The sequence below is a fragment of the Oryzias latipes genome, chromosome 24, assembly GCF_002234675.1.
Source record: "Oryzias latipes chromosome 24, ASM223467v1".
Lineage (NCBI taxonomy): Eukaryota > Metazoa > Chordata > Actinopteri > Beloniformes > Adrianichthyidae > Oryzias > Oryzias latipes.
Genome location: NC_019882.2, coordinates 19,438,079 through 19,581,019, shown reverse-complemented (window position 1 = coordinate 19,581,019; position 142,941 = coordinate 19,438,079). Strand labels below are relative to the sequence as shown.

General features: G+C 41.4%; 7 protein-coding genes across 12 annotated transcripts in view; 4 read left to right on the top strand and 3 right to left on the bottom strand.

The window, feature by feature from the left end:
• The window catches only part of LOC101157414 (adenylate kinase 7), a 12,341-nt gene extending 7,564 nt beyond the window's left edge, over positions 1-4,777 (top strand). Inside the window, exons 10-19 of one of the 3 annotated variants that reach the window (XM_011492034.2) lie at positions 100-249; positions 372-500; positions 607-706; positions 1,515-1,643; positions 1,723-1,794; positions 3,135-3,332; positions 3,739-3,792; positions 4,116-4,327; positions 4,396-4,554; positions 4,631-4,777. In XM_011492034.2, the coding sequence (XP_011490336.1) occupies positions 100-249; positions 372-500; positions 607-706; positions 1,515-1,643; positions 1,723-1,794; positions 3,135-3,332; positions 3,739-3,792; positions 4,116-4,327; positions 4,396-4,554; positions 4,631-4,663 (1,236 nt within the window). In that variant the 3' untranslated portion in view covers positions 4,664-4,777. Of the gene's footprint in view, positions 1-99; positions 250-371; positions 501-606; positions 707-1,514; positions 1,644-1,722; positions 1,795-3,134; positions 3,333-3,738; positions 3,807-4,115; positions 4,328-4,395; positions 4,555-4,630 lie in introns of those variants that run through there. The other 2 variants (XM_020714688.2, XM_020714689.2) reach the window with 2 other exon arrangements.
• A 13,071-nt stretch (positions 4,778-17,848) lies between these two features.
• scara3 (scavenger receptor class A member 3) lies at positions 17,849-43,720 on the bottom strand. Its single transcript, XM_004083965.4, has 12 exons — positions 43,467-43,720; positions 34,375-34,410; positions 34,023-34,067; positions 32,963-33,082; positions 25,783-25,863; positions 23,754-23,872; positions 23,421-23,665; positions 21,573-21,792; positions 20,414-20,502; positions 20,123-20,315; positions 19,038-19,215; positions 17,849-18,921 (listed from the first exon to the last, which is right to left on the bottom strand). The coding sequence occupies exons 1-12, from the start codon at positions 43,471-43,473 to the stop codon at positions 18,428-18,430; spliced, it is 1,827 nt and encodes a 608-aa protein (XP_004084013.1). The 5' UTR covers positions 43,474-43,720; the 3' UTR covers positions 17,849-18,427.
• An 8,555-nt stretch (positions 43,721-52,275) lies between these two features.
• On the top strand, positions 52,276-60,775 carry LOC101161210 (clusterin). 2 transcript variants are annotated; one of them, XM_011492033.2, is made up of 10 exons: positions 52,276-52,388; positions 55,099-55,260; positions 56,823-56,971; positions 57,095-57,265; positions 57,887-58,057; positions 58,272-58,470; positions 58,550-58,690; positions 58,765-58,985; positions 59,529-59,704; positions 59,781-60,775. In XM_011492033.2, exons 2-10 carry the CDS (start codon positions 55,143-55,145, stop codon positions 59,791-59,793), a joined length of 1,359 nt encoding a protein of 452 aa, XP_011490335.1. In that variant the 5' UTR covers positions 52,276-52,388; positions 55,099-55,142; the 3' UTR covers positions 59,794-60,775. The 2 variants fall into 2 exon arrangements, with proteins under 2 accessions (XP_011490335.1, XP_011490334.1); XM_011492032.3 differs by having other exon boundaries at positions 58,547-58,690.
• Positions 60,776-63,671: 2,896 nt separating this feature from the next.
• Positions 63,672-84,716, bottom strand: reps1 (RALBP1 associated Eps domain containing 1). Of its 3 annotated transcripts, none has more exons than XM_023953298.1 (19): positions 84,008-84,716; positions 81,003-81,126; positions 78,908-79,137; positions 75,863-76,025; positions 74,935-75,065; positions 73,610-73,772; positions 73,469-73,532; positions 73,234-73,388; positions 69,910-70,031; positions 69,562-69,642; positions 68,018-68,105; positions 67,838-67,939; positions 67,406-67,466; positions 66,574-66,772; positions 66,299-66,496; positions 65,501-65,590; positions 65,269-65,423; positions 65,091-65,196; positions 63,672-65,023 (listed from the first exon to the last, which is right to left on the bottom strand). In XM_023953298.1, the coding sequence occupies exons 1-19, from the start codon at positions 84,158-84,160 to the stop codon at positions 64,955-64,957; spliced, it is 2,454 nt and encodes an 817-aa protein (XP_023809066.1). In that variant the 5' UTR covers positions 84,161-84,716; the 3' UTR covers positions 63,672-64,954. The 3 variants fall into 3 exon arrangements, with proteins under 3 accessions (XP_023809066.1, XP_020570328.2, XP_023809067.1); XM_020714669.2 differs by having other exon boundaries at positions 69,910-70,028; XM_023953299.1 differs by lacking the exon at positions 69,562-69,642.
• A 1,653-nt stretch (positions 84,717-86,369) lies between these two features.
• Positions 86,370-94,665, top strand: abracl (ABRA C-terminal like). The gene is made up of 3 exons (XM_004083895.4): positions 86,370-86,501; positions 89,602-89,667; positions 89,823-94,665. Exons 2-3 carry the CDS (start codon positions 89,607-89,609, stop codon positions 90,005-90,007), a joined length of 246 nt encoding a protein of 81 aa, XP_004083943.1. The 5' UTR covers positions 86,370-86,501; positions 89,602-89,606; the 3' UTR covers positions 90,008-94,665.
• A 2,352-nt stretch (positions 94,666-97,017) lies between these two features.
• Positions 97,018-110,136, top strand: heca (hdc homolog, cell cycle regulator). The gene is made up of 5 exons (XM_004083894.4): positions 97,018-97,635; positions 101,121-102,105; positions 105,488-105,654; positions 108,613-108,767; positions 109,639-110,136. The coding sequence occupies exons 1-5, from the start codon at positions 97,494-97,496 to the stop codon at positions 109,801-109,803; spliced, it is 1,614 nt and encodes a 537-aa protein (XP_004083942.1). The 5' UTR covers positions 97,018-97,493; the 3' UTR covers positions 109,804-110,136.
• Positions 110,137-111,473: 1,337 nt separating this feature from the next.
• On the bottom strand, positions 111,474-118,700 carry mtif3 (mitochondrial translational initiation factor 3). The gene is made up of 4 exons (XM_004083963.4): positions 118,527-118,700; positions 114,746-115,202; positions 113,394-113,545; positions 111,474-111,724 (listed from the first exon to the last, which is right to left on the bottom strand). Exons 1-4 carry the CDS (start codon positions 118,695-118,697, stop codon positions 111,503-111,505), a joined length of 1,002 nt encoding a protein of 333 aa, XP_004084011.2. The 5' UTR covers positions 118,698-118,700; the 3' UTR covers positions 111,474-111,502.
• Between the last annotated feature and the right edge of the window lie 24,241 nt (positions 118,701-142,941).

The window sequence follows — 142,941 nt, the reverse complement described above, 5'->3', positions numbered from 1 at the left end:
TATCTAGAAAAAGATCCTCTCTAACCTTTGAGAATTGTATAGTTTCTGCTGCCTGAATGTATTCCTCTCTGATGAAGTCTGTCATGTCAAATGGAAAAGCCGCAGGAAGTGGACTGTCTTAGTATTGACCTCCGTCTTGATGCCGCTAACGTGAACAGCCTCCTTAACCTGAGCTGGAGGTGTCAAAGTGGTCTGGTGCTGAACATGGAGAGCGTGGTGCAGGAATTCAAAGACAGCAGACAGCTGCAGGTAGGCATTCCAAACACTTTTATCTGAAAACTCTTTCTAAAGTCTGAAGTCCAGTTTCTGTGTTGGTCTGGTTGAAACGTCAGCAGAAAAGAGCTGAGCAGGTTTTCTACATTTGTTCTCAGCCAATCAGAATCTGTGTTCTTGGCCCCCCAGCTGTGGGGAAAACCACAGTCGCTGAGATGATCTGCAAACATTACAAGATCCATTACATCAGCACTGGAAAGGCCATCGAGGAGAAGATCTCCCAACTGGTTGTTCCTTTAGCAGCTAGCTCACAGATATAGTTATAATGACATTAACGTGACATGAAGGTAGACCGGTTGGTTTTCATGTCAATGTTTGTTCTCTGTGCTACAGAAAGAGATGATGAGTGGATCACAGCCTGGAGACTTCAGTGCAGAGGCTACAGCGCAGAAAGAACTGGAGATGATAAAACAAAGCATGGAGAGCAGTCAAGGTTTGCTGCTGTTTCCTGTAAAAGGGGGTGTGGTCTGAGAGAGATACATTTGTTAAAAATCGTTCAAGGCGGTTCTTAAAAATGTAAGGAAAATTGAAAGTATAATGCACTCTCGATAATTCCAAAAAGGTCAAATAGTTTTTGCATTTAATATATTTATGGTCTTTATGAATAACTAATACGTTTTACAAAATAAAAGCCTCTGATCCTGCAGCATTGGAGAAGAAAACTACCAGCAGAACCAGACTGTACCAAAAAACTCTACACCTTACCAAATAAATACATCAAATTTATAGTCAAATTGTCTTTTTTTTTTACTATACACAAGAAATATATAAACAACAGCTAAAATCTCTGTGTGATAAAACTATATGTAAAGAAAAACGTCTTTTAATATCGTACATTTTCATTTAAAATCAGCAACTATTTGGTTTTCAGCAGCAGATGGGACAGGAAAATCTTAAAATCTAGCACAACACAGTTAAAACCTTTTGTTTTGCAAGCCAAAATTGCAAAAAATCACATCAAATACAGTATTCCCCCCATATTTGCGTGGGTTAGGGTCCAGAGACATGCGCGAATATTAGGATTTTTTTCCAAACTCAAGATCTGGATTTGACTTCAAACTGGAAAATACTGTATATCAAAGCAACAGGAAGCAGCTCAGACAATTGGCAAATAAAACCAGAGTTGTCAGAGCAAAAGCGGTGGAGCGAGAACAAAACAAAGACTAAATCAACCACATTTTCTTTTGTTTTTTAAAAACTTGTTTGCGATTATCCCCCTAAAGTGCTTTTATGTGTTTTAGGACAGCTGACAGAAGGTCAAGTTTTTGAGATTTTGCAAGAGAAGCTGAACTCCAAGCAGTGCAGGAACCAAGGATTTGTTCTCGACGGATTTCCAGAGTCCTACAGTCAGGCAGCCATGCATTTCTCCAGTGAGATTCTACTGCAGATGTCATCATTTCCCTGTTAGCTCATCATGCTATTTAGGATGGTGGGTTTTTCTTTGTTTAGCTGAAGAAACGGAAAGTCAGGAGTCACACCTGGAGTCCAGAGCACCTGGATACAACAAGACCATCACTCCAGGTGGGATCTGTGTGACCCAAAGTCTGGAAAAGTTTAGTTGGTTCCTAAAAACTTAAACACTTTAAATCTTTGTATTGTTCATTTCTTTCTTACTGAACTAAAGTAACATTTTCAGCATTTAAAATAGTGTTTTGTTAATAGTAGTGTTTTGTTGCACTTCAGCAACAAAACACTACTACAACTACAGCCTTAGCAACGTGAATTCAAGCGACCTCTTCCAACGCAAAGTCTATGTAAATGCGTGTAAATGCGTGTTTCGCGTTTCTGCTTTTACAATTCTCACGTTCACACTTAGCCATGCAAGTTTCTACGACTGTTTGGGGTTCTATGTAGAAAATGCATGGCAATTGAACCTGCGTTGAAAGTTAGACCAGGTCGAACTTTGACCAATCAGGGACTTGGATTTGTTAGTGGCGTATAGATGGCGTCTGTTTTCATTCACAGAAGTGCTGACCCTTTGTAAATGGGTCAATAAGGAGAAATTATTAACTGTGGTGGTGCCTGACCAGAATGCTATGACACCAAGTCTTTCAAATATCGAAATAGAGCTGTAGAAATAAAAGGTCTGCACTGTTTCAAATTTCACACCAAACCTTTACCATGTGTAGGTGCATGCGCTAGTAAACACTAGAAGAAGAACCCATGGGGTTAAATGCATGTTCAAGAACCCGTGTCTAGTCAATTGCCCGTTGTGTCCGTAGCTTCAGATGAAGGTTCATGCTGCTCCTCCTTTTCAAAACAGTTTGACAATGTTTAAGCTTCATCATTATTATACATTTTATAAAGTTTCTTTTCTGTGAAAGGGGTGGTCCAGCTGCTAAGTCTGTGGTACTCTGATGTTTTTGGCTGTAGGATCCTCTCAAAGTAAATGGTAAAAATCTGTAAACTGTAATCGGTTTATCTTTTATAATAGAAGATGTTTCACCTCTTTTTCAATTCTATAATATGAGGTAGGGCTGATCTGTACAGATAAGTAGCCATGTTTTGGAACACATGATCTGAACCAAGAGTTTTGTTATCCATTGCAGCCGGAATATGAGGACCTGTTTATTTGCTCCTGGGAAGGAGGCATTTAAAACATGAGTGCTCCTTTTGTAAATTAAGAGGCAAACTAAAAGTCTAAATGTTTTTGGGTTGTAGTAAGTCAAAGTAGTTGGTAACAAAGCAGACAACTGAACTTGGTTTCATCTTTTAATGTTGACTTTTTTTTTTTTTACTTGCATCTTTACTGGAATCTACCTAAATACATTTACACAATCATATCCCAAATTTTCCTCCTTTATGTTTTTTCACATTTCCTGGTCCCCTAGTTTTTACGTCAATTGTTCTGTCGTTTCCAGATTACGTCTTTTCCCTGGAGGCGTCCGATGACTTCCTGACTGAACGAGTGCGTGCTCTCCCACAGAGCACGGCTGAGGAAGCTCATCTGGTCCAGGATGAGTTCCTGTCTCGTCTGTCCGAGTACAGAAAGCTGGAGGAGGCAGAAGAAACGGTGCTGGACTTCTTTGATCATTGTGAAATCCATCCGGAACACTTAGGTACTTTCTGCAGAGCACTGGTAGCCTCTTGCCTTTGCCTGTGTAACTGTGTAACACTCTTCAATTTCCCAAAGTATTACACACAACAAACAAACAAACAAAAAAAACACAACCAATATGACTCAAGTGTTTTTAAACAGTCTCAGGTATTCATCCCCACACAAGCTTCCCCAGTTTTTTTTACCCAATACACCCCAGTTTTTTTTATATCAGTTCGTTATTTACAAAGTCACCAAAGTCACCGCCTATCTTGGCGTCCTCCGCTCTCCATATGAAATCGGAGATCCATATGACCCGCGGGACGTTGATGTTCTGTCCGTAGGATAAATGTACGCGGCTTACCGGCTCTGTCCACTGTTGATAGCGTTTTCAGTCATTCCAACATGTGGGTCTCACCCGATTACAGGAATAACTCCCCGAAAATTCCCCCGATGCAGTTGGACTTCTCTCCGACGTCACGGTAATCCTCTGCATGTACGTGTCCTGTGGCTGTCAACTCTCTGTCTTTCCGCTTCACCTCCTCTTAATTTGTGTTTCACCTGGTCCCAGGAAGTCCCCAGGTAGCCATATTTGTAGTCCAGAGTCTCCTGATCATGTAGTTTCCATACCCCTGTTATCCAACATAAACTCCAAACGAAATAAACATATAGCCAGGACCATATTAACCAGGGTTAACACAGGAAAGTCAATACTGAATTTTCTCTTTTTTTCCAGTAAATAGACAACTCCAAATATATATTTACATATGTGGCAATGCTACAACTGTGACCCGCTGGTTTCCAGAGCTCAGTGCAGAGGATCCAGACTACACAGATGTGATGAAGAGGATCACAGAGGTGGTGGGACTTCCCAAGAACTACAGCAGGAGTTACGAGGAGCACAAGGAAGAAGATCCTCTAAAGAAGGAGGCAGAGAGGAGGCAGACGCTGGCAGCCGAGAGGAGACGCAGGAAGGAGGCCGTTCTGGCTGAGATGGCTGCTCAGCACGAGGCCTGGGTACGCTCAGACAGGAGCTTCTCGATCATCTGTCCAGGAAGAAGCAAACAGCTGCATTTGTCTTTCAGCATAAGAGCATGCAGGAGGTGCAGCGGCAGGAAAAGGAGCGTCTGGAAGCCCAGGCTCTTCCCCTGAGGAACTACCTGATGGAGTTTGTGGTGCCGTCCATCACAGAGGCCATGTCACAGTGCTGCGTCCTCAAACCAGACGACCCCATCGATTTCCTGGTATTTAAACATGACAAACCTTCAGCTTTGTGAACGCTACAGACTAGCAGAGTGATCGCCTGTTTTGTCTTTACAGGCTGAGTTTCTGTTGCAGAACAGAACAGAGTGAGAACACCTGCTGCAACATTTATACCAAAGACCTTCAGAGCTTCACTCTATCCGTCGAATCCTGTCTTTTGAAATTTCTGTAAAAATTTGTCAGAAATAAACTTGAAAAAGGTGATTCTGGTCATGGAAACTAATCTTTTTCCTTTCAATTGAATATATATAACACAAAGTTTAGGATCAACTGAGGATATAAACAGCCAAAAAAAACAACAAATTAACCAGGAAAGCTGACTCAAAAATGAACAGAAACTGATGTTTCAATCCAAGGAAACACATAAGTAAGAAAGAAATACCTTGTTTGAATAAAAGAGTCTGTTTAGGGATAAAATTGCTTCAAATCAGGAAAAAAGCACTAAATCAGTTTAATCCTCTCCACCAAAGCTATAGAACCAGTGTTTACATTATTTCAACTAAAGTAACTCTTTAACCGTACCTCAGAGAAGTGGATCACAGCCTGGAGACTGAAGCGAGAAAAGCACCTTTGCAGCGTAATGCAACATAATGACGGTGCAAAGCTGCTTTTCTCCACGACAGAATCAGCAGATTGATGTTGCTTGTGTAAAGGGTCAAGGAGTTACGGTAGGTCAAAGAGTGTCAGTTATTTAGGTGTTGACAGCAACACCTCCAGGGTTTAAGAGTTGAGCTTTAGTCCCAACTGCCATTACAGCTGAATATATGTCGTCTGCAGACGTGTACAGAGCACACAGGTGTCCTACACAAAATATCAAATCAAACCTGTAGAGCAAAAATGTTCATGCACATTGTTTCCGCGGGCATGGTCGTAATGAACACTGATTCATCATGCAAAGGGTAAGTAAGGCTGCATGCAGGAAGCATGCAGCCTGAATGTTAGAAATGAGGAAATTAGAGTGTAGTTTGTGTTGGCATCCTTTGTGCCAACACAATACGTATCACCTGCACACACCGGTCAGTGAGCGGCCAGCTCACAGATCTTACTAACAACTAGAGTGTGAAGTAAGCGCACCATATGACGGCATCACCCTCAGGTCAATAGTGCGAAGAACTTAAACTAAACTTATAGATATTCTGCATACCACACGAACACGCAACATTCCATTTTTATGGCGTCCCGTGAAGTGGCCGTACAAGCCTCAAGAGAAATGCAAGACCCACCTGCACTTGCCTTAACATGCGGTCGCTCCTCTATGACCCTCTCTGGGCCTGGACAACCCAAAAACCAGCAGCACCCGTACAGGCGAATGTGACACAAGATACATGGATGTTCACACCAGGAATATAACACGTACAGCACGCTCTTAAACACGCATTTAACCCACGCTGTTCACACTGGAAAATAACAGAGGCGATTCTTCTTTTTCGTTTGCGACTGTTTACCAGCACATATCCGCCACCTACAGTTGGTAGAGGTTTGGTGTAAAATGTCAACGTGGTACAAATCTCCTGTACCTTTCTTCAGGTTCTTTCTATTATAGCTGTAGTCTGTAAGACTTGGTGTCATAGAATGGCAATTATTAATGTTTTGGTTGACACGTCCGTAATTGAAAAAGGACACCATACGTCTCTAACAAATCCGAGTGCCTGGTTGGTTAAAGTTTAACTGGCTTAAGTTTCAATGTGCATTCAATGGCCATGCATTCAATATCTTGAGCCCAAAAATGGTCGTAGAAACTTGCGTAGCAATTCAAGAGTTTTACACACAGAAGCCCGATAAACACATATGTGCTCGTTTACATAGACTTTTCATCGGAAGTGATTGCTTAAACGCTCATAACAGGGGGCGGTGTGAACGCTGCTCCAGGCTTATTCATTCCTAAACTTTAAATGGACATCCTGAAAGATGTCAATGATTTCTCTTGCAATTTTTCACTCATTTCCCATACCTTGTTTAAATTTAAAGTGGCCTTCATTGTTTGTTGCACAGAAACAGCTTTAGTTTATAATCTCTAAAACTTCAAGAAGGTTCCTATAATCCAAAGAGCTAAATAAATGTCCAGAAATGTAGAAAATTGCTGCACAAGTGCTGCTGTTCATGATGTCGAACAGCAGGTGGTGCAAAGAGACTTTTTCAAAACTCCACAGAGGTTGGTGTGACTTGTCTGGAAAGATTCCTCTGATCTCCACTGGTGCAGTACAATGGTCACCTCATGTTCTGTAAATAACCGTCTGCAGACTGACGCCATTTTTCTGGTGTTGTAGTTAAACACATTTCAAAGGAAGAATGCTGCGGTTCTTCAGAACAAGCTACCGGCTGTCTGCTGGTTCACTCCAGGACAGAAACTTCTGCTCCAAAGCAGCGTAAACACCAAGTAAAGAGGATAACAGAACAACTGTAGATGCACCACATGCACATCCATCTTTAAAAAAGTTTGGCTGTTGTTTGCAGACCCTTCCTTGAAGGGGCTGTTCCTCATTTATCTACGTCACAATGTGAAAACCTACTCATTGTCAGATTCAGGTTCAGAATTTTAAAGACTTCAATGGTTAAAGTCATAAAAAGGAACAACGTTTCATAGAAAGACAAGAGTAAGTCGCACACATGTTCTAGTTTCACAACCTTCACACCTAACTTCACTGGAGATTCTGTCAAATTCCAACAACAAGCTGAGCTCCAAAACCTGCATTAAATGAGGTGTCTGGATTTCCTGCACATCAGGGTTTATTCGTTAAAGGGCCAATATCGTGCAAGCCTTTCAGAGTTAACTTCACAAGATAATATATTACCTTTGGCACACTAAAGAACATTTTTTAAATGAAAGGAGTTATTTTTGCAGTTCATTTTCCTACTCTGAAGTAAGATAACGATCTCTGAGGCTCCGCCTTTCACTTTGTGTGGGTGCCGTCCATTTCATGACGTCAACCTAGAGTCGGCCTCAGCAGCTGTCTGCATTTGTCCCTTGAAAACAAACATCTAAACTTTTGCAAAGATGGATGTACATGTGCACATAAAATGAAAGCATTTTTGCCGAAAACCACTAGCTCCATGGAGAAAGTGGGCGTGTCTGTTAGCCTGGGGGCGGTGCTGGCAGTGCAGACTCTTCCTGGAAGGGGCTGTTCTCACTTTGTGAAGTCACAATGTGAGGACCCGCTCGTTTTTGTAGATTGACAGGCTGGGGTGCCCAGAGCAGGTTTTTAGAGGAAAACTGAGAAATGCATAAATGGATCAAAATACCACTTCGGGGTTGTTTTTAAAAATGATTTTGCGTGACATATTTAAAGTCTTAATAAATATGAGTTTGACTGATTCCTGTTGTATTCATTTTAAAATATAATAAAATTATAACTGTACAAAAATGAAAATGTATACACCCCTCAAATATTTTTCTTAATATATGCCACAAATAAAAACTTGCAATTTAATTAAAACGTGTTTTTTTAGGCTTACATCTTTTTGATGAGCGCCTCCTTGAGCCATGCAGTGGAATAACAGGTATGATGTATTTTTTCTAGAGGTGTGAAGATTAATTATAACAATGATTTGATTCATATAATTTGTGGTTGTTGATGCGATTCATAGCCAGTATTGGTTCATTATGAACGATCCGATTTTATTTGAGTCACTGACCTAAAATGGATCCAGAAAAGCCAAAACTTCATCAAGTGTAAGTCAGAGAGGCAGTCCTAACGGTTAAGGTTAATAATAATAATCCCTTTTATTTTAAAGAGCCTTTCAAGGAATCCAGGGACACTGTATAAAACAAAGGTCAAAAATAATCATTGAAAGCACAATAAATAGAGACTGACAGAAAATCAAAAGTGAATCAAGATGAGAAGGCAGATTTAAACAGATGAGTTATGAGTTTTGTTTTGAAGTTTGTAAAGAGTCTGTTAAGGAGGTCAGGAGGGAGGGAATTCCAGTGTTTGGGAGCCGAACAGCTGAAGGCTCGGCTTCTCGTGGTAAAAAGTCGGGCCGGAGGAACGGAGAGCTGGACAGAGGAGGAGGACCGAAGAGAACGAGAGGGGGTTTGATATGGATGAGGTCAGAGAGATAAGGAGGAGTCGGGTTAAGGAGGGCCTTAAAGGTGAACAGCAGGAGTTTGATTTGGATTCTGGAGCTTATGGGAAGCCAGTGCAGCTGGTGGAGAACCGGGGTGATGTGACTGAAGGAGGGGGTTCTGGAGGGGGTTCTGGAGTTCTAGACCAGTTGGAGCTTATTGGGGGTTTTTGAGGGAGAACAAAGAGGGGTGAATTACAGTAATCTAGACGGGATGTGACCAGGCCGTTGACCAGAATAGAAGCAGAGTGGATGGTGAGGGAGGGGCGTAGATGATTAATGTTACGTAGATGGAAATGGGCAGACCGAGCAGTGTTATTGATGTGGGACAGAGAAGATTATGAACAATCCAGGATGACACCCAGACTCTTCACCTGTGGGGAGGGGGAGACAGAAGATGAGTCAATGGAAAAGTAAAGCTTGTGGCTTTGGAGAGAGTGGATTTGGAACCAACCAGAAGTTGTTCGGTTTTATCACTATTGAGTTTGAGAAAGTTTAAGGTAATCTAGTTTTGGATTTTAGATAGACAGAAGTGGAGGGAGGAGGAGGTAAGAGAGGAGACAGGTTTGCATGATACATAGAGCTGGGTGTCATCCGCAAAAGAATGAAAATTGACATTAAATTTACGGAAAAAATTGCCTAGGGGAAGAAGATAAGTAATGAAAAGAAGAGGACCAAGGACAGAATCTTGGGGCACACCAGAAGAGACAGAGGAAGGCTGACATTTAAATGATTTAAGCTGAATGAATTGGGTGCGGCCTGAGAGGCAGGAGCATTATTGTGTGTCTGTGCAAACCCTCACAACCACAAACAGACCAGCATGTTTGTCTGTGTGTGTACTTTTATTAGCTTGTTAAGATGAGCATTTTCACTGACCCTGGGAGAACTTTCAGACCTTGTTAAGGATGTTTGCTGGTTCTATTGAGGTAGAATGCTAATTCTAGGCTCCTATTTGGGTGGAGGACCACGGTAGCTTAGAGTTGGGGTTCAGTTTCCTTATCAGTAGAAGTCAACGCAACATCTCAATGTAGGTGTGCAAACGTACAAGCATGCATGTGTGGTTTGTGTGTGTGGTCCACCTCTGAACAGATTCAACTACCAGCAGATGTTTGGATGACCACCATTGAAGAGGTTGTCAAAGTTTGCATGTGTCTGTGCACATGTATGCTTGTTAGCTGCAGGGGTGGAAAAGGCTGTTGTGATTGGAAAGCCAACAGATAAGACAACACAGCTTGAACCCCTACAGCCCCCCACAAGGACTTCTCACACAAACCCATTATATTTATGTCACAGCCACAACCTCATCTAAACCATTACCTAAAATAGGCTAAAACTTGTGGGTGTTTTGAGCTCTGAGGGTGGTGAATCCTCAAAGTACTACTGTGCAATAGATTTGTATCCACTTTGTTTGATAAAAGTCTGTGCACGCGTAAACACAAACGCCCACATGCCATGAACCCATCGAGACTGTTTGTCCTCCTACTAGAACACCAGTAAACTCACCTCAATCTTGTTTATGGAATAAACTGGTAAACTATTACAACGACACATGTCAACCATACCGAGCTCCTGCACAAACCTGTGCTCAACTGCCGTGTTTGCTTTCTTTGGATAATGGAGCAGACATGGCAACCTGGCCCATGACCGCATGTGGATGCTTTACTGTGCGTGCAAACCAGTCAACCATCGAAAGCTCCAGAGGTCCAACCTCCTCAGTTTCACCCAACACATAGTCTTTAATATCTGTGAAAGTGTGATTTCGAATCTTTACATCATAGTCAGATTGCACAACTACAGGTCTGTTCAGAACAATGCTAAACATATATAATTAAATAAATAATATATATTATATATAATATATTAATAAAAAATATAAAAATACATTAAAAAAATATCCAGGTCCATGAGATTAATTGTTTAAATGTTAATTTAGCCAAAGTCCAGAGAGCAGAAAAACTTATTAGCACTGAACAAAACTCAAGCCTTGTATTTGATTGCAGAAAAGAAGCTAAATGTGGCTGAACAACCCCATAGAAATGCTGCAGAAATTGTTTTTTTTTAAAGGCCTGAAAAACCGAATTGTAGAAGAAATTGTAGAAAATGTTAACTCAGGTGCTAAATTAGCTGATGGAAAATAAAGCCCTAATTAAGCTAAAAGAATTTGAAATCTGCTTAAAGTCCCACTACAACTATATTCTTTGCCACTGTAAAATAGTTGATTAGTTAGGCCATATTTTCAAATGATGTCCATATTTGCAAATGATGTCAGAAATTTGCCTCTGGTTGTGGGTGGGACAGTTGGCACGAAGCAGCCCAGCACACTTCCTCTCTCCGTTGCTGAGAGCTCTGTTCGCACGCCCCCCTGCAAGCTTATAACCTCAAGCTTATATTAGCGTCGAGCAATTTTGGATCTGTCCAGCCATACAGTTTTGAACCTGATGTCTTGTTGGACAACGAGGAAAACAAAGATGTACATGACGGGATGAGGAGGAGCAGAGCAGTGAGACTTAGTAGCTCCGTCACAAACCTGAGCTTTTTTAAACGGCACATTGTTATCTGCTCCTGATCCATCATGATTTGAATAAAGAAATGCTCAGAAACACGGGTGTCATCTTAAATTCTTTTATATATTATGTCCGCCATGGGAAAAATGCTACAAGAACAGGTTAAAAACACCATTTGTGGGTCTTTAAAGGAAAAGCAAAAATAATTTTTAGTATTTAGCCTTTGTATATGCTAGAATGCTCTTTTAACTGATCGCTATTTAAAGCAGCAAATTGGAGTTGTAATCTCTTAAACTGTGTTTTTGTTTGTTTTAGACCAACAAAAGACATTTTTAGAAAAGGAAAATACAAAATGGAGAAACTCTTTTAGTTTTGTATACGATGGTCTCTTATTTATTGCTGAAATTACTGCATAAAAACGATCCACAATAAATCCACAAAGTAGTCAGCTTTGTTTTTTACAATATAGATATTTTATGGCAGTCAAACTCCTCACTACCCACTTTATGCACTTTTCTCAAACAGACATGAAGATTTTTGAACTTTAATCTCTTTTTCAAAGTCTCAAAATACAAACCTTCTCAGAAAAACAAGTCCAATGTAATAGAATGTAAACAGAAATCTGCTCCCAATGGAATAGTTGTGTAAAATTGACAAAAAACATGGAGACAGACAGTGATCTACAGACAATTGAACAGTGGGCTGTTAAAAATATGCAAAAATGCTGAACAGCAAAAGGTGAACCAGCGTATAGCGAGGGACCACTGCACACTTAGTTGTTAGGCCAATGTTTTGATTTAGCTAATAACATAAAAGTATGTGTTGTGATGTTGTGAAAAATTAAACAGTACAGGTAAAGTGTAAAAATTCTGAATATAATTTTAGCAGCAAATTTTCATTGTGAAAATGCATTCATTGTAAACAAAGCTTCACATTTTTCTTTGCTTGCAGTGATGGTTAAAGTTCTGGAGTTGGCAGAACAACAAAAAGAGTCTATATCCTTTAATGAACCCGTTTTACCACTGCTGGAAGCTGGAAATAGTTCCCTGTCACTTCAAAACACTATTCAGTTCTTCCAATGAGCAGGAAGCATTAACGTTTGTAAGGAATGTCATCAGCTTCAAAAATACCTGTAATCAGCTTTCTGCAGTCTATAACTGTCCTTTACCAGACCGAATGATTTTTATTTCCAAGTTTATGATCCAATGAACAAGCAGCTAACAGGAACCAGGTGATGCATGTTCTGAAACCCGTTCAGATCATTTTTCTTCTAAGTCTGTTGCATTCCTGCTGCTCAAAGTGGTTCTGATCTTCTGAAATGTGCTAGTAATTAAGCTGTTTTTACCATTTAGAATGCAGGGGGTGTATGCGCCAAAATTTACTATTGAATTACCTACATTAACTTTGTGGGGAACCTTTACATTTGATCTGTTTAACCGTAATTAGTGAAAGGTGCTCTTTTTTTTTTGCTTTTCTTCAGGTCTAAGAATTTAGCTGCGATCACCGTTTTAGTATCTTCAGCACTCAAGCCGTTGTTCAGTCCATCACAATCCTTATGTTCTTGGAGCATCTGTTCAATGTCACACACACGAAACCCAATGAAAGTACTCATGGTTTTGCCACAACTGCACTTACAGGTGTCCGGGGCAGAAATGGGCATTTTGTGACCTGAACAAAATGTCAAGATCCTTGACATTTCAGTTTTAGTGAGTAAAGGTGAAATATCTTTGACACAGGCTTGTACTGATTTTTCTTTGAGTTAACCGAGCCCCCCCAAATCCTGCGAGCTGTGAAAGGGGATTGTTAGACTGTGCTCCATAAGTACCCCATACAGGTTTGCTCATTTTTTGCCTGCAGACTGCCCGTGCCTGGCCCTAAGGGCAATTGTATCTAATGCCTTACTGATGTCTAGATTGTGACGTAGCATCACCCGTATGCCATAAGTGCGTGCAACTGACATTGGCCTCTCGAAAACTTCATGATACACTTACTAGATATACAACAATCGTTCGTTCCATTTTCAACGGGCCTCAAGGGAAGTGCAAGACACACCTGTGCTCCCCTTGAGGTTCACCTTGAACTGGTTGCTCCTCTTTACAACCCTCCATGGGGCTAGACTACTCAAAAACCTGCAGCACCTGTGCCTCCCCTCCTACAAACGTGTGTGACTATACCTTTACCTTTACAAAATGTAAGACAATGTAATACACAAAGGTAAAATGACTAAAAGTTAGTTGAGCAATTGTACTAATAATGCTAAATCAAGTGCTAATTTCTTTCTGTCTTGGGTCTAAGAAACAGTTTGTTTAGATGTTTAAAGCGAGCTTCAGAAAAATAAAAGACTGAACAGTCATTTATCACTTTGTCTTAGGATTTTAGGTAGTTCAGTTTATGAACTGTGCTTTACTAAAGTGTAAATCCCAAGATCTGTCCATAGTGGATAGATAAACACTTTTGAAAGCACTTGTCGTCTTACACAATCACAACATTACTCTGCCATTTGCATATGTTTGTGTGCATCACAAGAGGTAATTTGAGGTACAATGTCTAATTTTTTCCTTGCAGTTCTCCTGAGTCAGCGGAGGCTGAGATTAAATGAGACATACAAGAAAACTGGGTAGACTGTGAACAGAGAAAAAATGTCCCAGAGTAAGAGCCTCTGTTTGGAGCAACCCGATTTCTGGTATTCCAAACACAGGAAAGATAATGAAGCAGCTCCTCCCAGAACCACCAGATGAGGATTAACTGTTTTTCCTAGTGTACCTTTGGACAAGGTCAGTCAATGCTTCAAAGTACATTTTGTTCTTCTCCAACATTTTCAAATTTTGTTGTGTTCATCTAGAGCTTATGAACTTATGTCAAGTCACAGAACCAAGACCTTTAACCCATTATTACCAGCGCTGTTAACGGTCTTTGAATTACCGTAACTCTTTGACTGTTCATGTAGTTATTGTTATTCCAACAGATTCTCAATGTTGAGAAAAGCAGAATCTATTGAAATAGAATTAGTTGCTCAAACACTTGAAGAGTTACAGTAATTCAAAGAGTACATTACCTCCTGTCCACCCATGGCAAAAGGTTGACTCTATCCTCAGTGAGACGGGCAGTCTTTAGCAGGGTGGTCCATGCAGGCCTGATCCTCAGATCAGAGTAACCAACATGGTGGCCCAAGCACCTAGGCACCCACAAGGACCACGTGAGTCGCTAGCATACCGTGCCAGGTCTCCCGCTAGCAAAAGGGAAGTGCCACATGTTCTGTACCTAGCCTCAAGGGCAGTTGGGAGCAATGTTTTCGACTAGAGTGTGGCATAAGGGCATCATACAACAGCATCACCCATTCGTCACAGTGCATGGAACCGTCTATGGAAGCTTCTACCATAACTTCATTGTGTGACTCATCAGATTTCTTCCCCTATAGTTTCTCTGCATGTCTCCCTTCTGTTTAAACAATAGACACAAGAACATTTCTCCTCCCTTCCTCATCTTCCCATGGTGCAAAATTGTGTTAAACAGTCAGAAACTCTACTGTCACTTCTCCTAAACTCTTTCACACCTCCACAGCTTTGTTGTCAGGACCACTGCCTTTCCACTCTTCATCCTTCTCAATCTCTTCCTCCCTCCACCCTTTTCTTCTGTTCCGCAACCTGCATGTCTTTTACCTCCTCTAACCTGGTACACATTACATCCTATATCTGTTTCTCTGCCTCATATGTACATATTTATCTCTTCTTCCTTACACCCAATCTGCCCATTATTTGGTTTTTACCACTTCATCTTGTCCCCATCCAGGTTCTTACAGGATTTCCCCCCTGCAGACAGCATGTATCTTGCCGTGTGGACAGTTGCGACTGAGACTTAAACATTGTTAAAATTCAAAAGTAGCCACAGTTCTTCACTGTCTGCAAATGCCAGAACTTCAAAACTCTTACTAACATCTTTACATGAGCAGCATCCATCTTTTTTTTAAGCGCAAACTGCTTTGTTCATTACAGGGCCAAAGACTTTTCACTCAAGTCTTAGATTTTCACAGCAAATCTAAGCCAAGCATTAAACTCTTCAGTTTGAGGGAAACTTTTGTCTTCAACCAGAAAATGTTAAAAGTAAGCGGTGGGTTAAAAACGTTTTTTTTCAAACTTTATATGCTGGTTCAGTTTAAAACAAATGTGTTTTCACTTAACAAACCAAATGTCGGGTTTCCAGTTGTCAGCTGTTATGGGGCTCCAACAGAATTTAGCCTCCTAAACCAAACAAGAGATGCAATAAGAGAAAAACCCACCAACCCACAACAGGACCACCACTGAGCTGCAGCTGAATGGCACTGATGATATCCAGAACCCGACCGTTTCAGCAATGAGATTTAAATTAACTGTTTAGCAAAACCACAAAGCAAAAAACAAGAGGAAATTTAGTTTGTAAACAAAACATCTCAGAGGCTAAAATAAAGGATTACATGACTAATTTCCAACTTAATTAAAAAAAATCCATTACATTACGGAAGAGCAGTAATAAAACTGTTTTAAGAATTTCTCTGTGTGAAATCTTAAAGTTTTCTGTTGAGACATGTAATTTGTGTTTTTAAGAGGGCAAATTTGTTTTTCACTCAACTATATATTTGTCTTCTACAGAACACCTGGGGACCCAAATGGGTTCCTCCATAGTGACCCAAGAAGGGCTACAAAAAGTGTAGCACAAACTCTCTTGTACTCAGCATGCCTGCGGCCCTCTCCTCTTCTCTCTCTGCCAACAGCAATATTGTTTCCAGCTGGATGACTCTGGGAGTTCATAAGGTCTTTGCAGCTGTTTTTGTCCATGAGGTACTTGTTTGAGAGCCCAGAGCCTGTTTGTATCAGAGAATTCTGCTTAAAATTTCCCTTCCAGATCCAACTGATAAAGGAGAACAAACAGGACTGTGCAGTGAATCTTCAGACAAGAAGAAACTTCTGCAGGCAAACATCTATGGTCAAGGACGATATTTAAAAAAAAAAAAGATTTTATAAGAGGTCTCACCCCTCCAGCATCAATCATCTCCTATTGTTTATTTTTAGAGTCAGCTGCTGACTCATCATCTGTCTCTTACGTATTGAATCACCTGTGATGCACTAAAAAGGCGAGGGTGTTTTCACAGCTGTCAATAAAATGAGCCTTTTTGGTGCCTGTCAAGTCAACAGTTGGCTAACGTCTGAAACTGTGCAGCATACAGCACGTTAGGTAATGTCTCTCTAAAGCACTGCTGGCCAACTTAATGACTGAATTTGCAAGACCTGACCCAAGAAGCTGTTAGAGGAGCTCAAACTTTAGTACAAATGCTTTTACATTTTATTGAAACCCTTGTGCTATCTTGGATGACCCCACCCTTACATTGACGTGTTCTCCCTACCATGACAAAGGTGGAAAAATTTCATGTAATCCATGGACACCAGTGAAGATCACAAATCATTGAAGAAAAAAGGTTCAGAGCACTGTCTAGTGGGTCTAGATGACCCAACTCCCAATGTTAAAGTGCCTAGGATAGCACAAGGGTTACAACGTGAAAAACAAGAGCGAAAAAAAACACCTTTTAGGTCAGCAATCATTGTCAGCAAATATTTGGAAATTTATCTTAACCCTTTAAAACCAGAGCTTTGGCACCTGCGTTGACGTTAATTCTGCAATCATTAGTGCAATTAACGTAATTCCAACGAAATTCCAAGTCAAAACAAAGAAGCTTTGCGTCGATATGCAACTCTTCACAACAGGGATGTGTTTATGCAGTCAACGTATATCAGCCGATTCTAATGTGGAGAAAAGCACCTTTGGGCCAGTACGCAACACTTCACCAAGGTAAAGCTGCTTTTCTCCGCGTCACAGTGAGCTGACAGTCCATTGGTTTCATAAACGGTTGAAGAGATACGATAGTCCAAGGTACGTGTATTATTTATGCCTTAGTTACAGCTGCCCTTACGGGTGGATACGGGCCAATAAAAAAGGGAAAACCTGTACGAGGCAAGCAGGTGGTCAAATATCAAAGTTGTAGGTGAACCTATAGGGCATAAATATTCATGCATATTTTTTCTACGGGCATGCCGCTAGCAACCGATTGTAGCAAACACTTATATGAAACATAAGGATAAGTAAGGGTGAACTAGGCTGACTGTTAGAAATTAGACAACGTGTAGTTTATGCGAATGTCCAACGGGCATCTTACGGGGACCAATTTACAGGAACTTGTAGTTGTCCAGGATACACAACGCTACTCTAGGTCTATAACCTTCTGCATTTTGTTCACACATGTGCAGACGTAAACCTCCAAAATACTTTACATCAGCTGAAAAGAACCATTAAAGTCAAGAAATCTCCACTTGTTAATCCAATTTTTCATTGGTAGATACAGAATGATTCAATTTATATGGTGCCTTGAAAAATCTGACAACCCAAGATATCAGATACTGATCTGATATTTGATGTACGTCTAAGCAATGCTTAGAAAATACACTCAAACGTGTTAATGTGGGTTTCTGACTTAGAATGTTGCACTTGATGAAGATGGAATTTTATTTCTCATAAGCATTTTATCAAGCAGTTTCATGAAGCTGCTGTAGAAAATATCTCATGGTATTGGCTCCCACGAACCACATATAAGCAATGCATCACCGACCATGTGATGCTTTTGGGTGTCAGTTGAACTTGAGATCTATTTTGCAATTGGAAAGACAACACAGTTTGATAGAAATCACAGGCTTCTTTACTTTTTCACTTTATTGCCAGCTGCAGTAATACAAAACAATGACTAATGTATTTATAACCAAAGCAAAATGTTTCAATTGAAACTGCAATTCACAGAACTGTCTGCAGAGTACCTGCTCTGAAAACTAGCCTTTAAACTACACTTTAACAGCCAAAAGGGTCCTCTTTTCAGCAAGAACATGTCTGTTTTTATGTAGATGTAAGGAAAACATGACATTTAGAAAACTTTGAAAAAATACTGCAGACCTCTTCTTATGAAGTGAGATGCTGAAAAGATTTTTCAAAAACTGTCTTTGCTACTTTATGATGACCTCCAACTATAATGTCTGTCCACAGATTTCCCAACACTGGCTCAGACTTACGGACCTTTCATGTCTTCGGATGTTAAGATGTTTGTGTCGATTAATTCCATCCTTCCACATGGAATACCCTCTACTTCAAGTCAAAGAGTGAATTTGATTTGAAGCAACAGTTCATTAAGGGCTTTGGTTTCTTTAATCCTTGATCACAACAATAAATCTTGATTTAGTTTGTTGCTGGTGACAGTCCACATCTGTTTTTCTCTCTAGTGTCTCTTAGAGTCCACACCAGGTGTCACAGAGTGCATTTGAGGGGTCTTACTCAGCACTCCTATTTCGACTGCACCAGGGGGTCCTGGAGTTCCAGGAGGTCCATGTGGCCCTGGTGGCCCTGGTATTCCCCTTGGTCCAGGAGGTCCAATAATACCTGGTAATCCTGCTTGGCCTTGTAATCCAGTGGGCCCGGGGGGTCCTGGTACACCTTCATTACCAATGGGGCCCATATCCCCTTTCTGGCCCTTTTCACCTTTTGGGCCTGGTGGACCAAATGACCCTTTGGCTCCTTTCAGTCCTGCCACACCTTTGGTGCCAACAGGACCTGGTTGCCCAGGTACACCTTTAGGACCAGGAGAACCCTTCGGTCCGCTCGCTCCACGAATTCCTACAAGGCCTCTCTCCCCTTTATATCCCGACAGTCCTGTGCCTCCTCTTGGGCCAGTCTCTCCACGGTTTCCTTTGGGCCCTGGAGGTCCTGGAGCACCTGTTGAAAGAAAATAAAGATCGAGTTCACAATGAAAGTTAAACAGAGGTTGAAAGTTTAATGTATGTTCCTTTCGATGGATCGCTCAACAGCAAACAATGAAAGGTCTCCTGCACCTTTTAAAATGGTGAAGTTCTTTATAATCTGGCTGTGGTGAATGTCCACCAGCTTCATCTCTTCCATCAGCATGGACAGGTTCCTTACGTCCATGTTGAGTCGGACATTCAGCATCATGTTCTGCTCCCTCAATGAATCAGCTGACTGCAGGAGTATCATGACTGTACTGTTCATGCTCTGCAGAAAAGAGAACTTGAGCATAAACGACCACAAACCACGAATAAACGAGAAATCGGACAGAAGAAAACCACAGCAGAAAGGACACATTTTTGAATCATTCAGATTTTGCTGCAAGTTTGGACTTTGGATCAAATGAAAACACCATTGGATGCTCTTGCTGGCACAAGCCTCTGCACTTAACCGGACTTGGGACAGGCACTCAAAACTACTGGATGCCCCCTTGTGGTTGCATTTCTAAACACACTAACTGAGTTGTTTTAAAAAGATCAGGAAGAATAGTCAAATTTAACATTACATAACCTTTTAGAGTTCTGTACAACTACTACAAGCACTACCCTTTCCAGACGTTGCAATCCATCTATCTTCTGCTGTTTATTAAGACACGGGCCATGCCTCCACAGGGACTCCTCCAGTAGCCAAATGAAAGAAACTCCTAAGCCTCTTTAGTTCCAAGACTTACCTTTAACCCTTGTGCCATCCTAGGCACTTTAATATTGGGAGTTGGGTCATTAGACCCACTAGACAGTGCTCTGAACCTTTTTTCTTCATTGATTTGTGATCTTCATTGGTGTCCATGGATTACATGAAATCTTTCCACCTTTATCCACCTTTGTCATGGTAGGGATTATACGTCAATGTAAGGGTGGGGTGATAGGATAGCACAAGGGTTAGGGAGCACCCCACCACAATCGATGAAAACTAGTTTTAGCCGATTCCATCTGGAATTTTGTTTGTTCTATCATGAACCAAGGCAATGACTATGAGTGAGGGCAGGAATCTAGATTCACAAGTCAACTGAAAGCTTAACCTTTTGGCTCAGCCCATTCTAGAAACAGTAACCATTGTCCCTAAATCACTATTGAAGCCGGGAGGTACATGGTAAGGTTCCTGTGCGTGTCATCACCTGCAGGTCTTCTGTGTGCCTTCCCATACGGCTCTTGCAGGACGAGCTCTCGATGTTGATGTACTTCAACATGCTCTGGACATGAATGACGGTGGCATTGATGCTTGCCGAAATGGTGTCAATCTCCATCTCAATGGAGTTCAAACGGCCATCCAATGCAGAGAAGCGCTCACCTGTCCGGTTTTCATAATATCTGAATCGGATGGTTAATGATTATTACATCTGAACTTTTTTTCCTCTTATTGCATGTTCAAAAAAAGAAAAAGAAAAGTATAGTTTGTATGCATATACCTGGAGTGATAATGAAGATCATGCACGTTCTCCTCATGTTCATCCATAAATGAGGATACGTTGTCAAGCTGCATTTGGAGGTTCATCGCCTGCAGAAAATCCCATCATCTGGAGTTTTTATTTGTTAGGATCAACCACATATTTTCAAAATCTCACCTTAAAAAAATCTTTCAGGGATCAAACAACTGGACAAAAGCAATGTATAAAGGACAAGCCCCAGTTATGAATCAAGGACTACCAATTGGTTAAAGAAAATCGTCATTTTCATCATTTCCGCTAGTCCCCGTGATGTAGTTATTCGATAAAATTATACGTTTTCTTCTTCGATCAGTAGGGGGCGCAGTAGGGCAACAGATTTTTTTCTGAACAAGGTCAGGGATAAAGCAAAAGTGGCTAAATCCCGCTAGCAACTTAACAGAAGGAAAGCTAAAGAAAAAGTTGCATGGACTTGTTTTGATTTCGACCCATCTTTCCTTTCTCTTTGTCCTGTGCGGGGTCATAAGAGGTCATGAAGATGGAGTCTTGCCCTGCTACTTCAGGTCAAAGTTGGGGTTCAACCTGGACGGTCCATCAAATGGTCAAACATTCAGAGACAATTTTAAAGTCTACAATCAATCAATGAAGCATGTTTTGTGGGAGGAAGCCTGAGTGGTGAGAATAGAACCAGGACCTTCTCACTGTGTGGAAACATTGCTAGCCACCACACCACTCCGCAACCAAATTATATTTAGATTTTCATATATTAAAAGAAATTAAATAATTGATCATTGTCCATCTATACATTTTTAAACTGACTTAATCCCTTTTGGGGTCATGGGGTTGCTGGAGCTTGTCAGCCACTGTTAGGTGAAGGTTCAGGTAAAGGTCACCAGATGGTTACAGTGCCACACAAAGATGAACACACCTAAGAGACACATTTAGAACCACCAATTAACCTAATAAACATGTTTTTTGACTGTGTGTCTGGAGAAAACCCATAAAAGCACGAAGAGAACAAACACAAATAGGAACCACCCAGGATTGAAACCGGGGCCCTCCTGCTGTAAGACAAGAGTGCTAACCACTACACCTCCATGTAGGCAGCCCTTGACTGATTTTTATCTGTCTTAATTTCCTAAAATGCCAGTTCCTCATGTGCAAACACTTGAAGTGCACATACCTGCTGTGACAGGTCATAGAACATCTCAGTCGTTGTGGCGATTCTCTGCTGGTCTATGAGGACGTTGCTGTGCAGGTAGAGCATGTTTTGTGAGATGCTGCTTGTGTTGGACATGATTGCACTCAGAACTTGACTGTTGTTCTGCCAGCTGCTGGTCAACGTCTGCAGAACCCGAGAATCCTCGTCTGCTTTTCTTTGAAGCACGTTTATCCAGTCTTTGCTGCAGATCATGAACAACGGAGAAGATGTGTGAGGTACAGCGACTCAGAAGCAAACTTATTTCCTAGAGATTTCTAAACTGTTAGTCAAATAAAATGTTAAATAACAAGAAACTACATTTGCTTCTTAGACAATACTGTGCCTGTCTATTTATTTATACAGCCTCTTTTTCCTATTTCTTGAAGATCATTCCTAATTTTTTATATTTAGATACCTCAAAGTTTACAAACTGTCCAAGAAAACTGTCACCCTGCACAGATCTGCAGAACAGTGTTTCAAAACACAGTAAGGCAAAAAGGAATTTTGTGATCAAGCAAATTCTTTCACCTAAAAAACCGTGAAGGGCTCAAGACACCTGCCTACCCCGTACAGTCACATGGCCAAGAACAAAGATCTGTCCAAAGACACCAGAGCCAAAATTTTAGACCACCACAAGGCTGGAAAGGGCTGCGGGGCAATTGCCAAGTTTTAAATGCAAAAAGATTCACTGTTGGAGCGATTAATTGAAAATGGAAGAAGCTAATCATGACTGTCAATCTCCCCCAGGCTCCATGAAAGAGCCCAGACCACCGTTTCTAAGGTTGCTGTTGGAAATCCACTAAGACGTCATGGTTTGAAATCATGCATGGCATGGAAGGTTCCCCTGCCTAAACCTGCACATGTCCAGGTCCGTCTAAAGTTTGCCAGTTTGGATGATCCAGAGGAGTCATGGGAGAAAGTCATGTGGTCAGATGAAATCAAAACAGAACCTTTTGGTCTTAATTCCAGTCAATGTTTGGAGGAAGAAGAATGATAAGTATCGTCCCAAGAACACCTTCCCTACTGTGAAGCATGGGGGTGGTAGCATCATGTTATGGGGGTGTTTTTCTGTACATGGGGCTGGAAGACTGCACTGTATTAAAGAGAGGATGACCAGGGCCATGTATTGGTAGATTTTGGGGAACAACATCCTTCCCTCAGTTAAATCATTGAAGATGGGTCATGAAAATGACCCAAAGCACAAACCCTGGAGAACCAAGGAGATGCTATGTAAGAAGAATATCAAGGTCCTGGAGTGACCTAGCCAGTCTCCAGACCTGAAACCAATAGAAAATCTTTGGATGGAGCTCAAACTCCATGTTTCTCAGCAACAGTCCCGAAATCTGACTGATCTACAGAAGATCCGGGTGGATAAATGGGCCAAAATATCTCCTGCAGTGTGTGCAAACCTGGTGAAAAAAAATTATTTTCTCAGGTCTTCAAATAACTTATTTGGAACAGTAGCATACAAATGAATTATTTAAAAAATGATGCAATGCGATTTTCCCATTTGTTTGGATGATGTCTCTCACAGAGGACATGCAGCTAAGATGAAAATGTCAGACCCCTCCATGATTTCTAAGTAGGAGAAAAATCACAGGGTGTTCTAATACTTATTCGCCTCACTGTAAAGTCTTTTTCTTCTTAAAGTAGCGCACAGCCACAAAAATTACAACACTTGTTCCTCATACGAAGCCCAAAAATACTTCTACAAAAGGAGATTGGTGCCACCTTGTGTTGAGGTGGAACCTCAAAGTGAAACTGCATCTTTTTCTGCAGGCGGGGGTGAGGCCGGGGGCCGTGTTTCCCTCACAGTTTTTTCTTTCTCACCTGAGCATCACTGTTGTGTTGATTTGCTGCGCTGTAGCTTTGACTTGATACTGATCCTCTGTCAGAGTCTTCATCTTCTCCTCGGTCTCCTCCATCACCTCCCTCCAGCCTTCCACCCTATCCACGCACCTTTCCAGGGACTGGTTGAGTAATCGGATTGACACTAGGTGGGTCTGGACTTCCTGCTTCAGCTGGTTGCTGGTAGTTCTTGTAGTGGCCTGTGTTTGGGAGGCTCGGTCCAGGACCTAAGAGGGGGTGGGGAGTCGAGAAGACTTTTTTTTCTTTTCATATAATAGTTAGTGTCTTCAATATGAGTTTGGTTTCTCCTCACACCTGCTCTTGTCGCAGCATCATTTTCTGAATTTCTTCAAGCTCCTTCTTCAGGCGGCTGATCTCCTCGCTGTAAGAAGTCAGATCCAAGCAGCCTGAAGAGTTAGACGAAGACTTCAGATCTGAAAACGTGACAAGGACGGAAAATGTGACTTCATTTGGGAGAGAGAGACTTTTCTTTTTTTAAACTTTACTTTTTTAAGCTTTATTAATAATATCAGAACTTTGTGAGAACTGCAGCACAAGAGAACACACTTCAGCAGCAGCTTGTGAAGTCCTGAGATGTTTCTGGTATAGGTGAAAGTATTCACAGATGAATAGAAAACAAACCTTTTACTAACTGTTTTACCTAAATAACTGACGAAACAATTCATTTTAAAGTTCATGTCTCCCCTTGAGTGGAGTTTTTTGTTCTCAGATCTTCTTGACTGTGGTCTTCCACATCCACCACCCGTGGACAGTGATCCCTGCTCTTCCTGCTGCTAATTGGCTAGATTCGTGATTCCAGGTTCTGATCAGGTAAACACACCTGAGCAGCACTTAGAGCAGGAAATCCAGCAGTTTGGGGTGGTGTATTGGAAACCTAAAGGTGTATTCCGACTAGAAAAATCATTTGTTCCGGATCGAGTCCTGAACCTCGCCAAAAGAGAAAGACAGGCGCCTCTGTGCTTTTTGCTTCTTACTTTGGCACGCCGGAGGCACGCTGCAAGGTGGTTGCTGATGAGGAGACTTTAACTCAGAGGATGCTAAAAAATGCAGGGATGAGGAGATGTCGGATATGAAGGTGCGCTGATAATCGTTTATGACATTTAGATAGTCGGGGAAACAATGAGAAACAATGTGGATCACGTCCAATTGGAGCTCAGTCCAATTGGAAATGAACCAAGCCCACCTCAGAAGATTGGTCCGAGAGGCGTTCCAGGTCCCGGACCAGGAACTGCAATATTTATTCCGGATTATCGGGTGAAACAAACTCTGGTTCACTTAAAGTGGACCAAATGTGTCCAGTCTGAATACTACCTGAGTTAACCTTTTTTAAGATTACGTAGGTTTTTCACAGTCTGAGATCTGTTCAGATTAAAGTAGCAAATTTTGCCAACAGAACTTAACATGAGGAAAGATATATCCAGTAATGGTAATCCCGCCCCTGTTCTACCGTAACCATTTTATTACATGATTTATCAATATCCGGTTCCTAGCTTTTATCAGACAGAATTAAGAATCCTTAGGTTTTAATAAAGCACACGACAAAGATGAATTGCTTAATTATTATGTAAAAAAAATAGACATAACTATTTTAGAAATCAACATCGCAAATGCAGATCAGTTATCTAAATACCTGATCATAAATGTCGTAAAAAAAAAATGTAATAATATATGTAATTTTAGCTGAGTTTATTATAACAACACTTAAATATAAACAGAACGTTTACAATCCTGAGAAAAGCAGAAACCACAACAGTAAAAAGAAAGATGAGTATTTTACTTAAAAACATGCCTTTTTAAAATTAACTCATCAAATTAGCTGGTAAATCTTTGTTAAGTTCTTTAACTTGGGCTCTGCCTTTTAAATACCATAAACTTTTACTCTGCCCCACAATGGGTGGGAGGATAGGTGGAGCGATGGGCAGGAGCACAGGGGCAGGGGTGGCTTGAGAGAGTTGGGACGGGAAGGAGGTGAGAACCCATCCATCCATCCATCTTCCGCTTATCCAGGACCAGTGAATCAGGAGCAGATGAAAAAAAGCATTTTAAGAAATGTAGAAACATGCTGGGCGGGCTGCAAGCTCCCGGCTCCGCTCTGCAACAAGGAGGGGTAGAGGGGGCGGGGTTGCTCCACACCAATGGTCCCACCCACAACTCAGTGGTGAATTTCTAAACCAGAAACTATATATGTCCTAGAAAACAACTTTTGATTTTGGCTAAGAACAGCATAATCGCAATTAGAAGACGACTGGGAACACCTTTGTATAGGATCAACAGATGATCAGAATGAGACTTTAAGTTTGAGTTTACAAATGTTTTTCTTTACCATCTATTCCTTGCTGAGCCTGGCTGATCTTCCTCTGACAGACCGTTTCCTCTGTAGATAAGTAGTTCATCTTTCTGAAAACTGAAAAAACACAACATCCATGATGTCCATGTGTGGCTTGATTTGGGGAGTTCAAACATTGATCCACTGGATGGTAAAACTCCAAAGACAGGGACAAATAAAAGCTTCAGAAGATCTGCAGCACTTCAGCTGAACCGGAAATGAAAGGTTAGGTTAGTTTGCACCACCCAAGTAAAATACATCTAGTTTTAATAAGTTGACAGACTTTAAAAATTTGGTGGGTTTTCTTGCAGAGTCTTGCTCTCTCTGCGCGTGTGTTTGTGTGTTTGTAAGCTTTTTAATAGAGAAACAAAAATTTCAACACCATATCAGTTATTGTAGAAGAGTAGAAACGTGTATCAAGAAACACAACATCTTGTTGCAACACTCAGTAATGAGCCTACGCCACAGAATGAAGAAGAAATCTCGTGTTACATCTATTCCTGAATTTATGCTGGACTCACATGAAAACAGAACATCACATCTAAAAAAAACAGAGCAGGAACCACATGAGATCTTTTTCTGTCTCATGTAATCCAGGTCTAAAGAATGTAATTGTTCTGTTTGTGAAACATTTTTTCCATTTCTCTGTAGGACTTGATTGTATTTACATTCATGTGTAAAAGAGTGTTTTTCGTTCTCTGCTCATATCATCTGCCTTTTAAAATTTGTTAAACATTTTTTATACAATTAGAGCTTTGTTTCTATGAGAGGTTTGGACTTTTATTTAATTAACTTATTCCATTTTTTGATTGGGAAGTGGGTGACCTGTTCTTCAATTCATAGTAACTTTGCAACTGTTGCTTGTGCCGTTTTTCTCTGTATCAGAATCTGCTGGAACCCCGTTGACTGCCCTAACAGCTGGAAGGTAATGGAATGATAAAGAGTGTGTTAACCCTTGTGCTATCCTAGGCACTTTAACATTGGGAGTTGGGTCATCTAGACCCACTAGACAGTGCTCTGAACTTTTTTCTTCAATGATTTGTGATCTTCACTGGTGTCCATGGATTACATGAAATCTTTCCACCTTTATCCACCTTTGTCATGGTAGGGAGAACACGTCAATGTAAGGGGGGGGTCATCTAAGTGGCACAAGGGTTATTTAAGGGTCGCCGGCGACATCTTCGCTGTTAAAAGATTCACGTTGCCCCGCCCAATTACGCTATTTTCAGAGTGTTGTTGAGTTGGAAGTCAAATATGACCTGCCATCTTTAGAACTCATTTTTAGTTTTCTTCAGGTGACAGCAGAGATTATGGAGAGTATCTGTCTCCCCGGTGATCTTCAGATCAACTTCCAGCCATCCATCCATCCATCCATCCATCCATCCATCCATCCATCCATCCATCCATCCGTCCATCCATCCATCCATCCATCCATCCATCTTCCTATGCTTATCTGGGGGCAGCAGTCTAAGCAAAGATGTCCAGACTTCCCTCACCCCAGCCACTTCCTCCAGCTCCTCTGGGGGGACCCCGAGGCGTTCCCAGGCCAGCTGAGAGACATAGTCTCTCCAGCGTGTCCTGGGTTTTCCCCGCCCAGTGGGACATGCCCGGAACACCTCTCCAGGGGCGTCCAGGGGGCATCCGGACTAGATGCTCGAGCCACCTCAACTGGCTCCTTTCGATGTGGAGGAGAAGCGGTTCTACTCCTAGCTCTCACCCTATCGCTAAGGGAGCGCCCAGGCGACCTATGGAGGAAGCTCATTTCAGCTGCTTGTAAGTGCTGTATTAAGTAAAAGTGCGCTCAGGGTTGATGATGGTACGTCAGCGGAGGCAGTAGAACCCACTGAATTTTCTGGCAAGTTTGAGGCAGGGTTAGATGCTCCTGTGACCCATGCAAGTGTTGTCTCTGACCCAATCACGCTTCTTCACGGATCCCCACAAAGTCATCCTCCGGATGAAGGAAATAGATCTTGAATCTAAATGTCGTCAAGTTGAGCTTATGCACCTGTGTGCGTGCCCTTGAGCTGGGAAAAGACCCACCTGCTGTTTCCAATGCCTCTGTGATCCCGACATCTCCTGCTGCTTCACCTCAGTTCGATGTGAGTAAACCTATTTCTCTCGTTCCTTCCTTCGGGAAAACTGAAGTTGACTCCCATTTCAACGTGTTTGAGCGTATTGCCGCTACTTTAGGATGGCCAAGGAATGTGTGGAGTTTATTGTTACAATGCAAATTCACAGGCAAAGCCCAGGAGGTTTGTGCTACTTTGTCCATTGATGAAAGTTTAGATTATGACGTTGTGAAGGCCACTGTATTGAGAGCATATGAATTGGTCCCAGAAGCATACAGAAAAAAGTTCAGACTATGTGAAAAATCAGCCACCAAGACATACGTGGAGTTTGCTAGGGAGAAAAGCGTACTTTTTGATAAATGGTGTGCTGCTTGAAAAGTGGATGATTTTGCTCAGCTTCGGGAATTGGTGCTGCTGGAGGAATTTAAATCTTGCCTTCCTGAAAGAATTGTTATTTATTTGAATGACCAGAAAGTCACATCTTGCTGCTGTACTGGCAGATGAATTTGTGCCGACTCATCGCTCTGTGTTTCCCTCCACACGTGTGAACAGTTCTCCAGCTGGCGTAAGGAAGCCAAAAGATTTGCCCAAAGGTACGCCGCACATGGGAACTGTGGTTCCAGTCACAAGTCTGTTTTTTCTCCTCCTGAAATCCTTGAAAGTCCTATAGTTCCAAATACTGATGCTTCTGTTGCTGACAACTCATTTGTATTCCCTTCTTGTGTTGTCACACGTGCACAAATGTGAAAGATGGGTAATGTTCTTAATTTGTGCGATACCTTCTTGTGCAAAGAAGAAAAAAATGAATTGGTTAAATCGGATGGGGAAAAACCTAAGAAGGATGTGAATGATAACTTGTCATTTGTGGATGTTACACTAACCTTTGCTGTAGACAAGAGGGAATTTATTCAAGCTCAAAAGAATGATCCTTCGTTAGCAAACTGTTTTACTGCTGTTAACTCTAGCAGGAGAAAGTTGCTATTCCACATTAAGAATGGTCTGTTGGTGCGTACCTGGTTTCCGCATACAATTGTTAAGGTTGGAATGTTGTTGGACAAGTGGTAGTTCCACTGAAGTTTCGGTCCCAAATCCTTAAGGTAGATCATGATGATTCCGCAGGTCATTTAGGTATTAAGAAAACGACTAATCTTATTCTTCGACATTTCCTTTGGCCAGGTTTGAAGTCTGATGTATCTGCATATTGCCGGTCATGTCATGTGTGTCAGATGAGTGGAAAACCAAATCAAAACATTACACCTGCTCCCCCGCACCCCATTCCTGTGATTGGGGAACCCTTTGAACATCTTATACTAGATTGTGTTGGTCCCCTACCCAAAACTATGTCAAGACATCAGTACATCCCAACTCTAACGTGTGCTACAACACGCTATCCTGAGGCAATACTTTTGTGCACACTCAAAGCAAAAACCATTGTGAAGGCCTTTGTGAATTTCTTTTCTACATTTGGCTTGCTAAAGGTTATCCAAACTGACCAGAGATTAAACTTCACATTTCGCATCTTCAGTCAAGTCCTCAAAACGTTATCCATTACACATCGAATGTCAAGTGCATATCATCCCCAGTCACAAGGTGCCCTAGAACGTTTTCATCAGACCTTGAAGTCTATGATTAGAAAATATTGTTTGCAATTTTGGAAGGACTGGGATGAGGGCTTCCTTTTCTGATTCTGACATCTCGTGAGAGCAAACATGACTTCACTGGATTCAGCCCTTCAGAGCTTGTTTTTGGTCATTCTGTTCGAGGTTTCAAGTTATTGAAAGACAAACTTGTGTCAGATTCAGGTGATCCAAAAACAAATGTTTTGGACTACGTCAGCTCTTTCAGAGAGCGGTTGCACTGTGCTCGTCAGGTGGCATGTGATGCACTTTCAGTGTCTCAGGAAGAAAGGAAAAAGCATTTTGATTAAAAAAAAGCTGTGTCTAGAAAATTTCAGGCTGGAGATAAATTTCTTGTGTTTCTCCCCATTTCTGGCTCTGTTCTTCATGCAACATTTTACGGTCCATATGTGGTAAAAGAACAGCCTGATGAAAATGATTATGTAGTTAGTACTCCCGACAGAGGTAGCAAATCCAGGGTATGTCATATCAACATGATGAAACGCTATTTTGATCGTAAGCAGAACGTTGTTGCCTCTGTATCCTCTGTAAGCACCCTGTCTAAGTATTACCCTGACAGAGATTTGTTTGATAATTAAAGATGTCTCTCTATTTTCAGATATCCCAACTCGTACTTCAGTGATCTCCCATGACATTGACGTTGGGGATAATGACCCAATAAAACAACATACTTACTGTGTGAATCCTGTCAAGTACAACCAGCTTAAACAGGAGGTCAGCTACCTTCTTGAGCAGGGGTTGGGAACCTATGGCTCGCGAGCCATATATGGCTATTTTGATGGTCACATCTGACTCGGAGACAAATCTTTAATTATAAAATCCTTTTTTCTTTAGACCAGTCCTTCTCGGCGCGATGCAATGCCAGAGGGGCGCGTAGTAGTATCGGTGCTTGCAGAAAATAAATCTGCGCCAGCCCTATCAATTTACTATTATCTATTATTTCACAGAGTTTGTACCAGCCGGAAACATGAGAATTGCAACTGCGCGCTCCCGTCTATGAGAAAGAGTGCGCAGTTGCAGGGGCGGGATGTGTGAGGAAGAGGGGGGGGGGGGGGGGTAGTGGGCACATTGTCATAACTTAAAACACACAACCCGTCACTCACTGTAGCGTGAGTGTGTGTTTGGCTACACGTCTGCATGTGAGCAGTCTTTCTCACATCTAAAAAACATTCAGACCAATTACTGGCTGGCTACTATCATGGTTTTTGTCATAATTTTTTCAGATATTGTAAGCCCTGTAACTAGTTTAACCAGTAAAAAAAATCCAATTCTTTTGGTCAGCTCAATGTCAATATGCATTTGAAACTGTGAAAGCTCTTCTAAGCTGCGCCCCCGTTCTGGCAGCCCCTGACTTTAAATGCCCTTTTAAGTTGGAGATGGATCCCAGCACCTCTGGAGCAGGAGCTGTTTTGTTGCAATAGGACGATGATGGTATTGACCATCCTCTCTGTTATTTCTAAAAAAAAAATCAATAAACATCAGGATCGTTACAGCACCATTTAGAAGGATGCACTGTCTCTGCTGTTAGTTCTCTAATATTTTAAAGGTATATCTTGGTTCCAGTTCACTTCCTGTTGCCGTTTACACTGACTACAACCTGAGCTGAGGGGTGTCCGAGTCCCTGTGGTGTGGGTTCTGGTCCTTGCCCCTGAGCGCTGGGCCTCGCCGAATTTCCAACTGTGGGCGACCCTGGTCGGGCCATGTTCACAACACCTCTTGTGGACCCCCTCTACTCCTGGGTGCCCTCCTCCTGGGCGGGGGCGGCTGGCCCCTGCCTTGCTCCTTCCTGGACCAACCATGGGCCGGTGTGTGGCTGCCGGGTGGGTGGCTGCCTGGAGCGCGGGGGCGGGTCTCCCTTGGGGGGACCTGTCTCGTACCTGGGGTTGGGGTGGGGGGATGCCCAGAACTCCTGGGTGGTGATGAGGTGCTCGTCTAGGGCTGTGGGCACTCTTCTGAGCGGGGCCCTGCGTTGGACCCTCCGTGCGCGGCGGGGGGGCTGCTCTCTTGGTTGTGCTGGAGCAGCACTCTCTTTACCCCCGTGCCTCCCTGCTCTCTGGCTCTGGGGACCACGTGGCGGTCCTGCTGGCCCTGGCCTGGGTGGCAGATGTGATCACCCGGGGGGGGGGGGGGGGGGGGGGGGGCGGTTGTTCTCTACCTGCTGCCGTGTGGCGTTGGGGGGTTCTGGCTGCAGCAGCTGCTGCGGCGGGGTCTTGGTGTGGGGATGGCTGGGCACTCTCCCTCCTTCTTTTTACATTCCTTCATCCATTTTAGAGGAACATAAACACTCACCTGAGCACAGGTGTTAGCTCACCTTTGCACTAATAGTTTGCGTGATTGAATGAAATATCTCACACTAGTTGTTTTGAAGGCATAAGTGTGCGTGTGTGAACACTATCTGTATTGTGTACATGTTAACATGTGGAAATTTTTGCAGCCAACAGGTTTATTACATTTTAGTGTGTGTGTGGACAGGCCTCGCCCCTTCTAGATTTGTATGACATCTGAACCTGACGGTAGTGATAAACATCCAGTAGCGTGTTGCTTTATGCTGCTTCCTGGTTTTAACCCCCCCCCCCCCCCCCCCCCCCCCATAATCACCCTCCTATCCCCCCTCTCTCTAACATCCCTCTCTCTTCTTCCTTCCTTTCCTTTTCCGTCTAGTCCAACACAAATTATTTTTAAATACGATTAAAATAAATAAATTTTGGTCTCGATTATTCAGACATACCTCTGGTTTGTCAGAAGATTCATAACCCCTGTTGTTAAAGTAAGACATGTCCAACACAAGAGGCCTTCAGCTCTCATCTGTTTGCCCAGCTGTTGGACAGGACAAGTTAAAAAAAGAAAAAAAAAAGTAATGTGTTGCATATCGGTCAGAATCCGTTGATTCACATCAACAAAGAGGTGGCGGGTACAAGAATGTGTTTTTCAGGTCTCAGCAGTGACATTTTCGTTGTTAAAGGGTTCACAGGTTTATAAGAACTTTTTAAAAATGTAAAGTATTTTTTGGTCATGTTTCAAACACCAATAGTGTTACTAAAATAAACCAAATGTGCCCGTAAATGCAAGATAAAAGCATGTATTAAAGTTACAGTAAATGCCCACACAGTTGAAATCATGCTAAAAATAAACCTGAATGTTTTGGCACAGAGGGCCTGAAAACAGATTTGTATTTTGTAGGACTTTGGATGACTCAGCCTCCCACTGAGGACCACGAACAACAATAAAGCCTAAAGATTTACTGCTTCCAGCTCGAGTTAAGTGTTGTTAATGTGAAAACCATCTGTCGATGCTGAGCAGCTGTCACGAGGAATGTGGACACAGATCCTGAATGTGGAAAACCACAAAGGATTCATGAAGTTCTGAGGATTTTCATCACGTGCACAGAGCTGAAGCTTCACACAGTCAAGGTTCACTGCAATCCACAAGACCTATGAGGCGCTGGAGGAAATATTTGAGAAGATTTCTCACCGAGTGAGGCGAGCACTGCAACTATGATGATGAGGAAAGCAACAAATCCGTACAAGACTTTCACAGCCAGGTGGAGGGAGCGGCTCTGCTGGCATCTCACACATCCACCTCGAGAACGACCTGAAGACAGAGAAACATGCCCTTCACTTAGCTTATCTTGTCCAGCAGATTTCACTGTCACAACCACAATTCTGCCATCGATGATGGGTAAATTTGTATAAACCCACTTTGCATCTGAAGAAAAAGATCATTTGTGCACACTTTCATTTATTATGTTGTTTGTTCCTTGGAAATTTTGGATTAGACAGACTTGAATACTCATCCAAACAAAAACAATAAACAAATCAGCAAAAATGAGAAAAGTAACCGCACAAACCGTCATGAACAGGTCAATGTAGAGACACACAAATGAACACAAACAGCCAAACTCATTTACACCTGGACACATATCACGCTTACATCAGAGCTGCACGCAGTTTAGCCAGATTTTTCCATACCTGAGGTATGTGTTGAGGTGAGTCTGTTTATCTGCAATGATGCAACAGAATGAACACCCCCCCCACACACACACAAGCAAGGTCTACATTAGACTGTGTAGTAGCAATGGATCCTAGATCCCCCTCTGTATGGATGGAGAACATGACTGAGAACGTCCACCCAGCAAGATTCGAACCAGCAACCAGAAACAAGGTTAGATGGTTCGTCACAGGAAGAAGTGTTTTTATAAATTACCAGCAGGATAGATAGATAGATAGATAGATAGATAGATAGATAGATAGATAGATAGATAGATAGATAGATAGATAGATAGATAGATAGATAGATAGATAGATAGATAGATAGATAGATAGATAGATAGATAGATAGATAGATAGATAGATAGATAGATAGATAGATAGATAGATAGATAGATAGATAGATAGATAGATAGATAGATAGATAGATAGATAGATAGATGGATGGATGGATGGATGGATGGATGGATGGATGGATGGATGGATGGATGGATGGAGAGAGGGAGGGAGGGAGGGAGGGAGGGACGGACGGACGGGAACATTACCTCTAAATGAAGGTATCTCCTCCTCCTCCACAGTGAAGTCCTCATCTGGAGAAAAACAGAACCTCTAACTCTTATTGTCCTTCTGTTTACATGACAAAAGTGACAAAAATAACTGATTTGTTCTTTTTTTACATATAAACACAACAACACAACTACTTTTGTATTTATAAAAGCATTTCTAAACTGCTTTTAAAAGTAACTTGCTGCTCTGACTTTTTATTTTGTTTTTTTTTACTTGTCAAACAGTGATTTTCTTTTCTAGAAGACATGACAACAACAAAAAACAGAGACAGAAATTATAAAATTATAGAGATTATATTATAGATTATTATAGGATCATTAAGATCTTTACCTTTAAAGAGTTGGTTCTCATATCCATCATAGTTGTCTATCAAAGAAAAGGGAAAAAGGAAATTTAGAAAAATGTCTTGTTTTATTTTTTCGCAGGCACAGAGAAGGAGCAGCTGTTGGTTTGTGTTTTTCTTCTTGGACTTTTGGAATCCCTCTGGTGAAATAAAACCTGAGAGCCCGAATAAAACCGCCAATTTGCCGTAATTCTCCCACATTACGTTCAACCTGATGTTTTCATAGCTGCTGCAGCTGAGGTTTCAAACACCATCCACACCTGAGACACTGCTGGAGTTCAGGGTGACGCCCTGGAAAGATGAGGCTAAACTGCAGAGGAAAAAGAAAAACTCCCACCCAGGATAAGATCATCAGACAGTCAGCTGAATGCAGACCTTTAGGTGTTTGACCAACCCCTGCATTAAGCTATAGTGAGCTTCAACACAATTCTCAAGAACTTACCCAGGATCGATATAACCTTCTTCAGAAACAGTTTTAATGAGTCTATTTTACTAACAGAAGCAGGTTGTGTTTGTTCACAGCTGCTGCTCGTGCACGTTAAACAGTTTCACCAGAAACCTTTAAGTATCTCAATTAGGCAGGAAGTGAGGTCACTGGAACCGCATGGCATGAGAAAGCTCAAATTTGAGGAAAGTTCAAACCAAAACAAGGACGATGAATTTCACAGTGTGTCTGCAACGGCAGCCAAAGTGAAGGTTGGAAAGTTTGGAGCGAGGCGAATGTTTACATGTGTCAGTGGAGCAGCTGAGCTCAGGTCTGAGAGTCAGTAAACACTCCCCCTTACGTAACCATGACTGGGACGGAAAACAGATGGTCTGCACAGTCCCAACCAACAGGAACTTCAGAAAATGGAAAAGGAAACCAGCAAGGTTTCTCCTTCTTAAAAATCAAAAAGGTATTCTTTTCTCAGAAAGTTACAGAAATCAGTCATTCATCTTCTATATTTCTATTGTTCCTGCTCACAAAGATGCTGGAGCCTATCCCAGCAACTATCGCGTGAAGGCGGGGGGAATGCTGGGCAGTTCTCCAGTCCTGTGTCGTTTTTAAGATGTAGTTTCTGTGGAGTTGCAGGACTTCTTTAGAAATTCACCTGACTTAATTTCCCATCATGTCTTCTGTTCTCCCTCTAGCTTACAGCCCCTCACACGGCGAACCTAACATTACCAGTGTAACAACAATATTGGAGCCATCCAGCTGTACAGTTTAGATCCTGATGCCAGCTCCAACGAGGAAAAATAAAGACGTACATAAATCTATTTGTCCGCAAGTGGATTGTAGCTTCTGGCACAACAACTACAAGCTTTTTCAAACAGCATTGTTTCATCCGTTCCTGATTCACAATTTGTGTAAAGACATACTCGGAAATGCTGTTTATTATGCTGTGTCTCCATGTAGTCTCACCCTTTCGTGTTTCTATTGAATAATGTTGGAGAAAAAAACTAAAAACCTCTTTAATCCACTTTCTTGGACAACTTTCCAAAAACCAGAACAAGACCAGAACAGTAGAGCTGTTCCTAATGAAGGCCACCTGCAAGGTTTTAGGTGGAGAACTCAGTCTTTCTATCTGTTAAACTCAAAGAAAGAATGAGGGTTGACAGACTTTTTTGTGGGACATGTTTACTGCTAGTAAGGTTTTTTGCTATGGGATAAATTCCACAAAATATGGCATTATTGGTCATCAGAAGTTATTAAAAACATGTCACCCTCCTCTGCTTTTTTGTATTATGCCTTTAAAAAGATGACCCCACTAATAAGTTAGGGGCCAAGCAAACCTTACATTAACCCTTGTGATTTCTTAGAAGATCACAAATCATTGACGAAAAAAGGTTCAGAGTACTGTCTAGTGGGTCTAGATGACCCAACGCCCAACGTTGAATTGCCTAGGATAGCACAAGGGTTAATGCTGTCTACAGAAATGCAGATCATCCAATTGTTATGATGCCTTATTCTGTCATTATGTGGGAATTTTCAAGACTCCATGGAAAACGTGAAAAAGTGTGGTTTCTTGTAAATATGGAGTAGATAAAAGAGTTTGGAATCCAAACAAGAAGTAAACGTTGTAGTTCCACAAGACTAAGTTTGTAGTCCAGGGGAAATATAGTAGCTTAAGTTTTGATGATAAAGATACTGGTAGAACAACATGAGAACTCAGTGATGAGAACAGAAACTTGGTTTAGCAACATCGGTATTCAACCCTTGTGCTATCTTGTGGGGTCCAGTGGACATCTGGCACGTTAACGTTGGCAGTGGGGTCATCTGGACCCACAAGATAGCACAAGGGTGAAAGAAGCCTGGCTGCCGACTGGAAAAGTCCAGTATCAGGAAGACTTACAATGATGAGGTCAAAGATCGAAGTTTGACAACAGATGAGACCGAAGGCAGAGATGTGGACGGGGACAGAACCACGGACAATTAGACTCGAAGAACGCAGGAACGAGTGAGCAAACTATGAGCAGAGGTGCATGACAGGTGGGTGACACTGTTGACGTGCCACTCACTGTGAAGTTTACAGCGGAAACAAGGCAAATCCAACTCTGACCACTATTTTTTAATCAATGAATGCCATACCCCATGCACCTTGAACTTTCGGATGCTCAACAATGGTATATTCCATTTTGAGGCCGTACGAGCCTCAAGGGAGCTGGAAGACACACCCAAGCTCCGCCTGCGATGTAGCCGCTCCTCTCCACAAACCTCCATGATCTCGGACAATCTAAAAACAGTATCAGTTTCATTCTGACAGGAAGTTGTAGATCTGAAGAGGGTAAAATGTGAGTAGAATAATCCCCGCACAAGTTTCACATTAAACACGTAAAAGAAACTCAACAGACTCCTCCCCCATGCATCGTGTCTGAGTGCATGAGACACTACCAAATATTGTGGCTACAGCTTATTCTGTTCTGATTCCATGAGGCTAAGAGGCAAAATGAAACAGCCTGGAGGTTTGTGGCAGAGCTGGAAACTTTTCAAGCCTAAAATCAGCCTTAAAGTCCATTTAAATTCTTTCCCACTCTCATTAACATGCATCTGTAGGGCAGGAACCGAACTCCAGTTATGTTCTGGACTCTGCGGTCCCAATCTGCTCATATTGAAATGTTTAAGTGTCAGCACATGACTTGCTGGAAGTTGGGACATAAAACCTCACAGTCAGTGTTTGCCTTCAAGTATCTGCCAGCTTCACAGCTCTCACTCCTCTGCTCTTTTGCGCTTTCATGTTTCTCTGCTAACATTTTTATGGCTTTTTGAGGAAACAAAGCAAGCCAAAGGCAGCCGAGCTGTTTAACCAACATAAAGCAGAACTCAGCCCGTCTGACAGCAGCCCCACCTAGGTGACTCAGCAATTTAATCAAAAAATGAAAGCTTTGTCTGAAAGAATCAACATTTTTTCACCTCCCACCCTTTTAAATATACACCGTAATAATGTTCTTTAGTTTGTGATGTTTCTTCAGTTTTGTTCTTCTGTGAAGTACTGTAAATACTTCACTGAAACAACTACAGTGAGGAAGACCTCCATCTCTCAGACCCCCCAGAGGTGTCGTGGACCACTGTGGGGGCTCCTCCGGGACTTGGTAGTGGTCCAGGTGTCTTTCTTTTTGCCAGATGTCCAAACCAGATCTCAATGTTGAGGAATGGGAGTTCCGCTCTGAACTCTTCCCAGACAAACAATCTTTGGACCTTATTTTAAAGGGAGACCCCCCAATCCCCATGTGAGGCTGTCATTTTAACACGTTTATCAACTTTCAGACCAGCAACCCAAAAACGCGACTAGTGATAAACGGATCAACTTCTTTGGAGATGTTGATACGAAGGTGAACGTGGATGAAAGTGGATGGAAGTCTGGAGCAACAGAGTGAAGTGGGTTTCTCTTTACAAGCAACATTGTGAGAACCAAGTTGGAATTAACAAGGGACACAATTATGATGGGAAAAAACCCGAGTCAACAGAAGAAGACTTGTTGGTATTAGCCAACATTTTAGGGATTTTTCCATACTTTCCTTGTCACCATATTTCTGCTGTCCGGCACAGATGGCTTTAACAATCAAATAAACAAGACCCTCCTATGCAAGTGAAGCTTTGGTGCCGTTTGAATAAGGAAGATCTACCTCACTTCCAGGTACCCTGTCACTCTACACGCCACATCAATCAGGCCTTCACTTTGACCCAACAGCCGCATAACCCACCTTCTCTTCCCTTCTATCACATTTTATCCTCTAAATTCATGAATGGTTTACCGTTTATGCACTCTCCTCCACCCTGTTCTCCAACTGGAATGATGCTTTGTCATGGTCTGGCCTCCAACCATCATCAGCGTCTAGGCTCTGTTCATATCTCTACGGTCCGAGTTCATCCCAAACACGCAAGAGATCATCGACCCAGAGCCTAACCGCCAAAGATTATGGACTTATTTCAGTCACATCTTTCTGTATCACAAAAAGGTCTTTACTAGTATAGCTGAGATCTCACACCACATCATTTGGAGACTTTTAGGAAAGGCTACAGCTACTTTTAGCACTGATAAGTTAGCGTGCTTTGCTTTTTGCGGTTGTCGTCCTAACCACTCACTGATGACCTGCCTGCCTGTAGAGGAGGGTGGGAACATGGACAGACTGGTTAAGGGTAAAGAGAGTTTCACCTTCAAACTCTGTTTCACCACAACAGTCCTCAGCAAAGTCTGCAAAGCTGCTGACTCTGCACTTATCCGCTGCTTATTCTCTAGCTCCACCCACTCAAACTCCAGCTGAGGAAGTGACTCAATCATAACACAAAAGGGCGCTCCACCCTGCCACTCAGAACCCAGTACTCAGACATGGAAATGCAGCTTCATCGCAGCTTTAAACATCTCCAGTGAGAGCTTGGCTCCATGGTCTGAAGGACCACTTCCTCTACGGAATTCAACCCTGCAGACCAGCTGTCACTCAGAGGCAGAGAGGTCGACCTTTTTCCAGTATGATTGCCCAAGTGTTCCTGGGCAGGAAGGGACTGAGATTCGAAAAGCATTCTGTGCCTTCCAAGTAGTTACATATAATATTGAAATGAATGGGCCAAAAATGATGCAAAGGTTTAAATGTTTCTGGATATCCTTAAAACTTGGCACCAAACTTTGCATGGTGTGCCACCGTCAATGAAGGTATCCTACTAAGAGTACTCACTTTGTACACATCAATATAAGTATATGTATATAAGTTGGTCCCCTTCATCCTCCAGAGAACCAACTCATTAGTTTATGTCATCTATAGAGGCCATTTCTAAACCTACTTATCTCCCAACCAATGCTTACTACTGAGTGAACTCCTTTTGGTATCTACAGAGGACATTTGGGGCTTTTCAGTGATCCCAGAGGTGAAGGGGATCTGGGAATTGCAGTTTTTGGTGGATATATAAAAAAAAAGAAAAACCTTTTTTCTCTGGTTGTCAGGAGCACATCTGAACAAATCCACTGATTCCAAATGATTAGCAAAACATTCTCCACAGTATTGTAAAAGTGTGAGACAGCTAAAGAGAAGCTTAACACGAGCTAGCATAGTAGCAGGTTATTCATGCAGAAAATTTACAAAACAAAAAGAGTTAACTCCATGCGAAACCAGCTATGATGTCTGGTAAAGGGGTGGCGAACACGCAGCTCTTGAGCTGCATGCGGTTATCGGCTAATAAGAATGTGTTTCTTTGCCTCTTACCATATTTTCTATCTACCGTATTTAAAGAAAACGGAAAAAAATGAATGAAAAAAAAAAAAGGAAGACAACCCCCACCCCCCCGATAGTACAAACGTGCAGGAATGTGCATGATACAGAACGGCATCGTTTTGGAAACCCTGAAAATGCCGCCTGCAAAGAGACATGATTATAAAGCACAGTTTAAACTGCGAGCTATCAGCTACGCAGAGGAACATGGGAATCGAGCAGCTGTGAGAGAATTCAAGATGAATGAATCTGTGGTTCGCGAGTGGAGGAAGCTGGGAAACGCACTCCAACAAGTCAAGATGACGCAGCGCAGTTTCTGCGGAAATAATGCGAGGATGCCTGAGACCGACTTGACTGAAGGAGTTCAGGGTAGAAACGTAGGCTGACTTGTCTGCTCGTATTGCTTTCGAAGTGCAGAAAAGCCGGCATCATTGATGAAGAGACGGTCTCTGACAATTATGAAAGGGAACCTGGAGTGCTTGATAGACATTCAGCCCAGCTGATACAGAATACAGAAGATGAGGACTTTGATGGATTTTTTGGATGCTGATTGATGACTGAAAAAACACAAAATAACAACCAACCAACTCAGTTTTGCTCCCGCTGTCTTTTTTAAACACACACTAGCATGCATGTATTACCGGTATGTGTTGACGTGCCCGCGCCCTAAAACCTAACACCTTCTGTATATGTCAGATACTGAAAAAGCATCAATAACTGAAACTGCGCCATGAGGTCGTGAAAATATGGGTACCGTGGCTCTTTGCCTCATTTCATATTTAGTTTTTTTTCGTCTCTTAGCCCTTGTGCTATCTTAGATGACCCCACCCTTCCATTGACGTGTTCTCCCTACCATGACAAAGGTGGATAAAGGTGGAAAGATTTCATGTAATCCATGGACACCAGTGAAGATCACAAATCATTGAAGAAAAAAGGTTCAGAGCACTGTCTAGTGGGTCTAGATGACCCAACTCCCAGTGTTAAAGTGCCAAGGATAGCACAAGGGTTAAAGTTTCAAATATGTTGATTTAAATAATTGTTTATGTTAGGTGTTGAAAAGACTAAAAACCTTGCAAAAAGGACTCTGACTGAATCCACATAAATGTTTTCTTTTTTCCCTCTTTTTTGCCCACCGTTCACCTGTCTCCTGCCCCCCACCCCCACCCCGGCGTTCAGCCCCCCCTCCCTCCAGCTTTGATAGGAATGCATGAGGCACCATGTTTCACTCTGAGTGAGCAGAGCTGGAAACCACATTAACCAGAACCGCATCTGTTCCTCTCAGCCTGTGAGTTCACAGCGTTGCTCTGTGGTGTCGATGTGACCTGAGAGTTGACGTGCGTTATCTCTGCTCTGTTTGATCCAAACGGACTCAGATTGTTTACAATCAACTCTGGAGTTACGCAATATTTTTTTTTATATATTTATTTGGTATATTTATATGAACATTTTGTGATTTTAGTGTGTAGATTCGCCTATTCGTGGGCTTCAGCCTGTTGACGTACCTGAATACATGAGTATTAATAAATACATAAATTCCATAACCTGAAAGATATTTTTTGGTCTTAAAAACAAACACACAGTTCAGGACACCAGTTTTGGGATAATCCAAAACTGGAAACTATTTATATAAATGTTTTAAGGCCTAATCTTTACTTTTAAACATGCAATTGTAGATGTAAAAATTTAAACTTTGTCTTAAACTGATTAAAAATTAACAAAAAAATCATTTTTGAATTTATATAGAGATAGAAGGGAACAGCCGTGACAGGCATGGATGGAAGTATTCAAACAAATGCTGTTGATAACCCAGTATATTGTTTGATCTGATGCGACCAATCAGAGGCAGAGTAAAACACAAACAAGCTTACAGGCAGGATGTGATGCACAGATGTCAATTCTGAGTCTTCAACTGTTTTAGTGGGAAATTCAGCCACAACGAAAAATCTGGATCAAGACATGGAGGAGTATGTTTACACTTCTCCAAAAAGCCTGGCTGATAAAACCAAATAGAAAGGAAAAATTCATTTTAAATTTCATTTTACAGTTTGAACGTAAAACTAAACAGTCAGTCTTTGATTTGTTGCAGTTCCTTTAAAGACCACAAGGGGATGGTTGCAAAGGGAGGCAATTCTCCACTGACCGTCATCTTGCAAAGTCACATTTTACAGGAGAAACAACTCCAGGTGCAAGGAATTTCTGTTCATAACAACTGTTTGAATTTGCCGGTTTAAATGTGTGCATCACAAAGTTATGATAATATGAATTCCTCTTTGATTGGCAGGTGAGTGGATGGACTGACCAAGACGTCACACACAACAGCCTTGCATCTGAGTGTTGTTAAGGTGAACAAACTAAAATAACTGCAGGTCTTCAGGCTTCAGTTTAGCTGCTCTGAAATAAAGCAGGTTTAGTCAGAATGGTCCAATCTATAAGCCAGCACAGAAGGGGACGCTGAGCAGTCTTTTCATTCATCCATCTATCTTCCAAACCTGCTCTATTCCTTAAACCTTGTGCTATCCTATGGGGTCCAGATGACCCCACCCTTACATTGACGTGTTCTCCCTACCATGACAAAGGTGGATAAAGATGGAAAGATTTCATGTAATCCATGGACACCAGTGAAGATCACAAATCATTAAAGAACCCCACTCCCAACATTAATGTGCCTTGGATAGCACAAGGGTTACGGGTCATGGGGTTGCTGGAGCCTCTCCCAGCTGCTGTTGGGGGATCGATCACACCAGAGAAGCTTCATAGTTTCAGGCTGCAAACACATTCAAGTGTTGTTTTCAAGAAAGTGACTTTCTAAACTGGTCTCAGAGTGAAAACAGTTCTGATTCTTTTTTACTTTTTATTTTTACTGCTTTTAATGCTACGTCACACTAATGTAGAACAGAGTCACACATGTAATTTATAATGTCTGGTAACATGTATACTGCCTCACCTTTAGTATAGACTAAGTTTACTTGCGTACACTTAAACAGAATACTATTTGCTAAGACTGGTCTTATGCTAATCACTTTTTCATAATAAAACTGTCAAGTTTAAACAGAACTTTAACTCAATTCTTATTTCTCTGTTTCTTTTACATAATACAGTCATTGTTTGAATTCAGAAGCAGCAAGTAGAATCCTCCACTGCATTCCTGTTCTCCTCTAACAGCTCCATCACACATGCAGGACGCCCCCCCAATGAGTGCTGGGTTTGGCAAAGATCAACTCTATCTGTGAAACTATCTGTGGGAACAAGGCAGAGCTTTGAAAGTCTGACGTCCAACAACGACAAGCCTGAACCCTGAGGACTCAGAACCGCCGGCGCCGGCCGGCTGCAGGTGGCGGTCACGGTTCTCCACAAACAGACAGGTGTCTAAAGTCACTAGCTCCAGAGAGGTTCTTACCTTTCATGGTGTACTTCCCTGGACGGTTTCTGCAGCCTTCGTCTTCTCTCTGTCCCACACAGTGAAGATGCTCATTTGTGTCCTGACAGCCTCTAATGTCTGACAGCAGTGAGGGAAAACAGCAGGAACGGACTCATCTGGAGCTCAGAAGGCGGGGAGCGTCTTTGACGGTCTGAGCTTGGGTTTGCGTGCAGCTCTGAAGCTGAGAAAGGCTCAGCAGCCAGAAACCATGTGCAGAGGAGAGACAGAACAGTCAGAGATGGGAGGGGGAACAAAGGAAGTGGAAAATGAGGGAGGGGCTGGAAAGGGGACATGGGATTTTTGGGGGGGGGGATAAAGAAAGAAAGGGGAGGAAGAGTGAAGTTTGGAGTCTCCGTGTGTTCTGGACTGGGACTAATTGCTACCAAATGTCTGAACAGTGTGGGCTGAGCACCTTGAATATCTGCAGCCTCAGCCTGTGGAGCAGGAAAAGGCCTCGGACATGCAGACGTGTGAAAGCTGGAGTTCCAGCTCGCAGCCCTGGGACAGCAGGTGTGATTCTCACAGCAACTCACATCCGGCCAGGCGCTGGCACATCTGCAGCTGGACGGCTGCTCTCTGTGTCATTTGATCCGTCGAGGTGAACCTGAATGTGGAATCTGTGGATTTGAGAGTCCAGTTGATGGAAAACAGGCTCTGCAGAAAAGAAAGAGCTTTTCAATCGTGAATTTGATTTCTAAAGAGATGGTAGCATGCATCTATCAAAACCTGCTGAATCCCTTTTGAAGTCACGTTGTTGCTGGAGCCTATCTATACTGCTGGGTGATGGTGGCATACGCCCTGAACAGATTAATAGTCTGTTGCAGGTCCTTACCATTGGCTGTATAACCCTTGTCTTAGATGACCCCACCCTTACTTTGACGTGTTCTCCCTACCATGACAAAGGTGGATAAAGGTGGAAAGATTTCATGTAATCCATGGACACCAGTGAAGATCACAAATCATTGAAGAAAAAAGGTTCAGAGCACTGTCTAGTGGGTCTAGATGACCCAACTCCCAACGTTAAAGTGCCTAGGATAGCACAAGGGTTAAAGAGAATTGGACAGACCAGTGTGATCTCACCCATAGAAAATGCTTTACCTCTGGCTCCTGCGAAATGAAGCCAATTGAGTCGCCATTTTTTTCACGATATGGACGTCACCATTTGGAGCCAGTCGACAGTGATTGGTCTGAACCAACGTTTCTATGGCAACTGCTGTCACCAATGAAGTCCACACCCCTTCCACTGAAAGTGGATTAGGATAATCTGTCAATCAAATATTTAAGGTGGGGGGCCAGCAGACACCACATGTTTTTATTGAGGAATCTGATTGGTCAGTTCATGACTTGAATCATTTGCAATTAAAAAAGAAATGTCATGAAAAAAAGAGGATTATCAAGAACATGACAAGAAAAATCTATCAGATCAAGAATGTTTATTCTGACCAATAGAATGACTGAGTGATATCAATTTATTTATCTGTAGAAGTCTATGGGAGTTTGGCTTCTTGGAACCAGCGGCTACTTCCTGTTTAATATGCTAGGGGGGGAGGGGTCACTCAGTCCAGTTCTCCAATGCAGTCAATGGTCCTCACACACTCTCACACAGTTTCTAATCCACAACCATCACCACACTCAACAAACATAATACACACAAGAAGGGCTGCTGAAACAGACCAGCTGTGCAATAGGTTGACTCATTTTGTGCCACAAGATAAATATGTGTACAAAAAGATGATTAGAAAACATTTGTGCAAATAAGTGGCACTAGGATGACAGTATTTTTTTCTTCTTCTGTGTTTTATTGTGTTTTAGTAGTATCATGGTGATTTAGTCACAAAATGCACTAACGTTGGTGCCTAAAGGTCGTCCAGTTCAGTGTTCAGGATAAAGCTTGTAACTGGGTCTGATCTGTGGGATCCAGCAAAGTTCTTGACCTTTGACCCATTCAGTCAATACTTGAAAGTCCCTGCACGTGTGTGTTCATACAGAAGAACATCTTTGAAAGCAGGTTGGCTCCACACCTACATGCTTAAATCCTGATCCTTCCTCTACCAAAGTTCCAACAAAGTCCTCTTTATCAATAAACCCATAATAACCAACAATATCAATGTGTTTATGTGTTTTATACTGATCTGATACTAGAATATGTATAAAAGCCCATACCATAATACCTCCACCACACAATGACAGTGTTTTGATGACAGTGGAACTCTTCTACTTGGGAATTATAAACCTTTGACTTGTGCTGTAACTGACCCTTGAGGATTTTGATGGTTTGGCCTCCTTCCTCAAACTGAGGAAGACTCACTCTTCGTGGACTGCGGCTCAGATTTAGTGGCTGACCCTTTGTCCTCACCCCCTAAGCCCTGCAGCATCATAAAAATGTAGAAAGCAGGATTTCTCTCGGATGAAATTAGTGCAGAGGTTCATGTGTTTCCAGTTGTGTTCGTCTAAAGCCGTGCAGTTGCTGCATTCTTGCTGCTGATTGATGTCAGGGAACATTCTTTGTCCTCCGCTCAGAGAAAACGCTCCATGCTGCATTCATTAGTGGTTTTTCCTGTTTCCCAAAGTGTCGACTCATTTTTGAAAGTTAATTTTTAGTCAGCTAAACTTATCTAACGTTTCTACCTTCCATTAGGGCCCATAGAGCCCTGACTGTCCCATATACCCACTGGTGACAGTTCCACTGCCTTGCAATGCTGCTAAGCTAAGCGACCAGGAGTAGTGTGGGGCTTCAGTGTCTTGCTCAAAGACACTTTGATGCTTGGATGACCAGGGAGGAAACCAAACCTCCTTCTGTCAGGAGTCAGCTGCTTGTCCATTGCTCCACCTCTGCACTACGGCAATCCTCCCTTTAAGTCCAAATGTTTTTGGGTTAAATGTTCTAAAATGTTGGAGGACAAAAAACTTTCTGGACTCTTCTTCTTGTTACTGTGCTATTTTAAACGTAAGAATTTGTAACCAACACAAAAATGTTGAAAGGTTCTTTCATGTTTTTGAATGCACATTATGATGTTTATCCATCCATCCAACCATTTCCTGAACCGGGCTGCCAGAGGCTAACAGCAGGCCAGGACAGGTCACCAGTCTGTCGCAGGGCAAACAATCACTCCCACACACGCACCTGCAGTAACCAGTTCACCTATGAAGCGTTGCATGCATGAGAACATGCACACTCCACACAGGATTCAAAACAGGATTCCTGCTGTGAGGTGAGAGCGCTAAGCGCTGTACCCCCCGTGCACTCTGAAGTTTATCTAACTTTGCTGAATTATATGTACAGTTTCTTCATGGTTTTTATTATTTTAAGCCCAATAGCTGAGAAAAGTAACATAAATGTAAAAATTTCATTCTTTAAAATTCCCACACCTCTTACAGTTTTACATTGAATCTGAATGGAGAGAGGGTTTTAGATATGAGCTTGCTGCCACCCTGTGGTGCATGGGATCATTACAGCCTTAACCCTCGTGCTATCCTAGGCACTTTAACGTTGGGAGTTGGGTCGTCTAGACCAGTGTTTTTCAACCTTTTCTGAGCTACGGCACACTTTAACCTTAAAAAAAATCCCGCGGCACACCAGCATCCAAAAAAAAAAAAAAAAAGGAGAAACTCATGGTCTGTATTGATCTACAGTCCCTCCACAATCTCACATGCATTTTTGAGATAATTGTGTCAGAAAAAGCTGGAAACTGCAGCTGTTTGCTTTTCTAAAAAATGCAATAAAAGTTAAGTTAGAAGATTTAAAAACAGATTGATGTGTGTTCGTTGTTTCAAGACGTTTAACAACAGATCTCCTTGTGCGCTGTCAATCTCATGACCCAATGCATCATGGGAGATGTAGTGCATAAAACGGCTGGAGATCGGTTTTCGGAGCTTCAGTGTTTTGTTCACTTGTTCCACGGTCTGATACCGGATTCTGTGCAAAGCTACACCGCTAAAGACGAGCTTTAGCTGGTATTTTTGTTAGAACTGAGCGACTTTACGAGCTAAATCGGGACAAGGAAGTGAAGACTTTAACCACTTCTGATTGGTCAGACTGATGACATGTGATTAAGCTCCCCAAGAATGATTGGTGGAGACAGTTAAAGGGACGGGACTTTTCCAAAATACAGCCGAAGGTGCAGCTGAATCGCGGTACTGTACAGTCATTCTTATCAAAATGTCTTTAATAAAATAAAATAAACGCAAAGAAAATGTATTTTACATCTTTTATATTCCCAACTCCTCAGTGTTTTATCAGGGCCTGTTTGGATGAACAGAGAGCTGAAATCCTGGAGATGGGAAATGTTTTTAGATCAGTTAATGAGGACAATTTCCCACGGCACACTTGACCATCTCCCACGGCACACTAGTGTGCCGCGGCACACTGGTTGAAAAACACTGGTCTAGACCCACTAGACATCATTTGGGTTAAGAGTTTTATTTTTTTATTTTCTTCACATTAAATGTTTTGCACATTTCATTTTTTCTTTTCTTTGCACCTGATCCCCGGAGCTGTTGTAACGATTCATCTTCCCCACTGTGCAAAAAAATAAAGTATATCTTATTGTAAATTGTCTATTTGCAAATCAAGGTAAATGACATATCCTTAAAGAGCCTTTCTACCGTGATTTAAAGACCCACTTTTGAAAAAAGTGCGAAAAGTTGAAACTGCGATCGGCGGGCCACTAGATCTCTGCTCCGCTCCATTCTGATGCATCATAAAGAAGGTGTGCTAAGAAATGAAAATGAAAAAAACAAACGAAAAAACGGGATGACGTTTCGACCTTCTCTAGGTCTTCTTCAGGTCCAAAATAATAAAATAAAATTGAATCAGCACACTAAAAACTGATAGGTGAGAAGGCTCTTAGATGTTCACTCATTGAGTCTCTGTGGTGAAATGAACACTGCTACCCATTGACTTCCCCTATTTATAGTCTTTGCCTGGGATGTATTTTTTGACTTTCGTTTTTTTATTTTAGACAATAAATAAATAAAAGGCTTTAATTTAAAACGGTTTGTCTTTTATGAATTTGAAAAAAAATTACCCTAATTGAATACTTTTAACCCTTTTAACAAAATTCTATGAATTTTAACCTGCAATTTTGTTGTTTTATTGAAAATCAGTGTTTGTAAGCAATTAACTGTACATGTATGTTAAACATCTTATACCCTGATTGAATGCTTAACCCTTTTAAACCCACTACGAATTTTAATTGGGATTTTTGTAAGTAATACAATTTTTATAAATAATTGAATACATTTTACATGTATCTTAAATAACTAAAACTCTATTTGTATAGTTTTTAACCCTTTTAAGCTAATTTTATCGATTTTAATATGACAGTTTGTATGAATGGCAATTTTTATTGATAACAGAATGAATTTTACCTGTATTTTAAACAACTTAAACCCTAATTGAACACTTTTTAACCCTTTTAACCAAATTTGATATATTTTAATATGAAATTTTGTATGTAAGGCAACTTTTAATAATATTTTTTGTGTCATTTTGGTTATGTCCTGGTTAGAGTTGGGGTTAGGGTTAGGGTTAGGGTTAGGGTCAGGGGTTAGGGTTAGGGTTTGGGGTCAGGGTTAGGGTTAGGGTTTAAAATCTGGGGAAGGGCTACAGAAAATAATCTATATCAAACTCTAATTAGTGTCCCATTTCACATTAAGCCCAAAGGGTGCTAAAGTCTCTAATAAGCGTGTCCAGTATCTCTCAATGTTCCTCCTTTCTGAATTCGTCCAAAGACTACTCCTTTGCAGTCCTGCCATTCTCACCGATTCAAAACCGTGGTTTAAAAAATGTTGAACTAAAGGTGTTTCCACGTTCTTTCCATGACTGATAACATATCGATGTTGGTACATACGGGTGGACAATGAATTCTTTGTCTCTCCCACGTACGTTATGCCACACTTGGCACAAAATAACAGATATACACAGTTTGCAGATCTAGTGCTAAAAACCTGTGGAATCTGAAACATCATGCCATCTGAGCCGCGTCGGACAAATTTTAGTCTGATAAACTGTGATTCCAACAACTGAGACTTTGTTGTGGATTGTAAGCGCGGCAATTTGGCTCTCACCAACAGGTCCTTAAGATTTTTATGTCTCCTATATGCTAGAACAATGTTGGCATCCGAAAGAATTCCAGCCCTGCCTATTATTCTTTCAAAATTGGACTTGAACTGTCTGTTCAAATCCCTATTGATAGATGAATAGGATGTTATCAGAGGAATTAGGCCCTCCTTTAACTTCTCTCTTCTGACCATATAGGTTTTAAAACAAGTTCTAAGGAAGGACCTTGTATATCCTCTGCCCCGTAAGGCCTTAAAAAGGGTCCTGACTGCAGCAATGAAATCCTCTCTACGAGTACAAATCCTATGAAATCGCAGTATCTGAGACTTGACAATTCCCCTGAACATATGTGATGGGTGGAAGCTAGTCTTATACGACAGTGCATGTGTATCCACTGTTTTGAAAAACACTTTCACATCCAATTTGTGTGTTGTTAAAAGGTTTGGTCCTTTGAAAGTTGTTGTATCCAGGAATACTATGGAATCCTCCTGTATCTCAAATTTCCATTTAATGCAAGGATCATGTGAATTTAAAATATTCATAAACTCCTGAAATTCTCCTTTTGAACCTGTCCAAATCCCCCAGATGTCATCAAGATATCTGAGATACTTGAAAGGCTTCTTTGGACATTTTGAAAAGACCTATTGCTCCCAATTAGCCATGAAGATATTTGCATAGGCTGGTGCAAATTTTTTACCCATTGCGGTGCCAAGGATTTGGAGATAAAATTGTCCATCAAATACAAAGTCATTCCTCGTCAAATTTATTTTCAACAATTCCAATAGCTCTTCATCTGGTCTTGCCGGATCGGGAAATTTAAAAAATATTTTTTGACTGAATTGATCCCTCTCTGTATATCAATATTCGTATAGAGGCTTTCCACATCCATGGAAAACAGATATGAATTTGGGGGAATTGTCAGGCCCCTAAACTGTTCGGATGGATAGCTCTGGTATTGCTCAACATTTTTGTAAGGTTGTGAGGGGCCGCAAGCTAGCAAGGAAGCATGTAAACAAAAGGATGATGGGAAATGATCCAAAAGTCGCGCCTTATCTCAGAGGAAAATTTCTTATGAACTCCTCCTGCTCTAAAGAAACTGTGTCCTAGAAAACGACACGGGTTTGTTGATGTTGGCTAAAAACGGCATCATCATAATGATCACTGGAGAAACTTTGGAAATAGATCCAAAGTTGATCACAGTGGAACTTTATGGCCCAAAGCGCTGCACAGTCACATTTATCCATGCAAGGTTTGTAACCTGTCACCACCAGGAGCCATTTGGGGTTCAGTGTTTTGCCCAAGGACAGTTTGACTCTTGGGCAGGGAGCCAAACCTGCAACTCTCCAATCAGAGGTCAGCCGTTCCACCTCTGCCCCACAGCTGCCTTTACTGAAACCCTGATGTGTCTGCTCTCTTTGTGTTGTCCTCTTGTCATAAGGCTCCTGAAGAAAACACCCTGTTTGTTTTCTGTAAAGGTTTATGGTTTCAACAACAGGCCTCACTTATGCAACAAGCTCCTTATGTAAGTCTCTGTTGAGCAATGGCTTCATTTTCTCTTTGTTTGAAACATTTATTCCAAAAACAAACACAGAAACATCTGTTATCATGCAAAAAAGACAATTCAGTAAGTTGCATATTAACATTCATGGAAGAGAAAGCCAAAAGAACAGGAAAGGTGAGGAAAAATAGGAAGTTTATTTTGAAACTTTCCAGAGCAATCCAAATCCACCAAGCTGCCAAAAAATGTGGCTGAACCAATCAGTAAAATCTGGAGTTTCGTTTGTCTAACTGTGCAGATCAGAGCTCTGCAGAGGCGTGCACAGAGTGATGATGCATTCTGCATGTCCATGGGTGTTAAAGGATTTGTTGTCTGTGGCTAATTCAGACAGAGACTTTTGTTTTCTCATCCTTTTTTCCTTCATTCGCTGAATCACGTCCTTTGTCTTGCCTTAAAATAGCAAACTGCTGTTTAACCAAAACACGTCTAAATGTGTTTAAATCCAGCTGTCTTCATATCCAAACATCAGCAGAAGTCCTCTGGTCCACGACCCAGACTGTGTTTGTCAGCCAATGATGATGATGATGATGATGATGATGGTAACTGATGAGTCAGAGGATCTAATGTTTGTCTCACTGCTCAGCAGCTCTGGATGCTGCCGAGAAATGACAGAACTTCTGGAAAAGTCCTCATGAACATCAAGCCACAGGAGAAGGAGCCTGTCACCACAGGACGCACTTCAAAATAAAAGTCGTCTATTTATAAAATTGTGAAGTAGGCACTGTGTACTACATCATTCTTTAAAATATATGAAATATTATATGAGTTTATATATTCAGCTTATCTATCAAAAGCTGTACAAAATAATGGAACAATTTCATTAACATTTTTGCTATTCTTTGTTTGTTTGTCAACAAACTAAATTATTTGATCTTTTAAATGTTTTTCTAAAAATGGGCTAAATTTAGCTCAAACATCAGGAAGTGTTAGAAACGCTGACTCTGCCACTTGTACCACCTTTTCATAGCAACTCCGCAAAGTTCCACTTCATGGAGTTGGCAAGTCAAAAAATGTCAAATTATGAAAACTGCTGCTAAAGTGGACAGTGATGCCCAAGAAAAAGTACAGATAAATACTGATTTGGTTAAAAATTCCAGAATCTGGGTCTTCTTTTGTTGCCTGACTCACGCTAAAAGGTTCCTGCTGCTTTATTTTGAAGGCAGGCAGGAAGTGGTCTGTCTGCAGGCTGCCCCTTTGCAGCTGCAGTCGGTTGCATGTGTTAAAAGGCTGCAGCTGCAGCGGCTCTGGCGCAGATTCACACGGTCCCTGGAAACAAACAGAGGTGAGTCAGCCAGGCTTTTATTCTTTTAACCTCTGCAGCTTCATGCATCTGCAGGAACTATTGGATTCTGTGCAGACTGTTAATGTAGGATGTTTATTTTTCATTATTGAAGCTGAACTGTGACGCATTTGGATTGTTTTGTTGGTGATGAAACTGCATAAAACAGAAATCTTTGCAGAAATGCATCAAAGTCAGATGTTTTCTCCTTTGTCCTCTAGCAGATCTGCAATGTTCCTCTGCTAATGTAAACATTCTATTCATACTATATTTGCCTTTTTTTGCACCAATTTACAAATAGAACACTTCCTTGATTTTGCATTGCTGATGCAAACATTTTTAATTTTTTAGTGATTTCCTGCACACATCCGGATTTATTCCTGACCTTCATTTGCGGTCGAGCGCAGGGCAAACTCAGAAATCCCCAAACACTCAGAAATAAGGCAGCAATTTAGGTCACATGTCCCTCTGCTCAACCAGGTCATCCAGCTTAGATGAGCTTTTCTCTGCAAGTTTCATTATAAAGTACGTTGATATAGACAGTCAGAAAAAAAGATAACTTCAAGAAACTGAAGAATCAATAAATGTTTTAAGTGAATCTGTTCACTCACAGTAATGAATGTTTTTAACAGTTGTTACAGGTAATGGTAGTTTTGCACAAAGCAAGTATAAAATTTTAGGCAAAGCAACCCAACTTTTCAGTTTAAACTTGAACCCATTTGATTGAAGAGAGAAAACAAATTAGAAAAATGGGAGGATTTTCTGTGAAGTGTTGGTGTGTGACACCCAAGCATCTGTGATCCAGACGTCTCAGCTCACAGACACATGGCGCTTCCAAGCCGAACTTTCTGGAAGGAGGCGAGCAACATCTGGAGCCAAGTTGTGATTGCAGTTGTGTAATAGTGTTGCTGTGACTCAGCAGGAGATGCAGATTCAGCTTCATGAACAGCTCTGTTTGTCTGAATCCTTTCCATCCATGTCAAAAACAAAGAAATTGCTTTCTTATTTCATATTTTTAGAATAATAAGGTGGAAGGAAACAAACATTTTTAATATGGAAATGCGCACAATTTCAAAATAAAGGTTTTGGGCATAAATATTTAAAATGTGTTGTTAACTTTACTAAATTTAGACTAATTAGTTGCCATCCTGCCAAAAGCTTTTAACATTTTTTTAGAATGTTTTGTACACCTTTACAGTCATTTGTGTTGTACTTTAGTTTGAAACCTTGTCCGTTTTCTGTCAGGAACCCTTGGTTTAGTCTTGAGTTTGAGCCTGAAAACGACGTTCACTTCAACACCTGCTGTTTTTCCCTGATCCAGACCAAACACAGGAGACGCTTTTTGGTTTCATTCCAGCTTTATCCTTGACGGCCAGCAGGATTCTCACGGGAATCATGAGATCACCGTCTCAGAGCATGCAGAGGCAGGACTCTAGATTTGATGAACTCTGATATAAAAATGTGTCTCCGTTTAAGAAGAAACTGTGTTCAGGGGTTTAGTCAGCTTTAAATTTCTTAATTTATCACTGAAGTGATCAATTCTGACCAATAAATTTGGTATAAACCATTTAATTTAAGCCAAGTTATTGCAGTTTTTCGCTTAAAAAAAATAGATTTACTTTATGTCCTGCTTCCATTGAGCAGTGTTAGCCGTAGTTGTTGGCATGAATGCTGTAGTCAACTATACTTTGAGTTTGCTAACTGTTGCTAGCTGCAGTTAAAGGAAGTTCTTTTCTTTCCTTAGTTTGGATTTTAACTCATCTTGATAGTTTCTAGGCGATTTGAACTATTTTAGATTCTTAAAAAGGTTTGATGTAACCAGTCACTTAGGGCCTATTTGATGCTAAAGTCAGCTGTAGACTTAACTCTTTAACAGTTCGTCATTGCTGACAATTGAACCATCATTATATTAATTTATTTCTTTGGAAACATATGTTAGAAACCATAAAATGTGAGAAGTTTATTGAATTTTGGCAAATTTATTAGATTAAAAATAAAGGGAACTGGGGGGTCTGTACATGCCCAGGGCCCCAAAAGAGCTGGATAAGCCCCTGATTCTACAACAACACAAAACAATTAAACTTTTGTCTTTAAACAGTCATTTTTATACATCTTTAACTCTGTAAGATATAATTTAGAAATATTTTTGTTTATATCTGGGACAAAAGGTCAAGAAAAAACATGAAATCGCTGAAAATGTGAAAAACATGATGCAAATGTTGCATCTTTTTTTAATCCAGAAATAAAGTTGGTGTCCTTTCTGGCCAACATTTTAGAAAGAGGTTCTGTCATTTGGAAGGTGCATGAAGTTGTCATGGAGATGAAGTTTCAGTCCTTCGGCTGTGAGGACCCAGCAGCTTTGAAGACCATGAGATGTGAAAAGAGGCATAGCCTTCTCACTCAATCTGCAGAGGTCAAAGCATTCTGTGGGTGTATGTGGGGGGGACAAAAATGTGGCACAGTGAAACAAACTGGCAGCTCACCAAGCTCACATCAGACAGTGAGGGGGCGGGTGCCCGATTATGTAACTCCACTGAGAGACACGGCAGATCAAGGTCAGAGGAAGGGATGATCTGAGCTCATTTTGGGGACTAAATCATGTGGGATCCTGATTTTTAATGATGTGTTTCTCTGTGGGGAAAAAAGAAAAAGAACCTCTTTTGCAGTTTCCAAGACTTCAGTAATAGCAATGAGTTTATTTTTTTAATTCCAGGATATTTTCATCATTTCCTGCTGACCATCTTGGAGTCAGAGAGGATGTTAATGATGATGATGATGATGAGGAAGAAGGGATCCAAGGAGTCTTTGGCTATGTTGGCTCTTCTTCTGGCCTCGGCCAGCAGCATCCTGCCTCCATCAGAAAAAGATCTAAACGGTGAGTCTGGGAAACAAAAACAGAGTTTTTCTGCTTTATTTTTAAAAATGCCCTGCTGTTGTACTGATTCATGCAGTAAAAACAGAACACAAAAGTTATAATATTGAGTTAAAAAGTAATCTAGCAACTGTGTTTGAATTAATATGCAATGATAAATTGTGTTAGAGGAATTTTGTTACAAATACACGTTTTATATATACGTATATATGTATATATGGATTCTATTTATAAGAAAAACAATAAAAACATACAACTTTAATAAAATAAACTCATTCATTCTCCTCTAGAAAAAGGTTTGTAAGCATTTGGGAAATACTTTTGTTATATCGAATCCAAATCAAATCAACTTTATTTATAAGATGCTTTGACAGCCAAAACAGCTACAATAAAACACCAAGAACACTAATAGACAAAAATATAAGCATAAAAACAAGCAAAGCAATAAATAAACAAAGAAAGAATTAAAAATAGATAGTAAACAGAGCAGAGTCTCATGGAAGGTTAAAAGCTGGGTTTTAAGCTGAATTTTTTATAAATGGACATAGACGGATGTCAAAAGAAAATCTTCCAGAGCTGTGGGGCACAGATGGAACAGGTTCGATCCCCTCTACACTTCCTTTTAGACCTCTGGACCTCCAGGAGAAGCTGATCAGCCGACCTGAGGGGTATAGGGACAGAGAAGCTCAGAGAGCCAATGGGGGTAATCCAGGATAGGTTTAATGTGGACTGTGAGGACTGACAAACCCCAAATAAAAATGATTTACAATAATCCAACTGAGGTGTCATAGAAGCGTGGATCTGAAAGTCCTGCAAAGTTAAAAATGGTTTTACAGCAGATTTTTTAAAAAAAAGCTCAGTTTCACCACAGAAGTGACGTGACAGTCACAGTCCAGTATAAAACCCAAATTCCTGACAGAGTGTATAAAATGTGGAGCCCGGGGACCCATGTCCAGAGTAAAGGGGTCACAGTGGTTGCAAAGGACAGTTACCATTAATTCTGTTTCTCATTAAAACTCAAGAAGCTGCTCTCCAACCATGCTCTGATTTCATGTAGACATGACATTAACTATTTAAGGGAGGAAATGAAAATGAAAATTCACTACATGTTTCCTTATGATAGAACTCAGAGGAAGTAGATAAAGAGAAAACAGAAGTGGTCCTAAAATTGAGCCCTGTGGGACCCCAGAAGACAGTGGAGCTGTGTCACTGTCATGGTTCGGTCTGCCACGCATGACTTAAACAAGCTGAAAGCAGCGCCGACACCCCCAATCACATTTTGGAGCCTTGACAGCAGGATTTTGTGATCTACCGTGTCAAAAGCAGCGGATAAATCAAGTAAAATAAGGATAGCATGATCTCCCATGACCCATGTTGAAACAGGAAGTACTTGTCCTGACAACAAAAAAACTGAAATATGTATTTTTCTTTTAACCATTTCCAGTATTTTACAGTGTATGAAGGAATAGTAGATCATCAGCATATATCAAATGTTTCAAGAGCACCAACACCACATTTTGATCTAAACTTCTGAGTCTTTTCTTTGTCTTGTGTGTGATTTACAGAGATCTCCCAGCAGGGGGAACGGTATCTGGACACCCAGATTGAGAACGCCATTACAGGAGTGAAGAAGATGAAGGAGGTGATGCAGAAGTCCACTGAAGATCACAATAAGTTTTTGGATGCTCTGCAGAAGAAGAAGCAGCAGAAAGAGGTAAAGACCTCAGCACTTGTGTTAAACATCGGTGAATTTTTGTCTTTGTGAAGAGACTTTCTTTCAAAGTTATTGATTAATGGGAACGTCTGAAGACATGAAGGCTGTGATGCTTTGACGCAGGAGGCTATTCGGGAGGCTCAGGAGATGGAGGCTAAACTGGTTCACGAGGAAGAGGCGTGTAATGAGACCATGAAGGCTCTGTGGGAGGAGTGCAAGCCCTGTCTGAAGACCACTTGTGTCAAGTACTACTCCAGAACCTGCAGCAGCGGATCCGGGCTGGTGGGACGTCAGGTTAGAATGAAATGCCCTTCCCTCACTCACTTTAGGTGCTCCACAGGGTTCTAGACATGGATCTCTTAAGTTTTCTTTTCAGAAAGCTAAGTTCAGCAAGATCTTGTCGATATTTACTGAGATGGAACCTCCCTCTGTATGTCAATAAAACATAAACAGACCAATTACCTTCTAAAGATATAACTTTACCCTAAAAAACTAAAAGTTCTAGATGATCTCTGACCTACTAGTCACCAATTAACCAAAGCGTTCCATTTCTCGCCTCAGAAAACTCCTGACCTTTAGCCTTCTGAGTCCTCTTCTCAAAGGATCTGCCTGATTTTTGTGCAGAACCTCCTCTTTTAGGAAAAGAGTTTACTTAACTCCACACAAGATGAAGAAAAGACTCAGAATTATAGATGATAATGATGTTTGAATAATTTTCCTAATATGTGTCCGACATCATCTGAAAAAGGCCAAAAGAAGAAAAGAAGACAGATAAATGTAATCCCCATAACTGTCTACCTTTTCTCTGCATTTGTGATCTTTTTTTTTTGTAAATAAAGATGCCAAAAGAAGCTAGATTTATTTTCCAAGGAAAGTTAAAAAAAAAACACCTTAATGGAGTTCATTCATCTGCAGCTGGAGGACGTCCTGAACAGAACCTCGCCCTTCTCCATTTGGGTCAACGGCGAGCGGATCGACACTTTGGAGCAGGAGGGGCAGCAGCAGAACAAGGAGTTCAAGAACCTGGAGGAACGCTACACAGAGATGGCCGACGGGGTGGACAGCATATTCTCAGACAGCATGAAGGTACGACTGAACGCCGGTTTACCGCCTCTCTTTTAACAGCTAAACACACTTCCCTAATCAGACTGTGAGGTTTTAAACCGCAGTGCTTTGTTTTCTCTGTCATTTGTGTGTCTAAAATCAGTGCCTGTAGACTTAATCAACAGCCTTAAGAACCACCAATGGAAACTCTGGAGTTGGTTTGTTGAGACGCTGAACTTCCTCGTTTGTCCTCCAGGTGGCCGATCACATCCACCTGAACCCTCCCGTCTTCTTCTTTCCCCATTTCCTGTCTCCGTACGCTCGGCGCGCCAGGAGCATCCGCTCCCTGTTCCAAGATCCCTTCCACAACTTCCAGAGTCTGTTCTCCCCCATGATGGGGAGGAACTTCTTTGACTCCATGATGGACATGAGCAGCGACCCTGTCCCGAATGAGGGTGGGTGATGTGTTGTTTGCATATAATATTTGCCCTGGCTGAAATTTCTCTCCAAACTATGTGTTCCTGTGGACAGCAGATGGCGACGTGAACGAGGACGTGGTGGTCACCAAACCTTTTGGCAACGGCAGGATGACCTGCAGAGAGATTCGCCGCAACTCAGCCGGTTGCATCAAATTCCGCAACGAGTGCGAGAAGTGCAAAGAGATCCAGCATCTGGGTGAGAGGGCTGACCCCACACGGCGGCGGTGGTTCTAAAGCGCGGAAGTTCTCCAACGCTTTTCCTGTCCGCAGACTGTGACGGGAAGAAACCTCTGGAGGGCCCGCTGAAGGAAGAGCTGGAGGAGGCTCTGGCCACGGCCGAGCGCTTCACGCAGCAGTACACCAGCCTCCTGCAGAGGATGGAGGAGCAGCTGTTCAACACCTCCTCCATCCTGGACATGTTCAACAAGCAGTTCGGCTGGGTGTCAACTCTGGCCAACAGCACCAAAGACGGCCTTTTCCGAGTCAAGGCGGTGCGTAGTCTGGTGATTCCCATAGACGGAATTAACAAACCGGGAACGATTCTAGAGAATTCTTGTTTATATATCTGATTAAGCTCGTCAGTCAAACCTTTTGAAATCATGGAAGGATGTCTATGTTTAGCTGAACTTTGGTCATGTTTACCATAAATATATAGTACCTATAAAAAGCAGTTTTTATGACTTTTTTACTCCAAAATACTTTAAAATTGATGATTTTTCTTTACTTAAAAGGATTTTAAACCCATAAAACTGCTTAAAAGGATGCAGTGTGTCGACCAAATGGGTACATATTTAATTAACATAATTATATCTATAATTTACGGGTTGACAAAATTGGATTGGAGGCGAATTATCCTATGATGTGTGAATTTGAACCTGTCTTTGTCCTTGTTTATCCAGAACAGATATAAAAAAAAACTAACTACTGCACCTTAAGGATTGTTAGATTTCCAAAATTGACCTAAACTTGATGTCGTGGCCAGTGTTTAATGGTTCCTGCAGTGAACTCATCAGTGCCTCCTGGCTGTTCTGCAGGTGATAAGCAGAGACTCACCCACGGAGGAGAAGCCTGCAGAAACCAGTGTGGAGGTGCAGCTCTTCGACTCCCCGCCCATGACGTTCACAGTTCCGGGCGAGATCCCCTGGACCGACCCCAAGTTCTCTGAGGTGGTGGCTCAGGAGGCTCTGGACCGCTACAAAGAAATCAGCGTGTGAGTGCCGAAGCCTGCACTCAGAAATACAGGTTTCTCTCCTCTGGGTAACTCAGAATGGTTTGTTCCTCCTCAGGGTTGTCAAATAAACTGGGTTTAAACCAAAAACCCGAAGCTTCTCGCTGACCAGAGAATGTTTCGACCTCAAGCAGACAGCAAGCTCACCCGGAGACAAACCCTGACGCCTCCTGCTCCTCCTCAAGCCCTGCTTCTGCAAACACTCTGGAACCCTCTCATAGGTTTTATTCCTTTAGTCCTGCTGTGAGGCGCTGTGCTCTTTAGCTGCCAACGGGAAGGCCTCCTGAAACAGGGAAAACACTGCAGACGTTTTTAGTGCGCACCTTTTTTTGTATTTGTTTGCATAAAATGAATTTGTTGAAGACGAGATTCTAGGTTGTAAGATTTGAGATTGTTGAAAAAGAGAAGAAACTGGAATAGTGTGTTTGTGATAATAAATGTGTTGCTTTAAGGCACTCTATTAAAAATGTCTTTTTTCCTTTTAAATAGATATGTTATGAACAGTAAAAGTGGATTTCTTTCTTGATTTTATTTTCAATAAGTAAGTTTTTTTTGTTTGACAAAAACATTTCATGCAGAAAATGACGATTTAAGAGGAATTTAATGCTTTTTAAATTTGCTTTTATTTAGTCAACCAGATAATTCCTAAAATCCTGCTCCAAATTGGTATCAATTTTCTAATGTGAAGTATGAACAGGAAATGGAGCTGGCATCGGTTCCACAGTGTTGAAGTGGGCGGGGCCAAAATGGGAACACCTCTTTCAGTCTGAAGGGGTTAAAAAACTGGAGCGAGCAGTAAAAAGTAGAAGAAAAATGTTCAGAATGACCTGTTGGCAGCTTTTACTCTGAAAGTACAACATTCTTTTGTGGCCCTTTGGGGACAAAGTTCTAGTACATTTGGACTTTCATACAACTCCAATAATTGATTACGTATAACAAAAAATATATTTTCTAGCCTGACATTGGACTCCAGTGGGAAAAAAGGATGCAGGTAATTATTTCTTTTGCATCTTAGTCGTTTTACCCGAAGCAAATAAACGTTTATACACTTTGTTTGGAACGTCCTATTGCATTTGGTGCAAATGTCAGTTAATGCGACGGATCATATCTGTTTTGCCTTTGAAACATTGAAATATAACATAATAATGAAAGAATCAGTGTTATATAAAAATAAATCTAATGCAACAAATCAAAGTTATTCAAGCAATAATTAGGTCATCATAACCTTCATCTTTAGTTCCCTCTTCTTCTTTTTGAATCTGGCAACCAGCCTGTTTATAAAGTAGCATCAGCATTGGAAAACAAATAAAAAAATATTGGCTAAAATTGACAAAATATTACATTTATATATTTTTTAAAACAATGAACCCACCCCAGGGGAGTTATGCAGATCTGTAGCCCCTCATTTGAGGCCTGCAGCTCCACGGTAGCTTCTGATGAAACAGGAATATCAGCTTTTTACCTTACCTTTGGTTTTCTTCATCCATCCTACCAAAAGCCTCTCAGAACCAAAGCTGCAAATATCCCATAAGGTTCTTTTACATGATTTTATGGTTTGGGGGCTCCAAATTTACTTTATTATGATTTTATAGTACGAGGTCCTGTATGTGAGAACTGGACTGAGTGACTCCTCCCCCTGGTGTTCTGAGTACCCGCTGGTTCCAAGTGGCCAAAATCTTATAGACGTCTATGTAGAAATAAACAGCTGTAACTCATTCTATATATAAACCTTTTTGATAATCCTGTTTTCATCATATTTTTTTTCTTTTTTGCAAGTTATAAACTGACCAATCTGATACCTCAATAAAAGTATGTGGTCTCACGTCCAATGTTTAAAATGTTTGACAGATTCTCCCAGACTAGTTAGTAGGGATGTGGACAAATACAGAGTTTCAGTCAATTTTACCCACGATTTCTAGTTCCAACGTGGCGACGGAATGAACTTTATTTTGTTGGAGGTGGACATGAACCATTTCCTGTGAGTGACATCACACTCTCTCACTCCAGTTCTCTGATACAATCAATGATTACGGCGAATACAAACAAAAAACATTAAGTTCTAGCAAAATTAGGACAAAAACAAATTAGCAAACGCCTCGGGATTTCTTTTTAACTAACATCAGTGTTTTTGCAGAAAGACCATGAACATGAAGGTTTTGTTTTTTCTGGATTCACAAATATCTGCTAGACGGACAAGAGCGGATTATTCTGCTGCAGTTGGGATCATGCGGTCTTACCTTTTGATGTTGAAAGACTAACTTGTACTAAAAAAATGGGACTTCAGACTAGAGTTCATTTGTCAGATCCAGCCCCAGAGGAGGAGCAGAAAAAAAGTCAGACGTCAGTGTTGAACATTTCTGTTGGAAGTCGACCCCGCCCCCAAACAAAGATGAAACAGTATCACGTTCTGGCTTGAATTGAGAGGATTTCAAGTCCGACGTGGCCAAATTTGACTTTAATAAAAATGGGCGAGACACAAATGATTGACAGTGATGGAAGACGACGCTCTTCCGGGGCTGAGTAGACCGTCACGCTGGTTTCTCTGTGGCGGTCCAGAACCTCCTGGGCCACCACCAGATGTCGCCCGGAACTTAACGGTCAGTCAGTCAGAGATTTACTCAAAATATGCTTCATTAGAACATAAGATGGATCTGAAATAAAAATAAAGGTCCAAAAATAGTCAGCACAGCTTTGATATGCTAATAACACCGGAGATATTGCCAACACCTAAATAACACACGCTCTTTGACATGCTGTAAATTGTTCAACGTTAATCAGCTGATTCTGACGCACTGAAAAATGGCTTTTATATGGGGTTTGCACCAACACACAACACCTTACATTAGTAAAGTTAGCGTAACGGTGCAAGGACGCTTCTTTCCGCGGCAGAATCACCTGATCTATGTTGATGGAGTAGACACTTCTCGTCCGTCAAGTTTTGCACATCAGTGCAGACGTACTTTTCTCCGCTTTAGAATCCGCTGGAATTATGTTAACTGCGCAAGCGGTTGAGAAGTTTAAAAGAATGTGAACACTGGAGCTAAAGCTCTGATGTTAAATGGCTAAATCTAAAGTAAAGTCAATTTTTTGGAGCCAGAAAACAAGTCACTTTGTTTGAGTGATGGAGGTGTTTGTTTTTTATCTAACAAACCAAGTAATGTTTTGTTTTTGGTTAACTGACATGGTTTCAAATACTTTTAGTTTTTAAATGTGCTTCAATCTGGAAGTGAGCGAGTTATTATTGTAGTTTCATGGCAGCCAATAATTGAATGAGCAGAAAGACAACTGAGTCTTTTCAAGGTGGAACCTGACAACGCTAACGAATAAGCGAAATTATCGATTTTCACATGAGGAAAAACTTACAGCACAAAAAAACCCCGCTGCACTTTCTTACCTTTGTCTTGGGTCGTTGGTTAATCCACGTTACAGCTGCTGTGTTTTCTAATAAAGCCTCTAAAAAAAATGCAAGTCCCGCCCAGTTTCCTCACCGGATTTGACAGGTAAATTTCGGCCAATCATATCAACCAGAAAGGTTAGCGCCCCAAGTGACAAAAACTTCCTCTGAACACTGCACGCAAACCCAGCGAGAGCGCAGGAGCGCAGATGGCAACCGTGGAAAATGCGGGGTCGCTCGGTTGTCAGGTTCCTCCCTGAAAACACTCGCTCAGCTGTCTTTGTGCTCATTAAATTTAAGTTTTGGATGGTTAAGTCCCTTCATTTCCCCAAAATAAAATGTTATTTCTTAATTACAAAAAACAATTTGATTTGTGAGTGATACTTATCAAAGTAATTCAAACACATGGTAACCTTTAAAAGATACTTAAGTCTGAAAACTGTTTTCTTCCAAATCCTTAAACTGCTGTTTTATTTTTCTTTCGTTCCATGTGAATCTAAACAAAAGGTTCATCAGAAATCCCTCATATAGGAACAGATTAAATAGAGTCGGGTGTAAAATAATGTCACTTTTTATTTTTGTGTAAAAATCACACAGCTGCTAATGAATCCTGCAGAGATCCAGGACGTCCATGCAGTTCAACATCTAGAGTCCCACAGCCAGGAGAGAATTAAATAGATGGTTCTGGTGCTGTTAGGCAGCAATGGATGCAAAATGTGCACAGGAGTCCAGGGGGAGGGGGGGTTCCAATATACATCACACGGGGTGGGGGTGGGGGGCTAAGAGCATTCAAACTTCTGAATGACTGATTGCTTCTGCCTGCATGGATTGCCTTTATGTCGTGTGATAGGGGAGGGGGCAAACATGGAACATTTTTGGGTTTAAATAAGATTTCCTCTCAACAGATCTGAGGTCACTCCGTTACCGCGGAAACCTGAACGCCTGAATAGGTAAGAGGGTGTGTTGGGGGAACTCAGGGGGGGTTAGGAGGAGAGAACAAACTGATTGGAAGAAACCAAGCGCTCTGATTGGTTCGTTTCTTCATCTTAAAGCGTTTTTAAAAGAACAAGGCGAGTATAAACTTTTGTGTGAGGTGGGGGGTGGGGTCAAAGTGCGGCTGGGTCGTTCAGGGTTCTGCTGACTGAAACTGAGTTCTACTGATCTGTACCGACACCAGAACCATAAGCACGCAGCAGATGGAAGATCTAAGATATAAAACAACAACAAAAAAAAGCTTTTTCCGCTACGATGAGAGCGCCAACCTCTGAGCCCGAGTCCCTCTGTCAAAATGCATAGTCCCGCCTTTTTTCTGCAGAAGCTCCGCCCCCAGCATCAGCTCCAGGGAGGAGAACGGGGGCTCTTCAAGTTTGTACAGAACTTTTTTTTTCCCCCCCAAAGAGTGAAATGTGAGACTGAAGAATCCGGTCGTTTGGCAAAAAACGCTTCCGTCAATCCCTAAACACTGTAACACCAAAGACAGACACCAGGGGGAGCCGGCGTGTTCCTCAGAACGGAGTGAAGAAGAAACGCCTGTTTGGGTCCAGATCAGGAGAAATGAATTAAGGAAGCTGGAAGACGTTTTCAAGGAGCGGGTTTGGGGGGGTGGAGGAGTTCGTGAAGGTCAGGCACTTGACCGGAGTTTGGTGTAGACACACACACGCAACACACACACACACACACACACGCACACAGACGCACAAGCTTTTGTTTCCTTCTTCAGAGTCCGGACCGCCGGACCGCCAGAGAAAACTGGAAAGTGCCGAGTCAACCGCCCCCCCTTTCTCCCATCCGTCATCCACATCTGATTGGAGGAGAGCCGCGTGGCCACAGTGGGGGGGTTAGAGGTGCGAGAAGGGCCTGAGCTGCTCCAGCTGCACCTCCAAGGAAATCCTCTCCTCCAGCAGGTCCTGCAACGCCACGAAGCCATCAGGAGACGCCCACTCCAGGAACGGCGGGGAGGGCGGGGCTTCTTACCTTCAGCTGCTGCTGCAGCTCGCTGTTCAGCCTCGCCAAAACCGTGTTCGTCTCCTTGTTCCTCCGGATGGACGCCTGGATCGACTTCTTGTCTTTTCCGGCCGACCTGAAAAACCAACGACCTTTTCTTACGGAAATGTCAACAAAAATCTGTGACGTCAGCAGGCCCCGCCCCCACCTGGGGATGGACGGCTGTGTGGCGAGGACAGCCGCCATGATGTTGGACTTCTGCAGCCCGTGCTGCTCGTCTTCAGGCCGCAGCTCATCCTCCGACTTCAACCTTCTACGGACCGGCTTTGGGGGAGGAGCCAGCGGGCCTGAGGAGCCCTTAGCCTGATGGGAAAAAAAGGGGAGGGTTTAGTGGAAGCGGCTCAAAGAAAACCGAAGCGGAGACGGTGTGAGTGACGCACAGAGTTCACCGCCGCCGAGCTCCTGTCATCTGCAGGACCGTCGCTCTTCACAGTTCTTAAAGGCGCAGCGCCCTCCGCCGTCTTCTCCACCTGAGGACACAGAGGACAAAAAAGAGTTGGTGTCACATGGGTGAGGATGTGCTGAATAGAAATGCAGACTCACATGTGAGCAAAATGAAGGTTTTGGGCCCCAGGTTCCAAAGGGTTAAAGTTCAAACTCCGATAATCTTTTCAAAATGATCCCTGTGGTCTTTTAGACGTTATTGTGCTGTTTTTAGCAAAAATCCATCGACATAGTTTCTGCAGAGCAGCAGGAGTTCATTGGAAATTCACCTCTGCCTTGTAGGCGGGGCTGTTGGGGCGGAGCAACCCCGTGCCCCCTTCCCCTTGCCGTTACTGAGACCTCATGGCCCACCCAGTGTATCTTCTACATCACAAGAAAGCTTTTTTTCTCCAACAGCATTTTTACGTCTGCTTCTGATTCATGACATAAGTTCCAGAACGGACCATTCATTGATGTGCGCCCTATAGTGCGGGCTAGTCCTCATACACCAGATGAAACAGAGCGACCTGCAGGTTCTGTAGTCGTTACCATGACGATGCGTCACACCACGTACCAAATAGACGGCTTATTGTGAAAAATGATGTCAAAGTTAAATATATATAGATTAAAGTACAATTAAATGTTTTGTAAGTGAGCGCGGTATGGGTGGGACAATGCCCTTCTAGGTGTCCATTAGACGAACATTTCTGAATGGGATGAATGAAGCTGTTGGAAGGTCTGCAGGAGACGCTCACCTGTGCTTCCTCGCTGTGCTTGTCCACCTCTGGCAGGCTGGACGGTTGCTCGGAAGCGGCGAAGGCCTGAAACTGGCTGAAGTCTGCGAAGTTGGGCTGCTGTGGGATCTGCTGGGGGGAGGTGGTGGTGGCGAGCGCCGCTCCCCTTGCCGGGCCGGCCTCGGTCTCCACCCGAAGCCCGGTGACGGGCACCGACGTCTGCCGAGGGGCGGCGGCAGGAGACAGATGAAGTAACAGACGCACTTTGAAACTTACAGTCCTGACTGTGCTGTCACCTGTGTGGGGAGGGGGCGAGGAGGCACTGCGGGGGGGAACGCGATCGCCGACGGCTGCACCGCTCCCGCAGCAGTGGAGGCGGCGAAAGTGCGATTCATGTCCAGAGACGAGGAGCGGGAGTGAGAAGGGTGGGGGCGGGGAGGGGGAGGGGGCGGGGCTACCACCTTCAGAGTCTCTGGAGACGTTCCCGACTGGGACCTGGATAAAAAAGGTCAAAGGTAACAAATAAAAGCAACCAAAACAAAAACATTACAGTATCAAGTATGCTTTGAGGTTTCAGAGGAAGAGTATAAAGAAAAACCTCAGAGGGACCAATGAGGAACCCTGAGGAACCCCCACAAAGGAATGAATGAGGAACTAAAACTATAACGTAAACAATCTTAACTGGATTTTTTTTATCTACTTAAAGATCTAATATACATTTATAAATATCACACATTACTCTTACAGTTTTATTAAATTTTATTTTTAGGAATTCATGATTTCCTTCATCCAAGTTCCGCTTTTTTGTAGCTTAAATCCATGGTTATGGGAAAATCCTTTAATTAACCCTTGTGCTATCTTGTGGGGTCCAGATGACCCCACCCTTACATTGACATGTTCTCCCCACCATGACAAAGGTGGATAAAGGTGGAAAGATTTCATGTAATCCATGGACACCAGTGAAGATCACAAATCATTGAAGAAAAAAGGTTCAGAGCACTGTCTAGTGGGTCTAGATGACCCAACTCCCAATGGTAAAGTGCCTAGGATAGCACAAGGGATAAACCAAACAGAAACACATTCATTTGATCATGACTCAAACCACATAGACCTGACCAGGACTCAGACCTTTGTCGGGTGATGGGCTCCGGGTCTGAGGTGAAGGAGTCTGAGCTGCTGTAGCCGTCACCTGCAGGAGAAAAAAAATACAAGAAGCTTGCGGATGAAGATTTCTCTTTAGTATTTCAAAAGAGCAGTTTTACTTTGAGAAGTTACAGTAACTTGTTAGCTAAAGTAGATGCCGGTGGGTCGTCTAGTTCTCATTTACTGTCAATGGTTCCCTTACATTCAACATGTCTGCATACCCCTTTAGCTATCTTGTGGGGTCTAGATGACCCCCACTTTCAACGTTAACGTGCCTCGGAGGCACGTTAACGTTGAAAGTGGGGGTCATCTAGACCCCACAAGATAGCACAAGGGTTACATGTGACACGCCAAACACGCAACATGCCGGCATGACCCTGATGAGTGGTTAGAAAACGGCGGGCAGGGTGGACTCACCCACGGCGTTGGCGGCAGCAAACTTCATGGAAGCAGGCAGCTTGGCTTCTTCGGACAGTTCTGGGGGCTTCGCCAGCAGAGGACTGGCGGGGTGGTTGTGGTCTGGAAAAAAACAACAACAAACGTTTCTTTTTAATTTGCTGAGGGTTGTGTACACGAGCAGTGAAAGTGGCGTCTGACCGCTGCCGGTCCGCTTCAGCTCCATCTCCTGCATGTGGATTTTACTGGGCGTCATCCGGATGGGAACGGGGTGAACGATGGCCGTGTCCTGGACAAAAGAAGGAAAGCTTACTTCAACAAAAAGACATAAGCGGACAAACACTAGAGAAGACACCATGTATCAATCCACTCAATTCTACAGATTTGCTAAAAAAAAGACTTGGCTTTTCTCCACATCATCACATATTTTTCATTTATATTAAAGTCAAACTCCCTAACTGAACTTTTTTCCAGACATCTCTACAGTTTCCCTTATTATCTTCATGAAAAGCTATCATTAGAAAACATGAATGCAGAACAGCTGAAGGGAAATAGGAGTTTTGTTGACTTTTCTCCCCTTTTTTCCCTCTTTTTAGCCTCACCAAACTCAATGTAAAGCCTATTCTGATGAATTCCTATTCAAATCAGAGTCCTGCATCTTTCTGTTGAGACACTGAACCACTGATTTACAAACAAACACATCTACAGCGTTTGTCCAATAAAAGCAAGCCTCTGTTTTGGCTCAACTCTGCACCTTTGGACTGCATCGATGGAGACTCTCCAAAAACCTCAAAGTGCTCTTTAACCTTTAATTCTGAACACACCGTCACACCTCAGACATTTCCATGAAGCTACAGCGGTGGACATGCAGCCATTCAAACTCTCACTCGGATCATCTTTTGATGGATGGTCTTTGAATTATGATTGTGCTGTTTTTAGCAAAAATCCAAAACCCTGTGTCCTTTTCTAGTTTCTGCAGAATAGCAGGAGTTCATTGGAACTTCATCTCCGAGAAGCAACTGGGGCCCGCACTTCCCGTCATCCATCTGTTTACTTCCTGTCCCCTCTTACAATCCCTCATGCCCCAACCCAACATTAGCAGTGAGCAACATAGGAGCTTCCAGATTCCAGCTCAGACGAGGGAAACAAAGACGTTCATGGATGTATTTGTCTGACAGTGGATGATCAGAATGGAGCAGAGCTGCTCAGCATATTTTCTTTGTAGCAACTTTTTCAAAATGGCATTTTTTCCCACAACGATTAGAATAAAGACTCTTTAACTGTAATTTCCCTAATATTTGTCCATCATCAGAAAGAAGCCATAAGAACACGTTAAAAACACTATTTTCAACAGAGCGAGTCTTTAAAGAGTCAAAGCGATGTGTGTTCATGCTAGACTTTTCCCTCCGCTGCTTCTGATTCTGTTCTGCCTGCAGGACATCGATGAAAGCAGCAGAAAGCGACTAAATCCTGGCTTTCAGATTCCGATGGCATCGTATGAAGTGCAGAGCGGTCGTCCGTCGACTAATGTGTCAAATTTTCAGGACTGCGTGTTTTCAAAGGAAGCTGTTGATTGGTGGATGTCAGCGTGGAGGAAAAAGGGGATGCTGGACAGAGGAAGGCAGGCGAATCACAACGGCCGCTGAGCTGCAACCCGGAGACATTCATGCTCGGAGACAGGCAGGGCGAGGGTTAATGGGTCGCTGCATCACAGTGACAGCATGCAGACTAAGTGATTGACTTACAGGGTCAGCTGGTGCAATGTTAGAGTCAAATTGGGTCAGAGTTTGAGAGCTGGAGGAGCGCTCGCTAAACGTCTCCCACTGCTGCAGGAGACAGACAGAGAGTGAGAAAAAAAAACAAAAACACGTCAGTCAGCGGCGCGGTGACATCACACATGAACATCATCAGTCTGCGCCGGTGCGATGACGGCGCGCCGGAAAAGATCAGCAGAATTATCAGAGATTACATTGAGGAGGAGGATGGAGACAGACCACAGCAGGCCGATGAGGAAAACAGAGTCATGGATTCAGAGTCAAAGGCAAACGCGGCGCTGAGGTGTTCGTCTGTGAGCGTGTGCAGAGCGCTCAAACCTCGTTGCTCTGGTTCATCTCGGGCCACGCCTGGTTGAGAGACGGCATGGAGGGGGACTTGTTGGGGGTGCCCTCTACAGGTGATGCCGAGTAGCCAACATCTGGAGTCGGCTCCGGGACTTCTGAGGGGAAACAGGAAAACCGTTTCAGGTCAGAGGTAGAGGTAGAGGTAGAGAGAGAGATGCCTTTATTGTCATGACGTTGAAGCCATCACCATTTACAGTGCAAAGACAAAAACTTTCCAAGACAAAGTATCGTCTAAAAATATCACTGTGTACAATAGGTGCACAGTGTACAACGGAAGTGTCCAAATATGCAAAATATGAAATGTCTGTAATTGTGTGCAGAGGTACAGCTATAAACATGTCTGATGTGCCAAAACAGCATGGAGGCGGGGAAGTGTTGACAGCTTTACGATGGATACATACTTAAATAACAGAAATGTAGATGGACAAATACACATGTATTAAAAAAATATGCGTTTGGTATGTGCTGTGGCAGATTTTTAGACCGGCTTAATGTCCGATTATTATCATGAACTGGCCTGAGTTCATCTGTTTGTCTGTTTTTGTGTTTTATAATCCAATTTTCCCGGTAAAATGGTTCTACATGGAATCTAGTCTGAACAGACAGTTGTAGTTTCTTAACAGAAGAATATCTAATGCTGCTTTGATTTAGGAAAATCCTTAAATGTCCCTTTAACAAGTTTTTGCAAATTCCAATCTGTGCATTTAATCTCCCTCCTCTATAAAGTATCTGCAGTAAATTGTTTTTGTTCCTTAGGCTTTGTGTAAAGTTCGATTCACATTTTCACTGAACTATTTCAGCGAAAGCCACAAACCAGACACCAACCTGTGGTGGATAAAAACAACTAAATGAAATGATAAAAGCCTCACAAAAACGGGTATCTTCTAAACATTCTGTGCTTGGAACTTGATTAGCATCTTCATATCATTAGACAGCTATGAATTAATATTATGGGGTGGTGAAACAACTGTGAATCCAGATTTGCAATAAATCTCCTAGTTTTTATTTTGTCCTCTTCTGACTCTTTTCTGCACAAAGAAACTTTTCAAAGACGTTCGTTTTTTTGTCAACTAGTTTGATGGTTTCATTTCGGCGGTTGGAAGAACCGCTCTAAGAAAGTAACGAATGTGTCAAGACACAAAACTGAGGATAACGACTGGACACGAGTAAAGAGGGAACCTTAGAAGCCAGGAGTTTTACCAAATCAAAGCTTCCTTCAGAACAGGATCATAAAGAAAACAGAAATAATGTGAGGTATGCATTCATTTTCCAGGACGGATCCTGGTCCTGAGGTTGGGAACATGCACTCTGTAGATGAGACAGAGTGAAGAATGACTTTGATGTTCGCCACGTTTCCAAAGTCAAACTTGGACTGCAAAGATCCGTGTTGGTTTTATTGTAGGCAGCGGCTTGTGTCGAATGTTTAAACACCTTTTTTTCCAAATTCTTCAGGACTTTTAGTGCCTAAAACCTTGAATCTCTTTGATGTCCAAAGCTTAGCGCTTTCACATCACACTCCTTTCAGCATGGACTTTGGAAACTTTACAGTTTCACTGGTTCCTCCAAGTGAAATTTCTTTTAAGGCGTCTCAGAACCGAATTTGAGACTAAAGGACCTGAAGGTGTTATTTTTGTGTTTTACTGGCAAAAACCTCCAATAAAAGTTAAAGTACTGGTGGGTACTCGAGCAGGACAATCATTTTCAAAGCTGTTCGAGTTCCTTTTTCAGAGTTTTAATGAAAGGACTGGCGTTTCTTTTTCTCTTTGTGAGAAACAGCTTTTAAAGTGCGACTGGAAGGCCTTGAAGTGAGGAGGCTGGTGTTGGTTCAAAGCTCAAACTATTCAATCGGCAAATTTCCAACAAGAAATTAGGATGCTTAATTACATTTTTGGCCTTGTTTTATATTGTTTGAGAAGTTGTCGGTTTAAAAATGTTTTAGAAACCCACAGGAGCTTCTCATTGTTTATGATTCTCCATTAAACTGAACTATAATGTTTGGAATATGCAGAACAGGATGAACAAACACCAGAAAACTCTCAACTTCCTCTGAAATATTTGCAATTTGAGCCTTTGGGATTGAACAGATCCATATTAGCATGAAAGTATTTGGCTTTACATCAAATTAGCTTCATTTTAGAACATTTCTGCCATTTTAAAGCTTTTCCAGTGATTATGGAACATCTTTGTGAAATCTAGATGAAGAATTCCCAAAACATTTCCAATTTCAAACCAAATTCTAACTTTTAATTCTGCCTTGTGTTGTGAAGTAATGGTTTATTTAGTAACTGTGTTTCACTTTAGCTTACTATCAGCGGACGGAAAGACAAACTTTTCATTTACCATAATTTCCGGACTACAAGCCGCTACTTTTGTCATACGCTTTTCGACCCTGCGGCTTATTCAGTGATGCAGCTAATTTATGGATTTATTTGACGGCCGCCGGGAGCGCTCATGCATGGGAGGCTGACTGCTTGATCCTGTTTCCAGCAACAAGCCTACTTGTTTTAGTCACACCCACATGCAGCCTCTTTTACTGGTCTGTTTTTTTAACCTGCCCTGTTACAACCATATTGCTGCCGTGTCACAGGCGGAAGGAGAGGAGACCTGCTCTCCCGTTTTCCCCTGCTTCCACTCCCTGCTCCTTCTTAAACACGCACGCGGTTTCAACACATATTCATCCTCAATCTACAACACAGTGTGGCGAACCGGGGGTTAGCCCAGCCTTAAGCCCCTAAGACTCATGGGAAGTGGGGAATCGCGGGTGTAACATAACTGAGGGACCTGTGAGCAGAAGTGAGGTGCATGCTGTTTGGCAGATGTGGGTGTGTTCAAATGAACGGGTTGAGAACTGTTAATTCCTCCCTCAGTGAGACTGAAGCCAGTCGTATAGTCTGGGGGTCAGGATATTCAGTGACGGACCGATAGTGTTGGTAACAACATTCGGCTTGTATACAGCTGCAGCTTGTGTATGTACATTTTGACGTAACCTCCTTAAATTGAGTAGATGTGGCTTGTAATCAGGTGCGCTCTATAACCCGGAAATTACGGTAAATGTTTTGTCTGAAAAGTATCATTGTCTTAAAATCCTGCTGTGACTCATGTGGAACTCTGACCTAGTATTGTTAGTTGTCATGACAGCAAGGGGTGGAGTCAGATCTTGTCATAATCAATTTTTTCCATTCTTTATGTTGAAAATGTCCAAAGAAACTCACATTGTTGTGTAAATGTGGCCCAACTTTGTAAATAAATATTGCTTCTTATTGCTTATGAGGTCAGGAAACGTTGAGGACGCCGCACCTGCTGAGTCGTCCAGGTCGATCAGCTTTGGCATCAGGCTCTCTGGAAGCTTCTCTGGAAGGTCATATCCGTTCTTTCTGGCCACCACCAGGTGGAAGGCGGCGCAGAACTCGTCCAGCGTCAGCGCTCCGTCTTTGTCAAAGTCCGACAGCTCCCTGCGAACACAGGTTTCAGTGGATCTGACAGAACAGAGCTCCTCAGATCTTCGAGGAGCTCGCCGCTTGAATGGACTCACCAGATGTGCGACAGCTCTAAGATGGGTAACTTTGATTTGGTGAAGAACTCTTTAGCGGCTGAGCCTGGAGCACAAAAAGCAAAGCGTGAGTTCTGCTCCACGGGAACGGGATTCGGCTGGTGGGGGAGGCACATCTCCCACCTGGAATGAAGCCGGTGAGGTCGGGCTGAATGGTTTTGAACTGGTTGATGTAATACTGCCGCTGCTCGTCCGTGATCTTCCAGGGGTCGTCGTAGCCGCTGGACTGCCGCTGGATCTCGTTGGCGAGTGCCGTCGAGGTCACGGTCCGTACTGTTGTGCTTTCCTGAAGCCAAAAATAAAAGGCATTTAAACCGCTGAAATGTTCCTGCAAACATAGCAGACGTGACATCATTTCAAATTACGGAGCCCCTAAAGGGACAAAAAGCAAAATAAATTACCAGTCCTAATGTATTTTTTTTACTGCTAAGTCCCTTTAGGGGTGCCGTAGAATAAGGCAGTATTTAAGCGTCTTTTTCAAAATAAACTAAGAGTCCTAATATTAAACTGAAGTTAGCTAAAAATGAAACGCTAAGGATGGATTTTTTTAAGGCCGAGAATCAGTCAAGCAGTGCTGACTGAAGGGAAAATGCTTCAGAGTAATGAAAGCAAACAAAGAGTAACTATATGGTAGCTAGTAAAATACATACATAAGGACATTGATAGTGTGTTAGTGAAGTGTATGTCTTCATTTCTGCATTTTTGTTTCCGTGTGTGGCCTCGTCGCCGCTCAAGGTTTGGCTCAGGCGTGGGAGCAAAACACAGCAGCTCCTCCTGGGAACGCCACGTCCAAGGTCAGCTGTTGACACATTGTGGAGGTCGCGGATGAAACGAGTCTGCTACTTTGTAAACGCAAAGCCGTCACACCGAAGCACTTTGTGTCACGCATCGTCTCTTTCCAGGGGACCCTCAAATTTCTTTCGTTTTCATTTTTATTTGGACAAATTAGACATCTTGTGTCATCTGCTTTGCTTCTTTTAATACTTCTTTTTCAATGTTATTTCAGATTCATTTAAATTCATTTCAGGCCATCCTTCACGTTCATCTCTTTCCTGCCACTAGAGGTCGCCGTTGTGTGTGACGCTGCCTTTGATGAACTCCAGGAAACCTGAGCTAGGATCGCTTCACTTTAGAAACAAGATTCTACTTTCATTTCTTGAATTTGTTGACATTGTCGTTTTGAAAATTAAGTTTTGAAAACTTCGAAACTGTAAACTAATCTTTATTTCTTTGACTTGTTATATTTTTTTATATTAAATTTGGTCTTCTTTGATGTATTTTGGGTCAGTTTTCTATGAGTTTTTTCTGTGTGGCCTCCTGTTTTCAGATACTAAAATCTACTTTTTTGTTACATTTTGAAATCATACTGGCATTTTTCCTGAAGGTAAAGGTTCCCCAGATTCCTTTGGATTAAACAAAGCGAGATTTCCCAGAATCCCGATGCCCACCTGAACGGATGAGGGGTGCCCTGCCGGAAGGGTGCTGGAGGGCGGGGTGTCTGCCGTGAAGCTGACCCAGCTTTCCTGACCTGCAGGAGGCGGCGAGCGGGACGGCCACATGCCGTCGGCGCCAGCTGGACCTGCACCAGCAGACAACACGCCACGTTATTCCCACGGTCGATTTCCAACCCCCCAACATGCACAGCCGCTTTCTGCTTGGGACGGACGCTGCAGACATCACGCACAACTTTTCTGCTCTTGAATAATGAAGCCTTTTTCTTCAACGCCAACTCTATTTTTACACCAGAGCTTTAGCTAAAGTGTAGTAAAGAAGTGTAGTAAAGTTTAGTACGGTGCTGAATTACAGTGCAGAGCTACTTTTCTCAAACTCTATGGAAACTAGAAGGAGCTGCATTTCCAGAAGAACATGTAGGGTTGAATGCTGTACTGCTGGATGAAAATGACACTTAAAGAGTAATAATTGGCACAAAAAAATAAAGACATGATCAAATTTGACCATAAATAAAGTGAAAACAACACAACAACAAAAAAGATATTTTTGTGAAAAATGCCAGCCGTGGGTATCGAACCAGCGAGCTTCTGCACCAAGGTCCATGGTCCCCATGGATTTCAATGGAGGCAAAAATCCTGGAATAACTTGAAAAGTTCAAGGATTTGAAGGACCAAAAGTCTGAACATTTTGACAGTTGAATGGTTAGAATAGCTGAAACTTTTTTAGAAGGAGTTAAGCGGCAAAAAATGGCCAAAGATACTAGAAAAAAGAAAGAAAAACAGGAAAACAATGGGTTGATTGCTTTATAGCAGTCAACCAATTACGTTGATTGCTCAGAAGATCAAAGGGTTTGGGTTATTTGTTGATGGGAAAGTTAACATGTGGCTATTTCTAAACGGTGTTTTTGTGTAAAGCAGAGTTCACCTGTTTGTGGCTCTCTGAACTGTGTCCACGCAACTCCAGGCGCAGCCACGGCTGCCGGTCTGTCTGGGTTTCCTCCGCTGGGTTGCCGCTTGTGCTTCCTCCAGGAATGAGGGGAGGTGGGGGGGGACTGGTGAGGTGAGACCACCGGCGAGGTGGGTTCAGGCTGGAAAGACATACTAACACGACTCAGGGGGCAGAAGAGGAGGACTGATGGCGTGGCGAAGCGCCTGCGGTCGCTGCTGTAGTTTTATCACAGCTTTGAGGCCCAAACCCCACGAGAAGCTAAAAGTCTGTTCAGGCAAGTTCCACAACCCATTCATCAGTCATCAACAAAAGAACCCCATCTGAGCAGGAGGTTTGCTAAATGCTCCAGGCCCACTGCCATGGTCCAACTCTAGAATGGACAAAACAACTGCTTATCCATGAAGACACTCAATCAGACATGGTGTACCACAGGGCTCCATGCTCAACATTTTACATTTCTCACATGCCCACATTATAAAACGAAACAGCATTGTTATGCTGATTACACAAAGCTATACTACAGTAGAACTTAGTCCTTCAGGAATTCACAGTTACAATAAATGACACAGGATGACATTACTTTCCAGCGATCGAAATAAGCGGTTATCCTGTTGTCCGAGACAACCAGATTTCACGGAGGACAACCAAAATGAACCTGATGGTTGTCCGTGTGACAACCTGGTCTTTTATTCAACATTTTGGTATTTTTCGACTATTTTTCAGGTTTCAAGGGTTAGTTTTTGGCAACCTCTGAATTGAGACGTATGCAGCAAATTCTTTCCACTGACAAAGGAAGTGCGTGCATGCTAGCGAATCCTTTCTGTTTCTACATGTGCACTTTTCAATAAAGATTATTCAAATAAAGGTGTTGAACAACAGTACCTGGTACAGTACCTCCAAAAACACGATTTAAAACATTCATAAAACACTATAACTTTCACTCATAACAGAACAGACTGACATTAGCTGAATAAAAACTTTTCCCATGGGATTGATATGATATTCTAAATTTTTACAACAGTCTTTGTATTTTATATTCTTTAAGCAACAATTATAAAAACCAAAGAAAAAAAAGAACCAATATATTTAAATCTGTGTAAAGATCCTAATGATAAAGATATTAGTTTCAAGTTTTTGGCAATACTTTGTGTAACCAGATGTTTCACTTTTAGTAAAACGTTTGTTTTTAATATTTAAAGAGTGTTTTAAATGTCCATCATAAGAGGCAGTTGATATTAGATGTATAGAAAAAATAAAGATGTGAGTACTGACATCTGAGTAGGTTTTGTTGCTGTTGAATATTGGTATCGAAGGACAACCAAAAATTGGGGAGGACAACCAAATATTACTTTTTTTTTTTATTTAATGCTGCTTTCTCAGTAGCTTTTACTACACTTTCTAAACTGTTTTCATTCACCTCAATAAAATCTGTATAAAATCGGTATAAAAGGATTAAACAAATGAACTATATTCCATCTGAAAACAAGGACCAATGACAGTCTTTGGACAAACCAAGAGAGCAGTTCCATTTTATTGGGTCCATTGACTGTGTATGAGAACTGGACTTAGTGGCCTCTTCCCCTAGTGCTCCAAACAGGAAGTACTCACTGCTTCCAAGAAGCGAAAGTCTCAAATCATCGCCTATAGAGAAGTAAACAGCTGTTCTGCAGTCATTCTATTGGTCAGAATAACCCAAGTTATAAACTGGCCAATCACGTGCCTCGATAAAAGTTTGTGCTGCCACCTAGCCCCCACGTCACACGCTCTAAACGTTTGATTGACAGATTGCGTGGCTCACTTTCAAGTGGTGGGGGTGTAGACTTCCAAACAGCTCACTCCTGATTGGTGAGTGTGGTTGCCATAGAAACATTGAATCAAACCAACTTGGACCAATCACTGCTTATTGACGGTGTAGGTACCAAAAGTACCTACACCGTGGCCTAAAGTGGCCTACTGTTCGGGGTCCCGCAACTAATGATGACGTCACACTACGGTAACACCGCTTGGACAAACTACATAGCTACTTAGCGTCGACATCTGGTAAGGTTCTATTTTCATTTCACGTTTCATTTTGTAACCTAAAGTACTTTTCCCTCATAACTAATAATGCCATTTTGAATTTAAAGGAGTGTCTGACATCATTGTTTGTAAAACCAGATGCATAATAGGGAGACAGATTGGCAATATAAACATACTTTTCCAACGTGAGTAAATGAATGACTGTGTGAGAAACAATATTTATTTAAGGTTTTAATTGGCCCAAATGTCAGTTTCTAACAGTTATGATTGCAAAGTCGTTATTTCCCTTTTAAAACATGTTCAAAGCATTGATATACTAATTACAACAACAAAAAACACACACCTAATTTTTTTTGTTCAATTTTGATGTATTATTCAAGTTATCGAAACAACCAAAAAACCAAAGAATTAGCACTAAAACAAATGCTAGATGTCTGGAATCTCGTCTCCACAGCTGGCCACAGATGATGTGCTGGAATGGGAGTTAAAATGAGTCCCTTGTGATATTTAGTGGGAAATATTGATGTACAAGTAATCCATGTTTCTCACGTATATCGGTGTTAGCCTGTAAACTCGCGTACCAATCACTATCTTAAACGTCATCAGATCAACCTACAGCCAATCACATGATGTGACATCATCATTAGTCGCAGGACCCCAAACAGTTATTGCAGGCCGAATACTTTTGGTACTTACACCGGCATCCGGATCCAACATGACGGAGTCCGTCTATCGAAGTAATGGTGACTAAACTGACTTTGTGCGGTTGGAGCTGGACTCCCCTGGTCTGGTTTTTTCATACACAGTCAGTGATTGGGCCTTTCTGACAGCAGCTTCTCTGTGGTCATTTTTCTAAAGCCAGCAACCCAGGCTTTAGAAAAATGAGCAAACACTAAAGACAATCAAGCCTGGTGGCTTTTGAAGCACGCCAAAACTATTTTTAATCTTTAACCTTAAAGCACAACAAGGTTCCAGATTAGATTGACAGTAAGAGCAACCAACCTGTGTTTCTATGCTGGGAGCGAGGGGCTGGATGACTTCATGGACGGGGTGTGCAGCGGTCGACGGAGGACCTTTCTTGTTCTGGAGACCCCTGCCTGGTGGTCTGGGTATCACTGCCACACCGGGGGGTGGGTACACTCCCTGACTGTCTGCATCCTGGTACAGAGCGGCGTGTCTCGCTTCTGCCTCGTTCTTCCCCACGATGAACCTGGGCAGCGGCAGATCCTTGACTGGCCAAACACAAACGCAACTCAGAGTCAGACATGAGCAGCAGAGCGGGAACCGTCCTCACAGGCGCTGGAGCAGATTCCCAACATTTTCCTGAAGGCCTCTGATGATGCAGCTGCTCAGCAAATGCCCAGCTGTGACAATAGAGACAAGCTTTCATTTCTAAAACAGTTGCTTCCACATAGAGAGACACAAACGTATCCATTCAGCATGAAGGTGCTGATATGAAACGCCGCGCTCACATCCAGCCAGGAAGAACACAGACAACAAACAACTATCAAACTACACAATGTGTCTCTCTGTCAGAGAGGAAGTGGCCTGTGGGGCAATCAAAGGGTTTATTGGTCACTCATTCAGCAAGCTGTCTCCAATAAAAAGAGGAGTTTGGTCTGTAATGTTCCTCCGAGACATATTTCAACATGCAGAATATGAAAAAAAGAATTGGACATTGTTTGATTTTTGTATAGTGAAGCAGAAAACAAATATGTATCTATTTTACATGAAAAACCTCTTCTATCTTCCACTCATGAACTGTGTTTTAAAGCTGGTTATGTGTATTAAGTTGTTACCAGAACGAGAATGGGATGAACCAATCTACAGTAACCAAGCAACTTAGTGAGAAGAGAGCAACGGCTGGAGCAATTATTAGAAATTATTCAGATTATTCAGAAAACAGCCCAGAACTACACACTGTTCCTCAAACCTAGTGTGTTACCAAACAGGAAAATAAGCTATTGTAACTTCTGTTACCATAGCAACAAAGGTTGCCATTAGAGGTAACGATTAATTAAGTCATCAATGAATGCATGCATGAATTTTTATTCCCACCGTCCAATAAGATCCATCTATCTGAGGCAGAATCAAAATGAAATGACGTAAACCATCAAAAATAGTTTCCAAATGAAAAAAAAACCAAATATTTGAATCAATGTTGGAAAACACCATTTGGATTGAGACTTGGTAGGTTTAATTTACTAGAACTTAAAAAAGACGAAGTGTCATAGCAGACAACACAAACGTGATGGAGCAAAAAACTGATCATTCCAGTCCAATGTGTGGACAGACTTTGAATTTAGCAAAGTCATGTGACCATCCAGTTTTCTAGAATGTTCTAAGAATGTTCCCTTTGGATTCTTTGGATGTATTAACAACAGTGGACTGAACTTTAGGAAACTAACATGTGAATGGATTTGACATTCATTCTAGTTGACTTGTTTGTTTGGTCACATATTTCATTTACATTTGATGATCTGGAAGAAATCCAAGAATCTGGAAAACTTCACTGTTCAGTAGCAGGAATTTCTGTCTGAGTCTCACTGCTGGAAGTTTTACCTGAAGATGATCTGGATCCATTCTAGGTCAGAGAATCAGATCATTCAAAATGAACCAAAATCAAAAGTGAATCAAATTGGCAAATATTAAATGGAATTGTTCAAATGAATCGTTACACCCCCATTTGTTACTATAGCAACCTTTGTTACCATAGCAACACAGGATGCTATAATCATCTTGGAGATTTGATTTGTTAGACATTTCTGCAGAACAAACCATTGCTCTACCTTTATCGTCCATATTTCAAACTTTATTCAATATTTTCTGTTATATAGATTTATTATAAATCAGCAGCTGTTTTGTTCGTCTATATATAGATATATTTATTTGTTTTTTTAACTTTAAAGTGCAATACAACCTGACGATAGCAACTGGGCTGTTCTGAGAGAAAAAGTGAAGCTTGATGATGCATCAACAGTGAAATATTCTAAATATGTGCACATGAATATTCCTGTGGCTGCGACACGTGGAAACTCCTCGCTCAGATGCAGTAAACAAGACAAAAACAGCTAACATCCGGACGGTTTGGACTCACCCGAGTTCAGGCTCTCCACCCTGAGGGGCAGCCCCGCCTGGGCGATGGCGATGAGCTTCAAGGCGATGTAGAACTGGCTCCGCCCAAAGTGACCCAGGCGAGTGGCTCCGCACAGCTCTGTGATCTGCCCCCGCCCCCCCCAAAAAACAAGAGTCTTTATTTCTGTGGAGGTGGAGCCAGTGCGGGCTTATCGACTGGCGATCCACACCTTTGGAAAATTCCACATTCCAAAAAAAACAAACAGAGCTGTCACTGAAGGTTTGCTTTCAGGGACGGCGTCTTTGCTCCCGCTCCGCTGCCCCCCACCCTTTAAGGTTTAGGTCACCACAGCTGACTGACCCCAAACCGCCCACAGAGCGCCCGTCGCAGGCCGACACTCGGCTCTGTGCAGCTCCAAACGCTGCTGGGCGGCTCTACGACTCTCCAGCTGACCTTGAAGGGATGCTGAGTCACAAAGAGCTAACTGTGGGCTCTTCAGAAAGCCTGAGTCACGCTGCTTCTGCCCCGCTCATGACGGGAAGAGCAGTTTGACTTAAAGGCCTCTCTGGCCGGCCTCCTCAGGTTGTCATGTGAGAAGCTCAAAGCCTGAGTCAGCACGGAGCAGCGTCACTCATTAGTTTCATTGTTTCAAATGTGCACACGCTGCTCTGCGGGACGACAGGATGCGAACAGGAAACGTCCACTGATAAAAGGCTCCAGAGCGGCAGTCGACGCTGCATCGCTGCTGGGTTTGTGTGTGGGATTCAAACACATTCCCAAGCTGATCCCTGTTGCCTCTAGCCTTCAAGGACTTTCCAGGCCAACCATCAGAAAGCCTGGAAAAACAAAGACGCAGAAGAAGACAGACCAAGAGAAGCAACACTGCAGCTTTGAAAATATGGATTCACTCACTTCCTCTTGAAACGATTTAACTTCAAAGTAGAAGCAGAAATGAAGGAGCTAGCTTCAAAAAAGTTACCAAAAAAAAAATCAGATCGAGATTTCGGATCAGTCTTTTTTTTCTATTTCGTATCGACTATTTCTCTGTTTCTTTTATTTTTGTAATTATTCGCTAATAGTCAACGTTAAACTAACTGGCGAGCTGTCTTAGCTCGTGTCATGGTGCATTCGCTGTCTCTTGTGTCAAACATGCGGCTCAACGCTCCTCCAAAAAAGCGTTCATAGCTGCTGATGCGTGTGGGAGGAGCCACCATAAGCATTTGCTTGGTAAACATGACTCAAAGTTCTTAAGGGGCGTGTCTTCTGTTTGCTAACACGAGTTGCTGAAATGAGCTCTCTTATTGACTTTTTCATTGAAGTTAGCTTTGTTAGCAAGGTTGAGTTCAATTGTTTTCTAATAGTAGAGGCTACACTACCTATGAATCTGTTTTTAGAAGATGTTATGGTTATTCCTTTACACAGCTTAACTAGCTTAAATCTTTTCAGTATACCAGTAACTTCTATTATTTTATTTTTTTTTTAGGTTTGGGGTAAATGTCTAAACAAAAAAAAGCTACATTACTTAGCAGGCTTGTCTGGTTATAGTTGTCCTGTTTTCCTTTTTCTTGCTGGCCTCTTGGCCAACAGAATCTTTTAGCAAAAGGTTTCTGTTCCTGTTCTTTCAGATTTCTCAGGCATTGGTCCTCTTGGCCCCGCCCAGTGTATCTTCTATGTCACAAATACAATTTTTTTCCAGTGGCATTTTTTCATCTGCTCCTGATTCACAACCATTTGCATCAAATCGGAAATGCAATTTCAGGTTTAATTAATTGTCTTTTTACATGTTGAAAACTCCATTTTCATTGAAGTGGGTCTAAAATAGGCCAGCACAATAAATCACACATTTACCGTTATCGCGATATCAAGCTGTGCAACACGCCTATCGCAAGAGAGGCGAAAATTTCAATAAATGGTAACCTTAAATGTGCTAAAACAGTCTTATGGGAGCTTGAAGTATTTAACAAATCAAATAAATCCCTTTATGTATTTGACCAATCGGATGGATCCATTTTGTGTTGTGCTACATATTGACCTACTATTTAGCCGGTGGTCATTTGTGTATAATTTTTTAAACTGACATGGAAATGATGTTTTTGGTTGTTTTGCTATTTGTTCATGTACAGCAAGTTATATCGTCATCGTAATATTGTTCACTAATATCACATATCGCAAGTTTTCCTCATATCGTGCAGCCCTAGTCGTAAATATTGTAAATATTGTAAATATTATCTTAATTAAACATGGACTTAATTTGTTCAAAGAATTTGTAACTATTATTTTGTTATTAAACAGATGAAATGTCTTGGTAATAAGGCATTTTTGATACTTTGAAATCAAATAATTTCTTTGTAAAAAGTACTAAGTCAAGGTTTCAAAGCAGGTTTTAAGATTTTTTATTGTAACTTTCTCCTCATTAATGGCGTTGCTGGAGAGGATTCTCCCAAACGAAACCATCAGGATCTGATCCAAGAATCAAACCAGCTGCTTTACAACGTCGTCCTGATATCTAATGTAGGAGCTGTAGGGGCAGATGTTTGATGAGAGCAGAGCTCCACAGCTGCCCTCTGATCAGAACAGCGTTGGAGCCATCAGACTGGATGTCCATCACCTAAACCTGACAGGTGTGTCTGCAGACAGATCCAGCTGTGGGGAGCTCTGCACAGGTGTGTCTGCAGACAGATCCAGCTGTGGGGAGCTCTGGACAGGTGTGTCTGCAGACAGATCCAGCTGTGGGGAGCTCTGGACAGGTGTGTCTGCAGACAGATCCAGCTGTGGGGAGCTCTGGACAGGTGTGTCTGCAGACAGATCCAGCTGTGAGTAGCTCTGGACTCCTGCTCCATGGGAGGCTAGCGTTAGCTAAAAGAGGGTGTGTCTCTCTGCCATCACGGGGGGGTCTAACCTCATCTGAACGGGGGGAGAGGTGAGCTGTGACAGCCTCCAAACTTCATCCTTTAACGGCGTCATGTTGGGTCACCCCCCCCCCCCCTCCCCGGAGATAACTCCCCCCAAACTGCTGGTTAGCTTACCTGCAAGACAACTTCGCTGGGTAGCTGGGCCGCCCGGAAAAGGTCAAGAACTCTTCCGTTGGAGGCCACTTTTTTGGTGTTGTCCGTGTCGCAGTACACGAACAGCTCCGAGTAGTACTTCTGCTCGACATCGCTCAGCGTGAGGCTTTCCATCGTAGAGCCGAGCAGACCCGGACGGCGGCGGCGATAGCCCTTAGCCAATGGTAGGGGCAGGATCCGAGAATGGGCGACAGACACTTCAGCGGGATCCCAACTCCGCTAGCGTTCTTTCCGAGCTAACGGGGAGCCCGAACACCGCGCGAGAACTCCCCCCGCTGTCCGCGACCGTCTGCGGGCGAGCGGTGCCGACTTCCACCGGACCCGTCCACCCACGAGCGGCTCCACACAGTTGGTTAAGTTGTTGGGCAGCCTGGCAAAGTGGCCAACAGCTGGCTAGTAAAGCGGGGAGCTAACCTCCAATCAAAGTCACTGACGGCAGGCTAACTAACTAGCTGTCCGGCGTCTCGATCTGGACACGAACCTCATGAATCCGACCTGAAAGCTCTGCTTTCTCCGGAATCAGCTCCGGGGAGGAGATCCAGCGCTTCGCCGCAATCCGCGTCTTCCACGGCGCCTTTATTAGTAAAGTTTCAGAATCTTTGGGCTCCTTCCTTTAGTAATCATAGCCGCCATTCCTGCCCCCTTCGTCAAAGTACTTGGAGTGACGACACTACTTCCGTGGAAACCTTCCAAAATAAAGTACACCTTGAGCGACACATTTTTACCCTGCAAAGATTTTAAAGAGTAATATAATAAAAGTAATTAATACCAATAATTTTGCATAACCACAAAGGAAGAAATCTGTACCTCAAATGACAACATTTTGTCATTGCCGTTTTAAAGATGTTCTCTCTAGATTTTTTAGTTTGATTAATGGGTTACTCTTAAAGTCGATTTATAAATGCCATTACGAAAGAGCTTTAGGGCTGCAATAAAATATAAGGTATACATAAAATATGAGGGGGGGGGGGTCTAAGTAGTACATCTATTTTTTTTTAAAAGTCATTTTTTTTTGCTTTCATTTTTCACTAATCTACTTTTATAACAATTCACAAACAAGAAAATAATTTTTAATTAATGATGAACCAATTTTGACATTTTCACGGATACAATGTAATTTTTGTAAATTTTAATTGAACTTCATTTTTTATTATTATCAATTTTATTTCCAGAACATATTTAAAATCTCGAATTCAGAAAGTGGAACATCCGAGAATGAAATTGAAACAGTGTTAAAGGAATATCATCTGAAGAAAGTGATCTTTCCACTTCTGTAAGACAAATGTGAATTTAACAGATCCCACTGAAAAGAATATGTTGGCGTCTGTCATCACATGCAATAGCAGCTTATGACAGAAGTTCTCTGGACATGATTTCATGTCCAAATCTAAGGTGTAAAGACTTTTTAAAATTAGCATGTTTGACAATAACAGGCTGTAGAGACGGTTAATGTCAATGAAATCTCTTTCGAAGTCATTTTTCAACACCAATTAGCCTTTTAACAAAAATAGTACTATTAATATTGGCTAAAGTATGACAGATTTCATTTACAGCTAAAGAAAAATACATGAGTGATTGTTAAGGTTGCTTCTTGAGCTTTCTGAATAATCATTAACTTTGAAAATAGAATTGAAAATATTTTTTTTTATCAAAAAATTGTTTTTCTTTTATTAAAAAAACTTTTTAAAACCAAAATCTATGTTTAAAACTCACACAGATGTACCAACAAAATTGTCATTTTTAAACTGAAAGTAAATTAGAACAACTTCCGGCTTGAAGCTCGTTTGTTTTATTTCCAGCTTGATGTCTAGTGACGTCATGAAGTCACTGTCCGAGTCAGCAGCATGAGCCAGAGCGTTAGTACGCTTGGCCTGCAGGGACCCGGATGGATGATTTCAAAATAAAAGATCACGTTGGTTTTTTTTTAACAACTTGTGTAGTGTAATGTCACATTATTGTGATATTCACTCATAGATTTTTAATGACTTCGATTTATGATACTAAATGTTTTTAATCTCTCTGGATTAGAGGAAAAAGAATGTATTGTGGCAAAAGAAAGGCATATTTATTGCCCACTTAAATCCTTATATGGATCAAGACGCTAGAAAGTGGCGCTTTGTGTCACGATGCAGTCAGATGAGTTTGGTGTTGCGTTCATGGTTTCAGTAAAGTTCAAAACATTTAACAATAAAAAGTACAGTTAAAATTTGGGGATTTTACCAATAATTTTCCGTCTGGTAAGCACCATGGAATCTAGCAGATGTCAAATGTAACAAATGAATCAAATTGGGGTAAAAAAAAATATCAGGTGATATTTCCTGCAATGTACAACTCGTACATTTAAAAGCAGTAATTTCCGAGGGTAGTGTGAACGTAGCACTTCTTTCACCGGTGTACTGTCGTTCGAAAGTCGTCATTCATCCAATTCCTGGCGGAAACATCAGAAAACCAGAAGGTAAAAACAACACATATCGATGTCGACTTTTGGAGATTGTTTGACCGTGTGAACGGAACCGTTTTCCGGTCATTAGACAGTTCAGTTGATCTGTCAGGGATCCCTTCCGGCAGCAGATCATTTGTTTGCCGGGAAGGTGTCTGCCGCGCGGATGAATGATTTCTGCTCGATAAAGTCCGGATTCAACTCCGTTTGAAGTGAATATTACCCATAATGCAATTGCAGTAAAAGATGTTTAGAATGAGGAGCTGTTGGGTCTGAATTTTGCGGCTGGTTTCGGAAAGCTAATCATGCATTTCCGCGTTGGAGGTAGACCGCCCTGTTCAGGCTGCAGCATGTTGATCTGCTGCGAGCGCAACAATATGCTCCAGACATTCAACTGCAACACCGTAAGGAGAAAAATCGAACCGCAAGTCAAACCTGGACCTACACACACAAACTATATTAACTGTTTCATGTTCTGTCTGCATGTAGAGTTTGCTGGTGCCTGCTTAACTTCTGCAGAGGTTGAGGAGGGTATATTTTAATAAAAATAATTCAAAATAAAATTCACTCTCTGAAATTCCTTTTCATTTTCAAAATTAAGTTGCGTTTGTTGACTCAAAATTAAAAAGAAAAGGCAATCCGCCAAACTGCTTTTTCTTCTTCAACACCACTCAATCGGTCACTTAATTAAAAAGATGGAGAAAATGCTCAACTTTCAAAAAGTTCTCAGGTAAATGTGGAGCAAAATTAATTTAGAAATGTCTAATTTGACAATTAAAATGGATTAGCAAAAATGCTTTTTGGTTTTCATAATGTACCTGCATCAAATGACTCAAAATTCAAATGAAAAATCAATACTTAAAAAATGTTTTTTTTCATCGCTCATTCTGTGACATAATTAAAGCAATAATGCAAAGAGGGGATTGCATTTTCGTTTTCACATCCACCCTGCGATGGATGTGTCAGCATTTCCAGAGGGGAGGGGGCGGGGCCATGAGTTCTCACTCCATGTGGCCGGCTGCTATGAAACACCGACATGCCTAGGAGCAGTGCAGCCATGCTCGTAGCTTCGTGTTAGTGGCAGAGGAGGCTGGTTTGCTACGCTGTGTGCTTTTGATTGTTTACACAGTTTCTCAGGTCTGCGTAGCAGCATTTCCGCAGACCTGAGAAACTGTGTAAACAACCATGTGAATTTGTGTTTCCAGTAGTGTTGTGAACAAAATGTTATTCCCACATATTTACATCCAAAATGCTTATTGCGTGATTGCCCGCTCTGAGTTTAGGTTGAACCACGGCTAAATGTTGTTAGCAAGTACTAGCCTAATGCTAACCCTTCTTCCGGGTCCTTGCAGCCAATGAAAAAGCACTGGCCGCAGGATTAAAAAAAGAAATGAGCGCACAGGCTCTTGATAATAATCAGAACAGTAATAAAAGTACATTATTCAAATCGTCTCCCGCTGCTTCCCCGCTGATTTTTGCTGTTCGAGGACAGCTACAGCCCCATTCACAACATTAGCACAGATTTCGCCGTTTGCTGGTTGGACGAACGACGCACTGATGTCATAGCCCCGCCTCCCCTCTGGAAATGCTGACTGGAAATGAATTATGGGACGCTTTTCGCACTGTGGATGTGAAAACGAAAATGCAAAACGCTCTTTGCCTTTTCGCTTTAATTATGAAGAAAATGAAAAAAGCATTTTGAAGGATGGATTCTAATTTTATTTTTGAGTCAGTTGATGCAGTTACATCGTGAAAATGAAAAAGCATTTCTGTTAATTCATTTTAATTGTCAAATGAGATGTTTCAAAAATAATTTTGCTACACATTTACTAGAGACCGCTTTGAAAATGAAATGTCAAATAGCATTTTCTCTATCATTTTAATTAAGTGACCAATTGAGCGGTGTTGAAGAAGACAAGAAAAAGCGGGTTAGCGGATTACTTTGTCTTTTTTATTTTGAGTCAACAAACGCAGCTTCATTTTGAAAATGGAAAAAAAAGCATTTCTGGTATTGGCTTTTATTTTGAATTATGCTACATAAATGCTTCCATAGAGTGTTATGGTAAACTAGTTGAAGTAGTTGGAAATTGTCCATTGTTTTTGCAAAACTGTACTAAAAACAAACAATAAGTAAAGCGTGGTTGGCGCTTCTTTTGGGGAAACTGAAAAAAATTCCCAAATTTAAAAGTCATATAGCTGAAATAACTAGGAATATTGAAATTAGATTTTAGAAAAACTGGAGCAATGCCAATTTAAGGCAAAAGTAGCTAAATGCAATTTTTAAAAACCCAACAATGATGACTCTAAAAGCTCCAAAACTTTAATTTGCAAAAAACACATATATTTGCCAAAAGATGTCAAGTACAAAAAGGCAATGAATTGTCAATCCTGGTGGAAAAAAGCTCAGAGAGAATCAGGATACAGAAAACAATCTACAGACTGTAAAGGGTGTCTTGTTTAGAAGTTTTCCAATTCATTTTCAATTGGAACAAATAGGAAAAATTGAAGCTGAATTCTCCAGAAAATTTTATATAGAAAAAACTCAAAGAATCAAAAAACAATCTGTAAAATGTGAATGGTGTCTTGTTTAAAATAAAATGTTTTCTCAATTTATTTTTAAATAGAATAAAACATCACAAAATAAAAATTTTTAGAAAAAATTGACATTTTTCTTATTTATTTTCAATCGGAAGAAGAAAAAATTAACAAGACGAAAAAACAACGTTTAAGCTGAAGTCCCCAGAACACGTTACATTAAATGAACTCAAAGTGATCATAAAGTGCCTTGTTTTAAAAAATTCAAGTGATTTCAATGTATTTTCAATTGGAATAAAATCACATAATATGAGTTAAGGCCCCAAAATACCTTTCAACTGAAGAAATTGTAAAGAATCAGGAAAAAATCAATAGAATGTGAGGATTGTGTTGTTTGTAACATCTGAAGTGTTTCAAATTGAATTTTCAATTGGAAACATTATCCATTGAGAATATGTGCAAAGACAATCAGAACAGGATTGTAGAAAGTGAATGGTGTCTTGTTTGGAAGCTGTAGAAAAGGTGTTCCATGAAAGCATTTGGGCGTTAGCACAGTTCAAAGAACGTTTCTTTCTTTCAGCATCAATGGACGTCGCTCATGAAATCAGTCTGCTGGTGGAGGAGATTCAGCGGCTTGGCAGTAAAAGTGAGTTTAGGCGGAGTTCCTGTGCTGCAGCGTGACTTGTTTAGTCTTGACTTTGGCGTGTTGGTCCAGGTTCCGGGCATGCATCAGCACACGTATCGTTGAAACGAAGCTGAGATTTATGTCCTGTTCCCAAAAAAATGGCCGTCCCTTTACAGATGCCAGTGGGCAGACCAGCGTGAAGTTCGGGGTGTTGTTCAACGACGACCGCTGTGCCAACATCTTCGAGGCCCTGGTGGGAACCCTGAAGGCCGCCAAGAAGAGGAAAGTGATCAGCTTCCAGAGCGAGCTGCTTCTGCAGGGCGTCCACGACGACGTGGACATTGTCCTGCTCCAGGAATGAGAGCCGGGATTGGCCCCGCCCCCTTCAGGAGCAGCTGGTCAGACAAAATCCGTCTTAGATCTGGAGCTCCTGCGCTTCCCCACCTGCTCTCTAAGTTCATGGGAGTCTTTCTGAATGTGCTAAAACAGAGTGGGATTACAATGTGATTGGGTTTTAGTGTATGAATATGATTTGATATTTGTGAGCTCGGCGGTTTTTGGAGCGGTCACACGTGTTTTTGACCTTTTTCTGGAATGGCTGCCCGCAACAGTTTCTGAACCAGACAGACCAAACCCCCCCCCCAAAGACTTCTACTCTTTCACCTGTAAGTAATGAGTCAGAAAACCTGTCATTTGGTGAACTGAGAAGCTAATTCTCTGTGGAATTGACCATAAACGAAGTGCTACCTCACACTCGAACATGTTTTTTTTTTTGTTTTTATTTTGCTGTTCAGTGTGCTGCTCTCTAAAATTCAAACCTTTCATAACAGATGGCCATCCTTTTGACCTACCTGCAGCCTCCTCTTCACTCCACCTGGATGCGAAGTCTTTAACGTCATTAAACATAAACAAACCTCTAAATTTAGATGACTTGCTGCCAAATCCCAGACCAGGGGTGGGCAAACTTTTTGACTCGTGGGCCACAAAGAGTTCTAAAGTTTGACAGAAAGACCGAACCCGGAGCAGATGCATGGAGGGATTTAGTAATCCACCTCATCAGAGAAAAAAATGGTGCCAATTGCACCAACGGGTTGCTGTCACTCAGCGAAAAAACGCTGCGTTCGTGTGGTGTGGGAATTATTGGAAAAATGCCTCTCTCATTCGGGAAAACATCAAAATCAACAAATCTCCCAAAACCACGTAAATGTAGAATAACTTTCTGTATCCAAAAGTGCACCATCTATAAGGACACACCAGTATTAGAGGGGAAAAAAAAACATTTTCAAGGATTATCAATATACGGTAAGGTTTTCCAATTTGGTAGGTCAGATGATATCGTTTAAGGGGCCACATGTGGCCCCCGGGCTGAGTTTGTCCACCCCGGGCCTATTAGTACCAATCATAAAGCTAGTTGATGTTAGTTTTGATGCTAAGAAAGGATTATGCTCATTTTAAATCTTAAATATAATTTAAAATGTATTTTTTTTTTCCATTGGAACTTTTCTGAGATTTGAACCTCGTTTGTTTCCGCATCATGTCATGCAGTTTAAATCTTAAGTCATGTCAAGAGCCATTAAATTTACTTCATCGCTAAGTTGTAAAACTCCAATAGTATTTGAAAATTGCCTTAACTGCAAATTAGACGTTTCCATCATTTGTAGAAAAAGTGACAATAAGTCTGCTGGACGGTCCATCGCAGCATAACATCAAAAGCAAAACATCTTCTGATCCTTTTAGATTAGCGCTTAGCCAAACGAGTGACGATGGCGTATAAAAAGCAACATTTTTACTGTTTACATGCGTAAATAAAAGATGGGTTTGGGGTTCAGGGTTTGAGCGACGCTGAGTCGGAGCCTTCATGAAGCCTCCATTGCATTTCTACTTGTGCCTTGTTCCTTGCATGGCTCCTTAAGAAAAGTACTCAAGTAGCATGCTAGCTGAACCATTAGCATGCTAACCTGAGTTCAAAATGTTAGCATGTAGTGTTAAACTCCAGTGAAGGTTTGAGGCTAAATGATTTATTTTCATTCCAGATTTAATTTTTTTCACATTAAGTCCACTTTTGTTTCTATTTTTTGATATGTTCAGTCCATTTTGGAGTCTTGCATATGATGTTCCACATTTCAGGGAGCTTTTCTCGCCAGTGTTAAACATTTTTAACCCAATCTATTGCTATAAAGCAAAACTTTAAAAAAAAAATAAACGCGTCTTTTTTTTTTTTTTTTTAAGAATGAAAATTAAATCAAAACAGTCTCAAAGCAGTGTCATGGATTGATGTAACACGCTTACATTTAAGTTGCCGTTTTATGAAAGTTAATCGTTGGAATGTTTTTGGTGGTCGGATTTTATAAAGTATAACTTTAGTAAACTGATTTAATATAAAAATAAAGGAGTTGGTAAGAAAGGGGAATGTTACGTCCCAGGACGTTTTGCTTTGTGTGGTTTTCTTTTTGTGTGTCTTGCAAATGTCAGTGTGCAGGTGCCGGACTGTGATTGGTGTGGTGCTCCAGCACTGGAAGTGGATTGGCTGCCAGAAATCACTCCTGGAATCACACCTGCTATAAAAGGAACCAGGAAGAAGACCAAAGGAGGCTCATTTGACATTTCCCACCTCTCCCAAAACCAGCTATATAGAGTTTAGAGATGTAGGAGTGGACTGCCATTTACTTTGACTCATGTTTTCTCATGTTTATGTTATGTTAGGGAGGTAAGTTGTTGTCTTTTGGTTTATGTTGTTTTACTAGGTAAGATTTGGGTTCTTGTTAGGTAGGTCAATTTTTGTTTGTTATTTTGGCCTAGGTCCACTCTGAAGTAAATACTCTAGCTCTCATGTTTCAATCAAAATAAATCTCTTAACTTGCTTTAAGTGTGCTGGCTTTTGAGACTGGAGGGAGATGGGGCTTCATTTTTGTGTTGCGTCCTTTTTGGGCCACTACTTTTTGGGCGTAACAGGAATAGGAGGCGTTTTTTTTTAAACATTGGGACGTATAATCCTAAACTATCTTTTTATTAAGGTGTAAAAACCATTTGATCCCTTTAGCTTCATTTGGACCAAACTGTTGTGCACAAAGTTCTGGTCTCAGGAATCTCTCAGGCACAAATTGATGTAAAACTAGGGGCAGTTTTGGGTAAAAAAGAAACAATAAGAGAGTGGTAATTCTTGCATTTCAGCTAAATCTATTCTGCTTTCTACATCATTGAATTGTTTTGCCAATATTATTTTCTGGTGGCGGGAGTGGAAACCTTTTCGACTTGTGCTTACTTGTGTTTTAAGATGTAAATTAAATGAATTTTTGGTGTCAAAACAAAGCAAAACAACCTGCAGTAGCTGTGTTTCCATTGAGTAGGAAATTGTGCAAATTGGACTTGCGATAATAATTTGGCCACAACAATTTTGAGGAAAAAAATGCATTTATTGAAAATAGTTTTTTTGCGTTTGGTGGAGGGGGTTTTGAGGCATATCGAAATGGACATTATTGACAAAACGGCAATGGAAACGCTATTTCAAATTAAATGAGTTGTGACCAACAACAGGGTGGCAATGTGCTTCTTGCTGCTTGTGGCGCTGCACGGCGGGCGCCACAAGAGGTCCCATGGCATCACAGATCCTCAAAAGTTGAGCGTGTCGTGTGGAATGGTTGGATCCAAAGCTCCTTTGTAAAATCACCATTTCCCAAAATCACCTTATCCTTTGCCGCTCCACGGCCTGAATAAGACGCCGTCATCTCCTTTGATAGATGATGATGAGCGCTAGAGGCGTGGGAGAAATGTGAATGTATCTGCTGTCAATCAAAGTATTGTTCACATCCTTCGGCATGTTTCTGAATGACGTATCGCGAGAGTTGGTTTGTCTTTATTTGCATAATATACGATTTAATGGAAACAGTCTTTTTCGACATGTTTAGAATTTTGATAAAGTATCATGGAAACGCAGCTAATCAGAACTCTCGAAGTTTTTGGTCCACAGGTTTTTTTCTGATCTCACCATCAAGTATTCTGATCTAGACAAACTCAGTGCTGCTGTGGGACACCATCAGTGCCATTCAATGGCTGTCCCATTTACTGTTTAATGAACCGGTCTACTGTAGACCTAAACAGTAAGTTAGTTGAGCGTTTTGGATGCCATCATTGAAACCGTGACTGTAGAGGGGGAAGTGCATTTTCTGAAGCGCTTGGAGCTGGGGTTTTTAACATGTCACTACTTGCAGAAAGACTTTTTACTGGAGCTTTCTACGAGTTTGTAAGAATCTTCCCTGGCTTAAACACTTTAGGAACAAGCACAGAATGTATTTTTTGTGCACTTTTTATCTTTGTGTGATTGCAGCACAGCTGGTGCCACATGTGGAGCAGAATTAGTGAGGATTCTCAGGACAAAATTTGCACAACCAAAAATATCTTTGATCTGGGGGATGTGTGTTCACAGGGATGGATGTTAAATAAAAAAAATCAAATGGGATGTGTGACCAATTTGTGTAATTTTTTTCCCCTAAAAAACCTTTTGTAATTTTTGTGATTAAGCTAACTGCTTTTTCCATTCAAAAAGTCTGTGAAAACATGATTCAAAAATTATTATTTCAAGTAGAAGATGATAAAAGTGCAAACAGTTTGGGTATTAAATCATATTTTTGAAACTTTTCAGTCAGATTTGCTTTATTTTTAGCAGAAACTGAATCTTACTAGTTTTTGTTTATTATAAAACAGATTAAAAGCAGGAAAAAGTAACTAAATGTTTGGATTTATCATCTGAAAGACATTTAACACATTATTAAAAAAAATCATATGAATTGTGAGTTCTGCTTCTTATGCCGGGAGTTTTTCACGTTTTTTTCTTCCATTTCAATGTAAAAAAAACAACTTAAATTACTATATATGGTACTAAAACCTGTAAGCGTTTTTTTGAACCTCTGCATAATGTGTTGAAAGAGTCTGCTCTGTCTGATGGTTTTATAAAAAGAAGCATCATAACTACTGAAAACACTCCAACCAATAAAATCTTTGTGCTTGAGCCTTTTAAAGTGATTTCCTCTGGTGCAGCTGTGTGTTTTATTTTTAATTTGAAAGTGGAAGTCTTTTTAGTGACGTCTCAAAGTAGCCCAAAAAGTCTGGATTTTTATGTTTTATCAACATGGAAGATATGTTAAATATTGTTGGAAAACCAGTTTATTATTCTTTTAAATGGGGCTATTTTTAGAAGAAGCATGGTTCTTCCTCACATTGCTGAAGCACCACTTTTTTTAAGATGATAAAATGTTAAATTACTTTTCATTTAATCCACCAAACAAGAGCTCTCTGAGTAAATCTGCTTTTCCCCTAAACGTAAGAGCACTTTAAAAGGAAAAAAGCCTTTCCATAGTGAGACCTTTATACCCCTACAGCAGTAAATGCATTTTGTCTGCAGCTCAGCATCTTTGTAGAAGCTGAAGGGCTGAACAGACCCTGGCTTTTGTAGAGAGAGTTTGTTTTAACAGAAGTCATTATTTTCTTCAGAGTATCTTCTGAGTCCTTAAATATGGACTGGCAGGTTTGCATTTGGAAATATTGTTCTTTTTTTGTAACTTCTAGTTTATAGGAAGAGGAGGTTGATGGATGTGGAGGAGGAAGACATGAGTGTGGTGTGGGTAACTCATTTGTTAAATGACTTAATTCAGCTGAAACCCTCTGGGAAGGGAGGCTGCACGTTGGTGTAGTTGGAACCAAAGTTTGAACTGTCATTTGTTACGTTACTCCATTACTGGCTAAAGTAATTAGATTACAGTAATTAGTTACTTTGTAAACTGTTGCCCCCAACACTGACAGCGGGACATCCGTGGCAAGTCTGAATGAGTGGGGGTCCAGTGGGCTGCTGGCAGTGGCGGTTCTACACTAACTCACTTCAGGGGCGAGTGAGTTAGAGTGTGCGGGGTAGTTTAAACATGCTTCCAGGGGGTATTCCAGGACGCATGTTTAAACTAGCCTGACTTTAACCCTGAACTCTGGCTGAAATCCGCCTGAACTTGCTCACTCTGGGTATGTCGGTTCCAAAAGACCGGATATGAGTTGGCGTAATAACCCTCGACTTGGTAACCCTGGGTTAATGCACGTGCACAGCAGGTACATAAAGACATTGTAAATGGATCGCCGATTTCTGGAGTCACCATGGAAACGCGTGGAGAAAAAAAGAAAGCGCTGTACTTCAGTGAGACGGAGTCTGAGGTTTTGATGGCGTATGAAGATTATGCGTCCATCCAAAAAGTAATACGGCTGCATCATCAGCAAAACAAAGTTTCTGCTTGTAGAAAAAGAACAGACAAAGTAAACGCACAAGTTTCTGATCTTATTTCCATTTTCATGTCACGTATATATATATATATATAAATAAATAACTTATCCAATTTTGCCACCTTAAATGAATTACTTCTATTGGTAACAAGTAATTGAGTTAAATTTATTCAACCTAATTTCTTACGTCTATAAAACTCAACAATTGTTAATACAACTCAAATTTACATATTTATCTAACTAAATGTCATATTACTCCAATTCAAGTAATATTTTTTCCATCGTAATGAATTAAAATTCTTGATCTCTCATATGTCTAAGTTTGAGCTGGCAGATATACTCATTTTTATAACGATAAAAAGAATAAAACAACACAAATGTGGCGCGTCCAATCATGTAGGAATTTTCCAACATTGTCAATAAACATAACGACAGCAGGGGTGCTATATAAACTCATCATCCTCTCCCTCCCTCTCACTCATGGTGCAGAGACTTGAGCAAAGTAGGACAAAATAACTCGGCAAAACACAGTAAAACAGCTAAACAACTAAACACATTTGGTCAAAAACCCACACTTAAACCCAAATCCGTCCAGACAGCTAAAGGGAATGGTATCCCACAATCCCTTGCGGTGCCAATCGAACAGCAGCACCAAAGTTACACCTACTTAATTGAATTAATTTGAATAAAAGTAAAATAACTGTCTGAAAACTACAAGTTATTTTTAAACTGACTTAACAAATAAAAAGATTTTTAATTATCTTAACTGAAGCAAATAATGAAGTTAGATCAAATTAAAAAAGTTTATCTTTCCAACATCCATATGTGGTCTTATCACCCTCTCATGGTGGAAAAAGTATTATTTGAGCTTCTTCATCCACTAAATCATCTTCAAATGGACACGCCATGCTGCTTCACCTCTCTGAAAACAAACTAACCTTCAACTAAACCTGCTCCAGACCAGGTTATGTTCAGAGCATGAGTTGCCATGGTAACGACATACCCTGAAACATACCTCCATTTCTGGAACCGAAAGCTGAGGTTATCAACTTCCTTAGCCTCAAACTTACCGTGGGAGCTAGCATAATCTGCTTTCTGGAATACCCCCCTGCACCTTACATTGGTTTGAAGCGTTGAGACAATAAATGAATCCAGAGATAAAATATCTCAACAAAGCTTGAAGGCGTAAAATTTGAGAAATATTGACTTAAAGGGTCCATAACGTTTTAAGTTTGAAATCAAAGCCACACGTTACAAGTGACAAATGTGTGAATAACTAAAAGGAATGAAATGTCACAAATGACTTTCCATACAGATAGGGGGCGGGGTCCCCTGACGTCACAGGTGGAAGAAAACAGTAGAGCAGGAATCAAAACAAGAGACGGACACGCCTTCGCTCTTAAAGGTTACTGCTGTTTGTTTTATCGTACCTGCTGCTGAGGAGAAACCCTGTAGAAGACGGCCAACAAAGGCAGGACAACAAAAACAAAGAAGCAGGCGCACGCATGGAGTTTGCAGAGACGTCACGCGCGCAGCGCTGACAGGAGCCGCAGAAAAAACGGGCCGAAAAGAACAGCGACACCCGAAAAATGCCCAACCAGAAGAGCAGCAAGGGGAAGAAGAGCAGGCGCACCAACAGCAGCGGGGACGAGCAGGAAAATGGAGCCTGCGCGGCCGCGGTGGGTGGCGCGACCGCGGCCGCGGCGCCCAGCAGGAACGAGCGCTCGAGCGGTAAGACTGAGAGGAAACCCGCGCGGATGGCGACAAGTTTGCAGATGCTGCCCGCCTGCACTGCATGCGCAGACGAAGACAGCGCCCTGTCTTCAAACTGAAGCTGTGCAGATGGGGTCCGCCGGCGGATCCAGCTCGGTGGAACCGGATCGGAGTGCGCGCTGAGCGGCTCTCCTCCTGCAGGCCTCGCCTGCCTGCCCTGACGCGCACCTCCTGCACAGTTTGTGGCCTCCTTCCTGTAAAAATGCCTCCTCGCCGCTCAGCTGCCTTCAGAGCTGCGCTGAAACTCCACCAATATGCCTGCGTGCAAGCAGTGCAAGCAGTGCAGACTCATCCCCTCTCATGCACACGCACAGCCACGCAAAGCCCGCACAGCCACGCAAAGTCCACACAGCCACGCAAAGTCCGCACAACCAGAAAAGCAACACAAGAAACCCCAGAAGTGCCTCTACAGCTGAGTTTTTCCTCTCACGTGCAAAGCACAGAGAAACCAGACAATTTGAATGTCAGTTAAATCTCTTCTTTAGCACAGCACCACTTTTTATGTTGATGGTGCAAAACCTGGTTGCAAATATAAAAAGCAATTGTGTGCTCAACAGATTAGTGAGACACTATTGTCTTTGGCATCATGCTAATGTAAAAAGAGAAGATTTAACGTTCAAATTCGTCTACTTCCCGTTTACCTTGTCCTGTCTTTGTGTTAAAGTTCCACTCCTTCATCTTTTGACCGAAGCATTTTTCCCCGCCGTCTTTTAGTTATGATGATGTTTTTAGCCAAAATCAGACAACCCCTGTCGTTTTCTAGAACATAGTTTCTGCAGAGCGGCAGCAGTTCATGAGAAATTCACCTCGGACCTTTGGCAGGGAGCAACCCCGCCCCCCTTCCCTCTCATTACTGAGAGCCCTATCTCCCACTGGCTTACAGCCCCAACCTAACATTAACAAAAACAGTGATCAACATCGGAGCTATCCAGCCGTACAGTTTAGATCCAGATGTTTGTTTTTTAGAAGGAGATTCTTTATGTTAAAGAATATTTTCTAGCATCTTTTTTTCCTTGAATATTTTGGTGTGTTTTGTTAATATTTACATTTCTTTTCGTAATACATTTCTGGTTAATAGACTTTAGGGGAATTGAATGCTAATGCTTCTAACTGAGATGTTCCTTTGTGCCAAACTGCAAAAAAGTGTTTCAGATTCATCCTTTCAATGGTGAATTTGGTGCATCATATAGAGATTACTGTAAAAAGACAACAATACAAAGCTAAACCTAAATGTGTAAAAATGAAATCAAATTAAGTTCTTTTTGTCAAGTGAGCTGAAACTTTGGCCTCTAAAGGTCTGGAAAACGTGATCTAATATGATCTGACAAACGTGAAGTGCACTCATTAGTGATTATATTTCCCCTTTCACACTAAAGTGGTCATTCAGTATCGTCTCTAATGAGATTCTGTACACCCTGAGCTAAAATGCACAGATATGGTTTTCTATGGTGACTGAATGAGACTCAGAGCTGACAGCGGAAATGAATGTAGGAAACCCCCCCCCCCCCCCCACACACACACACCCAGTTTCCACCCACCGTGTCGGATCGTGAGTTCCTGCTGGTAGAAAAACATTGAGCTCACGTTCTGACAAGCGGCCTTTACTGGGTTTGATGTAAAGTTTAGGACACAACAACTGTAACCTTTAGAAACCTTTCATCAAAGTCAAGAAAGCTTGTTCAAATTTGACGTTTAGGGGGAAAATGTGGTTATTTTTCCAAAATAATATTGAAGTAACACACTCATCAATTTACTGGAGAAAAGTCTGTTTTTTTAAGGTTGCGGTCAAAATGGAAGTAGATTTTAAAAATGATCAATTTGGTCAATTTAAAGCAAATAAGAAGCTTGTTTTTGAAGATGGAACCGTCTAAAACAAAAAACAGCTGTAGTTAGATTTGATATTTATGTACTAGGAAGAGCATTTTTGCATCTTAAAGAAATATCACATAATTTAAAATTATATTGGATCCTCATGTCTGCTAATAGTTGGGCCAGTGATCATTTTACATGAGATAATGCAGTGGTGTCCCTCAAGGCTCTGCTTTAGATCCCCTTTCTTTTGAAAAAAAAATGATTTTTTTTTTTTTTTCTTTTTTACAATTTACCAGTTTAGCAAACAAAGTCTCACTCAATTTAGGGTCAATTTAAAAAAGATGATCAGTGAAATCAGATGAACTGTTTAACACCGGGACTGTCACCAGTGACAGCAGAATAACAAACGCTTCTTGAACGTCTGTAACTCTTCAGCTGTTTAGGCGACTATTTAGTTCAAATGGATTCTAATACAAAGAAAAGCAGTTTTGCAGGTCAGTTTGGCGCAGATATGCAACACTTTGTTAGCAACACTGAAGGCTGATTTCCGTGATTGCGTCTGCAGTGCGTCTCCGTTGTGTTGACACAAAGAACAAGAACGCTCATTAACCAATCAGAATGTTTGTCTGTGGTCCATGTCCGGCCTGACGTACCGCTACGCAAGCTTTGGATAAGAGTTCTATTTCAGTCCGTTCAGTTCCCGTGGCAAAAAGCCGGGGAACTGGAAACAGGTCTGGGCTTGAAAATAAAAGCTTCCGTTGTATTATTAATATAAAACTTTATGACCTAATGTCATATTTAGGGTGGCGTGGTCACACGACAACACACGTGAACACCGCGGATAACACCACCTTAGGAAGGAGAGAGCATGGGGTTTGACTGTTTAGGTGTTGGATGAGCGAAGAGAGCGGGATAAACTACTTAGCACAGGGATGACAGGACAAACCACTCCTCCTGAATCGACGGGGACGTACTGGAGACGCAACGGAGTCGATGTAAATGAACGGACAGTCAAGAGACGGACTCCACACTCGACACGACGGAGACTAACCGCAGACAGACCTGTGTAAATCTGGGGTTAATAAGGCTTTGCATAATGACACAAAGAATCTAGCCACAGGGGTTGCAAGCCAGTTACTTCTGTGCCGGTCCCAAGCCCGGATAAATAGAGAGGGCTTAAATAGAGTCGCCGAAGGGCATCCGGCGTAAAAATTGCCAAAATAACCATGCGAATCATCCACAACACTTTGAAAAGGATGATTCGCTGTGGCGACCCCTGATGGGAAAAGCCGAAAGAGAAAGAAGATAATGACACAAAGCCATTTTCTGTGCGTCAGTTTCCGGTGATTGAGTAACAACTTCACTCTTGTACAGTGTTACATTATAGCCCAAAGCTACTTTCTCAACTTCAGATTCTGCTAGAAGTACATTGACTGCATGAACGGTTGAAGACTTCCGATAGAATGCGAACACTGGAGCTAAAGCTCAGATGTCAAAGGGCTCAGAAACAAAGGTGGTTGTAGAGTTTTTCCAGTGGTTTGCTCAACTTCCTTCAAGCTTCTTCTAATAGATTTTGGGCTTGTCTGATGAGAAACTTAACAGTGTGAAATCATTTCTGTCTACTCCCTCAGAGGCGCAGTGTGCCACCCCTCTGGGCTGCAGCTTGGGCCGCCCCATCGACCTGGAGAAGGACGACTATCAGCGAGTGCTCTGCAACAACGAGCTCTGCCCCTACGGCAACTGGATGCACCTGCAGTGCTTCTACGAGTGGGAGAGCTCCATCCTGGTCCAGTTCAACTGCATCGGGCGTGCGCGATCCTGGAACGAGAAGCAGTGCCGGCAGAACATGTGGACGAAGAAGGGCTACGACCTGGCCTTCAGGTTCTGCTCCTGCCGCTGCGGACAAGGCCACCTGAAGAAAGACACGGACTGGTATCAGGTGAAGCGCACACAGGACGACCGCAAGAAGAAGCCGTCAGAGAGGAGCAGGAGCGGGGCCTCCTTTGAGGAGCCCAAGAAGTGTAAATCGGCAGGAGGAACCGGGAAACTTCCTCACCGAGCCTCCAGTCAGGATCTACCTCGTAGACAATCAATGGACCGACAGAACTCAACAGAGAGAGGCGGGGCGGCAGGAGGGCAAAACGCAGGGGGGGGCCTTCAGAAATCTCCATGCAACTCCCCAGGACAGTCTCCTCCAACCTGCTTTAGCTTCTCCTCCACTCCCGTCCTCACACCAGGAGGTGCGCGGGGTTCCCGTCAGCTGGGGGAGTTCCTCAAGTCCGCAGTGCACATGGACCCTCAGAGGAAGCACCTCCTGCTGGGAGGGGTTGTGGGCCGGGGAGGCGGCTGCTCCATGGGCGTCTCCGGGGGTGCGATCGGCGCTCCTCACTTAGACCCGGGCTCTGTCCTCCCCCTGCAGCTGTCCTTCGCCCTCCCGCTCCACCAAAGGCTCGTCCCAGGAGGCGGGGCCGAGGGCTCCCACCCCCACCCGGTGCAGTTCCTCAGGAGGCTGGACCTCTCGGAGCTCCTCGCCCACATCCCACGCCATAAACTCAATACGTACCACGTTCGCATGGAGGACGACGCCCAGGCGGGCCAGGGGGAGGAGCTACGCAGGTACAGACCTGGAATAATATAAAATGATCAAAGTCTGCAGGCGGAAAAACGCACGGCAGAAGAAAAAAAGCTCAAAGTTTTGACACTTTCTATGCTAACAACCGCTGTTCCAAAGAAATGAAAGAAAAACATGAAAAGGGATTAGCGTTAGCATGCTACATTCACAGAACAACGGCAAACATCTTTATCCAGATGTTTGCCTTAGTCTGCAGCAGATTTTAAAACCTTATTTAAAGCAAACACATTTTTTTCTATCAAAAAACTTTTTTTTAAACCTTTATTTAAGGTTTAGAGCTCAATAAGAACAGCGTTTTTTATCTTAAATGTCCAAGGATTTCAAAGATAAATGCACGTACATCATTCACCGCATATTTGAGGGGAAAAAAAAATCAGTGGATTGAAGTTGATGTCAGTTTTGTCTTTCAAATTCAGTGAGCTGCTGGCGTCTCCCTGACAACATCTGTGTCTTTTAAGATTCCAGATTTGTTTATTGTCATATCACACATGGTATTTACAGAGAAATACACAAATGAGACGAGGTTTTGTTTCTCACTAGCATGACAGAGCAAACAAGCAAGCAATAAGAAAAAATAACAATCAATAAAAATAAAATAAAATAGAGACCAGCATTCAGTGTGATTAAAGCGACTATGTGCGTCTTTTATGGTCTTTAAAGACTTTTTTTTGTAAAAAGAAAGACAAACTTAATTTCCAACATTATTTCGTTTTTTGAGGATTATTTCATTCCGCTGGTTTATTTTAGCAAGTCGACAAAATGCCTTTGAAGACCCACTCTGATGAAAAATGCTGTTCTTGTGGCATTTTTTCTCATAATTGGGGGACATATATAAAGAAAATTACGACTCAAATTGTATTTCTGAGTACTTCTTTATTGAAATTGTTGTGAATCAAGAGCAGAGGAGAAAAAAAACATTTGGAAAAAGCTAACGTACAAACTATGATCAGCGGGCCAGACACTCCCCGCTCCATTCTGAAGACGCATACGTCTTTGTTTTCCTCTTCTGAGATGGAGTCTGGATCCAAACTGATGGGGAAAAGGGCCAGTCCTGCCGCTCTGCAGACACCATGTCCGAGAAAACGACAGGTTTTATGGCTTTGGCCAAAAACAACATAATCGTAATGAAAAGACCAGAGTGGGACTTAAACCATCAGGAATCCCATATTTCAGTGAAATAGCTGTTTGAGGAGGAACATTTACAATATATGGCAAATGTCATGATTTTTACAGGGTTCATACACTTTTTTTAAGCAATGGTTCTCCATGACCTTTCACAGAAAGTCTAGAAACAAACACATGCAGCCAGATCAAACCCAGACAAATATTCATACATCCGAGTTTGTCCGCCTTGCCGTTTAAACTGCAGCCGCCGTATTAACGGCTGTTTCTGTTGGTGTGGAGGACACTGCAGTAACGGATGGAAGCGCACTGCATTCAATTAAAAACCACGGGTGATCTTCATTCTGGTATTATTCTGGATTATCGTTCTAATATTTTTAAAAGCTCACTGATTCTTGAGAATTAGGACCAAAGACCTTCAGAAAAACTGCATTCGTTCGATCTACAGTTCAAAAACACAGTTTCAGGTCATTTCAGGCATTAAGTATCAGATTATGACGATATTTAATGTTTTATAGATTTTTAATCATCACCTTAATTTGATTTAAAGGTCTTCATAATTATAGAGACTTACTGTCTGTCAATACTGGTGACTATTGTGACCTAATGCTGAGGACATTGAAATAACATAGGACGCCTAATCACCAGCCATACATTTGAGCAAATATGTTTTTAAAAAAAAAGGAATTATCTAGGCTAAAACATAACACCAGTATTTAGATCTAATGTAGTGTAATAGTTTGTATCCATAAAAAAAAATACTTTTTTATGTGGGACGTGTTTTGGCCCAGACTCTCAAGAACCAGTGAACTACAAACCAACTGACCTCATCTGCTCATGAAAACTAGAAGATGAATTCAAAGTAGAAAAGCCACAAATCGCCATTCTGTCCTTCCTTCTGACTTCATCCACAAACATTAAAGCGAAAAACCTTATACTGACCAGCGTGAACTGTTTGTTTTTGTCTGTGGTGATGCAGAAAATGAGTTACAGCCGGAGTTTAGATAAAGTACACAAAGACCTCTCAGACAAACAGTAGCAGTTTGTCAGTGACTCACCATAAATAATCACCAAAAGTCGTTATTGTTCAAACAAAATCCACAGAAATCCCTAAAATTATGATGCAAGTTGTAGACGCGCCCTTATCTCATCGCTTCAGAAAATATTAAAGCGAATTCTGAAAACCATTATTGCAAAAAGTCAGAAACAATGATGTCAGAGTTGACAAAGTTGGCCACACCCCCAATGTGAGCGTCCAGCAGGTCACCCACAGACTTTGCTGCTTTGTGTGCGATATTGTCGCCAGGGTTGACTCACAAACAAAATAAAGAAATGAACCGTTCATTGTGGTCAATATTTAAGACTCCCCCACCGTTTTTCTCTGTAGTGTTTGTGGATGAAGTAGTAAGGACGAAACAGATGATGATGTGGCGACGAGCACATAAACAAAACGGGTCATGCGTGTGACACGGACACTAACTGCAGCTCATTTGATAGTTTTCAGGAGCAGATGAGGTCAGATCCCAGCCTGTTTGGAGTTCTTTGCTTATCTAATTTTTTTTTCAGATCAAATCAAACTTTATTTATAAAGCACTTTTCATAAAAAAGCATAACACAAAGTGCTTTACATTCAAAAAAACAAGAGAAATAATATAAAAACAAGCATGAAACTTCAAATAAACAAGAACGAAAATAAAAATATAATAAAAAATAATATGGGCCCCCCCCTCCCCATACCTACCACACCTCCCACCCCCTGATGGGGAAAGACAATGAGAAATAGGCTTTTATAATTGAATCTATCAATGCCATCATTGGCTGTTTTCTAGAGTTCTTTGACCGACTGACTTGTTTCAGGAGCCACAGCTGATACGTCTCCTTGAATAGCCCCCCCGTGGTTAAAGCTACATTTTCCCGCCATTTGGTAGCATTTCACGACAGCGAGCTGAAAGCGCCGAACGCTGGTTAGATGACAACTCAAACGGCTTTACGGCAACGTAAAGTCCCATCACCGATAGCGTGAGGTTGAACTTCTGCCACAGTCTCAATTTCTTTTTATTTTTCATGTTTTTTGCATCCAAAATATTAACTTTCACAAACTTTTCAAGGACATAGAAATGTTTGATTTCCAGGTTTTTCATGAGCGTTTGAACCCTGTTTGTTCTTGTTTTTGCTGCTAATGTGATCCCACTTGTGACAAAACCTTTAACTTCAGCGCGGTGTTTCTGCCTTCATGACTTACAGGTTCATCCTCTCTGCGCTCAGCGCCAGCGAGAGGAACGTGGTGAATTGTGCGCTGTGCCACCGGACGCTGCCAGTGTTCGAACAGTTTCCCCTGGTGGACGGGACGCTGTTTCTTAGCCCTTCACGCCACGACGAGATTGAGTACGATGTCCCCTGTCACCTTCAAGGTCAGACAATAAAATCCGAATTCCACACGTGTTTTCAAAATGTCTAAGTCAGGGGAGCTCATTACGTCGATCGCGATCAACCGGTCCATCTTCAAGGACATGAAGGTAGATCAGCAAAGATAAATAACCCCAAAAAAGAAAAAAGTACTTCCAAAAAAAAAAAAAGGGCTGCACGGTGGCGCAGTGGTTAGCGCTCTTGCCTCACAGCAAGAAGGCCCCCGGTTCAAGTCCCGGACCTGAAAAACACATCAACAGGGGACCTTTCTGTGTGGAGTTAGCATGTTCTCCCCGTGCATGCGTGGGTTTTCTCCGGGATCTCCGGCTTCCTCCCACCATCCAAAAACATGCTTCATAGGTTGATTGGCAACTCTAAATTGTCCATAGTTATGAGTGTGAGAGCGAATGGATGTGTGATTGAGGATATTCTTCCCTGCGACAGACTGGCGACCAGTCCAGGGCATCCCTTGCCTACGCCCAAGTGGCCAGGATAGGCTCCGGCAACCCCGTGACCCCGAAAGGGAATAAACGGTAAAGAAGATGAATGAATGAATGAATGAATACTTCTAAAAAATATGTCAGTGAATCAAAATCCTCACCGACAAGTACGTCAAGTCCCGGTAGAAGACCACTCCGGACGACTGGAGTGTTCCGCCCCGTGAGTCTCCTCCTGCTGCCTGCTCCGTAGTCCCCCCCCCCCCCCCCTTTCCGTGGCACACGCTCCGGAAAGGGGGCCAGCAGGTTTAAAAGCCATGTTCCCCTCATTGCAGGGTTTACATGAAAGCATGACATACGACAGTCGCTGCTTTCTGTTTCTGTAATAAAACGCCTTATCTGTTTATACAAAAGTATCTTTGTGTACTCTTACTGTGCAGTTTTTGAATTATCAGTACATAAACTAAATACTAATAGTTCATAATACTATGTCTATTAAACAGTATTTTAGTCTCAAAATACCAGATATACACACACTCACAAACACACACGTATATATATATATGTATATATATATACATATATGTGTGTATATATATATATATATATATATATATATATATATATGTGTGTATGTAAAGTAGACTATAACTATATTGAAAATAATGTTTTATAAAAGTGATAACACTTACATAGAGAGTGTTAAATTGTGATGCTACAGCAAAGATTTGTTTTGCTTTGGTGCAGCGGTCTGCCTAATCTGGAAATATTACTGAATACATTTAATACCATGTTTGTGTGGCGGGACAGATGTTAAAATTGGTTGCCAGGGAAACTGGACAAATTTACTTTGACATAAAAACATGAAAATTGGTCCGGAATCGAACCAATTTTCATGTCTTTATGTCAAAGTAAATGAAGGCATCAGATATTTTCTGGTATGGTCCACGCAGTGTAACTATTTTCTTTCTAGCTGATTCAGCATAAATGTTGTGACGCTCAAAATGACAACCATCTCAAATTACCACAGCTTGGCACTTGTATCCTCTTCCTTCCTCCCTCTCTCTCTTTTTCTCTTAATCCCCCCCCCTTTTTTTTCACACTTTTCCCCCCTCTGTCTTCCCTCTGTAAAACATATACATGTATTTAAAAAATAATAATAATATTAAAGGAATACTTATTTAAAAATAATAATAAAAGAAAAAAAACAAAAGGGGTTTATTCAAATATACACCTTGTGTGTCAAAAGATTCATAACCCCCATTGTAACAGTAAATTATGTCCAACACAAGAGACCTGCAGCTCTCATCTGTTTGCTCTGCTGTTGGACAGCACAAGTTGAAGAAGAGGAAGAAGAAAAATTAAATCAGGTCCCCAAAAATAATAATACAGTTGACCGTCGCCTTTATATGACTTAATTTCATATTCACTTCAATTGGTATTTTTCAAAAACTGCCCAAAATTTCTACCCAAAATCTAACCTTGTTGTTTAATAAAATGAAATCTTTCTATTATATTTTCTGCAATTGTTCAAAATCAGATAAAAATTTTTCTTTCTTTTGGCTTCTGCTCAGTCCTGAAACGCAGCAGCACAGGAATCTGGACCGTCTTTGATGTGTCAGCTTTGTTATCCGTGGCTTTCAAAGAATATTTCGTTTAGTTTTCATCTGCTGGTGCAAAAACAGACTGAAAACACATTAAAGGCATTTAGTTCATTCAGACACAAAATGACAACCTTCTTCTAGGTACTAATAGATCATGTGGACCTCACCTTTTACTACTACTAATTATTGTAAATGTTAGGATTTATTATTTTTCTACAAAATAACTGTGGATTTTATTTTTGCACTTTTTCTGGTGAATAACAATCCCACTAATGTAATTTGTTTTATTCATTACTTCATTTAGTTAAATATTTATTTATTTTCATTTTAAGTTTACATTTTTGTTTACATTGGAGTTGTGGTAAACATCTTCATTTTTTTACCTTGAGTTACATTTTTATATTTTCTATACGTTTCTTTAGTCCAGTAAAAATGTTTTTGTTGCCCTTTTTGTGAAACGATGTACCGCTATTTAATGCATTATTTTGTATTTTGGGAGAAAACAGAAATTGAATGCATTTATTTATGAGCTTATAATACTAAATGTTTTAGTATTTTTTAGTTAGTTTTAATAAATTCAAGTTGTATTTTTTTCTCCAAACACAATTTATTTATTATTTTTTTCTATTTTTTATTGGTTTCTTAAGAATATATTTTTTGTGTCTATTTGTGTTGTTTTACTATTTATTTATAAATCTTGCTGTTTTTTTTAAAACTTTTCTTATATCCTATTTATTTGTTTATTTACATATTTATTTACTTGCCAAGCTTGTGAGGGTTTAAACAAGTCTACAACTGAAGTTTAGCATATTAAATTCACAAAAACTGTCCATTTTAAAGGTTTTTGTTGATGCAGACAGTGCTCTGATGGGCATCTTGCTTAAATAAACTCTAATACTCTTGTTGCCGCCTCCTCCTGTAGGGCGGTTAATGCACCTCTACGCCATCTGTGTGGACTGTCTGGAAGGAGTTCACAAGATCGTCTGCATCAAGTGTAAGTCGCGCTGGGACGGGAGCTGGCACCAGCTCGGCACCATGTACACCTACGATATCCTGGCTGCCTCTCCATGTTGTCAGGTAAACCCCTTTGATCTGGACATGTCGAGGCTTCACTTCACCCGGCTGTTCAAGTCTTCATGTACACATGCTAAAAACCCACTCTGTCAAAGTACAGAGGTGTATAACATTACAGGTGGAGTTCCACAAGGCTCTGTCAGGGGCCCATTTGATATTCACTTGTAAAGGTTTTATTTTACAAGTTATTTTCAAGCTTTCATTAACTCTTCAATGCGTTCTTTGAATTACTGTAACTCTACGATTGTTTATGCATTAAAGAATTGTTGAGTTTAATTCCAATTACAATGTGTACTCCTTGCGTACTGTTAAAAATGAGGAAATTAGACATTGTATGTGGTGTGGACATCCTACAGGTGTCCTACAGGCACTTACTAAGACCTGCTCACACTGTGAGTGCAGCATTCATGTGGGATCAGTTATGGGGGCCAGTACTCACTCCCTACTAATGACTAGAGTGTGGCATCAGGGCACCATACAGCAGCATCACCTGTACATCACACATAGAAATGCAACGTACATGCCTTACGAATACTTTGCGATACACTTATCAATCGCTGCGCTTCCCCTTAGATGCTGCCTCTCCTCTCTATGACCCTCCACAGCCCAAACATCCCATAAACCTGCAGCACCTGCACATGTACACCTGTACTAGTGCAACTGACTAAGGCTTTATGTGCCATGACCAGAGGGAGAGCATCCTAGCCTCCCACCGTAACCGTGGTAGATCTTGGTTGGACCACTCTCAGTCTTGTTCATAGCAGCACATGCGATGCCTTGCGACTGCACCGACTTCGGTCCATCTTTACAGTCAACGAGAGCTTCTCTGCATTTTCTGCCGGTGTCCCACTCACATTCTGCTCTTTGTCCTCAGGCCCGTCTCAACTGCAAGCACTGCGGGAAGCCGGTGGTGGATGTTCGAGTCGGGATGCAGTACTTCTCCGAGTACAGCAACGTCCAGCAGTGCCCTCACTGCGGCAACCTGGACTATCACTTTGTTAAACCCTTCTCCTCCTATAAAGTTCTCGAAGCTTATTGACAAACGTGCTGATGCATGCTAGTCAAGCTGCGTATGTTCTCATGTTTATGTTTTTTTAAACAAAGTCTAGGAAAGATTTTATTTTTTTGGGCCTTAAGGTGGTTTTAGGTTGACTCTTCTTTTTGCATAGAAATATGGTGAATGGAGATCTAAAGATTCTGAGACAGTGTCTCTGCTGCAGTGTCTCTGCAAGAAATGTTCTGAGAAAGTGTGGAATTGACATCAAGGTCAAGGGAACACGCTTATCTGTGACAAGTGAATGAATCTGTATGCCAAATTTGCTTTTATTTTTTACCAAAAAACAATCTTAAATAAAGAGAAAGATTTAGGGACTGCCGGGTTGGTTCTTTTCCTTATTAATCTAGTGGAACTGTCTGACACTGGATCAAACTGGTCGAGATCTTTTTTTAGAGAACAGGGGGGAAAAAATCACGTGGTGTTCCACAAAGCTCTGTTCTGGGCCCCTTTGATGCCAGGTCTGGCTAAGTTTCAATTAATGCCATCACAGTGGATTGAAATTGGTTTATTTCAAGCAATCAAAACAAAATAAGACAACGTATATGCAATATATGCACTTGAGGATTAAATTATTAGCCCCCTGTTTTCTAGCATCCTTACATTATTTGAAACAAAATAATTTCACCACATCAAAAAACTACCAGTGTCAAAACTATTAGACCCCCTGATGCTAATAGTCAATTGTGTATCAGCTACGAAGAGAGCCGTAGGAAACCAAAAACACATTTTCCTTGCAGTGAGTCTCATATGCCCTTTGGTCACAACCACACTGGTTCTGAGCATCACATCCTAAAGCAGGGCTGCCCATATCATGATCCTGCCACCACCTTGCATCACAGAATAGGGGTTGTAGGGAAGATTACACTACAATTGTTGTAGGACGGGGCTGTTAATGTTAAAGAGAGAAACAAGAACAAAATTTAAATACCAACCAAGTAAGGAACATTTTCTGCGTAACCCTTGTGCTATCGTAGGCACTTTAACCCCATGTCAAAGGTGGATAAAGGTGGAAAGATTTCATGTAATCCATGGACACCAGTGAAGATCACAAATCATTGAAGAAAGAAGGTTCAGAGCACTGTCTGGTGGGTCTAGATGACCCAACTCCCAATGTTAAAGTGTCTAGGATAGCACAAGGGTCAACACTGGGAGTTGGGTCAAACCACTAGACAGTGCTCTGAATTCCTTAATTCTCTTCTAAAAGGTTCAAACACATTTTTAGTCTGTTTTCTTGTTTTTTATATGAATATTTATTTCTGCAGATTTCTATTTTTCAGTTTTTTAGTGTGTCATAAAATCTACACATTCATAGAGTTATTGGTTTTTGTCTGTAAAAAATAATTTCAAAGACTTTACTAGAGGCTGCATTTCCACACAAAACCTAAGAATGCTGTTTTTGGTCATAATTTTAAATGTTTTAGTGGCTTTTCTGTTTTAGTACATATACATTTTAATATATATTTTGTCTGGGTTTCATTCCAACCATACATAAAATTATTTTTCAGTGTTTTTTCCGTTCAAAATAATGCTACATAAAGTGGAGTCCTGGATTAAATTAGATGTTGCACATCAGCAGCATATGACGTGAAGGAGTTAAATTTGTGTTCTTGTTGGTTTGCATAGTTAGGGCACAAATGTTCCACTCAGACCGGTTTTTTTTGTGAAAAAGCTTTTATTTCTGTCACTGCTTCATGGACTCTTCTGCTGTGCTGCTCAGGACCTCAGATGTGGCGTTTGGAGCTTTTCTCTCTTCGGTTTGGTTCCTTTCTTTCTGCGACAGTTCCTTTGCCGACGGCGGCCGGAGAATGCACATGGCTGCTCTCCCGTCTTTAATGACTTTGGGCTTGGAGACAAAACCCACCATCACATCCATTTGTTCCACCATTTGCTCCAGCGCCGCATCCTGCAGACGAGACACACAGAACCAGAATTTCAGTTTTATTATTTAGATTTTTGTTTATGCACATTTCTTCTGCCATTCTTCCTATTCTAGTAGATTCTTCAATTTTAAACGTTTTCCATTGTTTCATTTGTCGGAATTTCCACATTTACTAATACAATCTTTAACAAACGTGTATGGACATTTTAGTCCCGTTCACTCCACTTCTTTCTATTTTTGATCAACTGAAAGCCTGATATGACGGAGCTTTTTTGAAGTTCATACCAATATTTCAGATGTGAAAGTCATACAAAACAGAAGAATGAATTGATAAAACTACATATTATAATATAAACAGGTTGAAAATGCAGGTGCTTCTACAAAAGCAGCTGCTGGATGGCTCAGTTGGCTGCATGTAGGACTGGCGCAGGGTTCAATTCCCAGGGGGTGCGACGATCTTCATCCAGTGTGTGGGTCCTCATGCAAGACCCTTCACGCTACTGCCTAACTATGTAGCAAGCCAGCCCGCATAAAATAAAATCCAGGGTTGTGTCAGAGGTGTAAAAATCTCTGCCAAACCACCTGTGTGAAGCTAATTCGCCGTGTCGACCTCTGAAGGGATCTAAAAGGTGAAAATTTCCACATGATACCAGAGTTTTAGAGACAGGCATGGCTGCAGGAAATCACACAAAATACCCCAACTCACAAGCGTTCAGAATTGTTTTAAACAGGAAAAGCCATAACAGCTAGGGTCACTAGTTAAAGTGAAGTTTTTCGATATGAGGGGGACTTCCTGTTCTGGACGTTCATGTCTCCAACCAGGTCCTCTTGAAGTTTTAGGCTTGAATAAAAAGCCACAGTTCCAGCCTCCACCTATAGGGAGCAGTAGCTGCAAACGTGTTGATTTTGTCCAAACGCAATAGAGGAACTAAAATCATTGATTTGAGCACCGATCTTTGATTGAATATGAAAACTGGACTGAGTGACCCCTCCCCCTTTACATTCTAAACTGGAAGTACCTGTTGGCTCCAAGAAGCCAACATCCCATAAACCTCTATAGAGAAATACAGTCATTCTATTGGTCAGAATACACATTCCTGCTCTGCTACCTTATCATTTATATTTGTCAATCTTTATCGATTAAACAATCAAAACTTTGTTATCCTAGGAAAGAATTACAGGATGGTGAACATTTATTACATTCTTATGATAAAATGTTTTTAATGTTTAAATAAAAAGAATCTAATAATTCCTTAAAAAAGTTACCTTTTTGTTCATCTATTTAAAAAAGGTGACATATTATCATAGTTATTAATAGTAGTAATTTATTAAAAGTGTAGTTTTTTTTAGCTAAGAATCAAAAATTACTTCTTGTAGTTGTTAAAAACTACACTGAAAATTTAAATGAATGTAAAAAGCATTTTGTGATTAAATTAAAAATAAACAAATATAAATACATAATATATATGTTTTAAATATATATTTATGATTTTTGATAAACAGAAACCAGCCTTATTAAAAAAACATTAAAAACTATAGAAACTACACAAAAATAGGAAAGAAATATCCATAAAATTATCAACGGAATAAAAATTCAATCAAATCTTGAAATACAAGACTTTCACGCTAATTTATTGTCATATATTGTCGGTACTTAAAGTGTTGTTTTTTTTTTTTTTTTGAGGCTTCTCACCAGGGGGACGGCAGGTTCTGCACGGCCGCCGCGCACCGTCATCCTCACGTGGTGTTTCTTCTCCAGCCAGCTCTCCGCCTGCTTCAGCTTGGTGGAGAGGTCATGAGGGGCGATTCCCAGAGAGAAGGTGAGCTCCTTCACCTGAGGAGGAGCTGTGAGGAGAACACCAACCGGGAGTCACATCTTAAGCTTCCGCAGTTGATCAAAGACGTGGAGATTAAACTATTTTCTCGAAAAAAAGTCAATTTTCTAAGTTTTGAGCAAAAAACAAGTACAGATTTATATTTATAAACATTGAAGGCTGCAAAAATTTACAAAAAGAACTTTTTTTTCTTCATCGGAAACATGATGTCATGGTTCAATCTTACATCAAAAATAATAAATTTAACGATGCATAAATCTGGTTGACTGGCTTTAACATAAATGTTCCTGAAGCTGTATCATTTCTTGTAAAGGCTTTGGCCTCATCAGCTGAGAGCATTTGAACCAACATCTGTTAGTTTTCCAAAGACTGGTGTCAGGAAATTCACTTTCTTTACTAGAATCTTATTTTTCATTTATCTGGATGTTTTCCAATACTTCAATCTTTATTTGACCTGAATATCTTCAGATGTACTTTAATATAGTGATTAAAAAATTAAACTGTGCTTTGAAGCAAAACCGCTCCACATTATGACACTGCCACCCCTGTGCTTCAAAGTTGGGTGGGGCTCTGAGGATCTCTTCTGCAATACAGAGAGTTTAGCAGAAGCTTTTATCAAGCCTGACCCATAAATCTCTGACATTTGGATCCAATGTGAGGCAAGACATGTGGCTCATAAAGACAAGTCATGAATTAGTCACAAATTAATCGCAGAATTAAAAAGCCGCCATTATCTTTGTCGGAATCAGCTGATTCATGTTTTTTGCGTACACGGTCAAGGAGTTCTGGTAGGTCAAAGAGCGTGCTGTTAAGGTGTCGCCGGCAGCATCTCCGCAGTTAAAGGGTAAATGCTGCACTGACCAAAAAGCACATGTCACATTTCTTTGTGACAAATAAATTACCCTTTATACTAACTGTCAAAGTTTGGGGAACCCAACAATTCAGCCAACAGCTGCTCAAAGACACGGATCTGCAACCAGCAGGTAAAGTAATTTGGAAACACGTCGTTCATCTTTGAGCTTCTGTCTCTACACAGTTGGACGATGGTGGTTTGTGTTCATGCTAGCTCCACGCATCTGCTTTGCTCTGATGGACCGAATGTTGGGCTTTCAGGAATCTCTTCCTGAAACATTTTTGTCGACTCTGCAGAAAGTCCGTTGCTCAGGTTGAATCTCTAACAGGCTGAATACTCGGGGCTGGCCGGTCGTACGTGCTTTCGTCTTGTTTTTCTCCCGCTGCCTCAGCTGCTCCTCGTGGATCTGCTTGCCACTCATCAGCTGGTAAACCGGCGGCTCTTCGTTCTCACTCAGAAGCACCAGTTTCAGGCTCTTCTGGTCCATGATTTTGATGACCTCCGCCCGGTGCATGGTGCCCAGGTTCTCTCCGGACTCACTGATCACCTGGATCTCTCTGTGGGGGATCTTACGGCCCACATTGCTGATGGGGGCGTGCGCTGAAGTGTGCTGCTTCTTCTTCTTTGCTGAAGGAGTCTTTTCTGCATCGCTGACCTCTGTGGAGAAAGATCGGCTCCAGGAGCCGGCAAAGGTGCAGAGCTTTCTGCTGAGCGTCGTTGGCCGTGAAGCCGGGGTCCAGAGGAGAGGTCCACCGCTGGACGCCGTCCTTGCTGCGTGGCTCAGAAGCCACCTGACACAAGCAGCAGACATGTCCTGAACAGAGAAAACAAAGAGATGAGTTTCTGCAGTGACAGGTTCAACTTCATCTTTTTGCTATCTTTGCGCCACCATGTGGTGATATAGAGTGAAATATTTTCCCCTTCTTTTTCCACCTGACTGATGCTTCAACCATCAAGGATGGACACCAACATGTGGTCAGCCTATTTCTCCATCTTAATCAAACGTTGAATTGCTTTAAAATACAATAAAAAAATATTTTAGATTGCAAACATATGAGCCCATTAGCCCTTTAACATTGGACCTTTAGCTCCAGTTTTTACATTATTCTGTAGCTCTTCCACCATTGGATCCATTTAATGTAATTCCAGCAAATTCAGAAGTGCAGAAAAGTAGCTTTGTGCTGATATGCAGCATGTTACAGTAACAGTGCTTAGCGCTGTTGATCACGTAAACCGTCAAAGGTCAAAATGTGTGTACCAGCGCCAGCCCTGGTTTTTAAAGGGTTAAATAGAGTTTGTTTTTTTAGGCTTAGTTAATTAAGCTGGATTTACAGCAGAGCTGATTCATAGATCAGAGCGTTTTAACTTGTTTTTTTTATACACATATAGTGTAACTGCAAATTCAGCTGCACGCCACTTTGTTTTACAATTATTTTTTTTTAATACATTCAGGAACAAAAGTTTAAAAATGTTTATTTAGCATTTCTGCTGTCGCTTTGAGCTGTTTTACATTAGTGTTTTGCAAATGGGAATTGAGTTGCTGGTCTTTGAAGCCATCTAGTGGTCACATGATGAATGACTGGGATGGAGTTGTTTTTATTCTCAATGTGCTTCAAACAGGAAGTGAGCATCAACCCATTGCTAGAACATGAAATAAAAAGTTTTTTTTTAATCACGATCAAAGCTCCATGACCACAATTATTATTCAAACTGTAACCTTTTCAAAAAAGGACTTTGTGATCAAAAGTTCAATGATTCAACTGACTTTGAAAGTGGACTTGTCAATATCTATCTATTCTAGATGGATATAGATATAGATAGGTATGTAATTCTATTATTTACACTTTTACTTGTTCGGCAAAATTTTAATTTGCTCAATGTTGATCCCTCTTTCATAAATTCTGGTGCTCTGGAGGAGTTTCAGCGGCGCCTCCAGAAATTTTTCATGGGGGTGGCCAGTGGGGGGCCACATTAAATCTTGGGGTGGCACACAAAAACCATGAGCTATATTTTTAAAATTCATTCTACCAAACGTAGTAAAACAACCTTTAGAAAACCAACAGAAAGATAAATGCCTACTGATATTTTGTAGAACATGAACTTATAGTAGATACTACTAGTATAATAACTAATAGATACTAGTAGATATCATTAGTAGATACTACTACTGATATATATATATTTTTTTTGTTTATATTTAATGCTTTGGTGTCTCTGCTTGGGGTGTTCGGCTCTTGACAGAGATATCTATAATAAACAAAAAATGAAATCTGTTGTTCTGAAATAATAATAAAAATATCTTTCTAATTATTAATTATATCTGTTGACATTTCTATTCAGACTAATAATGAATGAAACATTTTTATTATTAGGGTAACATAATTCTAACTTCACCTGTTGGTCCAGGAACAGGTGGAGCCCCTGCTTATGCTGAGTTCTGCCTTGCTTCTCTGACCAATGATGCTGACTGTCCCTCCTCTGATGCCGTCTCATCTTTGTCTTCCTCATTCTCTTCTGTCATTCATGCTGCTCTGTCTCATCTTCCTCCTCCTCACTACTCCTCTGTTGCTCCCCTACCATCTCTTTCACTCCTTCTGCTGCACTTTTATTCTTAAAATAAGAATATATGTTGAATTTCTCTTCATTCTCTGAAAATGGACAGACACAAGCATCAACTAATGACTATAGGTAACTCTGTGGAAACAAAAACACATCAAAATGTTGCGGTAACACAACAACCAGTGCTTAAATAGTGCCATGAAAATGAGTGGCTTGTGACAGGGACATCCTTTTTTTACTTATTAATAAAAAGTAATGACACATCCACCGCCGCTGATGATGTGGCGTATTTGTACCAAGTATTTGCACACTGGGTTTACATGTTTTGCAGACCGCATGTTTTTTACACCTTTGCAGCTGTATTTATTTAACATTTAATATTTATTTCTTTATTTAATAAGAATCTAATTTTTGATAATAATTTTTCATAATAATTTTAGTGATATTTTTAATTATTTAATATAAATGTCATTTGTGATGTCCTTTATTGATGTTATATTATATAGATTATTTCTGAATGTCGTGTTGCTGCCACAGATAAATGGAATTTCCCCATTGTGGGATTAATAAAGTCATATATCTATCTATCTATCTATCTATCTATCTATCTATCTATCTATCTATCTATCTATCTATCTATCTATCTATCTATCTATCTATCTATCTATCTATCTATCAATACAGATCTAAAGTACAGTAAACAGATTGTTAAAGACCCACGGAAAATATTTAACAGGAAAAGAAACGTAGCATTTTGGGATGTGTGATTGTGTGTGCATGCGTGCGTTCTCGCGCGCACGCGTGTGTGTGCGTGCTGAAACCGGTGCTCGCGCGATGCAGGAAGAGAGGGGGGAGAGCGCGTGTGAGGGTGTGGAGCGCATACACGCGCGGTCAGTCGCCGTTTTGGACTTAAGGAAAAAGTAATAAAGAAAGTTCATCTTTAGTGACTGAGACTGGTTCTTTTGTCTGACCGGCCCAGAGGATCTGAGGGTTCGAACGCGGAAGTGAACCACGCGTCTTATTCATTCTGCGTCCAGGGGCTCCTCTGTAGATGTCTGCGCACTCAAAGGCAGCAGGGAGGGGAGGGGAGGGGGTGAGGGCCGGTTTAGGTGATCAGAGCGACTTGCCGCTTGCTGGCTGTGCATTTGGGATGAAACGCACAACTGATGCTACCACAGCTTATAGTGGCTACTGGGGTGGCCACTGGGGTGGCCAGGTGTCGGAGAGGGGTGGCCGTGGCCACCCCTGGCCACCCCCTGGTGACGCCACTGAGGAGTTTATATAAATAATTAGGTACTTTTTTCAATAAAAGGCATTAAATTTAATATTTTCAAGGACATAAATCATGACAAAGTTATTCAGACGGTGTGAAACACAAAGATGAAACGAAACGGGTTCATTTTGAACAGTTCTTTCGTGATGTAAACATGAATGTCAGTCGTATTTCTTTGATGAAACGACGCCAGTCAGGCACGCGGAGTTGAGCTCGCGGGGGGAGCAGCACGTTCTCAGGAAACGGGCAGCTCTCGGCGGTCAAACCCGCGACCTTGCTTGTTGGTGGGGTTACTTCTATACTCACAGAATAGCAATGTCGCGTGGAAGTGGCAGCAGGGACACTCCTCCTCCCCCCTTCTTCTTCCGCCGGGACTTCTTCGTTTGAAGGTCGTCGAGCGCGAGGAGGAAAAATGGCGGGATGTCGCCCTCTGAAGGTCCAGAATTTTCTTTCTCCACACATTTTAACCGTCAACATCGGGTTTAAATGTGAAGATCTTTTACTTTAAGCAGTTTTCTTTGACTCACATTTAATATATATATCCTAATCGAATCTATAGGCCTTAAAACTGAGATGTTGTTCCTTTGTACACACACTTTAAGTACAGTCAGGACCATAAATATTTGGACAGAGACACATTCTTTCTCATTTTGTTTCCATACATTACCACAGTGAATTTTAAATAAAACAACTCAGATGCCATTGGAGTGCAGACTTTCAGCTTTTATTTCATGGGTTGAACAAAAAGATTGCATAAAAACTAAAGCATTTTTTAAACACAATCCCTCATTACTACTTTTGGTTAAAAACCCTTTGTTGGCAATGACAGCCTGAAGTCTTGAACTCATGGACATCACCAGATGCTGGGTTTTCTCCTTCTGAATGCTCTGCCAGGCCTTTACTGCAGCGGCTTTCAGTTGCTGTTTGTTTGTGGGCCTTTCTGTCTGAAGTTTAGTCTTCAACAAGTGAAATGCTGCTCAATTGGGTTAAGATCAGGTGACTGACTTGGCCATTCAAGAATATTCCACTTCTTTGCTTTAATAAACTCCTGAGTTGCTTTGGCTGTGTGTTTCGGGTCGTTGTCCATTTGTATTATGAAACGCCGTCCAATCAGTTTGGCTGCATTCACCTGGATCTGCGCAGACAGTATGTCTCTGAACACCTCAGAATTCATTGGGCTGCTTCTGTCCTGTGTCACGTCATCAATAAACACTAGTGTCCCAGTGCCACTAGCAGCCATGCACGCCCAGACCATCACACTGCCTCCACCGTGTTTTACTGATGATTTAGTGTGCTTTTGATCAGGAGCTTCTCCACGCCTTCTCCATACTTTTCTCTTGCCATCATTCTGGTAGAAGTTGATTTTGGTTTCATCTGTCCAAAGAATCTTTTTCCAGAACTGTGCTGGCTTTTTTAGATGCTTTTTAGCAAAGTCCAATCTAGCCTTCCTATTCTCGAGGCTCATGAGTGGCTTGCATCTTGCAGTGTTCCCGCTGTATCTACTTTCATCCAGTCTTCTTTTGATGGTAGACTTGGATATTGATCCGCCTACCTCCTGCAGAGTGTTGTTCACTTGGTTGGCTGTAGTGAACGGGTTCCTCTTCACCATGGAAATGATTCTGTGATCATCCACCACTGTTGTCTTCCGTGGACGTTCAGGTCTTTTTGCGTTGCTGAGTTCACCAGTGCTTTCTTTCTTTCTCAGGATGTACCACACTGTTGATTTTGCCACTCCTGATACTGTAGCAATTTCTGGCATGTTTTTTCTGTTTTCTCAGCTTAATGATGGCTCCTTTCACCTGGATGGAGGAGCTCCTTTGGCCGCATGTTGTCTGTTCACAGCAAAATCTTCCAAATGCAGCACGAGTCCTCTAATCAACTCCAGGCCTTTTATCTGCTTCACTCATGATGACATAACAAGGGAATTGCCTACACCTGCCCATGCAATATCATGGAAGTCAATTGTCCAATTACTTATGAGCCCATGAATTGAAGGGATTGTGTTTTAAAAAATGCTTTAGTTTTTCACATTTTTATGCAATCTTTTTGTTCAACCCATGGAATAAAAGCTGAAAGTCTGCACTTCAATGGCATCAGAGTTGTTTTATTTAAAATTCACTGTGGTAATGTACAGAAACAAAATTAGAAAAAAATCTGTCTCTGTCCAAATATTTATGGTCCTGACTGTATGACCAAAGTTAAGTGCAGTCATACATTCATGATTTCATTTATGTCCTTCACAACAGGGAAAAAAAATGCCACATAGTTTATATTCTAGCATAGAGGAAGTCATTTGCATCGATAAAGGCATTGGAGGATGAGTTGGAGGCCCATGGCAGCACATTTTCATGCTGAGAAGAGGTGGAGGGGAGGATGTGGAAATGTGGACTTCATTCAGAAAACAAAGAAACATTTGAGATGTTAATTTGTTTAGATTATTCCACAAGAGTCAATGACCATAAAAGAGAAACTGTTGTTGACTTTTACATTTAAAACTGCCCTAAACATTTTCTGTTGGGGACAATTCAGACAGAGCAAGAAAATATTCATGTTTGCATTGTGAAAATACATCATGGTCGATAAAACAAACTGTTCCAGTACCAGTTAAACACATATCAACTTTCCATTAAGCAAATCAGTTTAAAAAAATATCTGCACTACTCAGAAAATGTACTGACATGGGCTCACTCAGCTAATTTATCTCCTCAAGTAGTCTGTCCCAGATGGTTTTAAGTGATCTGTGTACTTGTCACCAGTTCATTAAAAAAAAAACCTATGCAGCAGTTAAAAAAAAAACACTTTCTAATTCAAACAGGAAGTATCCGCTTGCTCCAAAAAGACAAAATCCCATAGACTTCTATAGAGAAATAAACAGCTGTTCCTCAGTCATTGTATTTGTCAGAATAACCATTCTTGCTCTGATATCTTTTTTTAACATCTTCTGGCTAATCATATTTTTTAATGTTTTTTATTTATTGTATTTAATTTATAAACTGGCCAATGAAATGCTTAATAAAAGCATGTGGTGCCCGCCGGCCCCTATTTGAAATGTTTGATTGACAGATTCTTCCCAGCCCGCTTTCAGTGGAAGGTGTGTTGACTTCCAACAAGCTCATTCCTGATTGGTAACAGTAGTTACTACTGGTGTAACGGTACATGTAGTTGTATTGAACCGTTTCGGTACATGAATTTTGGTTTGGTTCACTTTTGTACCATTTCGGTACTTTTATTTTTTTCCCCCCAAATGGATTGTGGCAACCTGGGGGTTAGCCCCGCCTTCAGCTCCTAAGGCTCATGGGAAGTGGGGAATCTTGGGTGTAAAGTTCCTCACCATGAGTGAAGGGGTTGTGAGCACAAGTGACCTCCATGGCTACGTTCACACTGAAGGGCATAATGCTTAATTCCGATTTTTTTGAAAAAATCCGATGTTTTTGCAAGGCCGTTCACATTTCCAATTAAATCCGAACTCCTGTGGGACCGTGAAATGACCCAGAAGGGACCCGCATGTGCAGAAGAGTACTCAACGGGGAACTACGTAACTCGTTGTTTGTGGAAGTAGCTAACGTTAACAATGGATGTCAACAACAGTGTTGTCAACAGCAGAGCTCTTTTTGCATTATTACATTTATTTTCATAAAGGGGCCAGCACAATTACGATCTTCTCATTTTAAGAAGGCATTTGAGCCAGGATCGTCTGTACCCACCGTGTGTGTAATAAGAGAGAGGAGAGAGTGCGTAGAGCGCCGGAGGGAGTGTGTTGGGGGGGCTAGCGGAAGTGTTTCGGGTGCGCGCATTTGTGTTGTGTGTTACGAAGGAAGTAGAACAATAATAAAAGAAGGCTTCCCCCAGAATAAATGCTATTCAATCTTTATTAACCTGCCCTGGAGAATCTGAGGGTCCGAACGGGGAAGTGAACCCTGGAGGAGGATCCGCCTTCGGCCCTGGCGAAGGTCTCCCCCGCGCTTCCGACCACAGTCGGAAAGGAAAAAAAGTAATCGCGGGAAAAGTTCAACACCACCCTCAGCCATTTCACTGAAAATTTTTTCAGAAACCGCCGGGTTGCGGTGAGAGCCCTGGAGTTTGGCCTGAATAGAGCTGTCACCCCAAATATTAATCCAATCGGTGACCTCGCTTCCCTTCCACTGACTGGTCTCAGCAGCATCGTTCGCCATGGTTGTTGTTTATGTTTTCGTTCCCCCCCTACTTCAACGCAGAATGATGACTTTTGTAGCGTATCGATGACGTACGAGTCGGATACATGTGGCCTGGCCGTTCAGACGGCGGACGCCTTCTAAAAAAATAAAAATCAGATACGTATCGGATTCAGGACCACATACCTAAGTGGCCTGGGTCGCATTTGAAAAGATCGGATCTGTGTCGTTCAGACTGTCATGAAAAGATCAGATACAGGTCGCATAGGGACAAAAAAATCGGAATTGGGTCGTTTCAGCCTGCAGTGTGAACGTAGCCCATACTGTTTGTCTGTTTGTGTGTGTTCGAATAAATGGGCTTTGTTGCCGAAAAGGAGATTATGCTTCTCTGCCTACTTCTTCCTCTCTAAGACTGTCCGAAGTCGTGGGTGTATGCGGCACGGACAGCTCTCCAACCCAGCTAGTTAATCAGCAGCTCGGCTCTTGTTTCCCTGCTACAGTGACATACTAGCTGGGTTGCTACATTGGTGTCAGAAGTGGGATGATTAAGCTGATGCTGCTACACCACGGAGCAAGAGATGGCTGAGACAGAGCGACAAATTCCCATCCGTACCGTAAATCAACATTCTAACCAGATCTACTGATTTCCACTGTATTACTAATAAATACTTTAATAATGGATGCAGAAATTACAATGTGCTGTTTCAAATTCAGCGTCACATTTCACATTCTGCACTTTTGAAGATGCAACAACAAGGTAAACTGACAGCACCATCGCTGTCATGACAGTACAAATAGTAAACAAAATACCATACATTTAGAATAAAAAAAAGTTTTTAGTAACGAATTGATTACCGTAGTAACCTTTCGGTCATTTCACAGTTTCAAACAATACTTAAATGTCTGTAAATATTAGGGGATGGAAATTTGGAAATTCATCTTGGTGACACCAAATAGGTGCAGCCAAGATGCACAATAATTTGAGATCACCCAGATGGACGCAACGCTGCACAGATCACCTGGTGTGAGACGTATATTTTTGTTTTTGCTCTAACATCACCTGTCAATCAAAACAAAAATATCACCAGAAAGGGGCGGAAGTAAGACCCCAACCTGAGCGAACGCAGCTGGAAATTTAGTACTGAACTGACTGAAAGCTGCCAAACAGACTACAAAACAATGCATTATGGGACATGCGTCCTGATGTTTTTTTTGTAGTTCATTGATCAATTAAAATAATTTAAAATACCAACTGATTAAAAAAAGGCTACATACATTACAAAACATTAAAATAATTATAAAAGATGTAATATCACAGATCATACTAAGGGGGAGAGGCATATTAAAACTAAATTGAATGTTAAGGACAACTCCTAATTCCTGTTCTCCTTCAGTCTCGCTTTAGCTTCGTCTATCGTTGCATTTTCCCCACGTGTTTTAAATGTGTCTAAGACTAAATCGTGTTGTTGCTCACACGTGTTTAATGTTAGAGCCCCGTTAGCTGTCACGCATGTAGGTGTGGCACATTTATGCTCCTCAGCTGACCATCTCCTGCGGGAGCGGTGTGCTGCCGTAACAGCCGCGCATGAGAGCCCTGCTGTATACTCTGGCACTTGTACACTAGCCGCAGGTCGGAAGAACGAATCAATAGTTCGCTTGCTCATAGCTCAGACGCACATTTCAGGTTGTGATGATATTCGTCTACGTTTCCTTCCCAGAGATGTTTACGCGCACTCAATTATCTCTAGGCCCCGCCCCCTCCACATATTTTAGCCACTTGCAGTGACTTTCCCTATTCTTCTCACACGCATTGGCCGCCTTAGGCATCACTCAATGACACGCGAGAATGGTCGCAGTCTGGAGCCCTGACCCACCGTCATCAGCAGCCTGCCCCTGTGAGTCGGGTTTCCACGCCATTGAACTGCCAGAGCAGTCTGGAATGACGATGCGCAGCCCAGTCAAACTTCCGCTCATCAGTGGCTTAGCACCTTTGGACCCATACCTGGCTCAGGTCAACTTGGCAGCTCGCCATAGGGGCTGGAGTCCCAGGGCTAGGCCTGGCTTTGGAGAGCGCTATACTCCAGGTACTGCTGTGAGACCTGTCGGCATTGACAGCAGCATTAGAGCGACGCTTTGGAGAGCAGGGTTCAACAGAACGGAACCAATAGCAGCTGGACTGCTATTGGAGATGACCAACGTCAGGGGACCTTAGCCGCTGATGTGCAGCTATTCTCTCGATGGGGTTACCCAACCTTTCCACCTGCAACAGTGGAGGAACTGAGCCTCCATGCCTTCCTCAGAGGACTTGCTGCGGAACGTCTGCGCCAGCATGCACGGCTGGCGAGGCATCTTCCCTGGGGGCAGCCCTGCAGGAAGCTGAGACTGCTGCTGAGGAATTAGTAGAGTAGCAGTTAATTGGATAGAGCCTGCTCCCCCAAGGCGAAGTGCACCCCAAGGGTTGCGTTGCCAAGCTGCGGGGACGGTGCTTGATTCTGCCGGCTGGGCACCTACTGGCACGGAACTGTGACAGTAACGGGTGAGGGAACCCAGCTAGCTGAGAGGAAGACTGTTACGCTGATGGTTGAAACCTAGAAATGTGAGCAGGAGTTTTCAGCTATGTGAGGGTTGTGGGGACACTTAACCCTCTTAGGTGGGGGCAGTATGGCGACCTGGGGGTTAGCCCCGCCTTCAGCTCCTAAGGCTCATGGGAAGTGGGGAATCTTGGGTGTAAAGTTCCTCACCATGAGTGAGGGGGTTGTGAGCACAAGTGACTTCCATGCTGTTTGTCTGTTTGTGTGTGTTTGAATAAATGGACGTCGATGCCGGAAAGGAGATTATGCTTCTCTGCCTACTTCTTTCTTTCTAAGACTGTCCAAAGTCGTGCGGTGCATGGGGCACGCACAGCTCTCCGATGCAGCTAGTTAATCAGCAACTCGGCTCTTGTTTCCCCGCTACAGTGACGCACCAGCTGGGTCGTTACAGTATTAACTTTGTGCGGAACTAATGTTAACCGTGAGTTTCCGCCGAGACGCTATTAGTTGACGGACAGTTAGCATGTCAACAGTAGCAGGATAGCTAATGCAGACGTGAGGCCAGAGCTTGAGGACACCCCCCCCCAACTCTTTACGCTCTCCTGTGTGGGAACACCCTGGCTTTGTTGTCAGCATCCATGAAGGGAAAAGACAGTAGGATAAGTTGAAAGCTGTGTGTTGACATTGTTGCACAAAGGTAGTGTATGCCACAGGTAACACATGTAATCTGCTAACGACTTTAAAAAGGCATCACCCGACTATAAAAATCGGGTCTACAAGCAAGAAAAATGTCCAAGTAAAACTTTATTTTTCAGGCCAGTGTCAATTATCCTAAGCTTTTGCTTTCTGACAGCTAATAGTTGTATAAATTTATATAGCAGATCACCTTGGTCAATTTTATTTATTGTTATGTAAAACCAATAAATGCATTTTTCAAGTAATTTATTTCTGCCTTTTTTGTGCTGAAAAAATACCGAAAATGTACCGAACCCTATGATATACTAAACCGAACCGAATTGAGATTTTGGTGTACCGTTATACCCCTACTAGTTACCATGGAAACGTTGACTCAGAAAGACTCTGACCAATCACTGCTTACAAACCTCATCTGGCTCCAAATGGCAGCGTCTATATCGCGGAAAATGGCAACTGAATTGGCTTCATTTTGCTGGACCCAGAAGTAAGGTTTGTTTAAGTTTTGTTTTTTGGTGATGTCACACTCACTCAGTCCAGTTCTCTTGTACAGTCAGTGACCATGACACATTTTGCAGGCCATTCACAGGTTTGGTTCTGGTGGACAACAGACAGAGAGTTTGCTATTTACAATATTAACAATGAAGTCTAAGTCAGCTTTATTGTCAATTATGCTGCATACACATGACATGCAGCACAGATGAATTTACTTTTTTCTCGTCCAACAGTACAAGCAGCTTATAAAATAATAATAATAAAAATAATAACAGCAATCTAAATTAACTGACACAGGGCAATGATTCATGTAGACCCAAAGCTGTTTTCAAATTCAATTCGATACCCACGACAAATTTGTATCTGCCACCTCTATTTTGATGCGTGTCAAGTTTGCCCTATACAGGCTTACAAAGGTGTGTTGGTACACCAAACTAAGGCCAAGCAAATTTGAGTTTAGGAGCTTCCCCTAATAACCCATTTTTACTCATCGTTTCTTTGTGGAAGGCATGGATGATATCGACAGCTTGAGTTTATTCCTTTTAGAAAGCTCTACAAAGGTGCAAGCGTGTCACCAAGTCTGGATTCACAAAATAATTCAGAGGCTCCCAGTACAGGGAGGTGCTCTAACTACTGCAGGAGCTGCAACTGAATGACAATGGTTTTCAGCTATACTTTTGTCTCTGTTGCTCAGTTTGATGTCTTGTTGTCTCACATAAGTCAAAGTAAGAAAAAATGAAAGGACCTTTACATTCTTGTCTCAATGCATGTATGTATGTATGTATGTATGTATGTATGTATGTATGTACGTATGTACGTACGTTCAACGTGAATTTGTTTGAATTACCATCAATTATTATTAATCACCTGCTGATCACACCATTATCACGTCAATACCAAAGCCAAGTTCCTGAATGGTTGACATGATGCAAATCTTTACCCATGTTTATATTTTTTAACTCTGAATAAAAATCAATAAAGCAGTTACTTAGAAAAAGTTTCTTTAAAATAAAAATAAAAAGTTTTTATAAAAACAATCATTGTTTTTATTTTGTGTTTAAAATGTTTTGTGACTTGCTCTCTGTTTGCATTTATTATGATTTTATTTTATAAAATAAAAACACCTGAGGTTTTTCTATGTAAAATAATGTAATATGGCTGGTAAGTCAATCAGTTGTTATTGATTTGGTGACCGTAGAAATCTTAATTAGGTTCTTTGCAAATTTAAATTAAAAAGTGATAATGGGCATTGATAATGTACACCTAAAAATACGTTTCTGTGCTTTTTTGAAACAAACTTTAGCTTCATCATCTGGACAAAAACAAGCAGTAAGAGGTGAACTTTCTCTCTGATGCTTTATTTAACATATTGGACGATCAGCATGTACCGGTATATTACTTTCCTTTGCCTCTGCAGTCAAAGTCGGGCTGGCTCAGCTGTTACCGTGACAGCCGTCAGACGGTTCAGCTTCTGCATTGTCCAATAATTTCTGATAATGGACACCTTGGTATGGAGTTATTTCAGTCTCAATAATCAGAAATGCACACAACCGGTTTTACAAATACACACGCTCTGATTCACAAATGTCATTTTATGCAAACGTGAAAAATAAATTCGGAAATACACACCCTGTGTTTCACAAACACACACATTGTGTTTCACAAATGCACACTAAATGTTTTACAAATGCACAATAAGTGTTTCTCACAAATGTGCACACTGTTTTTCACAAAAACATTTTAGAAATTCACAATAAATGTATCAGAAATGCACAGTAAGTGCTTCACAAACGTGATTTTAGGTACACGTGTGATGTGAACTCACAGTTCATTCGAATTGCAGAATGTGCATTCAAAATCCCGTTCTCGTTTGTGAATCTCCCCGTGTGTGTGAGAGATTTTTCTACGGTGAATATTGAGACTCATCTGACGGAGTAGGCTGACTAATGTCACCATTAGCTAGTGAATCTGTCAATCAAACTCATCGGCAAAGCAGGCGGGTTCGCTTTTAGCCAATCGAATGGCCCCTTACACTCCTCACTCTCAACTGACGAGGGAGGGAGCTGTTCAGCACAGCAGTTGGGAGGACGCGGGCGGCAAACATGGCGGAGAGGTCTTCTGAACGGGATCAGTCTCAGCCCGTAAGTAATGCACTTATTTGATTATTATTCCCTCGTTGTACGTCCTGTAATGTTATTGAATACTAAGTTGAAGCGGTCTCCTTAGCCAAGTGACATGTGTGAATGCTTTATGAACACTTCAGCCGAGTCGTTTGCAGAGTACCCCCAATGCAAATTAGCTTAGCTTAGCCTGCCCTGTGCGGTCATATTTTTTATGAAAGCGGGGGAGGACTTATGATGGTTTTGTCAAGTTTTATACTTGGCATACCAGCTCTTCACACAACACGAGTAACTACAACCAACCAGGGGCCTCGAAACTAGCCGGCTTTCGACTCAAATTGTGTCTGCCTGCCCTGTGAGTGTGAGGGAAGTTTAAGCCGGTGTCGGTTCAAGCTAGATATACAGCCAATGTAGGTTCTTATAATGATTCATAAGGAACTAAGGGGAAAAACATGCCGGATTTACAGCAGCACAGAAAGTTTAATAAAAAGTATTGATTTGGAGACGGGAATTTGTTTAAACACTGATGTTATGCTAACTAGCTAGTTAGCTGTTCCGTGTGCTGCCTTATGTAAACGCGATCCGGTTTAAGGTTAGACACAATCTTTTCACAACCCAGACTTTAAGACGGGGTGGATATGTGCAACAAAGTTAATTCATATGACATTCATGAAAACGGCATTTTTTAAATATAACAGACGTGAATCCACTGTTGAATGAAAGAAGCCTCATTAAGTTTCTAACGTTAGAACCCGTATTGTGCTGAAAAGCCCTGTGAGATTGTGTCAGAGTGACAGCCACTAAATTCCCCGTATCTTTACTTCCAATGACGTAATGACAAGAATCCCAAACATTATGTTTTTAGGCTGTTTTGTAGTCGATAAGTAGTCACAGAAAGGGTGGATGGGAGAAATCAGCTGTCATCAGTGATTAGAGTAGAAGTTACTGTAAGTATTACACACAGGCTTCCTGTGATCAGAGTCTTGTCTCTGATTGTTTATTTTTAACGCTGTTCTTTACTACAAGCTCAAGTAATCATAGCAAGAGTGTTTTAAAAAAATTCCCTTTTCTAATATTTGAAAATTATGTAATTTAATCTCAGACAGCTAAATGATCTAATCCATGTTTGTCGTGTTTTTATTTATTCTCTAGGAATTGCTGAAGCGTGACATCCTAAATACCTTTCTATTCTATTCTATTTCATATTTTATCATCCTATTGTATTACTGTTTTACCTATCAATTGGGAATTTAGCATTTTTGCCCCTGTAAATATCTGTCAGTTGAAAGTATTTGTACTTGTATTCCATAGATCTTGCACCTGAAGATGGCAGACAACAACTGTGCAGACTTGGCCTTCTTCAGTGACGCTGTGAACGTGTATGGCTTTCCTCTGAGGTATTCATGTTATTCATAAAGAAATCTTTTATTCACATATCAGGCAGTATAAGCACTTGGTTATTTGTACAAAAATAAAATAACTTTTTTTAGACTCCTGAAAACAAATGCAACTCTAAAACTCTTTCCCCTCATGAATAACATTTTACACCCCCACCCCCCCCTAACAGTCTCTCTCACCTCAATTTTTTCCCCAGTGATACATGTAACCCACTCCTGCAATTTTTTTAACCTAGAAATTCTACTTATTGGCATCATACATAAGAACATTACATTTTAAATTGATGTGTACCGTATTGGAGATGCATTTGTAATTATGTGTTTGAGACATGATTTTCATGTTATTGTCAGGGTGAGAGGAGATCACGGAGGAGAAAATGTGGGCATAGCCGAGTAAATGTTCACAGTATGTAGAACTGACACAAACAGCTTCATTGCAGCAAAAGTGTACACACAATCAACAGTGAGTTGAACCTAGTTTTAGAAGCTTTAATATATACATAAAAGTGAATGATGTATTAAAAATAAATCTGACAATATAATATTTCTTTTTGCTTTTTTCCAAACACAGGATTGAGCCCCTCTGGTGTGATGTCTTCATGAGTGTTACTGGTTTATATTACAACATCCTGCTCTCTCCTGAGGACCAAGACTTGCTCAATATCAGTAACATCACGTATTCCGCTGCCACTATATTTTCCTACCACAAATTCAGGCCAGTTTGGATGTCTTTAGTGACGCGTGGGAGCCATCCAATCAGGACGGAGCAAAGCATGACACCAAATCAGCTGTGGCAGTTGGGCTTGACCCAGAACCCTGTTTCTGATCCCCGGGTAAGTGCTTTATTTCAGCGTTTTTCAACCTTTGTTCACTTGTTCCACGGTCCGACACTGGACTCTGTGGAAAGCTACACCGCTAAAGACGAGCTTTAGCTGGTATTTTTGTTAGAACTGAGAGACTTTATCAGCAGAATTAAGAACAAGGAAGTGAAGACTAACCACTTCTGATTGGTCAGACTGATGACATGGGATTAAGCCTTCAAGAATGATTGGCGGAGACAGTTAAAGGGGCGCGACTTTTCCTTACACAGTTATAGCTGCAGCTAAATCGCGGTACCGTCAACCTTATCAAAATGTACATTATAGAATTAAATAAACACAAAGAAAAAGTCATTTTAAGATCTTTCATATTCTTAACTTCTCAGTGTTTTATCAGTGCCTGTTTGGATGAACAAAGAGCTGATTTCCTGGAGATGGGAAATGTTTTTAGATCAGTGAAGTAGGGCAATTTCCCACGGCACACTTGACCATCTCCCACGGCACACTAGTGTGCCGCGGCACACTGGTTGAAAAACACTGCTTTATTCAATCTCACTGTACTGGACAACTGATGTGTGTGCAGTTCGCAGTTTTTTTTTTTTGACGCTTTAACGCGTGGCGTTTTTTCGCGTCGGTGTGCACACTCTCGTTGGTGCCCTTTGTTTAGTCACGAGGCGTTAAACGTCGGCGAAAATCGCCGGCGAAATTCGTCCCGGTGTGAACAGGCCTTTACTGTCCCGTTTGTTTAGAACTTAATTTAGGCGACATAATTACATACAGAAGAAGAGAGACTGAGGGGAGCAAGACAGAGTTCAAATCAATACTGCTGTATTGTTCAAGGGACTTCATTGTATGTAAGGATGTTATGAAAATTAGTTCCAGTTTAAATAAAATTCAAATCAGTAGAGATCCCACATTTGCTTAAATTTTGATGTTTTAATCTGTCCATGTTTTCACTGAATTTTACTCTGCAATAAAGGGTGAATGTTTGCACTTTGTTGTTCTATGACCATCTTTTGTTGTGTAGTATTTAACCAGCTATAAAACCCAGAGAGATGAGGATCTTTTTTGCAAGGGTGACCTGGCCAAGAGGTGTATATGTATATGGTTACAATATAAAATCAATGACATTTGAGTTATTAAAAAAATAAAATTAAGGTCCATCAAAGTGACTTTGGGCTGAGCAGGGGAGGTGTATTGGGTATCTGTGATTGACAGTGAGATGAACTTGAGGTAATGTAGTCCCACTGCGTGGTACGGAGCAAAGTGATGCCAGTTTCTCCACAGAACCTACTGTGGAAGTTAAAGATTTTTCTCCTCCACCTTCAGATGATCAAGACCGAAGGGAACCGTTTCTGAGTGTTGAAATGACGCTAGCATGAAAGCTAAGAGAATAACGTACAAACGATCCCGAGTGAAACATTCATTGTAAATCTCATGACCAGTACAGAGTTTGATGGATTCTATGTCAACTGCATTCAACCACTGTTGCCTTGCCCCCAGGTCCACTGAAAAGTTGCGCAAGCCAGTAAATTTTGACAACCGAAGGCAAATAAACCGACAAGCCATGCTAAAGCTAACACGCTAACGACCGACTGGTCCAGAATCAAACATGGGCGGGGCTTTTGCCACCTGCAGAAAGCGTAGAGAAAGTGTAAGGGGCCATACGATTGGCTAAAAGCGAACCCAACTGCTTTGCCGATGAGTTGATTGACAGATTCACTAGCCAATGGTGACATTAGTTGACCTGCTCCATCAGATGAGTCTCAATATTCACCGTAGAAAAATCTCTCACACACACGGGGAGATTCACAAACGAGAACGGGATTTTGAATGCACATTCTGCAATTCGAATGAACTGTGAGTTCACATCACATGTGTACCTAAAAATCACGTTTGTGAAGCACTTACTGTGCATTTCTGATACATTTATTGTGAATTTCTAAAATGTTTTTGTGAAAAACAGTGTGCACATTTGTGAGAAACACTTATTGTGCATTTGTAAAACATTTAGTGTGCATTTGTGAAACACAATGTGTGTGTTTGTGAAACACAGGGTGTGTATTTCCGAATTTATTTTTCACGTTTGCATAAAATGACATTTGTGAATCGGAGCGTGTGTATTTGTAAAACCGGTTGTGTGCATTTCTGATTATTGAGACTGAAATAACTCCATACCTTGGAGGGTATTATCTTTTACTTAATCATCATAACCATAACTTGTACTGTGAGATGACAAGAATTATCTTGAGACAAACAAAATAAAATTACAGCTTGTTTTCGCAAGAAAATGAGCCCTTACTCCGTGAGTTAAAGAAAACTAGTTATTTCAGTCAGACAACTCTTGCAGAGGGGCGCTAGCGAGCAGGCAATGGAGTAGGTCGCATGTTTAGCGTGCTCTGCATAAATTAGCAAAAAAAGCCATAATACTCTAAAAAGTGCCAAGAAAACTCATGCAGCTTAGCAACTGTTGGAAAATATAATCTTTCGCTTTGAGATTACTTTCCTTGTTGCATGTTCAATAAAGTCGAGGGGAAGAAACCACGGGATTCCACTGGATTAAGTTTAACAAATTTATTCCCTAACAATATTTCTAAAAACAGAGTAAAACAAAATGAAACAGAATAAAACAGATCGATCTGGGTTCCCAAATCCAAAACCATCAAAACGTAAGAAGTTACAAATCCGATTCACATGAGGCCGTCTGGGAACAACGGAAAGTTTCTTGAGTGCAGACTTTTAAACACATGTGGTCAGAGTCTCCTCCTCTGGTTATATTGGATGCAAAATTGAAATGGAGAGAGAACATTGATATTATAGTAGGGAGATGTAAGAAAGTCATAAATATAATGAGATGCTTGAAAGGTACTGGGTGGGGAGCTAGTGCACAGGCTTTAAAACAAATATATATTACAATGATTAGGTCAGTCACAGATTATGGAATTATTGTTTACAATACAGCGTGTAAAACGTTATTGCATAAAATAGAAGTCATCCAAAATCAGGCTTTGAGAATATGCACTGGGGCTATGAGGTCAACTCCTGCTGTGTCATTACAAGTTGAAATGGGGGAACTACCATTGAAACTAAGAATTAAACAGCTGATGCTTAACTATTGGGTGAAAATACAGGGTTGTGTAGGTGTAGAGAACATGGTTAGGAGAGCTGCTGATCCTTGTTGGGAAAGTGATAATGGGACAAATGAAAGTGCTGCTTGGAAATTAGCTAGGTTAGCGAGAAAAGCAAATATTCATGGCAAAACCCTAGTTAAGACGTTTCTGTACCCGACCACTCCTTTCTGGATTTTTCCAACTGCACAAGTGGATTTGTATCTCCATAGAACAATGGAGGATAGAAAAGGGAAGGGAAACTGGGATGAGATAACAGCAGACAGATTAGACACAGTCCATGCTTCATTTATACCCATATATACAGATGGATCTAAAGACCCAGAAACAATGAGAACTGTTTTTTCTTTCTGTATCCCTACATTGGACAAATCTGTTGGAGTTAAGACGTCAAAGGATCTTTCAGTTTTTGCAGTTGAAATGTTGGCAATTTCATATAGTTTACACTAGCTAGAACAGAACAGAATTGGGGATGGTATAATTTGTTCAGATTCATTGTCAGCTTTGATATCTCTGAAGTCATACTATTCTGAGAGCAGATCAGATATATTATATGAAATTTATGAGAGTTTGATCAGGTTGGCAAACTTAAAAATAAACATTAGATTCATGTGGGTACCAGCACATAGGGGGGTGGAGGGAAATGAAATGGCTGACTTCCTGGCAAAAAGGGCATTGAAACGGGGAATAGAGATAGAAATTCCATTAGGTAGGACAGAATTTAGGGCAATTATTAGGAGGCGTATTATGGAAGAATGGCAGACACAATGGGAAAGGGAGAGGAAAGGAAGACTATTTAGTATTCAGGACAAAGTAGGGAGAGGTATGAATGTCAGAGTAAACACCAGAGATAGCTGCATAATATCACAGTTGAGGATGGGACACACTGGTTTAAATAATACATTGCATCTGATAGGGAAACATCCAACTGGTTTGTGTGAGTGCGGGAAAGGGGAAAAGTCGGTGGAGCATGTTCTATGTCAGTGTGAACTGTATAGGGAGGAAAGACGACAACTGGAAAGTAGGGTACGGATGATAGAGGGTGAGCAAATGACTTTAAAGAAGCTTTTGGGAGGGGAGGAGAATTTAAATGGTGCAATTATAGGTTTTTTGAAAAGAACTAGGTTATTGAGGAGAATTTAGTTTTTTTTTTGTTTTTTTTTTATAGTCAAATTTGGTTAGGTATTCCCCACTCTGACCCACACTCCAACTCAGTAGGTGGCGGTAATGCACCTTCACGTTAGTGCCTCCCGCCAATAAAATCACAAGAAGAAGAAGAAGAAGAAGAAGAAGAAGAAGTCTCCTCCTCTGTAAGCAAGATGGCTGCTGTATCCCCGCCTCTTGCCGCTCGGATTGGCTGGCAAGGAGCCTGCCTACTTCCTTAGTCCATACTTGGAGTCAGCATCTGTTTCCCCCTCTGCTGTCTAGGGGGTCTCCTCACAGACTGACATGGTCCTGCAATCAAATTGCTCCCCAGGTGGCCCCCCACATGTGGCTGGATCTTCCTAGCATCCAGTAGACCAGTGTTTTTCAACCTTTTCTGAGCCACGGCACACTTTAACCCTGACAAAAATCCCGCGGCACACGCATCCAAAAAAAAAAAACAGAAATTCATGGTCGGTATTGATCGACAGCCCCCCCCCCCCCCCCCCCCCGCAATCTCACGTGGATTTGTATGATAATTGTGGCAGAAAAAGCAGGAAGTTGCGGCTGTTTTTTTCTAAGAGATGAACCACTTTTTGTTAGAACTGAGAGACTTTATCAGCAGAATTAAGAACAAGGAAGTGAAGACTTTAACCACTTCTGATTGGTCAGACTGATGACATGTGATTAAGCCTTCAAGAATGATTGGCGGAGACAGTTAAAGGGGCGGGACTTTTCTTTACACACTTATAGCTGCAGCTAAATCGCGGTACCGTGATTCTTATCAAAATGTCTTTAATAGAATCAAATAAACACAAAGAAAAAGTAATTTTAAGATATTTTATATTCCTGACTCCTCAGTGTTTTATCAGAGCCTGTTTGGATGAACACAGAGCTGATATCCTGGAGATGGAAAATGTTTTTAGATCAGTGAATGAGGGCAATTTCCCACGGCGCACTTGACCATCTCCCACGGCACACTAGTGTGCCGCGGCACACTGGTTGAAAAACACTGCAGTAGACAATACACCTTTGTTCCCCACACGTGAGCAGATGCCTGTGGCGGTTCCCAGGGATTGAATCAGTCTCAGAGATGATTGATTTATGATTCAAGTCAGACCTACAACCAAATGGCCTCAGAAGATCAAAGACCATTTTCTCCTGAAGGGGGTTGGAGCTGCATTCCTGAAACCTCTTTACATATGCAATTATCAGGAAGTCCCTTTTAATTGAAATGACTGAAACCCATACACAGTAAACCAGAAAGAAAACCTTCAATGAAATAAAGATAAGATAAAAGCCTAGGAGAAATGAGGACCACAAAAATATAAAATTCCTTCACAACCTATCTTCTTTCCTCATCGCCTGGATTTTATTCTGCAAGCTGAGATGGCAAGTAGTCCCCGCAAATATAAATATACGGGCAAAGCTGCTGCGGCTGCCTCTGCTAGCAAAACGTGCTCAGATTCAGCTAGCTCCACACTTAGCACACCACCTGAAGAGCTAGGAGCACCAATGGAGCCGTGTGAACTGTCTGAGACGGGACTTCTAGATCTGAAGAGCGACATACTGGCCTCGATCAAATCAGAAATCACCCAGCTCTTCCAGACGGAGCTCGCAAAAGTGATAGCGAAGGAGTTCGGGGAGGTGAAAATGGAGATGCAAGCGGTCCGAACAGAGTTGGCCAACAACACCGCCACAGTGCGGTCAGAGTTGAAAGCAATTCAATCTACTGTGTCAGAGATGGAGCGAGGACTTTCAGGGTGTTCAGATGACATAACAACTTTACAAAAATCTGTCCAGCAGCTGGAAAAAAACATGTCGATCCTCCAAGAAAAGTGTGTGGATATGGAAGGACGCATGCGGAGATCAAACATTCGCATATTGAATGTACCCGAGGAAGTTCCGAGCACACCCGATTCAATCTCCAAACTACTCAAAGAGGTGTTGAAAATCAATAAAGAAGTGCTGATTTACAGATGCCACCGCGCTCTACAGACGAGACAAGCAGATGGGGAAGCCAGAGCGATCATCGCGAAGATGCACTACGATCAGGATTACACTGAGATCTTCCGCCGTGCCCGAGCTGCGGGTCCTGTCCTCTACAAAGGTGCCACCGTCCTCATTTTTCCCAATTATCCACCCAGTGTAGCCAGCGCCAGGGCGGCCTTCAATGAGGTAAAAAAGCTTCTGCGTGGACGGGAGAACGTGCGTTATGGGCTGCTTCACCCGGCACAGCTGCGGATTACACACAATGGAATTGAAAAACGATTTAAGGATGCAGCACAAGCCATGACGTATGTGAAGGGAAATATTCTTTGAGGAGTGATTATTTTGAGTTTTTTCTCTTATTCTTTTTTTCCTCTATTTTTTACTCATCTACGTTATTCCTGTGGGGTTTTTTTTGTCACACCGGGAGACTGACGGAAATGCTCATCTGTCACACACAAATCATACTTCCACTCTATATGACTACTAAAAGGATGGTAATCTGAATAAATAGGTAAACTATGATCGGAATGAGCCATACCTTTTTCTCCCTTTTGTTATTATTACATTTTTTTAATTTAATATTTTTATTTTTTTGTGTGACCTCTTCACCTGCACCATTTTTGGACATTTAATCTGAATGTCAGATGTTAAAAGGCATTTTGGTATTTCTACTCTTAAATATTTTTGCAGAGCAAACTGGACGCTAGAGTTCTAACAAGCACATAATGTGTGGATTTTGTTGTAAGAGGGTTGTTTATGATCACCATGTTCTTGTTGGTGATGGGTGGGGTGGGTTTCCTGTTGCACCTAAAGTTATTTTATTTTCATCTGTTGCATCTATTTCTGTTAAAGTGATGAGATCTCATGTTTTACAGGTTGTATTTACTTGCCCAGATTAATACCTTAAAAATACTGTTTTTCATAGCAAATGGCTAGTCAGTTATTCAATAGTCAGTATGGCTGTTGCCCAGTTAATTTTGTTAGCTGGAATGTCAAATCACTAAATCATCCATTAAAACGTACTAAGTATTCAGCAGTTGAATACTGACATTGCCTTCCTCCAAGAAACTCATCTAAACACCTTTGATCACTCCAGACTTAAAGGGGGATGGGTGGGACATATTTTTCATTCTACCTTTCATTCTAAATCCAGAGGTACAGCCATTCTCATTAAAAAATCAATTTCTTTTAACATGACAAAAGTAGAAGCTGACCCGTCTGGAAGATATATAATAGTTGTGGGAAGATTGAATAATACTCCTGTTATACTGGCAAACATATATCCCTTAATTGGGACAATGGCGTTTTTTTTACTGAAATTTTTTCCCGAATACCAAACATATTCGCACCATCTCATCCTCGGAGGTGATATAAATTGTGTACTAACTCCTTCCCTTGACCGTAGTTCGCCTAAATCCACACAACCATCACAGGCCTCACAAGTGATCAACCAGCTTCTTAAAACATATGGAATGTTTGATTTCTGGAGATTCCAGAATCCCAATAGCAGAAGTTACTCTTTCTACTCACCAGTACATAAAACTTTCTCACGAATTGATTATTTTTTCCTTGATAGCAACCTACTTTCTCTAGTCAATAAGTGTGAATATCAAGCAATAGTTATATCTGACCATGCACCATTGTTAATGACATTGAAAATGCCAAGTCCAGGTAATAAATATCGACCATGGAGATTTAATACTCTACTGCTTTCAGATAGAGAGTTTGTTAAATTTATTTCAAAGGAAATAAAGGAATATATCACACGTAATAGCACCCCTGGAATGTCCTCTAGCTTAATTTGGGAATCATTAAAAGCATACCTTAGAGGCCAAATTATATCTTATAGTGCTAGAACGAAAAGACTTCTAACTGAAAAGATTAAGAGGATTGAAAATGATATTCTCCAATTAGATGATATGCTAGCTAACTCCCCTTCATCTGACCTGTTCAAAAAGCGCCTAGCTCTTCAGACCGAATATAATCTGTCGACTACACGGCAGATTGAAAATCTTTTAAATAAATGTCCATATAAATCATTATGAACATGGGGAAAAGATAGGTAAAACACTCGCCCATCAGCTTCGTCATCAGCAAGTGGCTCAGGCTATTATAGCCATCAACACTGAACAGAATGTGAAGTTAACTGACCCTTTAGAGATTAATCAAAGGTTTCATACATATTATACACAGTTATACACCTCAGAATCTAAAAAGGATCAAGTACTTTTTGACAAGTTTTTTAGCAAGCTTAATCTGCCTAAAGTAGATGAGGAAGTATCTCAAAATCTGGAGAGACCTTTTAAAACAGAAGATATTCAGAAGGCCATAAATTCTATGCAAAGCGGGAAATCACCAGGACCAGATGGCTTCCCAAGTGAATTTTTCAAAACCTTTGCAAAAGATTTTTCCCCTATATTACTCTCAGTCTATGATGACTCCTCCCTCTCAGGTTCTCTCCCAGAGACTATGAGACAGGCTGTTATCTCTTTGATACATAAAAAAGGTAAAAGTCACTTAGAGTGCAGTTCTTACCGGCCTATCTCGTTATTAAATGTAGATAGTAAAATCTTTGCTAAGATACTAGCACATCGCTTGGAAACTGTTTTGCCCTCTATCGTATCTGATGATCAAACAGGGTTTATCAAAGATCGTCATTCTTTTCATAATGTTCGAAGACTCTTAAATATTCTTCATCATCCCTCTCCACCAGATACATCTGAAATAGTTCTCTCGCTTGATGCTGAGAAAGCGTTCGACCGTGTGGAGTGGGTCTACCTTTTTTATACACTTAAAAAATTTGGCTTTGGCCCAAGGTTTATCTCATGGATACGTATTCTCTACTCTTCCCCAGTCGCAGCAATTCGTACCAATAATAATCTTTCACCTTTTTTTAAGCTGGGACGTGGAACAAGGCAAGGATGCCCCTTATCACCTTTATTATTCGCTTTGGTCATTGAACCTCTAGCAATTACTCTTCGAGGTGATGATTCTATTAAAGGTATTCAGAGAGGGGATTCTGAACACAAAGTATCTCTGTACGCGGATGACACATTACTATATATATCTGATCCCCTATACAGCCTTCCTCATTTATTCACACTTTTGCGTGAGTTTGGAAAAATATCAGGTTATAAAATAAATATGCACAAAAGTGAACTGATGCCCATAAATCCTGTTGCACTAAAAGATGTGTCAAATTCCATACCATTTAAAATGCATACATTCAAGTATCTAGGGATTTGGATCACAAGCAATTATAAACATATGTACAAAACAAACTTTATTCCATTGTTAGATAGTGTAAAACAAGACCTGCAACGCTGGCAATCCTTACCAATTTATTTAGGAGGCAGAATTAATGTTAAAATGAACATCCTACCTAAGTTTCTATATCTTTTTCAGTCTATACCTTTATTTTTAACAAGAACATTCTTTTCTAATCTAGACAAACTGATTTCATCATTTATATGGAATGGGAAGACTGCCCGCATTCGCAAAAATATTTTACAATACCACAAAGATTATGGGGGAATGTCACTTCCCAATTTCCTATACTATTACTGGGCAGCAAATATCCGTACATTACTTTATTGGCTAGAGACATAAAGTCACAAGGATCTTAAATGGTTAAATTTTGAACGAATGTCTTGTCAATCTGCCTCTTTACACTCTCTACTTTGTTCAACAATACCACTGTCACAATCTCTCGACAAAATTTCACAGAACCCAGTAGTTAAACATTCACTTAAAATCTAGGCACAATTTACGAGAAGCCTGCACCTTAAAAATATGTCAATCTATGCCCCAGTTGTGAAAAATATTATGTTTCTCCCTTCCATAACTGATAACTCTTTTACATATTGGTCCGCAAATGGTCTGAGAACCCTGAAGGATCTGTTCATGGAAGGTCAATTTGTTTCATTTCAGAGATTAAAAAGTGAATTTAGAATTCCTGATGTTCACTTCTTCAGATACCTTCAACTTCGAAGTTTTCTATCTACCACATTCACCCATTTCCCCTCGCGACCACCAGACTCACTTCTTGAAAACATCTTGACCTTTAATCCACAGTCAAAAGGACTCATCAGCAAAATATACACTGCAATCAACTCATCAAACACAGATCCACTGACTCATACCAAAAGAAAGTGGGAAGAAGATTTGGCTATGGACCTATCAGAGGATGTATGGCAGACTGCTCTTCAGAATATTTATTCATCCTCAATATGCTTAAGACAAAGGGTTATACAATTCAAGGTGGTTCACAGACTGCATTGGTCCAAAGTAAAGTTAACTAAAATCAAACCAGACCTTAATGCTAATTGTGATCGTTGTGATAGGGTACCAGGTACACTTTCGCATATGTTTTGGTTTTGTCCGACACTAAGGGCCTTCTGGCACAACATCTTTCAACTTCTCTCTGACGCATTGGGGACACACATGGCTCCTGAGGCCTCAATTGCAATTTTTGGTGTATCAGAGTTCTCTCTGCGGCTTCCAAGTAAATCCAAAAGTGTAATTGCTTTCACTACACTTCTGGCCAGAAGGCTAATCCTCCTACACTGGAAAAACAAACAACCCCCTACTTTTAGGAAATATCTTGTGGATCTTATGTACCATCTTACCGTAGAAAAAATCAGATATTCAATGAAGGGTTGTACTGCAGGGTTTTTTAATGTCTGGCAGCCAGTTCTGAGCAAGATCAAAGATATTGATCCATCGCTTCTTTCTGAGGGGTAACACTGTTACTCCATTCAGCAAAATCCTTTTTTATTGTATTTAATTCTTTTTCTTTAGGGTGCAACAGGGTGGGTTTGTTTGTTTGTTTGGGGTATTAAGGAAAAAAAAAGTTTGAATGTCTTTTACGCTGTATATGTTGCTGAATACTCAAATAAAAAGAAACTTGGTAAAAAAAAAAAAAGGCAACTCTTGCAGTAAGAAATATTTATTTGACATACTTAATTTTCCACATTCTGTAAGTTGGCATTCACATCTTTTCGTTTGGCATAAGGCTCCGTTCAATTCCATGAGAAATTTCCATAACACTTTCGGGTAACAAAACCCCTTTACGGAGCCCACAGGTGGAAGCCGGGGAGGAGGGAGGGGCGAAAAATGAGCGCTGAAGGTAAGAAAGAATGAACGACTGCGCACCTGGGCTTAAATAGGACGCTGAGCAGGTGAGTTCATTGACTGAACCGCCCTAGGGTATTTACCTGTAAAACACTGCAGCGAGTATCTGCCCGAAATACGATAAATCGTCATTTTCGGGATAACAGAATTCATTTTACAATATTTGGATACTAGTACAAAAACATGTGGGTCGTTAGAAGATGTGAGCCAGATTGACGAACAGGATTATCACTAATTGATCAGCTCATCACTCATTCATCTGAGAAGATTAACAATACTCAGTGATCTTTAATGAAAATTTAGATGTTTCTGTTTTCTCAAAATAATGCGTGCAAACTGTAAAAACAAAAATTGCAGACATGGCCGCTGTTGTTTTTCCTTCATTTTGACTGCTAAAACTGACAGGTATAAGAGTTTTATGTCTTGGTTGTCATGACAACATACTGACACATGTTGTTCTACATTCATATATTATTTCCATGTCAAAGTTAAGTACCAATTTAGTAAGCTTTCAAGCACATTCAAATTATGAATAATTTGAATGTTTTTGTGAGAAAGTTGTAACCTACAGTTTTGGTCTTTCTCCATGAAAGTTTGTTTCTATGTTTTGTTTCGGTTTTTCCTCTTCTACTTTCACTTTATGCAAATTTCAACCTGTTTACTATAGATTACATCGCTGACCTTTCATCGCCGATGTAACCACGTTCAAACGCCGCATTATTTCTGTTCCTCGTTTGCATGGGAGAGGAGCTTATTCGTCTCTTGTAAAATGATGAGCAACTTGTCATTTGCAAGACAAAATATTTGCAGCAGACAACCAACTCTGTCACAATTTTTAACTGGTCAGAACCATACTTGAGTTATTTTACCGCTGGTGACAACGGCTCACAATTCAACTGAAGAACGGTAAGAGTCTAAATCCCTTCAAAAAAAAGACACAAGACTGGGATATATGTGGACTGCAGTTTGGAAAGGATCCGTCACAACAGGATGACTCGGTACAGTTTGATGGTTCTGGCTTTTTTGGTCATCATTGTGGAGGTTTCTACCATTTGGTCTACCAGAGGTAAGTACCTGTTACCATCTGGCGGAAACTCTCATTGCTCCATTGAAAGTATAA

Bases quoted from the DNA above. Each gene is read 5' to 3' on its own strand.
- reps1 (XM_023953298.1), bottom strand. From the start codon at position 84,160: ATGGAAAGCCTCACGCTGAGCGATGTCGAGCAGAAGTACTACTCGGAG. The intron at 75,066-75,862 runs GTGAACTCTGCT...CTGCTGGTGCAG, and splicing joins GTTCAGAGAGCCACAAACAG to GTCCAGCTGGCGCCGACGGC. The intron at 70,032-73,233 runs GTGCGGCGTCCT...GTTTCCCCTCAG, and splicing joins CGACCTGGACGACTCAGCAG to AAGTCCCGGAGCCGACTCCA.
- abracl (XM_004083895.4), top strand. From the start codon at position 89,607: ATGGACGTCGCTCATGAAATCAGTCTGCTGGTGGAGGAGATTCAGCGG. The intron at 89,668-89,822 runs GTGAGTTTAGGC...GTCCCTTTACAG, and splicing joins TCAGCGGCTTGGCAGTAAAA to ATGCCAGTGGGCAGACCAGC.
- scara3 (XM_004083965.4), bottom strand. The intron at 25,864-32,962 runs GTGAGAAATCTT...GTGTTTTTTCAG, and splicing joins TGCAGTGCTCGCCTCACTCG to TTTTCAGAAAGATGAACTAC. The intron at 21,793-23,420 runs GTGAGAAAGAAA...CATGATCTGCAG, and splicing joins AACACAACAGTGATGCTCAG to CAAAGACTGGATAAACGTGC.
- LOC101161210 (XM_011492032.3), top strand. From the start codon at position 55,143: ATGTTAATGATGATGATGATGATGAGGAAGAAGGGATCCAAGGAGTCT. The intron at 56,972-57,094 runs GTAAAGACCTCA...GCTTTGACGCAG, and splicing joins AGAAGAAGCAGCAGAAAGAG to GAGGCTATTCGGGAGGCTCA. The intron at 58,986-59,528 runs GTGCGTAGTCTG...GCTGTTCTGCAG, and splicing joins GCCTTTTCCGAGTCAAGGCG to GTGATAAGCAGAGACTCACC.
- heca (XM_004083894.4), top strand. From the start codon at position 97,494: ATGCCCAACCAGAAGAGCAGCAAGGGGAAGAAGAGCAGGCGCACCAAC. The intron at 102,106-105,487 runs GTACAGACCTGG...CATGACTTACAG, and splicing joins CAGGGGGAGGAGCTACGCAG to GTTCATCCTCTCTGCGCTCA. The intron at 108,768-109,638 runs GTAAACCCCTTT...CTTTGTCCTCAG, and splicing joins CTGCCTCTCCATGTTGTCAG to GCCCGTCTCAACTGCAAGCA.
- mtif3 (XM_004083963.4), bottom strand. From the start codon at position 118,697: ATGTTGACGGTTAAAATGTGTGGAGAAAGAAAATTCTGGACCTTCAGA. The intron at 115,203-118,526 runs GTGAGTATAGAA...TTCTCTGTTCAG, and splicing joins CCACGCGACATTGCTATTCT to GACATGTCTGCTGCTTGTGT. The intron at 111,725-113,393 runs GTGAGAAGCCTC...TCTCGTCTGCAG, and splicing joins CAGAACCTGCCGTCCCCCTG to GATGCGGCGCTGGAGCAAAT.